Source organism: Orbicella franksi, chromosome 1 (assembly GCF_964199315.1).
Source record: "Orbicella franksi chromosome 1, jaOrbFran1.1, whole genome shotgun sequence".
Lineage (NCBI taxonomy): Eukaryota > Metazoa > Cnidaria > Anthozoa > Scleractinia > Merulinidae > Orbicella > Orbicella franksi.
Window position 1 is genome coordinate 18,482,648 of NC_138145.1, and position 142,292 is coordinate 18,624,939.

General features: G+C 38.8%; 12 protein-coding genes and 1 pseudogene across 14 annotated transcripts; 9 read left to right on the top strand and 4 right to left on the bottom strand.

Moving 5' to 3' along the window:
- Window positions 1–566: 566 nt before the first annotated feature.
- Window positions 567–6,498, bottom strand: LOC145494678 (uncharacterized). The gene is made up of 3 exons (XM_081474227.1): window positions 3,309–6,498; window positions 1,808–1,975; window positions 567–1,377 (listed from the first exon to the last, which is right to left on the bottom strand). The coding sequence occupies exons 1-3, from the start codon at window positions 3,802–3,804 to the stop codon at window positions 692–694; spliced, it is 1,350 nt and encodes a 449-aa protein (XP_081330353.1). The 5' UTR covers window positions 3,805–6,498; the 3' UTR covers window positions 567–691.
- Window positions 6,499–7,628: 1,130 nt separating this feature from the next.
- LOC145483583 (uncharacterized) lies at window positions 7,629–9,877 on the bottom strand. The gene has a single exon (XM_081462121.1). It carries the CDS (start codon window positions 9,740–9,742, stop codon window positions 8,789–8,791), a length of 954 nt encoding a protein of 317 aa, XP_081318247.1. The 5' UTR covers window positions 9,743–9,877; the 3' UTR covers window positions 7,629–8,788.
- Window positions 9,878–13,722: 3,845 nt separating this feature from the next.
- On the top strand, window positions 13,723–17,670 carry LOC145494715 (uncharacterized). The gene is made up of 3 exons (XM_081474283.1): window positions 13,723–14,551; window positions 15,968–16,138; window positions 16,950–17,670. The coding sequence occupies exons 1-3, from the start codon at window positions 14,041–14,043 to the stop codon at window positions 17,657–17,659; spliced, it is 1,392 nt and encodes a 463-aa protein (XP_081330409.1). The 5' UTR covers window positions 13,723–14,040; the 3' UTR covers window positions 17,660–17,670.
- Window positions 17,671–19,258: 1,588 nt separating this feature from the next.
- LOC145494725 (uncharacterized) lies at window positions 19,259–24,885 on the top strand. Its single transcript, XM_081474294.1, has 3 exons — window positions 19,259–19,824; window positions 20,343–20,513; window positions 22,038–24,885. The coding sequence occupies exons 1-3, from the start codon at window positions 19,314–19,316 to the stop codon at window positions 22,748–22,750; spliced, it is 1,395 nt and encodes a 464-aa protein (XP_081330420.1). The 5' UTR covers window positions 19,259–19,313; the 3' UTR covers window positions 22,751–24,885.
- A 793-nt stretch (window positions 24,886–25,678) lies between these two features.
- LOC145494731 (uncharacterized) lies at window positions 25,679–29,018 on the top strand. The gene is made up of 3 exons (XM_081474304.1): window positions 25,679–25,724; window positions 25,865–26,572; window positions 27,792–29,018. The coding sequence occupies exons 2-3, from the start codon at window positions 26,071–26,073 to the stop codon at window positions 28,598–28,600; spliced, it is 1,311 nt and encodes a 436-aa protein (XP_081330430.1). The 5' UTR covers window positions 25,679–25,724; window positions 25,865–26,070; the 3' UTR covers window positions 28,601–29,018.
- A 12-nt stretch (window positions 29,019–29,030) lies between these two features.
- Window positions 29,031–35,298, top strand: LOC145494738 (uncharacterized). 2 transcript variants are annotated; one of them, XR_014050291.1, is made up of 3 exons: window positions 29,031–30,885; window positions 32,009–33,336; window positions 33,368–35,298. XR_014050291.1 is itself a non-coding variant. In XM_081474315.1 (2 exons), the coding sequence occupies exons 1-2, from the start codon at window positions 30,348–30,350 to the stop codon at window positions 32,785–32,787; spliced, it is 1,317 nt and encodes a 438-aa protein (XP_081330441.1). In that variant the 5' UTR covers window positions 29,031–30,347; the 3' UTR covers window positions 32,788–35,298. The 2 variants fall into 2 exon arrangements, 1 of the variants encoding a protein (XP_081330441.1); XM_081474315.1 differs by having other exon boundaries at window positions 32,009–35,298.
- Window positions 35,299–38,497: 3,199 nt separating this feature from the next.
- On the top strand, window positions 38,498–40,167 carry LOC145494762 (uncharacterized). The gene has a single exon (XM_081474334.1). The coding sequence runs from the start codon at window positions 38,544–38,546 to the stop codon at window positions 39,852–39,854; it is 1,311 nt and encodes a 436-aa protein (XP_081330460.1). The 5' UTR covers window positions 38,498–38,543; the 3' UTR covers window positions 39,855–40,167.
- LOC145494753 (matrilin-1-like) lies at window positions 40,163–42,250 on the bottom strand. Its single transcript, XM_081474325.1, has 3 exons — window positions 41,728–42,250; window positions 41,414–41,605; window positions 40,163–40,826 (listed from the first exon to the last, which is right to left on the bottom strand). The coding sequence occupies exons 1-3, from the start codon at window positions 42,089–42,091 to the stop codon at window positions 40,567–40,569; spliced, it is 816 nt and encodes a 271-aa protein (XP_081330451.1). The 5' UTR covers window positions 42,092–42,250; the 3' UTR covers window positions 40,163–40,566.
- Window positions 42,251–44,340: 2,090 nt separating this feature from the next.
- On the top strand, window positions 44,341–52,199 carry LOC145494781 (NADH-quinone oxidoreductase subunit B-like). The gene is made up of 10 exons (XM_081474357.1): window positions 44,341–44,368; window positions 45,293–45,365; window positions 46,190–46,269; window positions 48,026–48,072; window positions 48,442–48,512; window positions 49,026–49,068; window positions 49,547–49,612; window positions 50,253–50,299; window positions 51,209–51,396; window positions 51,876–52,199. The coding sequence occupies exons 1-9, from the start codon at window positions 44,347–44,349 to the stop codon at window positions 51,393–51,395; spliced, it is 636 nt and encodes a 211-aa protein (XP_081330483.1). The 5' UTR covers window positions 44,341–44,346; the 3' UTR covers window position 51,396; window positions 51,876–52,199.
- Window positions 52,200–52,302: 103 nt separating this feature from the next.
- On the bottom strand, window positions 52,303–54,888 carry LOC145494772 (melanocortin receptor 5-like). Its single transcript, XM_081474345.1, has one exon. The coding sequence runs from the start codon at window positions 53,580–53,582 to the stop codon at window positions 52,533–52,535; it is 1,050 nt and encodes a 349-aa protein (XP_081330471.1). The 5' UTR covers window positions 53,583–54,888; the 3' UTR covers window positions 52,303–52,532.
- A 2,207-nt stretch (window positions 54,889–57,095) lies between these two features.
- LOC145483506 (uncharacterized) lies at window positions 57,096–69,141 on the top strand. The gene is made up of 5 exons (XM_081462060.1): window positions 57,096–57,167; window positions 65,790–65,850; window positions 66,114–66,286; window positions 66,513–66,591; window positions 68,930–69,141. The coding sequence occupies exons 1-5, from the start codon at window positions 57,096–57,098 to the stop codon at window positions 69,139–69,141; spliced, it is 597 nt and encodes a 198-aa protein (XP_081318186.1).
- A 4,447-nt stretch (window positions 69,142–73,588) lies between these two features.
- LOC145495045 (uncharacterized) lies at window positions 73,589–104,017 on the top strand (annotated as a pseudogene). The gene is made up of 5 exons (XR_014050367.1): window positions 73,589–73,772; window positions 97,879–97,959; window positions 101,140–101,311; window positions 101,997–102,075; window positions 102,619–104,017. The product of XR_014050367.1 is annotated as an uncharacterized LOC145495045 (transcript).
- On the top strand, window positions 94,176–94,946 carry LOC145483596 (uncharacterized). Its single transcript, XM_081462161.1, has one exon. It carries the CDS (start codon window positions 94,176–94,178, stop codon window positions 94,944–94,946), a length of 771 nt encoding a protein of 256 aa, XP_081318287.1.
- Window positions 104,018–142,292: the final 38,275 nt, after the last annotated feature.

The following is a 142,292-nucleotide window of genomic DNA, read 5'->3' on the forward strand; positions in this document are numbered from 1 at the left end:
AAAACGCGAGCGGAAGCTGGGAGCGAGTGAGGAACGCGATCGCGGGAAGCGATGGGAAAAAGTTTTTTCGCTGTCAAAAAAAAAACATAAACACCGGATCAATGTGGCGCTAACATGTACACGGGTATTTGTACGCAAGCGTTATCTATAGCGAACAGCGCTTAGCCCGTTAAATCTGTGAGCCCCGCTTACATTGCACATTTTCTAGCGCAGGATTTCAGTCATGTCCTACACGTATTTCTTGTCGGTGTTTTGTAGTTCACGCCCTAAAGTAGAAGCGTACTTTGAGCTTCAAAGGTTTAGTATAAAATAAGTTCCATCTTTGTATCTTGTACTTTAATGCTGACGAAGTCTCAGCAGCAGACGAAACCGGTCGATTAATAAACTCAGTTGTACAAGATTATTAGTTGTTGCTGCGTGCTGCCTACAAGTACTTTTACTTTGAAATTAACAATTCCGGCAACACGCCTGATGCTCCAGATATAATTATGCCCGCATAATCTGTCAGACCCAAAAGCTTACAACTAGTTTTTACAATGATTTAAAATAATGTTTTGAAGGAAAACTTTCGTTTTTTTTTTTTTGCTGCCTTCAATTTCAGAGGAATAATCACGATATAATAGCTGATCGTGGCTAAGTTTTAATCAGAAGGGAAGCGAAATACGGAGGATTTAAGTTAAAGTTAGCTCAGTTAATCCTGTTTCCCGAGACAGTGCGACATGATGTGCTTTCTGGCCTTTGATCGTGTGAAACAGTAGTCATCGCTATTCAGAAGAAGCATGCAGTGCCTACGCAACAGGGGCTCAATGACAAGGCCTACCAGCGAGGCAGTGAATGTGCCCCCTCCCATGGCCACCACGATGTACCCCATGGCAAACTCCTTGTAACGGTCCTCGAATCTGTCCCTGAAAAAGGCCAATGCGTTGACGAAGAAAACGCCAATCGTTACTCCACCGGTGAACGACAGCAGCAACACGATCCACACACTCGGTAAAAATCGGTACCAGGCCGCTAGGACGAAGAACAGAAGATGCATGACTTCTATTGTGGAGAGAACCCAAAGATACGGGAATTTAGCTTTTTCTGCCCATTCTGGTTTGATATAGGATAATGCCACATGATATGACCTTCCCACCACCTCACCCCCCAGGAAAACGAAGATGTAGTACTGATAGTGGTCACGTGGTCTGAAAGGCGCATTGGGAAATGCGAGTGTTGTGATAACTGATTGGATGATCATATATTCTGAGAACCATGCGATATAAATCGGTATCAGACCAGGCAGCATCTGACGAATGACCATGAACTTTTCCCGGCAAGAAAGGGCACCATCACCTTTGCTGTTTTCCTCGGTTGATTCTTGAGTTTCTACGCGATCTGTTGAGAAATATATTCAACAAATACAAGTCAAGAAGACGGTCAGTAGCGCAACAGTATTGAAATAAAATAATAATAATAGTATTGAAAACAAACTCGTTCCCAGGCTCTATCTCCTCTGCCTAGCTAGGGAACGATGAAAAAGGACAGTTGAAGGTTGCTCATGTTTTCCAATTGTATAATGACATACGCTATTTTAAACAGAGTTCGTGTCAAAGCTTTTGCTGGTGATTATATCTTATTTTCTCTTAACCTTATAACAAATCATGGGATAAAAGTCATGAGATTTAAGGTTCTCATCATGTCAGGAAAGACTGATTTAAAACAAAATTTTCTACGACATAGTTAAATAAAAAAAATCATTTTTGGTCAAAGCAACACACTAAATAGCCCGTTGGCTTTCAATTTAATCATGACCCTTAATTTTTACCTGTGGTGTCCAGCGCACTGTACTCTACTCCGGCATGCTCATCCCTTGGAGGACTGGCCTCCAAATGCTTCTTGTCCATGGCGTAGTAGCAAACAAAAATCAGGAGTAACATGGCCGCCATGATTAAAATGGTGGCATTTGGTGAAACACAGGCCCATGTTGTCATGGCTACAAAACAAGAATAATAAAAACTTCAATTAGCGTCTTTTCAAATCGGTATAGAACTTGAATATTGCCGAACATCGAATATATAATGGGAGTGAAAATAAAAATATCGAGCCTGATGCAGATACAGAGACCGATAGATAAGCTAAGGATGTTCCGTTTAAGGCAATCAAGGTCTTGGTAAGTGTTACCAGGCCCTTATGCGATGATCGCTCAGGCCCCGTCCGCACTACGCCGGTGAAATTTGAAAGCTTTCTACAATAACCGGTGATTTTTGGATTTGTGTTTGAGGAAACCTCGGTCAGGGAAATCACATGATGATCGTGACGTCATCGTTTTCAAAAAACTCCGTTTTCAAAATGTTTTCCGTCCACGCTAAAACGCAAGACCGGCGTTTTCAAATTCCTCCGGTTTAAAGAGCGTTTTCGTGACGACGGATTAGTGTGGACGGTAGGCCTTACCGTAGAAATAAGGCTGCGTTTTCAAATTCCTCCGGCGTAGTGTGGACGCTGCCTTTTAGTTTGTATTCTGCTGGAAACCGACGTCGAATCTGATTGGTTGATTCATCAGACTTGAAATCACTCACTATTCAATGATAGGTCACGTACGATGATGCACGCTTTACCCTTGAAAGAAAAGTTATTTTTTAGGGCTACCAAATGCTTAAATTTTCTATTTCTGACAGCTATTCTTTACAGTGTCTACTACGCTAGCAATTACGCTGCTTTCGTTCTCTATGAGCTCGAGCGTCGGTCTCATAAAAATACTTGACCTCGTAGATATTTGCTAAATAATCTCACCCCTGTTTACATTATTATCATAATTCGTGTGTTATTCCAATATTTTATTTTTGTTTCTCGTCACAATTTGATCTCCTAGTCACACAACTACAAAAAGACACGAGTAGCAAAATATCGAAATGGACTGCCGGAAACCAAACCGCAGAGGAAGTCAATTGTTTTCTGCTTTTAACTACTTTTCTTATATTATTAATTGCGCCGATCGTCATGCATTTTAATTTTATTTATGAGAATGTGATTTGCAGTAAGAGCTACATATTCTCATCACTCATGTACTTGACATGGAATAATATTATACGGAGAATTTGGCTGTTGATCAGTCTTGGAATACAGGCAACAGCTGCTCGGTTTGACTGTGCTATTCTTCAGTTCCCGGAAGTGTGAAATAAAATATTAATCAAGAGAAATGTGAATTTTAAATTGATAGTAAATATATTCTCTGTGGTATGGCGTTAAAAGGAATAACAAATTTCACTGAGTATTTTACCACACAGACTGTAACATTACAACTGAATAACAAATAAACACAAAGTTACCTGTGTAATATAAGGGTGCTATCACAAACCCCGCCCCAGTGCCTGCTGAATAAGCGCTTACTGTGACCTCGTGATAAAACGAGGTGAGAGCGAGAAAAGTCACTTCACCGACGCCGTAACCAAACGAAGCTATCCCGACGCCAATTAATTTCCAATGAACTTGTTTAGAAAACGAGAGCATGAGAAAACCGCCGATTCCACATAGGAAAACTGTCATGATGCGGGCAAAATACGGAATCTTTTGCATGAAGTAAGGCGCGATTAACGTGACAAGAAAATACGGCCCGATGTCCGCGACGAGAACCATAGAAGTTTGAATAAATGTTCCTGCTAGTATATCTTGAGCACCAGCGATGACTAAGGAATATGTCGCGTAAATCAAACTTCCAAAGATAAAAAACGCTGTGACTGTGCGCAGCCGCTCACGTTCCTCTTGGTTCGGTTTGAAGCCACCATTGTTGATTGGCGTCAATGCAGTCCTGTTATCTGTGGCCATTTCAATATTTGGTCAGTTCATACTCGAGTAACGGTGAACGCGCGTTTGTAACCCGAACAATTCTTTGCTAAGAGCACGAAGTACAAGTCCGTTTGCTTCAAAATTTCACATTCTGCGATCTCGTTTTTGGTAGAACAACTTCTCTCAGGGTTTTCTTTCAGTAGAGACGACAGCTGGCTTTCACATGCTGGTTTTCAAAAAGCCATAAAGAAGGAAACTCAAACAAGGAGAGCTAGACTGATCTATTCTGCTGGCTGATATCTTCTTAATTTGTCCTGGTAGGTTTTGTTAGAATGAAGGTTTAAGTCATCGAAGGTAAAGTTCGAACGAGAAAAAAGTATTTTTGGTACAAACTGGAAGAGGCGCGCGAACGAATTATTGATGAAGTTTTAATTGCTTTCGAATCAGCACATTTGCATTTCACTATTTGGTAAACCAATCAAACTTCGTGTTGTGATTATTAAGAAAAGTTATTTCTCCTAGTCGAGAAAGCTCACACTTGAAAGGGGTAAACATGCAATGCGAAAAGTTGTTCCTAAGTGATACGAATGGCTAAGAATAACATTGTTGTGCTCCTCATCGGCTTTAAGAACAAGATCTTTTTGGCCAAGTTTGAATTCGAAGGCAATTTTTGACAGAGAGGCAAATAAAGTAATCACTTTGAAATCGCGATACTGACAGACTGAATCACGATTATTACAGTTTGTTGTAAACCACCCCCGGAAGATTCGGAGGTTTATAAGAGTTGAAGATTACACGTTAACTCAAACTACCGAGAAAAAAAAAATAAGAAAAACGTAATCACTTTAATTAGGACAACTGAAGCCATACTGGTTGACATACAATTCTCTTCCCCAGTCCTCCACCAACAATATATGTTTGTTCTTGGTTTGCATTTCAGCCAAAAAACGCAAAAAATAATTTTAAGACTTGTCATATTTTATGAATTAAGTTTGGAGAGCGGTCAAAAGTCTTGTTATTATTGATATGAATTCAACACAAATCGAAATTCAAATTTCACGAAATAGAAAATGCTTGAGAGGTTAGCCTCTTCAAAAATTAAAATTTGGTTGTGCGAAGATTCTATTAGCTATTCTTATATGATCAGGGATTTCTTCGGTGTTTAGACTGAGTTTTCGTAATCTTACATTTCGTGATCTCGTAAATTTAGTAACTGAATATCCACTAACCACAATAGTTCTCTCTCGAACGATCTCAACGGAAATGTTCTGGAGAAAATAAGTTCATTTCATAGCCCAAACAGTTGTTTAAAACAACTGATGTCCCATTTGAACAAGATGCTCCACTTGCGTATCACTTGATTGAAAGATATGTAATCTTTTTTATTCTTTTTAGCTTCTCTAGTCCAGCCAGCAACTGTTATTATATCTACATTATTTTTCTAAACGGTCATATGCAAACTTTAGACCTAAGGAAATGCCTAGTGGCATAACTAGTTTGTTACACGGGAAGTAATGTATGTAACGTGGCGATGTAATGTAAAGTGTTTTAAGTGATTCACCATAACGAGCCAGACGTTCTTAGCAACCAAAAAACAGACCTGGGATCCCGTGGAGATGTAGAACTTTTAGTCCTACATGTCCACGGGATATCCAGTGGCTTACAACATTCCAGTGTAATCATATCCCTGTCGGTGATCGTTTATGTTCCACAAAACGCGTCAAGTTTTGCACGAATGTGTCATAATCCTAAAGTGTGAAATTATATTTACTGTAAGACAATTCCATCGTGTCAGAAAGATACAAAACATTTTAATACTCGGCGATTCGGGAAATCGCGCGACTGACGTGAAGCATTTGGATTAAAAGAAAAAATAGCGTTGAAACAATGTGTTTTCTAGGTTGGGACGCAAACGCCAATTTAAAACTTAGACTTTTTGATACATTTCTTACTCTTGTAAAGCTACGGAGCACGTATAGATGAAACGTTTTCGCTAATCTCAGTTATCACTGTTATTCAGTAAGCGAAGTGACTATGCCCAGCAGCCCAGAAATGCCCGAGAGTCAGAAATGTTCTCAGATTTTCCGCGGAAAGCCTAATTGAAACCTGTTTAGGGTATTCTCTGTATACATGTTTGTTGCTTAGCGATTCCAAAAATAATCTGAATTTTCTAGTATTCGAATTCGAAGATCATGTGCACCGACACTTTGAAAATCAGTTAATGTTGTGGGCAGTCAGGAAATTATCTCAAAAATTATGTCAAAGCTCTCAAGAGCGATAGAAATCTCGAGTGCATGATGTAATTCTTTACAAGAAATGCCGAGCGATTCTGGAAACAGCACGACGAAAAAATCACTATCACGATTTTGTTACATATCCCGAAGCACTCAGCAACTGTATTGCATGGACTTCAGCCTGGATGAACCAGAAAAGGATAAGTAACATGTTCCTATAATGTCACGCACGACGGTAAAATCACTATGACGATTTGGTTACATATTCCGAAGCGCTCAGCAACTGTATTGCGTGGACTTCAGCCTGAATGAACCAGAAAGGATATGTAACATGTTCCTATAATGTCACGCACGACGGAAAAAATAACTATGACGATTTTGTTACATATCCCGAAGCACTCAGCAACGGTATTGCATGGACTTCAGCCTGGATGAACCAGAAAGGATATGTAACATGTTCCTATAATGTCACGCACAACGGAAAAATAACTGTGGCGATTTTGTTACATATCCCGAAGTACTCAGCAACTGTATTGCATGGACTTCAGCCTGGGTGAACCAGAAAGGATATGTAACATGTTCCTCTAATGCCACGCACGACGGAAAAATAACTATGGCGATTTTGTTACATATCCCGAAGCGCTCAGCAACTGTATTGCATGGACTTCAGCCTGGATGAACCAGAAAGGATATGTAACATGTTCCTATAATGTCACGCACGACGGAAAAAATAACTATAACGATTTTTTTACATATCCTGAAGTACTCAGCAACGGTATTGCATGGACTTCAGCCTGGATGAACCAGAAACGATATGTAACATGTTCCTATAATGTCACGCACAACGGGAAAATAACTATGGCGATTTTGTTACATATCCCGAAGCACCCAGCAACTGTATTACATGGACTTCAGCCTGGATGAACCAGAAAGGATATGTAACATGTTCCTATAATGTCATGCACGACGGAAAAATCACTATGACGATTTTGTTACATATCCCGAAGTACTCAGCAACGGTATTGCATGGACTTCAGCCTGGGTGAACCAGAAACGGGTGTGTAACATTTTCCTATAATGTCACGCACGACGGAAAAAATAACTATAACGATTTTTTTACATATCCTGAAGTACTCAGCAACGGTATTGCATGGACTTCAGCCTGGATGAACCAGAAAGGATATGTAACATGTTCCTAGGATGTCACGCACAACGGGAAAATAACTATGGCGATTTTGTTACATATCCCGAAGCACCCAGCAACTGTATTACATGGACTTCAGCCTGGATGAACCAGAAAGGATATGTAACATGTTCCTATAATGTCATGCACGACGGAAAAATCTATGACGATATATTTTGTTACATATCCCGAAGCGCTCAGCAACTGTATTGCATGGACTTCAGCCTGGGTGAACCAGAAAAGGATATGTAACATGTTCGTGTGATATGAACGAGCGAGGGAAAAATGACGATTTTGTTGTTGTTTTTGTTTCCTATAGTGTCACGCATTACTGAAAAATATGTGGTTTTTGTAAAATATCCTGTAGCACTCGGTAACGTAGAAATACTGCGAAGACGTTTGCGTGGGAAAACCAGAGCGGATTTATATGTGGCTACATGGTGATTTTACTATATATCTGGATTCGTCTTTCAGAAAACTGGTGTACCATGGACTTCAGTCCAGGGTCTAACCCACGGATGAAAATAGTCATTTAACATTTTAGTAGCTATCTAGTCCCCACACAATCTAAAAGCATGACAATGGGTGTAAGTTATGATATAAATAAAATATTAATCGGAAGACTTAACTTGGTGCATTTGACTTGTTGAGTTTTGAAGCTGTTGTCTTGATTCGATGCTCTGGGAGGTTGGTCACGGGCAGCGCAAGCTGAAAACACTTTCTGGTTCTCTCCGTCGTTCTTGGGTGAATGAATTCATGTATAAATCAATCGTGCCTGGCGGTTTCGTTTGGTTTTCAACAGCTGTTTTATGGTTTAAGCGAAAACCAATCCAAATGTATAGTCAGGGCAGCTCCTTTGTTTCTCTTCCCGTGAAAAGAAAACCCACGCGCCTTCTTTAACTCCTCAAGGCAAATTCGATTGGAAACTGGCTCAATTTCGCACAAATGCGTCAGAGAGACACCATATCTTCTAACTCAGAGGCACATCTCGTTTTGTATCCGTTTTCAACGACCGATGACGGGTTCATTCGAAGTCGAAGTCTTTTTTTTCATATCTGACCGCGCAATATTCCCGCGTTATGAAAATTTACTATAAAATATCAATTATGTGGCCAGATCATATCTGAAAATAACCAGGTTGCTTTTGTACACAATTACTCTCACTGAAAGCAATTATCGCTAACCACAATAGAACCGCAAAAGTCTTGCGATGACAGCAACCTAACAGATAAATGACATCACCCCATAGCAACCGGACCTGGCGAATTTTTCAGCTTCCGGTTAGCTCTGGCTCGTGGCGAACTTAAATTGTGGTCATGTAAATGTTGTATGTGTTTAATAAAATGCATTCATGTTGAAAACGAGATGCTCCACGCTCAAGAGACATTGTCCACCAGAGACACTTATCACTACTACATCTATGGAAGACGTCGCTAATAAAGAAAAGCCGAACTGAATCTAAAAGACAGTTTTTGTTTTTTTTTCCGCATAAGCGAAGGTGTAGACGTCCGTTGCAGCCTCTAGTCGTTGCCGACATGAAACACTCTCCGCTGACTATTCAATGTGACACTCGTTGGTAGTGCACTGGGTCTTGATTGACTCATTTTCATGGATTGAGTGTGCCAAAGTTTGTAGTTGGCAGTTTCCATCCCTGATCTTTATTCCGTCGATTTAATCCCAGTACAATTTTTACGGAGTGTTTCAGTTCGTTGATACGAAAAGTTGTCAAGAAAGGATTCACAGTTGAATTTACAAACAAGAACACTATGGACGATTCTTTGAACGCGAAAAACCATCTTCGTTCGTCACAGTCATTGCATTTCTCATAAAGAAGAGTTATAACAAAATACGGGAGAAGAGAAACTGTTAGTAGAAGTAAAATGAGGAAAGAAGTTGCGGCGATCTTTCTCTCTATTTGTGCATTTTTCATTCGTTGAATATCGCGTAGCGTTGAGTTCCTGGCCGATATCGTTTGTTTTTGCAATACAACTCGCCCTCTTTTTCTCAAAAAGAAAAATATCGCTAAGTAGGCTACATTAGTTGTCGTAAGAGGAAAGGTGGTATGCAAATGAACATCTATTATACGGTAAACATCCATTGCAACTCCAGCAAACTGAAGTGAGGCAAAAATCGAGGAGCAGACACAAATGACTGCGTTGAATAGCACGACATTTCTTGGGCTGATTTTGCGGCGATAGAAATGAGGCCAGACAATTGCAATGAGTCTGTCAACTGACATGGCAGTCGCCAAGAGAATGGAACTGTTAATTCCAAAGTATCCCAGTATTTTAACGACGTCTCCTTCTTGTGGAATTTGACCGTCTCCTGACGTACATAGAAGTCGCATCACTGCTTCTCCAGAGCATACCACGGTACCAATGTACAGATCGACTGCAGTTATAAACATCAGGAACATCGAGAAAGATTTTCGGAAACAGCGCAAAGGATTTCTGTACAACACCACCATGATAAAGCCATTGGAAACTGAGATAAAAAGTAAAAGAAAAGCAAAGGCTATACCACTTCCTAGACACAATGATTTTTCGAAATCATGATTCATGGTTAAAATTTTCTAGTGTTTCCATAAATTGCACAAGTGTTCTTTGCTTTTTTTTCTGCTCCTGTCGACTATAGACAAACAGGAACTGTATGCTAGAGTTACCTTCAGCAGTGCGCTGATATATTACGATCGTCATCGAACACCTGCCCAAAACAAGAATTCTTACATAAGTAGAAATTTAATATACTTTTTTTTAATATAGAAAATCGAAAAACATAGAAAAGAGTATCGCACCTATAGGCTCAGATAAATGAAAATCCAATAGCTCTGTAATTTATGATTTTGTGATAATTGGAACTTTGCAAAAAATTGGTTACAAAGTAGAAGAAGAACTTTTTATTACTACGATTTTCAGTGCAAAAAAACAGCAAACCGCGGTTTTGTTGCTTGAAACATTTTAATTTTCATTGTCTTGGTGTAGTTTTTGGTCAACAAGAGTTATCGTTATCATCTTGGCTAAAAATAAAACTAATTAACTTTGGAAATAAGTTTCTAGTGTTTTAGTAAATGGACTGAGAAGTAAATGGAAATGGATATTTCATGTTGTTCCTAGACAGCTGTCATTATCTTGATTGAAAATAAAGCCGGCCTGCTTAGGAAATGACATGAATTTCGTCGTGTTTAATTTAATGTTGTGAGAAGCGAGAGAGGTAGACTACTCTTTCTTTTGAGAAGTCATTAGAAATTTAAATTTCATACTGTTACAGGACATCTGTCGGTAAAGGCAATAACAATAGGGACTACAGCTGTTCTGTTTACAAAATTTATTTGACTATTAAAATTTAATTTACAAACACTAAAAGCAAACCCAAAAATATATGTAACAACCTTGAACTCAGTATTTAGCTCGATCCGGTTTTGGGATCACATGGCAGGGCCCTCCAGTGTTCGGCAAGGCAGGAAGTTTCTGACTTAAACAAGAGGAGGTTGTTAGTGTCGAGTAGAATGGTAAAACATTTAAAAATTTTTGTTGGAGTTAGAGGTATGGTGAAGTCTCATTATACGAGCCAAGTGGCCCATTAGGCCGGAGCTTATCCCGGTTTCTGTAGCACGAAGCGACTAGGAGTTTCTACTCCTTCATGAATGGGATGCTAGTCCATCGCAAGTTTGCTCCCAGCATTAAATTCGCCGGTACCCGTTTATACACCTGGGTGGAGAGCGGCACTGTGAGAGTAAAGTGTCTTGCTCAAGACCACAACACAATGTCCCCGGCCAGGGCTCGAACCCGGACCGCTCAATCCGGAGGCGAGCACATTAAACGCGAGGCCACCGCGCCTCCACGCTGGAGTTAAAACTGATTTGTTTTGTGCGATGTCATCGGTCGATAAAACTGGTCCCAGTTACCGAGATTCATCTAACGTTTAGACTGAAATCAAACAAAAACCAGTTATGGCAAGACAATCGTGATTTTATCCGAGAGGTATCGGGTACCAAGCCACATATTAATTTTGGCATATTAAAATTAGTTCATAAAATCAACCAATCAGCATAAGCGTAGCACCAGTATTAGCGGAAGCTATGGCGTCACGTGCAAACCACTTGGCCTTGCATATTAATGATATCATTACTAGTTGCTGCGACTGACGTGGCTGACATCATTCAGGTTCACCCTGGTTCACTAGAATCCTCTAGTGAACCAGGGTGCCGCATGAGTGATTGCCACTTTTCGTGACTTGCAAGGCTTGATCATTTTCTTTCAGTGTTTCCACATCTCTCAACCAGTCAGTTACTAGCTTATCCATAACGTGAAAGAGCAGGCAATCACAAAGTAACGTTCACGGCAAGAATAAATAACATGTAATGCGTTTATGCAGAGAATTCCCAAAAGAATGGAAAAGGTCATGGTTTCGTTTGAGCTGTCAATTCATTGAACCACCCCCGCCGCGGGCCTTAGGATGTATAAGTATTGTTATTCAAGTAAAGGAGCCATTTATGTAAAGGGTCCATAAGTAACTCGACGAACCCAGTCGGCTGGAAAGACTTATTCTAGGCAGAGAGGTTGCCGGTGAAGCATTCTTCTTCTTGTGCCTTTGCTTATGTAGCCAGTGAAAACGAATAATTAAGTTCTGTTATCTCATTGTGTGTTTGGAGTTGTCACTGAAGCGACCCGTTTCTTTCGTGATAAGACAAACGCCGTGAGATGGCCTTAACACAGGAGTATTGGAGCATAGCGACGATGACGGGCTGAAACGAACTCATCAGGAGCGAGAACGTCTGGGTGCAGTGACAGCGTTTTTGCTCTTTGGAATTTTAACGTACGCAGCATATTGCTTGGTCATCGCCGGTGCTCAAGATGTTATAGCCTAGACGTTTATTTAAACTTTTTTGGTCCTCATCGCGAACATTGGTCCGTAATTTTGTTGTTACGTTTATGGCACCAAATAGTGTCCCCAATTAGTTTTTTTTAAGCTTAATACTATTGACACTTTAATAAAGTCTACTCCTACTCCTTTGGAGTAGGTGTTGCTGAAATGACATTTTTGGCCCTCACTTCGTTTTATCAGGAGGTGGTATCGACAGATGAAGAAATTATATTCAATCAAGATTAGGGGAGGGAGGGAGGCGCGGCGGCCTCACGGTTAGTGCGCTCGTCTCCGGATCGAGTGGTCCAGCTTCGAGCCCTGGCCGGGCTCATTGTGTTGTGTCCTTGGGCAAGACACTTAACCGTCACGGTGCCTCTCTACCCAAGCGTATAAATGGGTACCGGCGAACTTAATACAGGGGGGTAACCCTACAAAAGTCCATTTTTCCGCTACCTACCGTGAAAAGGTTTGAATTTGTATAGTTTCTACAAAATTTCGCAATTTTCCCTTGGCCTTACGTAAAGTCTTCATACGAACGAAGTGGCCCATCAGGTAGGAGCTTATCCCTGTTTCTGTAGCATGAAGCAACTAGGGAGTATTTCTATTACCCCGTGTATGGAATGCTAGTCCATCGCAAGGACTCCTGAAATGGTCGTTTCTTAGCATGATTACGTAATCTGCATACCAACGAATCTACATACTGACACACAACTATCTTACACGAACAGCGTAAAAATTCTATATATTTGCACAGACATCAACAATGACAATAACTGAACAGCTATTAGAAATTTATTTCGCTTACCGTTTGATTTTTTTCCCCTTTCTTAGATCGGCCGGTTTTGGTCACTCACCTATTAGGCTGAAGTATCGCCCACGTTGTGGACCAAAACTCAGCTCAATGTTGGGAGTTAATTGAATGATCTGCAATTAAGGCTGTGTTCACACTTGGTGCCGGAACACTAGTGCCTGGCACTTGCGCAAAATAACGGTGCGTTCAGACACTGGGTACTCACAAGTACCCAAGTACCATTTAAGTGCCCGAGTACAAGGTTGAGACCTTGTACCCAAGCTCTGGCACTGTGCCCGAATTCTGGTGTGAGTAATGATTAAAGATTAAAGATTAAAGAAAAAAGGTTTGTTCACATTAGTGCACAGCAAGAATGGGTTCTCTGGCACCGTGCTCGGCCATCAAGTGTGAACGTAGCCTAAGACACACTCTGACACATATGCTGCCGGAGCTTCTCCCGGTTTAAACGTTTCTGTAGAAGTGAACCTAGAGGAGTAGTGAGTAGTGCTGCTCCCTCCATAACTACTGGTCGGTTCTCATTGAAACTCATGGCTGAGTGAGTGTTACTGTGGGCAGTGACCCGCCTGGGTAGTGTTCGAACCCGCGAGTCACTAGATCTAGAGTCATTTTGTGACTGGCTTACCCAAGTAAATCTGTAACAGGAAGATAGCGGAAAAAACAACAATAAAACCGGTCTCTATTACAATAGTGGTAAAGATCTAAGCACTCTTCATTATTCCTGCCAATACCGGTATAAAGGATCCATTTACGTGGCTTTGAACATTTATTTAAGTACTGAGTGAAGTTTGCTTCTTCCTTAGAAAAATGTGTAATTTCCTCTGTCTTTAACCAAGACATGCTCTTTACTCTGAATAATTCGATGCGCTTCCGATTAAGGGAGAACTAGCCTGCGTGATAAGCAGTGGACACCGCCGGGAGATAGACTACTTAATTAAAAGAGCGACACGTCCCACAGCATCGCAAGTCGTGGAAAACATAATGCTCAGTGATTTGGAAAGTTTGAATAGAACTTATGCAAATTTGTTGGTTCATGACAGTGAATTGATTGAAAAATTTGATTGCTTCACTAGTCAGATGGAACGATTCAATTATGGCAAAGAGAGCTGTGAACTCTGTACGCTTACTTTTCTAGGACGTTAGCAGTTACAAAAGCGCCACGACTGTGTCGCGTAATTAATTGGAACATGTCGGAATCCAGCAGAAGCCAAACAGCAGCTCTGTCAGTAGCTAACGACTGTGATGGGATTAAACTCAACAACGGACAGGAACGCGAGCGACTGCGCACAATCACAGCGTTTTTCATTTTTGGAACTTTGATTTACGCAACATATTCCTTAGTCATCGTTGGTGCTCAAGATATTCTAGCGGGAACGTCAATTCCAACTTCTATATCTCTCATCGCATTGGTTACACCGGGTTTTCTTGTTACTTTAATCGCGCCTTATTTCATGCATAACATTCCGTATACTGCTCGCATAATAACGTTTTGTTGTACGGGAATCGGTGGTTTTCTCATGCTAGTGTTTGCCAAGCAAGTTCATTGGAAATTAATCGGAGTTGGGATTGTGTCGTTTGGAAGCAATTTTAGTGAAATCACTATTTTGGCTCTCTCGTCATTTTATCACGAAGCAACGTCGACAGCCTTTTCTGCCGGAACGGGGGTAGGATATTTGATAGCTCCCTTATATTATACAGGTGAGTGTTTGTACTTAGCTGTTATTAACCGAGCAGGAGGTCTGTATGGGAGAATCTTGACCGAGGTGGTGAGTACAGACCGAACGCAGTAAGGTCTGTACACACTTCCGAAGTCAAGATTCTCCCATACATACCGACTAAGCTGGCTTAATAAGACGTTTATAGCAGCATGATAGCGTCATTTGACTACAACTACCAGAATTCTTTTCGTTTTTTCTTTATTCTATAAATTTTGAATTTCCAATGGGGTTTAAATGACAATTGCCCTAATTAACATAAGAAACAGAGAAAGTGAAGGACTCTGTTAATTGTAGTCAAATGACGCCATCATGCAAATCGCCTATTATATGGCAAACACAAAAAATCTAATTCGTTTTATGTAACTGTGGCTCACACTAGCTAACTGATTTTGCTTGCGAACGGCGATGAGCTGAACTAAAATCTGCCAAAGTTTGCTCCTTCCTTACTTTTTTTTTTTCTCGTCAGGCTTTTCGGCACTTCCACTAATATTTTTAGAAGAAAATTGTCAATATTCTTGTATTTTAAATTGCAACTTTTTCACCACAAAACGTTACTGGTCTAGATGCTGGTCTAGATGGGAAAATCTAATATCGATTTCAGCCAATCAAATTCGTGAATTTGGTAGTTCCCAGTCCTTGTAAGACAGAGCCATATAATAAGTTGAAACAAGCGCCAGTAATTCTTCCCATTTTTGTCATTGGAACATAATATAATCAGGATTTAAGAAGAATTTTTAGAAGGGGCTACGATTTCTCCAATTCATCACTTTTTACCAGAATGCGTTGCATTAATTAACCAGAGTGCACTGCGCCACATTTTCACACATCGCAGTGGACGCGTCCTTTACGCAGTCTGTCAACATTCTAGAGACATTCAATGCGTACCAGTATAGAATTTATAAGTTAGATTTCTGCTCCCACAATTTCCACACCTTTCGATTTTCGGGATCTGGTAAAGGGGAGGTCGATGTGTATCGTTTCATGTCCAGTTCAGATCACTATGAGCTTTTTTGTCGCGATCCCTTGTCGCACCTCGCCATCGATGCGTCATCATGCATGAAGTTAATGCATACAAGGACAGATTTGAAGTTACACACTACTTTAAGAAATAAAGGTTAATGTAAGTCTTGGAACGTGCAGGTAGATGAATCACTGCGTAAAATATGTCACTATCAACAAAATGCGCCGCAGCATTACTATCTTTTGGATACCCTAGTCATACGGCTTGATTGCCCGCTGTTGAATGTGTCATTACTCCAGCAGTCCCACGATTTGCCCCAAGCAAAATCTGCGTCACTTGATTGGCTATTTCTAGGTCCTTCTGGGATTTCGGAATAAAAATAGTTTGGGACTGATTTACCTGGGTAATAAAAGCTTTATTATTCATGTCTCGTAGCCATGACAACTTGGGCCTGTGTTTCACCAAGTGTAACAATTTTAATCATGGCGACCATGTTGCTTCTGGGCTTTGTCTGCTACTACGTCATGGACAAGAAGCATTTAGAGTCTCCCAGTCCTCCAACGGATGAACATGCCGGAGTAGAGTACAGTGTTCTTAATACTCAAGGTAATATATTGTACACGTAAATAGATCTGCACGTCTACCGGGTCTTGCAAAAGCTGGTTTTCAGTCAAGCATGAGCCAAGAAGAGACGTCTGTTACTTGGCGACCGCAAGCACAGGCTAGATTTCCCGAGTAGAAAATATTTGCAAAGCAAGGCTTAAAACTTAAATCCTTATGGTCCTTATGAACTAGACCGTACAGTCTGTTCCTAGATCCTTTTTTCCGAAAAATAAAGCTACAGGAAGTTATGAGGATAAGTATTATGATGACATTATTAGTGCGCTATCGTGATTCCACTCGGCTTAACCCATGAGGTTTCCGGCTGTCCTTAATAGTTGGTCACACAAGAACTAAAACTGAACAAACTCAAGTCAGACTTTGCACTTCAAAAAGTTACCGGCGTGGGAAGCCTCCCACCATTTGGCATTCAACAATAGTATGTCCTAACTAGGAACATACACAAAAATGCCTTAGATTAGGACGGTGAGATATGACAAACTCGACTCAAGCCTGTCAGGAGAGGGGGGGAGGGGTGGGGGTGGTTCATCGCTGCGGGAAGAAGAAGAGCGAGTAAGTAGTCAAAGCTATCGTAAACCAAAAAGACTGAATGAAATTTGGGGAAAAGTAAGTTATCTTCCATAAGGAGTCCAGCCTAAGGAGGCTAGTTGACAAGTTAGAGTACCAAATATTGCAAAGTTCTGAAGATCGTTTTTTATGCAGAGTCCCAAGCAGGATTAAGAGAATTTTTGAGGGAATTTGAAAGGTAAAATTCCCTATTGACTGGCATAACAAAAAACTTGTTTTACTTTAACAGATGATGGATGTCAGAACTCCAAAAGAGACGACAACAACAGCGTGGAATCAACAGAGGAGAACAGCAATGATGTTGGCTCTCTCTCTTGTCAAAAGATATTTATGATCATTCGTCAGATGCTGCCTGGTCTGATATCGATTTATACTGCATTTTTCTCAGAATATATGATCATTCAATCCGTCGTTACAACACTAGCTTTTCCCCACGCTCCCTTCAAACCACGTGACCACTATCAGTATTACATCTTTGTTCTCATGGGGGGTGAGGTGGTGGGAAGGTCATATCTTGTGGCATTGTCCTATGTCAAACCAGAATGGGCAGAAGAAGCTAAATTCCCGTATCTTTGGGTTCCCTCGACAATAGAAGCCACGCTTCTTCTGTTCTTCGTCCTGGCGGCCTGGTACCGATTTTTACCGAGTGTGTGGATCGTTTTGCTGCTGGTATTTGCCAGTGGTGCAGTGGTTGGTGTTACCTATGTTAATGCAGTAACGTACTTTAGGGATAGCTTCAAGGACCGTGATAAGGAGTTCGCCATGGGGTTCTTCCTTGTGGCCATAACTGGGGGCGTTTTTGCTTCTGCTTTGTTAGGCCTTTACGTTGAGCCTACCTTACGCGAGCACTGCACAATGTTTACAAATAACAGCGACTTTTGCTTTACAAGATCAAAGTCCTTAGATCGTTTTACTTCAACATGTACTAAAATAACCTGATTAACTGATTAAAAAGCCGTTCTCACGTACATACAATTGTTTGTCATTTGCTATTATTTTTCTACTGAACTAGACTCGTCAGGACTGAGTATCACCTCAGCTCGAGACAAGTAGAAATCATTGTGGTCTTGTGTTATCCCTCCCGGGTGAGGTTGGTCCTTCAAAGGAACTTGTTTGGTTGCGATCGATTTTGACAAACTAAGCGGAAATCATCTTTAGAATGAAAATCTTTTTCTCCGCGTTGTGACAATTATCATAATCTGCGTTACTTAATGATTGAGTCAATAAATTAATCATATTCACTCATTTATGAACTCTCACTAACAGGCCATTTTCCGAGTTCTGTTTCAAAACGAGTCATGACTCACTCGATCATTTTGAGACAGAGGCAAAAGACGATTTGGAAAGTACTTATTGCACGGCTGGCGCTACTTGGAAATTTTGGCCACGTCCACACCACGCCGGAGGAATTAAAAAACTCAACAATCACTGGCCATTTTGGATTTGTGTTTGAGGAAACCTCGATCAAGGGAACATCATGATTATCGTGACGTCATTGTTTTCCAAAAGCTCCGCTTTCAAAATGTTTTCTGTCCACGCGAAAGCGAAAAGCCCGCGTTTCAAGTTTCCCCTCTCCGTTTTGAAAGAGCTCCGTTTTTGTGACGGATTAGCATGGATGGTAGACCTTACCGTAGAAATAAAGTTGCGTTTTCAAATTTCATCAGCAAAATGCATTGCGCGTGGCGCGATCCTTTTATTCTGGTTTTCATGTCACACGAAATTACCGAAGTTGAGGACACGGGGATGATGCCAGCAAGGCCTTCGAGGTTTCCTCTTTGTTGGAAACCTTACGGATGAAATGAACTGATTTATCCCGGATAAACGTTTCTGTAGAAGTGAATCTAGAGGAGTAGTGAGTAGTGCTGCTTCCTCCTCCCCCTCCCCACCTCTGGATGAGATGCTGTGTGTAGCTCAGCATTTTTCGTGTTTCCATAACAGCTGGTCGGTGCTCATTGAAACTCGTGGGTGAACAGTGGCACTGTGGGTAAAAGGTGTCTTCCCATACCACACGAGGTAATGACCCGACTGGCTGACTCCGCGGGTCACTAGATCTAGAGTCATTTGGTGACCGGTTTGGGCTAGCAGAAGAAACAACAATAAAACCAAAGTCTTCAGTACAATCTAAGCAATCTTCATTATTTCTGCCAACACAGGTATAAAGCATCTATTTACGCAGCTTTGGACATTTACTTAAGTATTGAGTGAAGTTTGCTTCTTCCTTAGAAAAATGTGTAATTTTCTCTCTCTTTAACCAAGACATGCTCTTTATTCTGAATAATTCAATGCGCTTTCGATTAAGGGAGAACTAGCCTGCGTGATAAGCAGTGGAAACCGCCGGGATACAGACCATTTAATTAAAAGGGAGACACGTCCCACTGCATCGCAAGTCAGGGAAAACATAATAGTCAGTGATTATACAAATGTGTTGGTTCATGTGCAGTGATTGAAGAATTTGAATACTTCACTAGTCAGATGGAACGATTCAATTATGGCAAAGACTGGCGTCCTTCAGAGCTGTGTACTCTGTACGCTTACTTCTCTAGGACGTTGGCAGTTACAAAAGCGCCACTACTTTTTCGCGTAAAATTGGAACATGTCGGAATCCAGCAGAAGCCAAACAGCAGCTCTGTCAGTAGCTAACGACTGTGATGGGATTAAACTCAACAACGGACAGGAACGCGAGCGACTGCGCACAATCACAGCGTTTTTCATTTTTGGAACTTTGATTTACGCAACATATTCCTTGGTCATTGCTGGTGCTCAAGATATTCTAGCGGGAACGTCAATTCCAACTTCTATATCTCTCATCGCATTGATTGCACCGGGTTTTCTTGTTACTTTAATCGCGCCTTATTTCATGCATAACATTCCGTATATTGCTCGCATAATGACGTTTTGTTGTACGGGAATCGGTGGTTTTCTCATGCTAGTGTTTGCCAAGCAAGTTCATTGGAAATTAATCGGAGTTGGGATTGTGTCGTTTGGAAGCAATTTTTGTGAAATCACTGTTTTGGCTCTCTCGTCGTTTTATCACGAAGCAGCGTCGACAGCTTTTTGTGCCGGAACGGGTGCAGGATTTGTGATAGCTCCCCTATATTACACAGGTGAGTGTTTATACGTTGAAATAAGCGCCAGTATTTCATTCAATTTTTTATTATTATAGGACTGGTTAGCGTGCTGTTGAATGAGTCATCACTCCAGCAGTCCCACGATTTGCCCCCAACAAAATCTGCGTCACGTGATTAGCTATTTCTACGCCCTTCTAGGATTTCCGAAACCACGAGTCATCTAAAAATAGTTTGAAACTGATTTATCTTAGTTTGGGAAAAATGCCTGTATGGGGGATTAGCTCTCCTAATATTTATCCTGTCTTGTTGAAGCGTAAAAATTTGAACAACACCTATACTTTTTCTATTGCTGAGTGGCCGAATTGATAGAGCTTTAAGGTTTACGGCAGTTGAGCCGAAGCCAATTCATCGCTTATGTATTAAGTACTTTTTAAAAAAGTGGTAAAGTAAAACAATTATTACAAAAATTACCTTCGGAGAACGTTTTCTACTTCTTGGAGACTTTTTATCTGAAAAAGCAACATTGTTTAAGCTTTATTATTCTTGTCTTGTAGCCATGACAACGTGGGCCTGTGTTTCACCAAATGCCACAATTTTAATCATGGCGGCCATGTTGTTTCTGGGCTTTGTTTGCTACTATGTCATGGACAAGAAGCATTTAGAGTCCCCCAGTCCACCAACGGAGGAACATGCCGTAGTAGAGTACACTGTCCTTAATACTCAAGGTAAAATATTTTCGGCTGAAATAAATATCCACACCAGCCGGGTCTTGCAAAAACTGGTTTTCCTCCAGCATGAAATATACGGGGATAGGCACTGAAGGTAAAGTCTCCATAAGTGGCTCATCAGGCCGGAGCTTATCCCAGTTTCTGTAGCATGAAGCGACAAGGAGTATTTCTACTCCCCCCTGGATGGGATGCTAGTCCATCGCAGGGTTACCCCAGGATTACGATCGCCGATACGCATTTATACACCTGGGTGGAGAGAGGCACTGTGAGAGTAGTGTCTTGTCCAAGAACACAACACTATTTCGCGGCCAGGGCTCGAACCCGGACTGCTCGATACTGCTCGGAGACGAGCGCACTAACCATGAAGCCACCGCGCCTCCACGAAGAGACACTTTTAAGCTCCGGCGAGATTTTCCGAGTATAAAAACGCTCCAAAGCATGACTTAAAACTGGTAGACCGTATGAACTGGACCATATGCTCCCTTTCCGAAACATTTAGGCCACAATTATGAGGATAACTATTATGATAATATTATTGGTGCGCCATCGTGATTGCACTTCGGTTAACCCAGTTTCTCTCTTTAACGTTCGGTCACTCGGAAACTGGAACTTTTGCAAATTTAAGTCTAAATTTGCACTTCAAAAAGTTAGCGGGGTGGAAAACCTACCATTCTTTGTTATTCAACAACAGAGTATCCTAACTAGGAACACACACAAAAAATGCCTTAGATTAGGTAAGATATGGCAAACTCGACTCAAGCCTGTCAGGAGAGGGGGTGGGAAACTCCTTGAATTGCTGGCTCATCGCTGCGGGGAGAAGAGTGAGTAAACTAGTTGAAGCAATCGTGAACCAAAAAGACTGAATTAATTATTATGAAAAGTAGGTAGCCTTCCATAAGGAGTCCAGGCTACAGAGGCAAGTTAAAGTACCAAATAATGCAGTTCCAAGCAAGACTAAGAGAATTTTAGAGCGATTGGCTTAGTCAAATTTCCATTTGACTAGCATAACAACAACAACAAGCTTTCATTCCCTTGGTTTAACACAAATATTTTTACAAAATTGTATATCACTAGAGTTAGGGTCCTGGCTACCTGAAATAACTAAAGAGTTAAAAAGGGCAGGCAGCCAGGTCTACAGATGTATTAATACACATACACAGAACACATAGTGAGCAATAAATAAGTGCTATACTAGAACATTTGGTAATGCTATAGAATAGGGGGAATGTAGAGCAAATAAAAGCTAATAGAAAGAAATAGACCAGAACAGCCTTACAGATCCATAATGCAAGTGTTCCTAGTATTTTTCGAAATATTGATCTTTTATCATTTTCTTGAACATAGATAAGGATAATAAGTTTACATCATAATTCTAAATTGAGGGGCCTTGAAACCGAATGTTAAACTTACCATAGTTTTTGCATAAGGAAGATGGTAAGACTATTTAGCTGCAAGTCTAGTATTGAAATTATGGACATTGCTTACTCTTGTCAAAACTAACAACTTGTCATGCTTTAACAGATGATGGATGTCAGAACTCCAAAAGAGACGACGACAATAGCGTAGAATCAGCAGAGGAGAACAGCAATGATGGTGGCCCTTTCTCTTTTCCAAAAGTATTTATGGTCATTCGTCAGATGCTGCCTGGTCTGATGTCGATTTTTATCGCATGGTTCTCAGAATATATGATCATTCAATCTGTCGTTACAACCCTAGCTTTTCCCCACGCTCCCTTCAAACCACGTGACCACTATCAGTATTACATCTTTGTTTTCATGGGGGGAGCGGTGGTTGGAAGGTCATATCTTGTGGCGTTGTCCTATGTCAAACCAGAATGGGCAGAAAAAGTTAAATTCCCGTATCTTTGGGTTCTTTCGATGATAGAAGCCATGCTTCTTTTGCTCCTCGTCCTGGCGACCTGGTACCGATTTTTACCGAGTGTGTGCATCGTTTTGCTGCTGGTATTTGCCAGCGCTGCAGTGGTTGGTGTTACCTATGTTAATGCAATAACGTACTTTAGGGATAGCTTCAAGGACCGTGATAAGGAGTTCGCCATGGGATTCTTTCCTGTGGCCGTAACTGGGGGCATTTTTGCTTCTGCTTTGTTAGGCCTTTACGTTGAGCCTATCTTACGCGAGCATTGCACAATGTTTACAAATAACAGCGACTTTTGCTTTACAAGGTCAAAGTCCCTTAATCGTTTTACTTCAACATGTATTATAAAACCTGATTAAATGATTAAAAATCCGTTGATATGTACTACATACAATTATTGCTGTTATTGCTGTTATTTTTCTACTGAACTAGACTCGTCAGGACTGAGTATCACCAGAACTCCAGTCAAATCAAAACTATTTTCGTCTCGTGTTATCTCTCCCGGGTGAGGCAGGTCTTAAAAAGAAACGTTTTTGGTTACGGTCGGTTTGATCTTTTTCGTTATAATAATTATCATAATTTTCGTTACTCAGCGAATTGAGTCAATAAGTTTATCATTCACTCATTTATGAACTCTCACTAACAGGCCATTTTCCAAGTTCTGTTTCAAGACGAGTCATGACTCACTCGATCATTTTGAGACAGAGGCTTCTTGGAAACTGTTTATTGCACGGCTGGCGCTACTTGGAACTCGAAATTTATGTTCCACCCACCACACCACGCCGGAGGAATTTAAAAACTCAACAATCACTGGCCATTTTGGATTTGTGTTTGAGGAAACCTCGATCAGGGGAACATTATGATCATCGTGACGTCATCGTTTTCTAAAAGCTCCGCTTTCAAAATGTTTTCCGTCCACACGAAAACGAAAAACCGGCGTTTTCAAATTTCTCCATACCGTTTTCGAAAAGCTCTGTTTTTGTGACGGATTAGTGTAGACGGTAGACCTAACTGTAGAAATAAAGTTGCAATACTAGACTTGCAGCTTTATAGTCTTACCATCTTCCTTATGCAAGAACTATTGTAATTTCTCCGGCGTAGTGTGGACGCTTCCTTAGTTTGAGGCGAGCGGCTTTGCCGCTCGATCATCGCGCTCGCTATTTTCGCGTTCATCCTACACTGATCTTATGGGTTTTAGAGCAAAAGAGAGTCTAGCTGTTCGCAATCTAGCTAAATGCGAACTTCACTTTCACTCCCACGCGTGGTTAGTTTACCAGGTTAGAGCAATTTTAAAGCAAAAAGATGCCTTACTTGTCGGCAGCTTTTACCTTCACTTCTAAATACATGTGTACAACCGCCACCCCACCAGCCACCCCACCGCAACTGTTTGCACCTACAGGATTATACCAGTACCATCTCCCCTCGGGAGAATTTTTCTTCCATTCAGTCTCTCTGATCGTTTAAATTTCGCGCTCGTATGGTAATCGGAAATTTCAAAAACTCCCGCGGGCATTTAAAGCTTATACCGCCATTGTTTCAAAATGGCCATATAAGACCAATTTTAGGTCTTGTAGCAATGCCTATTGTTATCAATGTTGAGCCGGTTTTCTTGATACGTTCCACTTAAAGAGCCCATTTCCACGCTTGATGCATTGCGCGTCACTATCTCTTTATTGTGGTTTTCGTGTCACACGAAATTTACTGAAGTCGAGGCATAGGGAAGTTGCGGTTCCCACTCTGTTGAAGACCTTAACGGATAAAATGAACTGATTTGAAAGCTGGACAAGACTGAACTATTCACGCGCTACATGCCATGGAATTCGATTCCGATTAATGACGTAACAGGCGTGGTTGGAAAACAGTTCTTCGTCAAATAAAGAGCCAACAGGCTGTAAAATCCAAATTTATGTTCTTGACAGATGTGGATTGAACAGTTTGCAACTGCATACTGTCTTGGGATACATCATAGAATTATCACAGATTAAACAGAACTGAGAAACCTCTCGTACATCAAAGCCAAGGTTAGTTAAGGTTTAATGATTTTTTTCATCAGCCTAGCATTTCATTCTCGAATACACCTCGAATACACCAAAAACAAAACAGTTCTTAAACTAAGAATAAACGTCAGCCACTAAAGTAATGTTAAACATTGAACTGATTATTGTGATTGTTTTTCCCACTAGATAAAAGGTATCGGCTGTTTGGACAATCGTGTGAGGGCTGGGTTGTTCAAAGCCCAAATAAGCTAACCTAGGAATCAGTGGGAATTTTGATTTCAGTTTTGCATTTTTCCGTTGAGGTTTTTTGTTTATATTGTTTGTCCTTCAGTTTTTGAACATGAATAATCTCGAACTACACAACTTAAACAGTGAAAAACATTTTTATACCAGAGAAATTAATACCTCAGGTAACTTTTAATCATTGGTTAGCGTTTACCGGCTTTCGAACAACCCGGCCCAGCTGATATCTAAGCCACTCAAAGCTGGCCCACAAGTCTCGCCAGCTTTGAATTCATCTTCATAGCTTTATTTTAGTTAATTTTTTTAAAAAAAAACTTCATTTCTATCTTCAGGTAAATCAAAAAGTTTGACTTTAAGCCATCAATGAAAATTACGCTTTAATAAGAAAATTGAACCTTCAGTAAATGTTAATCCTGGATTAAAAATATTGTGACTGTGAACCTGCGCCTGTCGCAGGTACGTACGAGCACTGATGTCTGCCATCTCACTGCAACTCAGAATTTCTCCACATTAACGAGTAAAACTTCCAGAGGTGACTGTTTTTCTCGTGCAATTTGGCTGCTGGGTATTTTAAAAATTCAGTCATTCAAATTGCAGGTATAAGTATGTTTGAAGTCAACAATCCAATGCGAAAGTTTTTTTTGAAGCTAAGCAAATCAAATGTTTGTTTGGAGAGATTTGAGGTCGATGTTTTTTTACAGTCCCTAGCGGGAGCTATTTGAAAAATCCCTACAAAAATCGGCAGTAAAATCATACTCTCAGATGACTTTTTGCAGGTTGAACAAACTATATGAGCCGGTGAGAATCAACGTGCAAGAACTCACGCTGACTCTGGAAACAGCTAAGCAGGTGGTTTTAGTTTCTGTGAAGAATTAACAGGTGTTCGCCGATTGACTAAAAAATGATCAGACTTCTAAACCAAATGTAATTCCTCTCCATTTCCTTAAATAGTTGGGAGGTTTTTCGAACTAAAATAGACTTATACTATTCAAAAACATAAACGAAAACTGACATTATCGTCGGGCGCGTTTTCTTTTTTCATTTCAGTGATTTGACCACCTTGATGGAAGTAAGATGTTATAAAGAAACAGTGGTTAGTTGTAATCGAAATGCGTGGTTTCTTTGAATATGAATCCGGCATTTTTCACTATGGGCAAATACCAAATGTAAATAAACCCAAATTGTTTTTGGTCTCTGTTGGCTAACCTAATTTGCATATGTGCGTTTTAACAGGAGTCAGATGTTTAATCTTGGTACAGTCAAGTCAAGCCGCCAAGCTACAGAAACGGCGTTGTTGCCGGTGAGATTTGTTTACAAGAAAGCGCCTCTTTAAACGATGCACTGGCCTAAACCTTAGAGATTTATTTTAGTGCCGGATAAAATCATTTCTTTGTTCCACGAAAGACGTCGGCGGAGTCAACCACAAGCAATAGCAAGGGATGGCAGACGAAACAACAGAACGTGAAACGACAGAGATGGAGTTATTCCCCGCTAAAGAGGAAAATCACCAAGCGAAAGAAAAACCAGTAACAATCCTTGCTTTCTACATTTTCGGCTTCTTGATTTATGCGATTTACTCACTGATAATATCGGGTGCTCAAGACATTCTTGCAGGAACATTTGTTCCCACATCAGCCGTGCTGGTTGCCAACGTCGGACCATATTTTGTCATCACTGTGGTGGCTCCGTATTTCATCCAAAAAATCGCGTATTTCCCCCGTGTGATGGCCATATTTTTTCTTGAGGCTACAGGACTTATCATGGTGGCCACAGCCAAGCGAGTTGGAGTGAGATTGTTGGGGGTTTCATTATCTTCGTTTGGATTTGGTTTAGGGGAGTTATCTTTCATAGCCATGACGTCTTTCTACCATGATACGGCAGTTAGCGCCTTCTCAGCCGGTACAGGGACTGGTATTTCACTAGCGCCCCTATATTACACAGGTATCTTGTTTATAAGACTAACTATTCTTACCATTATTTACTTTATGTGCATCATAGTTTTTACTAACTTCTAATGTGACTCAATTGAACTGTGGCCGATGCAAATATTGTATTTTATTGTTCCAGTGTATTGCCAGCCCGAAATTCGGTTAACTTATTATCCGTTCGGGCAGTCACAGGGTTTTTGAATGAGTTTAAAAAATGATTTATAAGTTAAGAAAATTAAAACTTTGAGTTGCGGACTCAAAATGCACTGTCACAAGTCAAAAAGTTGCAGGAGTAATATACGTGAGTTGAAAATAATAATACAGTGTTGTCGATCTATTATACACGGCATCTTACTGATAAAGGTGTTTCCAGCCTTTCAGTTCTGTGTATATTGTATTGCTAATCAATGGAAGATATCTAATAATTATAACAAGAAGCAATTGCCTAACGTTTATTTTTTTTGTGTTTGAAATGATCCCGAAAACAGTTTGCAGAAATCAGCTAAAATCAATTTTAAATTCCCTAAAATTCATGCAGGTGAAAAAGTTAATAGAATCATGAATTATAATGTTGGTCACGATCGCTTGTCATTCAATTTGGTTTAATTTCAAACAAGGCTTTGTCAGTAATATTTCGCACGAATTTCTCCAATACACCACCAGCCTTCTGATTGGTTAACTCGGAGGTGATAAGCAAAGTACTATTCACCTCCACTTCACTGAATAATTGCTAATTTACGCCAAGGAACTAAAACATGCCACAGATGTTCTTATTCAAACTTTGTTGATTAACGCCCCTTCCGAACTATGCCGGAGGAATTTGAAAACGGAGCTTTCACACTGAAAACGCATGAAATGTTTTCCGTCCACACTAGGCCGGAGGAATTTGAAACGCAACAATAACTGGTCGTTTTGGATTCGTGTTTGAGGAAAACTCGGTCGAAATCACATGATTATCGCGATGCCATCGTTTCGAAAAGCTCCGTTTTCAAAATGTTTTCCGTCCACACCCCAACGAACAGCCTGCGTTTCCAAATTCTTCCGGTTTGAAGAGCATTTTTGAAAAGCTCCGTTTTCGTGACGGATTAGTGTGGACGGTAGGCCTAACCGTAGAAATAAAGCTGCGTTTTCAAATTTCTCCTGCGTAGTGCGGACGCTGCCTCTATAACTCAGTGGTGCATTTTTATTTTTATTCTATGAAGGACTGAGCACGATTTCTCTCTATTCCACAGCCATGACAACATGGGCTTGTGTGTCTCCCCCCTTGACCATTTCTATCATGGCTGTCAGTTTGGTGTTGCTGTTGATATTCTACGGTCTGATGGAGCGAAAGCACTCTCAGTCTTGGCAGTCTACAGCAAACGGAATCACTCACAAGGACATTCAATATTCACCTATCGAGGAACAGGAAACAGACATCGGTGATGAGCATTTAACTTGGAAGGAAAAATGTTCAGCGATCAAAAGTGTGCTACCGATCATTGCTTCCATAATCAGTGCATGGATTGCAGAATATCTGATCATCCAATCCGTCATCACCACGATAGCGTTCCCGAGCGCTCCGTTTCCACCTCGCGACCACTATCAGTATTATATCTTCGTTTTCCTGTTCGGGGAACTGTTCGGTAGATCGTATTTGATCGTTTTATCGTATCTCATGCCGAATGTAGCTCGAAAGCTAACCATACGCAGAATATGGTTTCTTGCTGTAGCAGAGATAGGAATTTTACTTTTCTTCTTGCTGGCGGCTTGGTACCGCTTTTTAAGTGACGTTTCTATAGTTTTGGTTCTTGCCTTCATCGGTGGTCTGGTAATTGGCGTTATGTACGTAAATATGTTAGCGATTTATTCCGAAATCGAGGAGCCGAAATCCAGAGAGTTTGTTCTGGGGTACGCCTCTGCTGCGACTGGCGCTGGGGCGATTACCGCTGGCTTGTTAGGATTGCTGATCGAGCCGTGGTTGCGTCGTCACTGTTTAAGTGTGGCAGCAAATAGCAGCTTTTGTTTCACTCGTTTGCAGGGAGGTGGAGTTTGTAAATAGACAAAGCAAACAACGACAGCAAGAGAATTTTTTCAAGCATTAATTTTGACTGGGTTCACTTAGGATAGTACTGATTCAAACCAGAATGGATTCGAACGAAATAGATTTGTAATTGTTTCCCAACAGGGAACACAAAAATAACTTAACATAGCTATCCGCTTTGCTTAAATTTAAATTTGCAATTGCTGTTGTATGGTCTGTTTGATTCAATGCTGTTATATGGTCTGTTTGCTCCAATCAATACAAGTGTAAAACAAACAAACAAACAAACAAACAAAACAACTAACAAACAAACAAATAGGGCAAAATTCACCGATCGTTTTCAACAGTTACAGGTTGGTGCTACATATAAACAACCCGCAGGTGCAGGTAGTTTCACTCTAGGTTTAGGAATTGTCTCATGAAGACAACTGCGTCTCTAAAATTATAATTAACTCAAATACCGATTGAAGCGCAGAGAAGCGTTTTTAAAAAAGAACTGTCTATGTTGCGGAATGCATTTTACCGTACCAAATAAGGTGTGGTAGTTCTTGGAACAAGGAAGCTGTCTGTTATGATAATGTAGGCAGAGTTCATATGGCGTTTAGTCTTCTCACTGGGGCAAAAGGGACTGTATCTAATGACGAGATGGTACAGTCCATTAGGGGTAGAGTTTATAAGAAGTAAATGTTGGCCTCCTGAAGGACCTGTAGCCGAAATGTTATTGCTCCACTGCGGAAAATTGTTCGAGAACATACTGACATTTGTCTGTAAAAAGAACTGAACATGATAATAATAATTATGCAGTCAATACAAATGTTGATATGCTTGAATCACCGCAGTTTGTAAATTAAATTAAACAGAGGCTATTGTTTTCGAGTATCATATTACCCTGATTTGCTTGCTGGTAGAGTCAGCTTTCTTTCGACCCATGCCTCCTGAGAGTAAGCACCGAGCACAAGAAAGTCCTTGAAGTACACCAGTTTAGTTCGTTTATTTTCCTCTAAGATGAACACCTCTTCAAGGCAAAGCTGGTTCCTGGCATGTTCACTACAGCGGGGAACTGGTAGGAGAGCTCAATTCAGTTCTTTTGCAATTTTTAGTCTTTTCTATAACAGAGCCAAATCACAGCGAAACTTTGTGCTTTGTCGATAGTTTAGGTAGGTCTTGTCCAAAATTGTCCGAAATTCGTCACGGTCGAAGCAAATTTACTTTAATCCCCCATAATTCATGTCGGCCATTGCAGTTTAGTCCGTTCAGCTGGTGGACTTTTGCCACCTGTTTAAACTGTCATTAGTTTGTTTTTCCTTGATCAAAACGTCAGCGATTATTAGAGAACCTTGGAGAGCTCAAGTATTTTAACATCTGGAGATTTACCACCATTTCCAAGTCCAAACCAGAAGGAAGACTCTCTTCACGGTTGGCGGGTTACTGAGTCGCAAAGAAACGGGATTATCTTGAATTACCAGCTAAAAATCTTACATTCAAGTTTGATCAAGATCCAACCCTTGTTTCTTGTTTCTTTGTGGCCACCAGGTTGTATAACGTAAGCCAACGGAATGTGTCCTTGGACAATCAAAATTTTATTGACGAGTTGTGTACCATGACGTGAGAGTCAAACGTCTCTTGGCTTTGATCGCTCTCATCGTGAAAATCACGCTCCCACAAGTTTAATATTATATGGAAGCTTCCGATTTATCAGTTAAAGGGAAGGAAAGCAAACCAAGAGGAACCTAATTGCTAGTGGTCGACTTTGAAGAAGCTCAAAATGGAGAACACTGCTGAGAAAGGCGAAGAAAACCCGGAGGAAAACCCTACGAAAGACAAGGAAAACGAGGAAAACAACGGAAGCAAAGAAATAAAAGCTGCAAAGACAAAGAAAGAGCCGTTACGGAATCTTTTTGCTTTCTACGCTTTCGGGGCGCTCATCTACACAGTGTATTCTGTCATCATTTCAGGCGCGCAGGACATTTTGGCGGGTACTTTTATTCCGACGGCGGCCGTGTTAGTAACAAATGTTGGTCCGTATTTTCTTGTGACGATGATCGCACCCTATTTCATTCACAAAGTACCTTATGTTGTTCGAATAGTGGCGATTTACGCTTTTTTTACAGCTGGTCTGTTTATAATTGTCTACGCTAAAGAGGTTTATCTCAAGTTAGTTGGAATCTGTACAACGTCCCTGGGGGCCGGCATTGGGGAAGTGTCGTTTTTTACCTTGACTGCATATTACGAGAAAGTTACGGTAGCCGCGTATTCGGCGGGAACTGGTTCAGGATTTATCTTAGGACCTCTTTATTATACAGGTATGTTTAAAGCTCTTTTGTGCTTATTTGTAACGCACTACCGGGGTAAATTATTATTTTTCGAGCAGATGCTCGAAGAAATTGTGTCGATCTTATCTCACGCAATGTTAGACTTTGTTTCATTTACGTCGGAAACTGAATATAGCAAACGCACGCTTAGAAAAAGTGGATTTACTGACCCAAACTAATTGTACATCAAAAATCGTGGCTAACTTTGTTCACTTGACTCTGAAGATGACTTCAGCTCAGGTTGTCGAAACGTCAGTCACCAACAACGGTTCTTTTCAGAACTACCATCACCCGGACGATCACACTATACGAACTAACTTTGTTTTGTGATTGAAGGAAAATTGGCATATGTCTGAAAACTTCAATCCTCATTCTTGAGTTGTTTCCCGCCCTGGCACCTGGAAAGCAAAACAAAACATTCCAGCAAGCAGGGCAAATAATAACCTCCCACGAAAAATCTCCAATCCATTCAATAGTAGTTTACCTCTTATCCTTTCATCATTAGGTTTAAGAATAAGCTCTGTCATTTCAAAGACTTCGATACTTCCACTTAATTAAGGTATTACAGGATCTCTCTGTTCGGTTATTAGTTTTCTCTCTTATCATACTGAGACGTCTTTTTTATTTCTAAAATACCTGTGACAGATTACGAGAATGCTGTGCCATTTTGGCCCGTGTTTGGGTTGGTTTAGTTTCTTCCCAATAGAGTACACTCAAAGAGACAGTTAATGATTTTTTTCAAAAAATAATTAAAGCAGTAACTGTGCTTGATTGCCAGCAGCTCAAGTTTCGGCCTCTGTTTTCATTCGGAGGGGGAAATACAAATAGCAACGTCTCGCCTCCGAGCCTGTAGTTTACGTGGTCAAAGTCAAAGTTGTAAGCAACATGGCGTTGTCATTGGGCCGGGTACCATGCTGATGTGACTGTTGTCGGAGTGCAATGATCGTGCGAGCTCGCGTCAGGTTTTGATTGGGTAATAAAGATCGAAAACGTGCCGAGTGCTTAAACGAATATTTTCTCAAAGCAGGACTTGTTTTCGGGACTGTTTTAGAAGAAACTCTCAAGAATAAGATATCGTCTTTGCCTTAAAATCTTCGTTCGTTATTTTTCGCAGGTCTAACAACATGGAGTTGTGTCTCGCCAAACAACGCTATGCTAATAATGGCGGGGTCGCCTCTTCTTTATCTGCTATGTTATGCTATCATGGAGAAAAAACACTCTAAAGCTGTAAAACTAGATTCTACGTCGGAAGATAGCAATGGAACGGAACCACACACAGTCACGTGGAAAGAGAAACTTTCTGCAGCTGGACATATTCTCCCATTGGTTATAGCTCTGTTTGTTGCCTACGTCAGCGAATACGTCATCATACAGTCTGTCATCACTACAATGGCATTTCCAAACGCTCCATTCCCACCAAGAGTTCATTACAGATACTATATTTTTATATTTTTGAGCGGTGAATTTATTGCCAGGTCGTATCTAGCTGTCATTGCGTCGCTAAAGCCCAGTCTCGTTAACGTATTTGCAATCAGACGGATATGGATTCTGTCGTTGATACTGATGGGTCAGTTAGTCTTTTTCACGCTGGCTGCGTGGTATCGATTCTTACATGACGTCTGGATCGTTTTTATTTTAATCTTTGGCGCTGGCCTAGGAGCGGGCGCGGCTTTCACAAATGCTTTTGTGGTGGTTTCAGAGACTGATGCTAAGTTCAAAGAATTTTCCATGGGATTCGCTACCATCGGGATGGGTGCGGGGACATTTTGTGCCGGGGTAGTGGGACTCCTCATGGAGCCTGTGATCCGTGATCATTGTTTAGCTGTATCAGATGTTGGCGATTATTGTTTTACGAGACCTTTTGGTGGATGGAATCAAACTATAGGCTGCTGACACAAGAAAATTAGTTAAATTAAGTATTAGCTAGTGTAGATGATTCAAACAGTACTATCTTGTGCCGAAATGTATCCGTTGAGGAGCAGCAGAAATAGCAGGTAAGCAACGTAACGCTTTCGAGTGCTATGCCATGGGAAATCCAACGAGTCACTTGTATTTTCTTGGTATACACACAAGCCTTTAGGCGAGTGTATACTAAGTAAACACAAGTGGCAAGTGTATGGGATATTGTCCCGGGGGGGGGGTACTCCCCTATATGGGCTATATAGGTAGGTGCGGCCCCAGAGGGTATGGTTTTTCAGCCGTTTTGGTCATAAATAGGGTATCGATTTTAGCTGATTTTGGCCATTTTAATCATAAATAGAGTATGGTTTTTGCACTCTAGCCTTAATATGGGTGTGTTTTTAAGAAAAAGCCACTTTTTCGTCATTATCGAAAAATCAACAAAAGCTCTTCACAAATTATGCTTTCAGTAATTTAGCCTTGGTCTGAACTAGGGAACTAATTATAATGCAGGTCTGAAACAGGTTTTGATTTAGGGGTTAGGTCATAAATAGGGTATCGAATATTTGGTCAGGTCATAAATAGGGTAGGGAATATCGCAGTTTTTGGTCATAAATAGGGTAATGGTTTTGGGAAGTGGGCCGCACACCTCCACCCAATTTTTCTGGGAGTACCCCTCCCGGGGATATTGTATGGTATGCTACTAGACAGTGTTGCATAACCATTTTACACCATGCCATAGAAAATACAGTGGCCATGCAACACAATCAATACCACATACCTGTGGGATACGATGGGAAGGTTGGGTGTAAAACCGTCGAATATACAACGGCTTTCCTGTGTTCTGATTGGCTGTATTTTCTATGGCATGGTATAAATGAAGAGAGCAAACGGAGAGGAAGCTTAGTTTACGAGCATTAGTGTCAGAATTACCTTTTTTCTCAAACATAATCCAAATTTTTAGCTTATATTCCTCATTTCTGTTTCATACATAGCGCTATTAAGCTACCCCCACTCATCCTCTTGATTTCTCCCCCAGCTCCTTTATTCCCTGTTCGTTTTTCAACCTTCGTCCTAGTTTATTTAGAATTCGTTTTTTTCACTGCAACATCGAAGCTAACGAAGCTCTAATATTTCTCTATCGAACGCGTCCTTTTCGGCCAGAATTATGCTTAGACTTTAAACTCCTTTCGTTTTAATTTTATTTGATGGGACTTGGAACCGTAGTCCTGTTGGTGTTTAAATCCAAAATAGCAGATTTTATAGCCGCCAAATCGGATTTGAATGAAAAGAGGAACTTGGGAATGTTAAAATAATTTTAAGCAGTAAGAAGAATTTTAACCTGACTATACACCCAAGGGGACATTAATTTCACAATTTGTCAAATATAAGTGACAGGAATTTTTGACTATCGTTTAGGGCAGTTTTTACTAGTTTATATACCCTTAATTAGCTTCTGTTTCCCGGCGGCCGAGTTATTGTATGTGTTAGGTTTTTGCCTCTTACACTCAATTCAGTTTTGTCTTTCTGTATCTCATCAGTGTTGCAGTAACGTTTGTCGCTGTACCTCATTGTCACTTATTTCATTGTTTGTCATATTGTCTTACCATTAGTCCGTTGTTTAGTTGTGATAACTTGTTCAATAAAATTATCTGTTGAGCCGGCGGGTTTAAACTGACTATTTATTTGACTCCGTAGTACTGAAATAAATCATTCATGTTTATACAAGTGAACTGCGGTTGAGGGAATTTTTAAATTAAGGTTGCCATAAAACAGTTAAGTCCATTGTCAGCTTTTAAAAAAACCCTGAAAAATGAACTTAATTGTTTTATGACAACCTGGGTAATTGCAAATCAAAAACTTGAAAAAAGAAATCGGGCTGCACAAGGATTTGAAATGGTGAGGTAAACGTTCTTCAACTTAAGGCTGGTTCTCTGTATTCGATCGGTGAAAAGTTGTTTCCAAATGGTCGTTGCGATTACTGACTACGAGTTGATCAATCATTAGAGGGGTCTACGAGGGAATACGGGCTTTCCTTGCTACGGGATCTGCTGACATTGTCACATAAACTGCAAATATCAGTCATATATCTTTCAGTTTGAAAACTTGACATCAACAGCAGTTATGCACGAGGAAACATCCATGCTCACATCAGCTGACATAAGCTAACCAGGTTGGAAAAAATTGCTTCCGAAAGAAAATGGTCTTTTTTTTGTGATTGACCAAGCTTGGAAGCTCAAGATGGCTGGACATTGACCGAACTTGATTCTTTTGGGTCTCTACGAAACTTGACTGCGTCTCGGTCCGTCACACGCAGACAGTGCTTGGCCAAATATCCAGCTATATTAGCATCACACTTCAGTGGTAACCCCCTCTCCCTGATTTATTAGGGTAGGAGCAAACTGATGAGCAAATGAAGACAACGCAAATCTTTGGCGTGCGCAGTAGCAGTAGACACACTCTTTAGGCATGCCCTTTACAGCTTACGCAAAATATTGACTCTGATGTCTGCCAATCCAGACTTGCATATTTAACAGCACAGCATCCTTCAATAATATGATATAGGATCTTGTACTAAGCATAGAGATTACTTTCATTGAACTTTATTTACCTGTGGTTCCACTTGACTGATGTTGTATTCTCAGTTTCATCCGTAGAACACCTGAGTATCTCAGAGATTCTTACTGTACTTAATTAAAAAGTATTACAGTTATTTACATATCGCTCACTTAACGACGGCTACTGTGAAAAGGCACTTAAATCCGCTTTATTTCTTATGTTTGCCAGAAAGCAACGCACCAATAGAAATGTAAGCAACTAATTAAGTTCTTAACTTGAGCGAAAAGCTATTGAATGAACTATTAGCATATCAAAGAAGTTGACGATAGTTTGTGAAGAGCATGGTTAATTATAAAGAACGAACGGGCTCGTGCTATTTCATTTCAAGTGGCCGCGAATCTACAATTTATCTTTCGTGAGAGGACTCTACTGATGCCAAGTACAGCAATTTAAGTTTGTTACCAAAGAAAATACCTTTTTTATTGTTGTGACAATACACAAGGCGCATTCAGAGTGAATTTAAAGAAGTTGGTTTGGTTTTTTATTCCGTACACTGTTGTCAGGTAAGTTGTTATGCAAACTTCAGAGTACAGTCTTTTCATACAAATGTTTGTTTTATTTTCAAGACTTTGCCGAAACAAAACATTTTTTGTAAAAGAAAAGTCCAGTGCAATGATTATAGGCTAAGGTTAGAATTAGTAAAAGATGACCGTGACTGTAAGCAGTATGATGTTGAGATGTGGTGTAAACAAAGGCTTGTAAAGTGAAGTTTAGAAAGTTACAAACTTACAGTGTTTTGGGTGGCCAATTTCTTGCGAATTAAGGGGAATGCGCATAGATCTCTGTAACGAACAGACTGATGAAGGTACTTTCTTGGTCATGTCAGTAATTAACTAAGTTTGTTTGCCAGACAAATATGTCTCGATAACGAAATGACAATTCTCTTTGTGCCTGGCTGGTGCTAGCGATGAGATCAGTGTTCGGACTTGTATTACGAGAAAATATTGCAATAACAAACAAATTAAGGGAAGCCTTACGATATCAAGGAAAGAGATGATGGTAAAAGTACCAAGGAATATGTTTCACTGATCTACCATGCTGGTGCCACCGACTCATAAACTATATTCTAATCTGCTAAGGACAATGTGAAGGGGAGAAAAGTGTGAATTAATAATGGTAATAGGACTGAATGGAGTCCAATTCGGTCTGTAAGCATGCGAGTGATTAAGAAAATCGCCGGACATCCGCGAAGCGGGAGTCCGATTTGTTAATCACAAGTATGATTACAGACTGAATTAGACGAAACGATGTCCTGTTACCAAATAATCATAACAATTGCAATTTCCCACAAAAGTAAAAGTTTCATTTGAAGAAGAGCTTTTAATAGTCATTTTTAAATATCATAATTGAAAATATGGAGAATAGCTTGCTAAATGGCTGTTAAGTTTCTTTCACAACAGTCACCAGAGATTAAACCTCCACAATTTTACAAAGCAAGTCTCTTGAATTGGTTACTAAAGTGATTGTAATCAATATTGTGATTGGTGGATTAAGTGGAAAGGACTTTTCATTTTAAGAAAATGATTGGCTCCGATTACAGGTGTTCGATTACAGCCAACTGTCCAATTACACTGTCCGATTACAGCGTAAACTTTGCAGATTAATTAGAGCAAAATACTGTAATCTATCCACCAGTCATATCTGAGGAAACTGTAATTGTTATGATTAAAAGATGTAATAATTCACCAACTCATAATATACAGAAGGAACGACTGATCAGAGGGAAAATGAAGATCTGTACCATGGTAGTAAAATGAAAGACGGTGTTAAGAGAGAGTGTGATCTCTGTACCCCTAAACAGTGGGTTATTGATGCTCCTGTAAGGGACACGGTGGAGCACGTTAGCGCATTGGAGTCCGGCCGAAGCACTCCGAGTTCGAACCCTTACCTGCGTCACTGTACGCGTTGTGTTATAGGAAAAGACATTTAGCCGGGGTACCACTGTGATCTCTCATGGAAATCTGATGGGGGCTACCCTGCGATGGACTATAGCATCCCTTCTAGATCTAGCAGGAGCCTGTCTCTTCTTGCTATCGAAATCTGCATGGATATGCCCCAACACTGTCAGCCAGTAGCCCAAGTATTACTTAGCTTTCACTACTCAGTGTACTTAAAACGTTTATACAGAAACAAAAAATCTCGTTACGTTCCAATTTCAGGATCTAAAATGGCGGAGGAAGATCAAACAAGCCATTTTGACGATCCGGAAGAAGAACCTATTAAAGTGTTAGTGACGTTTAAACCACAAGAACAAGAAACGGACGAGAACCACAACAATTTTGATCAACCTTGCAATGCTGCCGAACCTTCCTTAGAGGAGCCACTAAAGAATGGTGACGACACATGTAATGACTCCGAGACTGAGGAGCCTAGCCTACCTGTCAATCCACCTGTCACTCCCATCCCTTCGTTTCTTGAGGCCGACAAAGCGAACAGCAGAGGCCATGACATAGAAAAACAGGAAGTACTTGAGGTAAACAGGTGTCAGTGGGAAATATCTTTGGATAAATCTTAGCTTGAAACTTTTTTATAGTCCACGTGTGGCCTGGTTAATTTATATTACCTGCTTTAGATGCTAAAATAATTCGCGACAAAGGATATGTAAAAATGTCTTCCAATGAACACAAAACAATGAAATTTTGTACAAAAAATAATATCACAGAGATTTAAACAGGCCTTCAAATTTAAAGGACAAATGGCTTTATGGTCATTTACAGTCCAAAATCGGAAACAAGAAAAACGTGCCCTATTTAGTTTGTGCTATATTGCATACGTAGGGCGGGGTCCCTCTGATGTCGGTTTTCTTGTAACCATCAAAACCCAAAAGCGATTTCGTTGCAACAGCGATGAGAAGTCATTCACTACTGCTGTGGGCTATTGTGTGTTTTGAATTTCATAGCCCATAGTATTAAGTTCAGAACACTATCAATTAAAATGGTTAACATGGCGAGCCCTATACAGCGAGTTAAAACTGATGCCGTCTTCTCTTTTATTTTTAGGGGTGGACAGGCTACAGTAAAAACATCTACATCCAGCCAATCATAGTTAACCATGCAACTTGCGAAGAGTGTCATTGTCAAACCAATAACAAAGCAAAGCGAAGACTCACGAGTGAAGATTTGAGAAAGCAGATGCGCCTTCGAGAAGCCAACAACTGGATCACGAAACACAACGAGCGAATACGCAGCACGGGAACGTTACGAACTAAAGCTCAATATCGGCAAGTAAAACAGATATCACAGCAAGAGGGAAAAGAAATCCCAAAACTGACAAAAGAAAAAGACACCGCAAAATTAAAACAGAGAAAATCTAAAACCAAACTTCATAAAGGATTTGTTTGCAGGACATGGGCTACAAATTACTTGTCGAAGGACGATCAAAAGAACGAAGACGACGAATTCATCCCATTCTTTGTACGAAAATATGTAGATAAATCAAAATCCAACACTCCCGATACAGAGAAAAAGACTAGTAGTCCTACTGAAGAAGAAAACAGAAACAATTCAGCAACTACTTCGACTCAGATAGAGTCTGAAGATGCATTATCACAGAATATTGCAGAAGAATTAAAAACTAAAGAATTCAAATTACAAGAACAACCTTACTTTAATGCGCTCGACAATCGGGAGAAAGCAAGGCGTATTAAAACCAGCTCAGGCCAACTCCAGAACTCATCAAGAGATTCTTATGAATTTATCTACTCCTGTGGACAAGCAATAACTCATAATAAAGAAATGGTCAATTCTAGTAAGTCTGGAACTAAGCATCTTCGTAATGAAAGATCGCGGAATTCTAAGGTGAGGTTTTCGGTGGCGCTACCTATCAAGCAGTTTCCTCCTATAAATCCACTCCAGGAGATGAAGAAACCAAACTTTCCAGCCAGAAGAAAGCGGGAAGTTTTACCAACTCGCAGGCCACATACGGTGGATACCGCGCTTCTGTCAAAAGGAACCATCTTGGTGAACGGTCATCATAACTTGCCAAATTTCCGAATCGTAAGCCAACCAGCTTTAAACAGACAATACTGTGGTCAAAGAGTAACTGCATCATCGCTTGAAAACCTCAGCAAGGAAGGGCAGATATTTTCTCGGGTTAAATCTGAACAAAACCGTGGTAATGGGAGTAAGAGATTTGAAGAAGAACATAATAGTGGAGGAAAGTGTTGTCGACATCATTCTTTGAGTGACCCCAGAGCAAACGCCAAATCTTCGTTAAAGGACCTTGGTGAAAATGAACACAGTTTATATCAGGAGAGCGTGGAGTGCTTCACAGCTAACTGGCGTCGCGTGAGAACACCACCACACTCGTTAAACAGCGAAGATAACGATTCCAACACTGATTCAAACGACACTGGTTTGGGCAGTGAAATTGAATATTCCTTTGATGGTTTGGCGAAGCTAGATGTTTACCTCCAGCCCAGGCGTACAAGTCTCCATGATTGATAACAAGCATTACCATGGCACAGTATAGTAGGTGTTAAGAGAAAGCAAACTTTATTTTACCACCATCTAGGATTTGACTGAACGCCGTAAACACCTGGAAACGACACTGGGAGCAAAAAAGTCAACACTAAACCAAGAGAAACTGGGGACGAGAAAAGGAAATCGCGCACAGTAGAGTTAGCTTTTGATTTCTTCATCACTGCTTTTTTTTGTGTTTTTGAAATGTTTCCTTTTGAAATTGTTCTCACTGACAATTTTTGTTATGCGAGGAGAACTTAAGCCTGGCTAACCTGATAATCTCGGCATCTAGAAACAGCCCCTCAACCTAAATATACACATTATTCAAAGTTCTGTCTGTTGTGTATTCGGACAAGAGAACCGGAGTAATACTATAGATTACGCAGTGAATCGGGGCAAGTGTTCTGCACAACTGCTTTACTAGAACTGAACAAAACTAATCTATGTACAACGATATAATAGTATAATCACGTGACTGCGGTTTAGGGTGAGCTAACCAATGATTACTGGATTACAGATTATCGAACAACTAAGGTATTCATATTAAAAATAAGAAAAAACACTACGCTGACAATCAATCATACTTGTTAACATGTAATAGGTAATAAGAAACTATTTACTGAAATGTTAGTTGATTAATGTTTATCAAATCTCATTGTGTATACTCTTTGAGAGAAAAAAAAAAGGTTGATTGTCACGCTCGCAGAAATTCCAACTCGAAGTAGACAGATCCGTGATCAAACATGAAATCCCCAGGGAAGTCGATTCTCTTGGCGTTGCTGAGCTCACAGAGACGAGAAGATGTGTGGAAATTGAATGAGTAGCATGATTTATGCCTGATGCACAGAAGTGCACATTTAAAATCGTCTGTTGTAGTGCGTGACATTACGGTGTGCTGCACAAGTGAGTGTTGTGTGACCACAGGAAAGATGATTGCGTTTGACGGTCTGGCAACTTAAAAATAAATAAAGAAGATAACAAAACAAACTGTTAAAATGATTCTCGTTTCAATTCGCTTTGCCTTACTCAACATTCAGGTTGATCAGATATGGGACGCCAAGTATATAAATTGTTTCAGCCGCTTCTAAAGTTCTGATATTACGATATCGTTGTTAAAAAAAAAAAAAAAATAAAATGTGAACCAAGTCAAAGGGTAGTATATTGAGATTCTCTCTAACTTCAGTAAGCTGGATTCTCCTTTATAACAAACTGCTCGATTGATCCGAATTCTGCACAAATAAAAATGAATTTCTTTTTAGTAACATAGTTCCATAAACAAGTTGGACAACCTGTCACCTTCAAACTGCTATCTAGTCTATCTAGTCTACTCTCGTACCAAGATCTAGCAAGATGGCGCCCTATAAGGAGAGGCGATCCGGGTGCAACTTAACTTTCCATACAATATATACGCCTACTGTTTTGAACTTCATAGCCGATTAACCAATTTTCAAGCCTAGGAGGACGTAAAGAGGTCGATAGCTAGAGATGGTACCTAGCGAGGTTTTTACTGGTATGATAACTCATCACAACTTGTTGAGTACCTGAACAAAGAGCCAGTGCGATTTTTAAAGCGTTATCTGTCGGTGACATTTCCCTGAATGACGCGAAACGAAACACATGACTCTCGTCGGAGGCCAAAGCTTTGAGTTCAGCCGCGTCAACCTTGGAACCAATTCCCAATGCAAAGATGACTACCCCATCATCCTTCAGCTGTTTCGACTGTTGTTCATAACCTGCGCAAACAATTTAAAGGATTAGAGACAAGATGGCAAATACGCCCGATTTTATTTTGTTAAAGATACTGTTTAACGTACTGATCAGCTGTCTAATCTATTGGACATAAACATTTTCTCACCCTGATTGCTTTTTCCATCAGTAATCGCTAACAAGACATCGGGCATATTCTTTCTCCTTTCACCTTGTTTAGAAAATAACACTTCTCGAGTCTCTTTGAGTCCCAGGTCCATCCGCGTAGACCCACCGTCATAATCCATTTTCCTCACGATCGACTTAATTATTTCGACGTTTTGCCGAGACGTGAATGAAATCTCTGTTCTTGCGCTAGAACTGAAACTAACCACACCAACGTTTGTGTCTGAAAAGAACACAAAGAAGTGGCCGTAATAACGAGGTGACCGTAAGGGGGTGGGGTTCCACTGTGTATTAAGGGTAAAATTGAACCGCAACATACAAACACAAGAAAAACCTAATGGAGTCATCTCGTGAGGACAAGTTTTGTAGGGATACTATGTCTCCTCGTATGAACAGTACATGATTTTATCTCTGCTGCATATGTCATAATGTCAACAACATGATTCCTCGTGAATACCTCACAGTTTAGGGACGTTGAAAGCAAACTGATTTAAATGGATAGAATTGCAATCATCTTAGTTCTTCTTTAATTACCTGTGGGCGAAATGTGAAAACAATCAATAACTTCGTTGATAAATGTTTTCATATCTTGGTAGCTGACATTACCAATACTGCCTGATGAGTCTAACAAGAAAGCAATATCCAGTGCAAAGGGACAAACTGAAACAAAACACATAAGAATGAAATTTTATTCTGAGTTGTGGAAATTAATTATACTACTATAAAACAAAATGTTTGATCTATTAACATAGAGGCAATTGATATTGTAAATTGTTTTATTTATTTTTTGTATGTTAAACTTTTGATATTGACGCTGAAGGCCCTTCATCTGCTTAAACAGTGTTTTCTTGGCGACCTTTATGATGGGCAATAAGCTTCAGCATTTTCGAATTGTCAATTTCAGAAATGCTTTCCAAATTTCATCTGAAACTTAGGAGAAATTCATTGATGTGAAAAGTGATCTAAAGATTTAAAAACTTTTTTAAAACTGGCTCATTGGATAACGCAATTTAAGCGTTTTTATCGCCTTAGCCATCACGGTATATGAGCCATTATACCATGCCCTACAAATATGGATCAATATGATAAGCGTGCGCGTAATTGTTTTGCGCGTTTTTATTTTCATTTATTTTGGGGGCGTTTTCAATGAAAGAATTATTCCACTCACGCTTGTTGGATATGAGACTGATGATTATAGCCAACGAGGCGCGTAGGTATCTGTCATCTCATATCCAACACGCGCTCGTGGAATAATTTTTAAAAGCTGATCAGCATAGTGACTGAGCGATCAAAAGGCCGTATGAGTTGAAAAAAAAAGTGTTCATTAAAATTGTTGATTCTTACCTGCAGCAGATGTGTTCATAAACGTTACTTGAAGCTAGTAAAGAGAAAAGAGAAAAAAAGTGGCAAAAATAAATAAATAATAAAAAAAAATGACTGGTGTAATTGTTGTTTCTGGCTTCAGTTGCCTTAAAGACTTGTCCCTGGTAGTCATTACGCTCTAATCTGCGATCAGACGTTCTTTTTTCGGCGAGACATGTGCCACAGACATGGGTCTCAATCCGCAGAGCGAAATTAATAATAACGGAAATGAAAGTTCCTCATGAAAACAGTGATAAATCCGAAAACTGGGCAATAGAACCAACCTAAGATTAAAAAAAAAAATAGTTGTTGATGGTCTCTTCAAACCGCTGAGTTTATGAATGGTAAATGCGGATGACTTTGATGTTTTTTTAGAGAGAGAAAAATACCCAACGAAAGAGGCTGTCGAGTTTATAAGAAAACCTAACTGGACCTGACTGGAGATGCGCGCGGGAGTTGAGTAAATGTAAATCAAAATCTAAAAATCAGCAAAGCTGATCGAACAACATGCTTAGCTTTTTGTGTGTTTTTCAAAGCTCCATTGGAGTGAACAGTTTGCACTCTAAAGAGTAATCGAATTGGTTCTACTGCTGTGTAGTTTTGGGACCGCTCAAAAACCAAATAGTCGTCTTAAAGGTTGTCTGATCACTGAAAGTAGCAAATTACTTTTTTCAGCAACAACTTTTTTTCACTATCTGTAACAAAAGATGCAATGATAAGTTATATTATCTTCTGATGAGATCTCCAAATTTCACTCGCTCGAAACTGCTAAAGAATTTTTCTAGAAAATATAAACGAACGTCTCTGAAATATCATCTAAGTTGTTTGATTAAGGATCGAAGTGGCTTAGTTTTCTTACCACTGACCTGCAAAAGGAAGAGTGCTTTTTTCAAAGTCGCTTTAAATATGTCCATTTTGCATCCTGTTTTGGTGCAAGGCCTTCGATATTGTTGCATTGTTATTTGAACTGCTCGATGGACGCGAAGCAAAATCGAATAAACACATTAGTGCGTTTCCTTTGTATTGATACGCTGCAGTGTAATTCAGCTGCTTAAACCCAAGAAAAATCATAAAAGCAATTTGAAAAGGTGCGATTTCGAAGTGATTTGTATGTCAAACCCTGATTGGAGGGGTGTCAATTTCACATAGACAGTTCATTTACCTCTTTATGACGTATCAAACCCATTCCTTCACACGACATTACTTGTAATCGAGGCTGTTATGTAATGTAATATTCAAGATGGCGGTCGCGCTGTGGAGAGGTAAGTGGGGTTGCGTTCGTTGGTTTTTGGGTTTTAAAATGTGCTCCAATTTCCCACGATACAAAATTTAATATTTGGTTGCTAATGTAATAATTTTTGTATTAATACTGAACTCTGATTCTGCTACTGGTGATTTAGTCGATGTTTTGTCTGGTCTATGTGATCTGCTCTTTATCAGTAAGATTTTGTGTTACGTATGTTCATACATGCTCGTTTAGTTAAGTTACTGACCACTTATTTAGGTATATTTTCCTCTCTTTTTGCTTATGTTATGTTTTTAACCACAGCTCGAATACCTTAAAGCCAAATATTACGCGATATTTCAGCTTTCTGGTGCCTTCTTGGCATGGGAAGAGAGTCAAAACACTGCTAAAATATCAAACTAATTTTTGATGCATATATAACAAACCCATGTCAGTGAGGCACAGGGAAGTAGATATTATTGAAAACCTCGTAAATGGCCAGTGTTTTGAATCGCAATTTGTCATGTGTAACTTTTAATCTGCTTAAAACTGGTCAAAAACCATTACTTTTTAAAATTAATTTGTCCTTGACTGTGGAAGGTGGCTGATTAAGTGGTAGAGCCATTAGAGCAGAGTTTACATCTGGTTTCTCAATGATTTTAAAGAGAAGGGAATTTTTGTTGTGCAGGGTAGATGTTTGTAAACCATATCTCTAAAGTTTTTATTGGTTTTGAAGGCTGTAGTGTAGCTGTTAGAGCCTGAATACAGTGTATGTTTTCTTCGTTTGGAGAAATTAATCCCTGGGCTTATGTTTGCTATCAAAATGGGGTATAATTACGTAGCTTTAAAGAGTACTGTTTCAATCCCATACACCATTCATTGTTATTTTAGCAAAAGATGTCCTCGAGGCAATTCTTTTACCTGTACATGTATCTGAATCCCTGCTTCTCTATCATGCCAGGTCGCGGTGGCTTGCCAGCTTTAAGCCAGGGATTCTTGAACAGTGTAATGCTATGGAGGGCAGGCCCACAAGGGTAAGTGTGGTATTGAAAGGTTATAGTTTAGAGGTCACATTTTTCCAAAGTTGAAATACATTTCTTACATGCAGATGCTCACAACCGAAGTGGCATGGTTTTGGCTTTCAGTGGCAGAATAAGTATATTTTAAAACATCCCAAATTCTTTACGTTATCTTTTGTATGACTTGTTACCTCATCCCTGAAGTTTAAGTTGCTGGACCTTCCATGTTGTAACACAGTGTTTCATCACAGAATCAGAAATGTTTGGTTTTGCTTGTTCTCTGCATTGTGCAGGTCCAGAAAATATCCCTACTCCCCCACAGAAGGGATTGGAATTTCCCTGGGGGGTGGGGGATTCTGTAAGACCAAAAATTTAAAGAAATGTGTGAAGCTTTATTGGAATTTCCAGAGGGGTGGGGGGTCTTAGAAAAAATCCCTTCCATGAGGGAGGCATGGATATTTTCTGGAACTACACATTGGCAAATAATCCATGCTCCTATTTGCTGGTAATTTTTTAATTTATGTGAAATACAAAAATTCTATAAATTAGTTATTTTTTTCCATTGTGTATCCCCCTGTTGTCATTTGTACTGGAATAAAAATCAGTCAAACTTTCTTCTTTGTTTTTACTGAATCGAGCTCAGTCATTCTCCATACACAGTAGAATACTTTTCTGTATTTCCACACTGACATGTACTGTACCTTTCTTAGCTTTACACGGATGTTGCGGCATGATGTCCTAGAGCTCTCTCTCTCTCTCTTTGCGACAGCTACATGTAGTCCTCTTCAGCTTAAACTTGAAATCCCTCCGATGATCAGATTTTTATCATCTTTCTACAGACTAGTGGTTGTGAATAAAAAGCAGAGTATAACAACTGGTTTTTCTGCAAAGCCAAAAGGAAAGTTGGACAATGCTGCAGGTACATGTAGAGTTTTTGTTATTAATTTGGTATTGTATTAAATGCACTTCAATGCTATTTAACAAAGTTAACAACAAGGAGCTCAAGTCTTACCTTTGTGGTCAGCATTGTCTTGCTATGCACATGTGGCAGGATTCCTTGTGTTCTTGGACCAAAGGGCATTGTAGCAGTTTGCATGTAGTCAGCGTTTTCTTGAGCATTATCATTTCTTGGGTGTGGAGGCTCCTCTCAGAAGCTGTTCCACCCACCTACCACTCTGTTTCCCTCCCTTTTTTTCCCCACTGTTTTATCAGTGTGTTTGGTGCCTGTTTTTCCCCTTCCATGTGGGGGCCCATTGCTGGGTTGTTAGTATTTCAGTGATCCATCTAGAAAAAGGTACATGTATCAGTGAGTGCAGGGACTCACACAACCAAAAACATGTGAGTCCCACACACAGGAGTGTTAGTCCCACACTCATCATTATATAAGTTGCACCTATGAATAACACAATCAATTAAATGAGCTTTGTATTTTGTTAGTTACTTTTTTTACCTTGGAGGGCCATCTTGTGTCCGAGGAGACCAGCATGCCAATTTAGAGTGGTGTTTGAAAGCTTCGTTACTCATTCCATCCAATTTCCTAGCCTCCAAGCAGACTTTACAATACATATAATTTCCATTTTTCTCGTAGACCAGCCACAAATATGTTTTGAGCCACGGCTCGAAAAATCTTTGTTCCTTAGATTTCGCAGATTTTGCTTGTGCTGATTCTTCATTGTCTTCATTCGCTTTTGCATCATCCTCCTCTACTGCAGTTGCTGCTTCTTGCTCTTGATGTTTACTCACTTCAGGCCGTTTTGCAAATGAGAGCTGTGTTTGCCCCTCCAGGGGCTTAAGTTTTTTCTTCGGTCCCATATAACTGGAATAACAATGTCTGTCTTACGAAAGCAAGCAGGAAGAGACAGAAAGCACGTGTATGGAATCGAAAACCATACACTTCTGTAAAATACCGCTGATCAGTAAAATTGAGCCTGCAATGACCAGAACATAATGGCGTTCGCTTTATGATCACGCATTGCTTACTTTGATACGTATTTTGAGATTTTTCATAAATAGAGAAGAAAAGTCATCAAGTCATGACCATAATAGAGAGAGGGTAATTTTTTTGCCTCTAATGGGATGCATCTGGGACGAAATTTGTGCATCTTTTAGGAAAATTAGGAGTCTGAGACGCGGGACGCGCAGGTAGATGGATCACTGTATTTGCCAGACATGGGAGTGGTCACTATCTAGGAGCTGGCTTTCAGTAGTGGAAACTCCTGGATGTCTCTGGCACTCAACCTTCATTTTGCAAGGCAGTTTTTTAATGATTGCATTTTTCATTCACAGCACTACAGTGTATGTCTGAAATATTTCAGAAATGACTTTCTATCAGTAATAATACTGTCCATGTGGCAAATAGGGTTTTCATTGTTAAATCTTGTAATAAAAGTGACAAAATTAGTAGTGAAAGATCTTTAAATCATGGAATTACATGTAGCCATGCAAATGCTGGCGCAGGCTTAAGAGCGAGGACAAATGTTTTTTGCTCTATTAGCTTTCGTAATCCAAATCCATGTCTTCTGAGATCTGAGTTAAATCCAGTCTCGGATGCAATAATCAGTACGACAGGTATGAAATTACATATAACCTGTATATTTTACATGTGAAATATTGTTATGTACATGTAGTGTGACTCTACTAGTATAATTATACATGTTTTTGGTTGTGTTCTGCAGAATATGTTATTGCCAGAGTTGATGACGTAGTGAACTGGGCTCGCAGGGTAAGCTGTCAAAATCAACAGCACAAATTAGTAGATATATATGTAGTTTGCTAGTACTTACTAATTTTTTTTTCAAAGGAACATGTTTTTCGGATGAGAATTATGGTAATTTCGAGACCCCCTTTTAGGCATGTTCATACCATATTTTCTTGATAAGCTACTGTTGACATTGTCATTGAAATTTGGCCTTGTGGACTTGGCTTTTGTTTCACTTCAGTTGAGTCAAGGCAGATATTTATTTGAAAGGGTTTTCATTCAATATTTTTGGTGCAGCTCTATGTAAATGTATCTAGTCATTACACTAACAAATACATTGTGAAGGTCATGAATAAGACAGTATTTAAAAGTTACTTTCTGTTTTTTTTGAAGGGCTCTTTGTGGCCGATGACATTTGGTCTTGCCTGTTGTGCAGTTGAAATGATGCACTTTGCTGCACCAAGGTACAGCCTAAATAACTTCAACTTTTATATGATAAGTGCTATTGGAACTCATCAACAAACTGCTAAAGGAAAGATGAACAGCCAGCACAGAAACTAAATATTTGTATGTTCACAAACCTGTACTGGAGAAGTCAGGAAAATAAATGCTGGGTTTGACAAATATTGATAATCATGTTGAATCAATTATTCCTATCCAGTCAAAGATTAGCAACCTCCACCCTGAGAATACTTAGAAAGTTGTCATGTCATCATGATACAATCCATTTCTGTATAGCTTAAAGATGAAAAACTGCATGTTAAATCCATTCTTGGACCCTAGAATGTACCATCATCTGATTCTTGTTCCTCCAACCTTAGTGCTGTTTGTGCTAGTGTTAGAGCCCTGACCGAGGCCCTTGTGTTCTAGTTTTGGTAAAGATTTTTACTCTTAGTTCACAAACCATAAGTTGAAAAGTACAATAACCAAGTTTTTGCATATATATGTGCAACTTTTTTCTTTCTCTTTTTTCATAGATATGACATGGACAGGTTTGGTGTTGTGTTTAGAGCAAGCCCTGTAAGTACATTGTATTTGACATGTACACATAAGAATACATAAGTTATCATATGTTGTGTGCATCCTGTTCATAATATCTATAAATGCTAGTACAAAATGTTTGGGCATCATCTTGTCACCATTATCAAAATTATGCAGATTTTTAAGTAGCCCAGTTTGGATATATATTAGTTTAGGTGTGAAAGAGTCCTAAATAATATTCATGTATGTATATCCAATCCATGTGACTTAAAATCTGCATTTGACAATGGCGACAAGATAACACCGAAACATCATGTACTAGCGTTCATGTTTCTTTGAAAGTGGTTCTCTATATCGTATTTAATCAAAACAGCCATAAACAATATTTTATGGTTGTACTGTACCAGGCATCCACATTCACATGTAATTTTTACAATAATTATTACTGTAAAAATTCAGTCTCTTTGTGGATGCTTAGTACTTATACATATTTATTTCAAACTTTTGCTTTGTTTAGCGCCAAGCTGATGTGATGATTGTGGCTGGAACTCTGACTAACAAAATGGCCCCAGCTTTGAGAAAGGTAAGGGAGCAGTGTGGTAACTCATTGTATCAATGGAAGGTGATATGCTTACAATGTAAAAGCAGTTAATTAAATTTGATTTTGCATAACAATGCTTCCTCTCTTGTACAAGTGCTGTCAAGGGTTTGCCCTCTTGTGAGTGTCATTTTAATTCCCCTGGACTGAAGAAAAAGTACAGGTCTCCACTTTAGCCATTGTAACCCTTAAACTTCCCTGTACTAACTGATAAAGAAAAGCTGCAAAGGCAACTTTGCAAAGGACTTTTTATCAACAGTCCTGTGACATTAATCAGTTTCTGGCTAGATAATAAAAAATATCTTAATGCATTCCAAAATTCTCAGTTTGCTGATATCCACAAGACCCTTGTTGATTTGAGAGACAGGTAGTGTGTTGGACTCTGGATTAAAAACTTCAAGGGCTAGCTGAGGAAGGTCTTGGACAAGACACTCTCTCAGTGCTTGTATCCGAACTTAACATAAAACCAGTTTCCCATCCAGGGCTAATGACAGTACTTTTAGCTCATGGTACAGAAAGCATGATAAGCTTCAGCAGTGTGTGCTGGTTTCTCCAAAGTGTGATTTTAATGTCCTTTTGCAAGAATCTCAGTGAGCAGCATTTAACCCAAATTTTGTACATTTAGGTATATGACCAGATGCCTGAACCACGCTGGGTTATCTCCATGGGAAGGTATATAGTCTTCATGTACATTTTGTGTTTTACTGGATAAAGTTTTCCAACTACATGTATGCTAAACCTCTGCAGCTGTATGATCTCTGTGTTTCCACCTGTTTTTACAGTAGCTGTCATTTACTTTGATTTGTTTCATCGTACAGTGTACATACTGTATGCGGTGACTTAAACTGGCTGAAAATTGTAAATGTAAAATGTAAACAAGTAATCGTTGATTTACATGTAAATTTTCCAGGAAGAATAACCTTTCAAAAACAGGTCCCTGAAAGTTTCCATACTATCATAGGTAAAGTCTGTATGCGAGCCTTATCCCGGTTTCTGTAGCATGAAGCGACTAGGAGTATTTCTACTCCCCCCTGGATGGGATGTTAGTCCATCGCAGGGTTACCCCCAGCGTTAAGTTCGCCGGTACCCATTTATACACCTGGGTGGAGAGAGGCACTGTGAGAGTAAAGTGTCTTGCCCAAGAACACAACACAATGTCCCCGGCCAGGGCTCGAACCCGGACCGCTCGATCCGGAGACGAGCGCACTAACCATGAGGCCACCGCATGGCAATATAAAATTGTATCAGTATGCAGCATATTGCCCAGTTCATTTTGAGACACCGTGAGTTTCCTTGATAGCAGAATGCATAAAAAATAGGGGCAAATTGTCGTGTCCCCATCTTCAATACGTTTTTTTGTGGACCAATTGAAAAATTTCAATGAGACAGGCCAACCGTCAACTTTCTCTAAGAGTGGGCCGTGTGGCTCAAGCTGTCCAATTCAGAGAGGCTTCCCCCTTAAATATTTAGTAACTATATAGAGAAACAACTGTCCACTTTTCAATGGTGTCTGCTTAAGAGAGTTGATTGTACGTATATTTATTACTGACATATTTCATACTCCTATTTTGGTCTCGACAGTTGCGCTAATGGCGGAGGCTATTATCACTACTCCTACGCAGTAGTCCGCGGCTGTGACAGGATTGTTCCAGTAGATATCTATGTCCCAGGCTGCCCTCCTACAGCCGAGGCACTGCTGTATGGAGTCCTGCAGCTGCAGAAGAAGATTCGCCGTAGTAAGCCCATCAGGATGTGGTACCGAAAGTGAGGTGTGTAGAAGTGTTTACAGTGTTAGCAGTACAATCGCTGGCTTGTACAGCTGTGCTAGTGAGCAACCCTGGAGGGAAAGACGATGGGGGAAGGCGAGATTCCCACATAATAGTGTTTACATATACATGTACGACAGAAACAGGTTGTCGGTAAGAAGTGGTTCTTCTTAGGGGGTGAAAATGAACTAATGCGGTGTCCATAAAGACGCTATTTTGGTGCCTTGCGGGGCGCTTTCAAAATTTTCAAAGATCACCCTTGTCAATTTTATGTCCTGGTTCTCCCTCCCGTTATTATTCAAATCGTCTTAGTCTGTTTTATATTAATCCCAATACGTCAACAAGAAACCAGTAATTCAGAGAGAAACACGGATGGTTGTGAGAATGGAGGATTACGCTGAAATAAACATAAAATAAAATTAGACTTAATTTTTCGAAAAGCGCCATAATTTTCATTTATTTTTATTTTTTTGTTATTACAGGCGACGTTTTGGAATCAAATTGATCCTGTACTACGCGACTGTCAGTTTTTCAAATATTTTTTTTTTATTGTAAATACAAGCACTTGTGGTCAGTTACTAACAAAGCGTATCAAAGACCTTGCTGATTTTGTAAAGTATTGTAGTCATTCCCTCCTGTAATTTCCATGTTAAGGATGTTGTGTTGAAAAAAAAAATCGCTTCCTGATAATGTCGGGCGTATTGTAATGGGAAAAAAACTTGCAACTCGTGAATGACCAGTTATAGTTGCGCGAGCTAAGTGTCTCAATCTGTGGAAAAAGAAGTGTTACAATAAATAATGAACTGCATCATGAGTGTTCCAGAAGAAACGAAACGACAGTAATTTCGCTTTTCAAACAGGCCTTTGCCTTAAAACGGTTAATCTCTCATGCTAAATTTGATGCTTTCACAGCGTAAGATAAGAAAGCAACAGTGTTGCTCTTGACAGTTGGGCTCTTGTGTCAAGATCGCACGAATCCCGACTTTGTTGCGTATCCGGGTCGCATATTTTCGACTGTTTCAGTTCCAACCGCACTGTTAACATTGTGCTAAACGATGGATGCATTTTCCATAAGAGTTTTATGGGAATGTACTGAGAGTTTAATATCAGTGTTGGATTCCATATGAAATGGAAAGACTTTACAGGGGAGAAGTAGAAAGCCTCGGTTTTGGAGCGCGCAAGTTTCTTTTCTCTATTTCTGCAATCTCGAAGACGATAGTGCAGTTTGAAGGTTTCTTGAGTGAGTAAACAACTCGTTGTGTGGTGTCTCTATCCAGTGTCACGTGACACCTGCATCCGGGCATCATAATCCTCAGCGCGTGGCGAAAGCTGGGAAGGCGCCAAGCGTATAGGAATGGGTTGATGGCAGAATTGCAAGTCACCGCTAAAAACGTCGAGTCCCGCAACCAATGGATAGTATCACAAGAGCACTTGGTGCATAAATTCATTGTATAAATTAAGAGGCATGGTGTCACGTAGCAAATTGCAAACAGAATCAGAATCGAAGTAAACGTTCGGGTCAGTTTTTCTTCGTACAGCGTCACTTGTCGGTTGGTAATAAACAGCCCCTGTAAGCTGTCCTGGCGAATGTTTTTCCTGCGTTGAATCGTCTTGATAATCTTGAAATAAGCGTAAATCACAGTACACAATGTAATTAAGATCACGACATTGGCGAACACCAACGAAAAAACACGATAGCCCATCACAAAGTACGGCGTTATAAACCCGGGCGACAAAATCCATATCATACCCGACGCCAGAAATACTCTAGAGTTTGTCACACTCTGCCTGTACTTGAAGGGTTTAGAAATGGCATAGAATCGCTCTAGGGTTAATGCCAAAATGCTTAACACGGAAACCGTGCATGTGAGAAAGTATAGCACTTGTAAAAGCCTGACTAAACTTGGCGAAGAAACAGACCTCGCTTCCATGAGGTGATACACCACTGAAATCGGCTCCGTGGCTGCTCCGACGAGAAGATCTGTCAGAGCGAGGTTCAGTATGAAGTAGGTGAAAGGCGTGCGGAGGTTTTTTAATCTGGGCGGGCTTCTTAGAATGACCAGACACACCAAGATGTTACAAGGAACAGTCACAAGCGCTACAACACCGGACACTGCGGCGGTGAAGAGAGACAGAGTTGTGGACGCTGGCACCGCCGCGCAATCATCTTTACTTTCCATCTCAAACATGTCGTCGCAACTTTTATCATCGACTATTGTAGCGATTAAACGTTATGCTAGTCGCGAGAGGTCTCTGAAGACTGCGTCAAATGTGTTGTTGCCTTTGTATTCGGAGGGCTGTGCGTTTAGTGAGTGAATATAACAAACTGTTCTCCTGACATCCAGCTTCCGTTATAAGCGAGTTTTCGCAAGTGACTCAGATTTTGGTCGTGATAAGCCTTTCTTCAAAGCAGGTTTTACTCCGGATACAATCTTCAAGGCTTAAAACATGTTCCATGTAATCCCCCCTGGGGCATTTCCAATTTTTCATGTTAAACGTTTCAAACAAATCGTCTGAACAGCACGTACTCTAAAAGCCGATTTCGTGACCATCACTACATGAAAGTATAATCATTACTGACCGTTTTAACACATACGTTCTCTCAAAAAGTAATGAAGAATTCCTTTTTTTGTGCGGTGTCAAAAAACTGTCATTTAAAAGCTTTTACTAGTAACTTTACCGACAGACTATCGTTTGGTGAATCTGTAAACAGATCGTATCAACTTTGTCATTTTCATAGGCTAGGTCTCCTCGTGTTCAAAAACGTGTTCAAGATCAGTTCGGCTGAATAGTAGCGCTTATTTTATTATATGAATATGGATCAGTGTAGCGCTTGATAGTGCTTTTAAGACAGTTTGGCGCTAAATCGCTGTGTACGTGGGCCATAATTCCTTTTTTCGGTTCAATTAAAAATTTCCTTGAATCAATTAAGGTTGGAATGGCTGCAGTTTCCTCTCGTGTAAGGACCATAACTTTGTATCCGTGGGTATTTTGAGAGTTTACTCTTCAGACTTAATTTGTTAGTTGTTGTAAAATTGAAAATGGCCTACCAACCAATTTTAATTGGCATTAAGTCCATGTGACAGCAAACATCGTATACAAGACATCCGTTAAAAGTTAAAACACATTTTAGAATGAAATATTATACTTCATCATCTAGGCATTCCAATGTTTTTAAAAAGCCACAAATATTTAAATTACTAAAACTCCTTTTTCAAGCTTCTGGGTAAGCTTGAGGGAATTTAAACCAATTGTTAGGGAAAATATTATGTCAATCATTGCGTACCACAAGTCATTTTCTTTTTCAACCAAAGGAGCCGAATGTAATCATATGAAAACTTTGGTTCGTCTTCTTTGATTATGAAGATAAAAGCGCACTGCTATCAAATAAACGGCTGAATGCAGCTGTGCTCTGTTTGCTTTTTCAACAAGGTTTTTCTTGTCATTCGCCCCCAAAAATATCTCGTTAACGAATTAATTAATACGTTTTTTTTTTAAAAAGGATGCTAAAAACTCCTCCCTCCCCACGGTATAAAGCCTCACCCAAGAACAAAAATAAAATAGCGCCACTTTTTTTAATTTGTGAGGCCAGAAGCGTGCGGTTTGGGAGTCACGTGAAGCTATTTGTTTTTCTTTTTTTCAGTTGTGGTTTGAAATATTTTTCCGGTAGAAAATGTACGTCGTCTTTCGATAGAGCAAATAAACGAAAATGATTCTTGGTAGATGTCTTTCAGCTAAAGGATATTGCAGGGAAAGGAGTCAATAGAAAATAATTAGCCAAAATTGCGCCCCAGAAAGAGAAAGCTACTTACTCTGCACCTAAAATACACCTTCCGCTAGCAAGCTCTCCTTAAAGATAAGCCCCCCATTCTTTTCAGCAAACACACGCTAATAGTTTTTTTCCCTTTTTCCGTAATTTTGTGGGTAAATACGTTTGCTTCTTGAAGTTGGTCGCACGGTAACTGTAGTGAGGTATCGGTTCGTAGTTTATGTCGTACCCAGACCCTCTGACCCTTCAGGAGCTAAACTTGAGAAATCCACAGAGAGTTTTACGAAAAAGTGGAAAAGCCAACAAACAATTCAAAAACATCGAATTTGACAAGGCGGCCAAACATCAGACAGACAGCGCTAACTCGTGATTATTGAAAGAAAACAATGAATAACAACTTTTCTTTTGTGTGGCAGCTGTCGCAGTCCAGTTGGACGGGAAGAACGAGAGTCTGGAAACGATAGGAAGTATTTGTACATGCGCGCAAATGATCTTTCTAGGGCCCGCGTTACCCTTATCCAGCGAGCTTCTCCTTTCGTGCTCAGAGCCCTTCGTTTCGTTTAGTCTCGTAACCCTGACAACCCTGGGTACCGAATGACACGTTACCAGGAATATGTACAAAAGCGGTCACAAAAACGGTGGAGTGAGAAGAGTTTATTCTGGAACAGTCTTTTGCATCCCCGCGTAACGACCATTGTTTATCATATACCCATCTTTACTTGTTGTAAGGATATCAGAAGTCCTGTAAATCAACGGACTGACAATGAAACAAAGCAAGATTTTCGCGATAACACGAGATGACTCTAATACTTCAGCTATATGCGCTATCCCTTCTTCTATCCTGATTTTATTCATTTCTTCGTTAGATCGGCAGTCTATCGAGCGATATCTCTCGCGCTGGCGGAATCGAAACGCCCTTAGCGCCATTAACCTTTTTAAAATGTGTGTACAGATTTTCAGGAAAAGTGTCGTGTTACAAATCACACATTTGAAAGTGCAAGTCTCTTTCTCTTGGTTGTGTGAACCTCGACGAAAATCAATAGACGTTTTTCAGGACTACGCTCGCCTTTCACTTCTCGGTTCCTTAATAGCTTGGTTTCCTTTTTTTCTGAGTTCTCATTGTCTCAACGATTAATTTTATCACCTCATAAAATGCAATTGTTCAACAATTTAAGTACCGTTTTGAATGAACCTTTTATGAGTAAATGACTAATTTATTTTTTCAATAGTACCGTCGGAGTATTGTCTCGTGTATCCCTCCCAAAAGAAATGAACTGCTAAATTTTTAACTTGTTTGAAGGACGGCAAGAAACGTAATGCAAGTTGAGAGTTGTTTGATGGTAATTTTGTAAATAATTACAGACGCGTAGACACTACTAGTCAAAATATCTGTTGTGTCATAATTGACGTGTGCGTCCAACTGTTAATCCTAGGGTGATCGAAGTCAAATTTCTTCTGACAGTATCATGCACTCAAGAAGATAAATACTGACACTTGTAACTGACGTTAATAAGAGTAAATGTTTGTACTTGGACCTGAAAAGTTAAAAATTGAAGATAATATAATCGAAGTGGTAGATTTGGAAGTTTTATTCTCACGAAACTTGATTTTCGCTCACACAAATTGAAATTTTACACTTCCTGTTGCAAGTTTAGAGAATTCAGTTTACTAATTAATTAAGCATTAAGAAGACGTGATAGAAATGAAATGCAAATTCGGTCGCAAAGACTCTTTAATTTGTTTATGCTTGGAGTGAATAGTATTTGTGTTAAGTTTAATTATTGTCAATAGTGATCTACATTCGTTGGCAAACAAACTTCGTGTGTTAAGCGGTCCAATCTCCAAAAAGAATTAGCGTCTACAGTAATGTCAGTGTTGAAAACTGTAGGAAGAGTTTTATGTTCGAGTTGTCAAGCCTCTAAGTTCGATAGACATGTTTCAAATCCATCTTAACGTCGTCCATCGCGCAGCGACCGTGGTGCTGGAAGTGATGTTGTATACTCAGGTATGTCTTTACTGTTTGTCTCGCACAGTCGGTGACTCTTCTGTCAATTGTTCTCTATCCATTTTCGGCGGAACCAAGTGACAGCCGGAAATACGTCTGCTTTCGCAGGCTAGGAAGTCTAAATCCTATTTTCAAAACACTGTTACTGTAGCACTGTACTTAACATATCCACTAAGGCAGTACTTCTGAACAATTTGGCGATGTTTCTATTCACGTTCTTAACATTTCGGCTTCTTTTTAAAGGAGCAATGTTAAGGACAGATGGCAGAAGTTCATATCGACACCAATTCTCAGTTATATGTCAGTTGTTTGCATTGTAGGGACGCCGTTAAGCATAAGAATTCCGGAGCATTCGTCTTTTACCGAGCTTAACTGACCTAGTTTCGGACAAAGCCAAAATTTGTCGCCACCTAGTGTAACAATTTTAGGCCCTTTCTGTGCAGTCGTAGGATGGAGTTCAAACTGATCTCGGTGGTTTTATTCAGTTGGATTATGGCCTTGCCAGTCATGATTTGTTGGTTTAACTTTTAGCCGTTTGTTGGCTAGGAAAAAACCCAATTTTTCGTTTTGCCAAGTTTTTGAAATATATCTTTAGCTTCGATGATGAAATATATTAATCTAGAATACCTGAACTTTGTTTGAGTTTAACCACCTGAAAATGTTGCCACATTAAAATGTCTGGCTTTCGATTTAATTTCTTTTCAGATTGAATTTTCTCCAAGAAAATTTCGGACTCTCTTTAGATAAAAGTGCTGAATCAGCTTTTGGTCTCTTGGGGAGTTAGTATTCAAATCATCTCGAAATCGCATTGAAGCGAAGGAAGGAAGTGTGCTAAATTTCAGTTAGGTTGATGAGGTTATTGACATTTTTTCCGTTAAAATTTGGCTGATTCAGTGCTGTACTTGGGCCATTTGTCTACTGTGCTAGTCGATGACACGTTAGGCAGGTTTTCAGTTTGGAAAGTGGCTTTTATTGCTTGTAATTTTGCAGTTAAATGTAGTTGATCTGGATGGCGAATTACCGACATTTTAGCACTTGCAATTTTGATTTTGGTTAGTTAACGAATTCGAAGCAGATATCTTTTCGTGCATAGAAAAAATTCAGACTATATTAGACTATAAGAATACACGATGTTTCGCAGTGGATATTTAGTATAGGCTATATTTTGTGCCATAGAACATCTTTTCAAGCGTTTTCAAGTTCAGCAGCTTGTTTGAAAGTTAGCTTATTTATTTTGATTGCACTTTCGTGTTTGTCATGCTTGGCTGATAAACTGGTCATTTTGAAGCGACAAATGTCCACCGCGTAATGAGCGACAACTGGCGAAAATTTGCTAGTTTTATATAAAACGTCTTGTTGATGACCGTTATCCGTGTTAGGTTATCCGTGTTAGGTCAAAAAAGTGTTAAAAATACGGTTGATATCATTTGATCGAAGGAATCTAGGGGTGCGTCTCTTTGGGATGATCCAAGAACATTCAGATCATGCAGCATATAAATGAACCGGCAACGAATCCACTCTGTGCACGGATTCATCGATTCCTTTGGTGCACCATGATCCAATTGACTGATCTTGATCACTGATAAAAGTCTGGATCATTTCAAAGAAACGTAGCCAAAAAATCCCACCACATTCTCAAAGTTAAAAGTAGACTGTTGATTCGTCTATCTCTACACCACGCGTTCGAGTCTCTTTCGTGGTCTCATTTTCAAGGAGCAGATCTAATGACGAGATCAGGGCCGATGACACTTATTTTGAAATCAGTACAATTTTATTGTTTGCCAGCATGAAAAACAAAAAAAAAAACAACAAAAAAAAAGTAAATAAATAAATCACTGCGGCTTGATAGTATGTGCCAGTTGCAACGCCATTAGATTTCTTGGTAAATGCGATTATTGTTTATTTAGTGGCAACATAATTTGCTCAAGGAAACTTAGTTTTCAGTGGCAAGTTCTGTGAATATTTTTATTCTCTTTAAAACCGTGAATTACCTTATTTACCTTACCGTTTTGTTCAGAATGTTGAACTTGAACTAACTGAAAAATTGTGTTCGCCGTACCTCTGCTAGCGGGCTGATTTTATAACTCATATGTTATTTGAGTGGAAGGAGAAATCAGTACAAATTTTATTTGTTACTGCTCTTCAAGTTAAAAACTATTTTGTTGAGCATGTTTCTAAAACCGTTTACTGATTGCGCATCGTTATATTTCTTTCCAAATAGCGACGAAAAAGGTGCCCGAATTCTAGGATTGCAAAAGAAGTCCATCAGTTGTCATCCCATCTCTTTTATTGTTAAGGAGGTCCCCCATATAATGGAAATTTCTCGTTTTTAGGTAGCAAACCGAATTGAACAAGGCCCGCCTAAAATACACTGGACGTAACAAGCCATCTTTAACGCCGACTGATTCAAACGGCATTTCTGAAGGGAGGGAGAAACTAGTTTAGTCACATTTTTAACAAGTTCAGTTGATAACAAATTTTGGCCATTTGCGCTTATTTCACAAGGAACAATAGCGTATCTTTGAAAAACTTATTTCTTGTTCATGATTAAATAAATATAAGTATACTACTCCTGGAGATCAACAGTCAACACAAAGCGTTAACTGATTTGCGATCGCGCACGGTGACTCTCCTCGAAGCCTCTTTATTTTATCACACCCAGGCCATCGGGGTTATTTCTCACAAATGAAAATGTAAAATGTATTGTTTTGTAAGAGATAAAGCCTACCAAAACTCGACATGAAACGTATCCGAAAAAATACTGAAAATAAATTTTTTTGGACCAGTCACCACTGGATTCGCTTATAGTTTAAATTTTTCTTTATTTACAACCGCGTGCACAAATATATATTTGCTTCAAATATACTATTGTCCCTATCAAAACTGTGCCTTAAATGTTTCCAGAGGACTAAAACAACTGGTCGGCTGATGGGTAAACTGCTGCTTCGACTCGATCGTTGATAATTGAATAATATTTTAGAAGCCCAACATGTATGATTTAGGCCTAGGTTTCCTGCTGACCTAATTAGAGTTGCCAAGTAAAAATTTCTGTTGTTTGTCTGTTTTCAGTTATAAAAACACTTTTTCAGTAATTCTCATTTCATCGTTTAAAAATGCACGTATATTTTTTCGGTTTATATGGAAAAATAAATGGCACAGTATTCGAGTTTAGAGGCGTTCGTCTATCACGAGTTTTCTTAATTTGCCCTTGATCGGAGTTTTGATGATTTCGGTTTCCATATACTCGTACTATATTGTGAATATTATTTTTAGAGCTTAACATTTTGAACTATTTCTCTGTAGTTGTTAGTTTATTAGTCGAGTTGGCAAAGATTTGATTTTTTCCCAGGAAGGAAAAGATAACTCAGCCGTGCGGCATGGCCTGATATGTAGCGCCTTCCGGCCCTAAGGTTACGCGGTGTTACGTAGAATGCAATCAGGTTGATATAAACCTAAAGCTACTGATCAACTATTTGATTAGGAGATGCGTGTAAAACTACGTAGATTTTGAAAAAGTTATAAATTTTTTCAGGAAAAGCTCAACGGTCACGAAGTAGGTTATTTATGTTAAATTTATTCAAATTGTTATTAACTCGAATCGAAGTAGATTTCGTGTTCGTCACACCTGGTTGAATTTATCGTAAACACAACTTCTAGACCAAAAATTGTCTGCTTTTTCAAATGAAATAAGCATTGAGCAAATGAAAAAATATTTAGCGATGTTTGCCATTACAAAGGAGTTTGTGAGTAGTCACATCAGAAAATTTAATGGTCAAAGTGACACTTCATTTTAGTTGAGACATATTGATTGACTAATATTGGTAATCTTTGACTGGAAGACATGATTGATCATCCCAGTTATACACTTATATACATCTTTCATATATTCACTTGAGTCTTTGACTTGGTCATCAATTTAAGCGAATAAAGGAAAACGAGTTTTACTGACTAAAGCGGTTCCCTCCATCAAAACTCCTTTGGAATATTATGAGGTCAAATGAAAAAAGGCGCTGACATACCGATCACCACGTAAGAGTGTCGCCGCAAATTTGTAATTTTTCAACGAATGTTTGCTGTTTGTGTTTTTTCATATCTTTTTTAAGAAAGGCAGTACATTCCTTACCACTCAATTCCCTGAACGAGCAGAAGTAGACATCTATAGAAATCGGTGCTATGAACTGATATTTAAGTGCAAACATACGGTTTTGATGAACATTACTTGTGGCTCTAATGCTAAATTTCAAAATCAAAATCTTTCCAGAAGTGTTGAAGGGTAGAGATAAATCGAAAACAAATATCATAGTATGAGATTTTCAGTGCATTTCTCTAAAAAGATGCTGCAGTGTACAGATGATATTTATTGACATATGGAAAAAACATCAGTCTCTCAAATCTTACGCCATTAACATTTGAGACTAAAATGGATAGCAAAGAAGACATTGGAAATTTGCATTTTATTTTATCTAGAAGAAACCCTGGGTAAATAGAAGTGAAGTCTGAGATATTAGCATTGCGCCCAATATTTCTTGACCATTTTCGTCGACTCGGTGCGCGCTATAGCTTAGTAAACCCTCTTTACAGGTAAACCCCGACAGTCTGACACGATGGATTTTTTTGGTAGACGTTGTCTTTCAATTAAGTAAACAAAAGTTGTTTTATTTTTTAGTACATATGTAACGAATGGTTGTGAAATGACCAAAACCGATAATAACAGAGAAACATCCCTTATGATAAAACTGCCTACTGTAGTTTGATAGCCGACAAAGTTTTCCGTTTGTCTTCAGTCATGTTGATGACGTTAGTGACACATTTTCTCTGTTGAACTTCAGCTGATTCGGTTGCGGGCTCACTAATGTTTGGGCCTTATCGCTTTGCTCAGAATGTTGAACTCGAACTAAATTTTGTGATCGTTATACCCCTGATACCTAGCTGATTTTATAATACGCATTCTATTTGAGTGAAATGAAAAATCAATGTAAATTTTTGTTTATTGCCTTTTACTGCCGTTCAAAAAGTATTAAAACCGATATTGTTGAGCATGTTTCAAAAAACACGACTAGATCGTTGTTAATTAAGTAATATTTAAGGATCTTATTTAACAACATTAGGCCAAGGTTTTCTGTTGACAGAACTGGAGTTGCACAATAATTTGTCACCCTGTTTGATCAATTTGTCTTTTGTCAGAATTTCGGTGGTTTGCCTGTTTTCAATTTGCAGGGTTGTATTAAAAACACCTTTTCATTAATTCGCTTTTCATCGGTTAAAATTGTACATACGTTCTTTCGGTTTATATGGAAAATTAAAAGGCTTTCTATTCGAGTGATAATTTTGAGGTGCTGGTCTGTCAGCGTTTTGGTATTTGTATCCTTACTGGTATCATATTTTGATTATTATTCTTAGAGCTTAGCTATTTGACCCATTTCTCTGTTGAAGAGATCGCAGTTGTTAGATTTAGTCTTATTCGCAAAGATTTTCTTTTTTTTCCGAGAAAGGAAGAGATAACTTAACAACAGTTGTGGGATATAGCCTGATATGTAACGCCTTCCACAAGGTTACTCGGTGCTATGTAGAATGCAAGCAGGTCAGGAATATAAACCTAAAGCTCCCGACTATTTGTTAAAAGATGTGAGTAAAACAACGTAGAATTTGACAAAGTTATAAATATGATTTCAGCGAAATCATACCAACGGTTACGAAATAGATTGTTTACCTTAAATTTATTCAAATTTTTATTAACTCGAATCGAAGCAGATTTCGTGTTCGTCATACCTGGTTGAGTAAACACAACTTCTAGGACAAAAATATCTGCTTTTTCATATGAAATAAAAATTGAGTTAATAAAAAAAATAATTTATCGATCTTTTTGCCGGCCCAAAGGAATTTATAAGTCGACACATATAGTCAAATTCCTTTGTATTGGCAATCATCGAGAAATTCACTTTTTATTTACTCAATTTTTATTTCATATGAGAGAGCAGAAATTTTTTGGTCTGAAAGTTGTTGTTTACCGTAAACTCAACCAGGTAATAGCGACGAACACGAAATTTACTTCGATTCGAGTTAATAACAATTTGAATAAATTAAAATAAATAACCTATTTCGTGACCGTTGGCAAGCTTTCGCTGAAAAATATATAACTTTGTCAAAATCTACGTTGTTTTACACACATCCTCTAAACAAGTAGTCGATCAGAAGCTTTAGGTTTATGTTAACCTGCTTAGAGTGTACATAACACCGCGAGGCGTTACATATCAGGCCATACAAATTATGAAAACTCGTTACAGCCGAAGGACTCAAAACAGAAGCATATAATGGTTTCATATGGTTCTGCTCAAAATTATAACCCAAATAAATAGTGGCCTCTATTTTTCCATGAGAACCGAAAAAATATATGTGCAATTTTAACCGATAAAATGCAAATTAATGAAAAGGTGTTTTTAATACTACCCTGCAAACTGAAAACAGGCAAACCACCGGTGGGTGACAAATTTTGCAACTCTAGTTCTGTCAACAGAAACCCTTGGCCTAATTTGTTTAGATTCTTAAATATTATTCAATTATCAACGATCTAGTCGTGTTCGGTTTTTGAAACATGCTCAGCAATACAGGTTTTACTACTTCTTGAAGGGCAGTAAAGGTAACAAATAAAATTTGTACTGATTTTTCGTGCCACTCAAATAGAATGCATGTTATAAAATCAGCTACTTATCAGAGATATGACGAACGCGTAATTTAGTTCGAGTTCACCATTCTGAACAAAGCGGTGATCATGAAGCCCAAACGTTAGTTAGTTCAGCAGCGAATCAGCTGAATTTCGACGGAGAAAATGTGTCACTACTGAACTTCATCAACATGACTGAAGACAAACGGAAAACTTTGTCGGCGTAAGGTGGCGTAAGATTTTAATATTCCCGGCTAGTTAGAATTATTTCCTTTTACTAAACTGCGATATCATGAGCTCAGATAAAAAAGGGGTTGACATACAAATCAGTACTATGGGTGTCGAAAATATATGATTCTTCAGCAAATGTTTGCTGTTTGTGTTTTGTTTTATCTTTTTTAAACAAAGGTATGTAACTGATTCAAATTAAATTCAACCATTCAGTTATGTTTAATACAATCCCAATCGGGCCAGAGCTCAAAAGATATGAAGTTCCTCTTTAAGGTCGTCCTCGTGAAAATATAGTTTAAAGTTTTAATGGCTATAAGGTTTCTCTACAATAGTTCTCAACAAAGAAAATTTGCATTGAGTTGTTTAAACTAAACGTAATATGCGACAGTGCGTTTTTTCATTATCGGCAAATATTTGCTGACCCTTCGTTAGAAGAAACTTAGTATATTGACATTTGGTAATTTTCACAACGTGCACTAACACTGGCAGAAGCAACAACTTTTATATTTATACTTATTTTCTTTTACTTAAAGCCGCCAATTATTCTCAGTAACTTCAAAGATTCCTGCATTGTACTTCGCAGTTTTAGTGGCTGGCAGAAGCTGTGAACATCCTGAAAAATATCTAGGTCCAAAATATCAACTCGAAATATACTCTTTGTTTTATGTAAGACCGTCTATTTTGGAGCTGAGGCTGAACGTTCTTATATACATTTTTTTGGCGATTTGAGGCTGAAGCGTTCTTAAGATGTTCTTGAATTTACATGGTATACATGGTCAACTACTTGATAATACTTCAGACTTTGTATCCCCTGATGATGTTGATGGTGTGGAAGTTATTTTGGAACAGTTATAAATAAGAACTACTGATTATTACAAACCGAAATGTGTGTCATGCAATACGGAAACCATTGTTAATGTTATACAAAACATGCCCTTAAATCTGAATTGATTTTACATTTTCGTTACCTTTATTTTATGCTTGTCATATAATACATACAGATTAGCAAAATAAAAACGTTCTTAATCGACTCTCAGCCTGAGGAATGTTCTTAATACGTTCTTAGAATTTTGGATAATCTCAGCCTCAACGTTGTTATATAAAAGGTTCTTATACATAAAAAAGGAGTGTATCTTTTTCAGTCTTAAATTGTTGAAATGCTCAGCGCAAGTAATTACGCTGTTCAAGTTAAGTTACACAGGGCGAAATTGTTGATCTCGTTTGAGGTCTTGTTTAGCCGTTCTTTCCTAATAATGTATGCAGTATGCCAAACAATTTGTCCGATTTTCTTTGTGGAGGTCATGCGGGTGGGAGTCTACGTTGCCTCTCGTCAGTCCTTTCGCTTTGGTCAAGGTCGACTTCTCGTGCCTTTTCAAGAAAGAGAAACAAATGACACGAAGATATATTATCTCATTTTTTCCTAATATCAAGAAAAGATACATTTACAGTAATTTGTGCTATAGATTAACTGAATGTTTTCGAAGGCCTGAGAAACGAAACAGTGTCGAGAGTGAAAAACAATAGATACAATAGGTTGTTGTGTCTTGTGCCCTCAGGCAGTATCAAGTTACTCGAAGGTTTTCTTGATATTGAAAACATCAATATTTATCGCTGTTCAAAAATAGTACCTCTGTCTTAGTCATGGCTATAAATTGGCTTGTTTATAACTCCATTTGTGCGAAAGAAGAGCGTGTCAAGGCAGACGTTTTGAAGTTCAATTCCACGTGAAGATGATTTGTCAGTTGACCTCCGTCGTTGTGGGCTTAGTTTTTCTTCAGTCAACCGTTGTCGGTACGTTAACTCGTTCTTTTCTTTCTTTTGAGTAACAACTTTCCTTTTTCTACCTGCATATCGGCGTATACATCACGTTTTTTCAGCAAAATCTCAATAAAGACAGAAAAACCAAGAAAACTACCTATGAAAAAGAGATGCTACTGACACGGTCTCTTAATCCAGGAGTAGTAGTATGCTCAACTCGGCGAAGCCAAAAACCGGATGAAAACCAGTGCGATGTGTCAGTAATGTTTTCATCATTTATCCGTTTCTTTTCACAGATGCCAAAGTAGAAGAAGTTTTTGAAATGAAACTTTTCGAACACGACTTTCGAGCCACTGGCTCTGAGATGCATGCAATACTAGGGAAGGCAAACCTCACTGGTCGAGGATACAAAAAAGATGTTGTCACCAAGCTTGTGCGGCATGGTGATGGTGGTGCTCCAGAATACCAGGCATGTTATTCTGTTTGTATTTGTACAAATGTTGCAAATCCTCAGCTTGTAATGTTTACGTTCAAATAACTGCAAAATGTGCAATTTATGCAAAAAAATTCTACCTTACTGCTGAATTAAGCAGTAGTAACGTATTATTGTGGCATGGAAACTCTGGTAGCTGACTCAACGTACTGAGTTTCAAGTTTGTAATGGAATTGTAATCAGTCATTGTATTGCCTTCCAGAAAGGTTACTACTACCACAAGGAGGTCAATTGCTCTAAGATACAGGACGTTGAACAAGAATTGGAACGTTCGTTGCCTGGTAAGAAAATCTGACTCGGAAACTGCGTGTTTTATTCTGACAGTAATTATCGTAGTCATGCATGAATTTAAAATTAATGTCGCTTTTTTCAATTGAGTTTCTTCCTACAAAAAAATTAAAACTTTTAAAAGAGGCTCACTGGGATATAGATGCTGGAGAGAGTACGAAAAGGGAAAAGAAAAACTCGACATACGCAGAATAATATTACGAGTAGTTTTCATGGCTTTCTATGGAACCTTTCAGGTTGAAGTTAGACGTTTAAAGTGCACCTAACCCCAAATATTTTTTTTTCGCTAAAACGAATCTACTTGTTATTTGAAATAGTTCTGCGGGAAAATTTTTGGATTCCGTTAAATCCTCGATTTTCTGTGCCCCGACGAAATCTCGAAAATAGCTCCAAAACACCGCCATTTTGTTTCACGACCGAGTTTGGGGAGAATGGGTCCAGCGGCTCTTGTGACGTCTACCCAGGAAGGTTGGATATCTCACGTCCTCTCACCTCCTTCAGGTTGGTGCAATACACATTCGAAAAGTACGCAGAAACGCCTTCCAGAGGTGCTATCGGCTGTTGCAGCAATATTCCAGATTTAAAGAAAGATATACTGTACAATTTACTGACGATGATCGGCTAATGGTGCAATAAAGACGTAAACGATGGTTGATTTTGTCGAACCGAAACAAGCGAACTGAATCTGTGAGAACCATTTAAGAATTCTCACTGGAATTTGTTCCGCAGACTTTCGAACGCTGTTTTCATAAATTTTCTGCTTAAAGCTAACCAGCAATTTGTAGAAATACTACCGACAACCTATATCTTCCAATCCCGCAGTATTTATAACATAACCGGCAAAGTTGTGTGATCCGATCATGATCAAGAAGCGTTATACTGATATGTAAATAGATCGCGACTGTACGCCGCTAACCAACACCTATTTCTCTTTCGATTTAGATGAAAGTCGAAGATTAATCCTTTAGAATTACATGATTAACAAAATTGTTAGACTCACAGAGTTTTTCGAAGGTTTGGAAATCAGCAGTGCGACAAAGATTCTGTGCAATAGCGTCGAAAATATGACCGCGTAACATTATCTGCGGACCGCTTAGGGAACACATCCTTTTCGCTTATCCGACGAATTTCACTGCAAACTTTAAGAACAATTTACATTGGTTATTTGGAGATACGACTTAAAACGTGTGACAATGTGAAATCGGTAATTGTATGAAATGTTTCCTTCCGCCTTGCTTCCCGCAGCTTCAAAAATACAGGTCCAAACAATACGATTTTCAATCGATCGAAGCCAATGTTTTGGAGGTCAAGTCTCGAAAACTGCAACACGTACGTCGCTCTTATAAACATGAAGCATTCAACTGTAAAACACAAACTGGATTTAACAGAACAATCACACCTTGACAAAATACATTCTCGCTAAGGACAAATGTAAACGGGCTATAAACACGCGTGGGAATCTTATGTTTAGTTGACGAAATTACAATCCAAAGCACTCCTTGAGTTTTCTTTCCTGCTTTTCGTTTGCCTGCTCCTCCACTTCGTATCTAGCTGTCCATTCCTAACATACAAGCAGCTCGTCCGCAAAGAAGTCTTCCTCTTCGTCGCTTGAAATATTGTAAATTGCTCTCAAAGCTCTAAGCAGTGAGTTCACAGTTGTCGAACGTGCTCGATCGAAGTTTATTTCGGAGCCTTCCGAATCGAAACTTAACTCTGACTCCAGTGACGAAAAAGAAATGATTCTGAAGCAAAACTTGGACGTTTTAGTCCCAAAATACATCGGAACGATTAGTTTTGCGTTCCATTTTCTCGAGCAAATACAGAGAGTTGACTGAGGCGTTGTCGTGTTTGGTTCCTGGTCGTGAAACACTTCAACCGCGACTTTGAAAGGGCATAGAAAATCGAGGATTCAACCAAATTCAAAAATTTCTTCGCCCAAATGCTTCAAGTAAAGTCTAGATTCATTTTAGCGAAAAAAATTTTGGGGTTAGGTGCACTTTAAGGCCATTTTCAGTCAATGTACACTGATTTGTTTACATCAAGTGTAGCAACAAGATGAAGTAACTGCAAGTGTTAAATACTGAAGTCCAAGTGATTATACTAGTCACAAAAAGTGTAATTTTCAAGTCTTCTACACACATGTAAGTCACTCCGAAAGTCATGCTTGGTTTTAGCCAACCTTGCCAGGCTGTTTTATTCCTGATAAGGAACAAAACTGTATACTAACTGAAGTGGTGTAGTTTAGTAACAGTTCTTAAACGAAAACATCTGATTTTATTAAATCGTGTGAGTCTCAATTAGTCCTAACATAATACTTCTGACTCCTGCCAGGTGAGGCTTTTGGAAAAAATATGGGGGCCAAGTTAAAAACGGAAATTAAAACTAGGCGTCTTGGTAGTACGGGAATGTGTAAGGTGGGACTGGAGGTTCTTCTCAAGAATGCTGAGGGTTGGTATGACGATCAGAAAGCTGTCTCCCATCGGCGCAAGAAGCGTGGTTCTGGAGGGTGGTGTTTCTGTATTGTTATTGTTTTCAAATTTTAGTGGAGGCGGAGAAGTTCAGAAATAAAAGGCCGTCTGATCCAATCCTATGAGCAACCCAGCCATGAGCTTTGACTTGCTGTTGCCTTAAGACATTAGATGTAGAAAACTCTGCGATAAGATCGAGTTAATTCAGTCATAAAACGTTCGTAGTTTTCAACTAAGGTTTTCCCGGGACATATTCAATATTAAAGTCTTGTTTTAAAAATGATATGTCTCTACTGTATTGATTTAGTTTTTGTAGAGGAACGTTTAAACCACTCAATATTGATTCCCAATAATCAGGTGACGTTTTAGCTCATAAACATTTTGTTCTCCTTTTGTCTCTCACTTCTACAGTTACTAACTTTTGTGGACAAAAATATGCCATAAATGGGTGTTGGTAGTGATAAAAGCCCCCCCCCCCTAAAAAAAATGTCAAAATTGGTAATTCAAGCTGGATTTACTTTCTTAGCTATCAAGAAATTCAGAGAAGTTCTGCATGTTCGTTCGTTTTTCGACTTCTTGGCTAGCATAAGCCCATAAACCTATGTTCTGACTGAGGTAAGGAGCTTTGAAGACACTGTCATGTCATCTTTCAATTCTCCGCAGTTCAAATATATGATCTTTCATATATTCACTTGTAAGGGAGTTTATTATGAACCGAATGGTTTTCTGTGCTTCCGATTAGAGGGGAGGGGGGTATTGGCAAACATTTAGGGTATTCATACTCCTGCATAATATGTACTTCATGGAATATTAGATTTAGTTAAAAGGCTGTCTGAATCATTGCATCTGCGTAAGGAAAAGAGCCATTAAGTTCAAAAGAGGGTAAATCAACCTTGGGTTTGGAACTACTTCGCTATGTACCGGAAAACAACCTCTTCGTTTTGTCTTTAGTTTTCCTTTTTTCATCGTGAGATTAGCAAGTTAAACCTCGTCGCGAGGTGGGTTACATTGAACGAGGTTAGCATCAACGTAAAATTACCTTTGAACAACAGAACTATACCCCAATATACCTAATTTGGAGCCTGATTATTCACAGGTTAAGGGACAGTTAATTTTTTTATGGGATAGGGGGGCTGGTGGGATTTGGTAGATGGTCCCTGATATATATAATGACTCCCCCCACCATCAGAATTTTTTACCTAACCCCGTCTCGTACCCCTAAATGTTTGAAAATTAAAAAGTCTGAAAAATATAGAAGAACAACTTATACCAGTTTCATAGCATTTTAAGCAGTTTTTGATACTGTACCAGTTGTTTAGTCATAAAAATGGACAAAGAGCACCACCCGACAATAAAATTCACGGCTGAGGTTTCTGAAACAGAAACGACATTCCTGGATACGAACATTTCTAAAGGCGAAAGATTCAAAAAAGACTCAGTTCTTGATGTGCGAACCCACTTCAAGCCTACTGAAACGTTCCAATATATACACTTTACTTCATCCCACCCACCGGGAGTTAAAAAAGGTTTCATCAAAGGAGAGGCTTTAAGACTTCTCAGAACGAACTCTTCTAAGAAAATATTTGAAGAGAAAATCAAAACCTTCAAGTCACACCTTATTGAGAGAGGTTACCCAGAGAATCTTATTCAAGCAACCCTCTCTGAAGTGAACTTTGAAGAGAGGAAACTAGCCCTCCAACCAAAACAGAGAGAAAACAAACGAATCTTACCTTTTGTCACACAATATCAACCATCAGTGCCAAACCTAAAACAAATCCTAATGAAAAAATGGTATTTAATAGAACAACAACCATTACTGAGCGAAATCTACAAGGATCCGCCCCTCGTTTCATACAAAAGAGGGCGTTCGCTCAAAGATATACTTGTGAGAGCCAAACTATAAAAGGCTAAAACACGCGCTTGAGAGTCGTGCAGGCCTGTCAACCCCATTTTACACAGTAGATCAGAGCTGACATTGTCTTGACTGTTCGTTGAAAGAGAGCTGCATGGTCTTTAGTGAAGGCCTGATTGTATTTACAGGGTTCAGAGTGGGGGTGCATGAGCATGCTCCCCTGGGACTCTCTTCTCCTTTGATGGTAAGTGCAGGTTTTGTTTACGGAAACCGAGTACAGAATAAGTTGGAATATCATAAGCAATGAAAGTAATTAAGAAATGCTGGCAGTATCAATACGCTCACGGTCACTGCGGGCAACGAACACGCCATACGTAAACACTAACCGGAAGTCGATTTTTGCGTGGTAGTTCCAGGTATCTCGCCAATTTTCTCCAAGCCAATATTTGAATTTAAAAGTGGTTTAGGATAATTTTCTCCTTGATGCATGTGGTCTTCTTAAAGTCCTCGAATTCTCAAGTAAATCATCTCGTTTAATAAACACTTGTAAATAATGGCTTTGCTTATTATGGTGAACAACACAATCATCTACCATCCGGCAAACGGACAAGGCACTGATCGAGCTTCATCGAGGACGAGCCTACATTCCTAATATTTAAAGCAATTTACCAGTTATTATTTCACGTGATTCTACGGAGGCTGGCGACATTTTTAGTCGGGTGGTGGTAAAGAGTCAGTTCAGTTACTAATAAATTAGCGATTTTTTCGTTGTGAATTACTGGTGTGACTTCCGGTTGATGTATCGTGCGACCCATGGTCACTCACCACCCTATTTCTTCTTTACTTTCATTGCTTAATTTTCTAATGGGTACGGATACTATAGCTGATGATATTCCAAACAATTCTGTGCCCTATGTTCAGTAAACAAAACCTGCACTTTCCGTCAAAGAAAACTGCAACTCGTCCGCCATCTTGGAAATGTCAGCTAAGCTAAATTTATTACTATAATAAATAATAATAATACATAATATTTTAAGAGGAAGCCTCAAATCACCATAAGGTGGTTTTCAGGAGGGTCCTCTGAGAAAATAAATGTTAAACCTTTAAAATACATTAAGATCTAAAATACAATAAAAAGGACAAAAACCTATGCGGTAAGCTAACTAAGATTAAAAACTAAAACAAGAATTACTGAACTTGAAGCGGTCCCATTGCTAATTCCGGGCATGCGTAAATTTTAATTTCCCATTGATTTTATAGGGGGTCAGTAGGGAGGTCAGGAGGGGGTCATTAAGGGGTTAGTGTTTTGTTGAAACCCCTTTAAACACCATATGTTTTGGTATGGCCCCCCTCCATCCCACCAGCACCCCTACCTTATAAGAAAATGAACGGTCCCTGAATAACCAACCTCAGACTTTTCTATCCGAACGCCGGATAAGACTCTTATCTTCCAAAAATTATCAGTCGTGCATAGTCAGTACAGTCTTGGTAGGAAGTAAATTTGACAGAACCTGATAATAGACTGAAGAATGTTCTGTCCAGTTAGTACATATTCAGTGTAAGCTATTGTTGACTTAGATAGTAAAATGTAGTTGTTATCTGTTTTGCGACACTTAGCTTATAAACAGACACAGCAGTGGGTTACACGCATGTGTCTTCCTTGCTTCCTTATTTTCCACTGGAAATGGTTGATTTACCTGAACTTTCCTGCACATTTTAGTCTGAAATAAACATTCACAATTAATGGTCTTCCCACCAAAAAAGCTCAAGTTTACACTTGGCCACACCAAAGTTTTGTGGATAAGTCTTACTCCCTGGATAAAGTTTTAATATCGAACAAAGTAAAGATTATAATTTGTCTCGTTTTTGTCTCGCCTAGCAAAGCTAACTGCAAACTCGGGTAAACCCTCAGCTTTTCCAACCTGCATCAGTTTTGATAGCAAGATAAGAGAGATTTTTCATTTTATTTCAGAGTTTGGTCCTAGGGCCAGTGATAAATGTTTATTTTCCGAACCTTTTCCTTCCCGCTTTGTAGTGTGAAATCTTTATGTCGAGGTGATCAAACTGGAAATCAAATGTCTGCTGCTCATCAAATTTGGACGCTTTGTTTATCCAGATTTTGAATTAATTTTCTTTTTTAACTCTTCATTCCTGTAGAAGATTTTCAGTTTTAGTAGATACTTAATTATAGAGGAGACCCAGTAGCCATTCGCAAAGAGGAAAAGAAAAGAAAGATTTTGTCTTCACTTCCTCTAGAGCAAGATGTTGCACACGTTCCAGCGCGCGCGCGAGTTACTCGGTTTGGGGTTTGACCCTAGACTACGAGTAGTCCCTCTTTCGCTTAGTCCGTCGTGTGTGACGCGAAAGAAAACCGCGCGAAATCCTGGGGGCGAGGAGTGCGCGAAAGGAGGGACCCTCCGTTCGCGCGCTTCTCGCCTCCAGGATTTCGCACGGCCATTCTTTTCTCGCGGTTTTCTTTGGCGTCACGCACGACTGACCAAGCGAAAGGAGGACTACTCAAGGACTACTCTAGTTTGACCAGTTTGACCCAAGTCCTCAAGTCCTCCTTACCCGGCTGGGAAAGGACTGGGACTCAAAGGGAAACACGAAACCCGACATGAACAGAAAACATGAACAAGAAAGAGGCCCTTGTCAGTAGTCTTTTTCTTTAAAACATCGGTTAAGTTCCTACAGCAATAAGAAACCTGTTGAAGGGAGCTATTCGTGGTCGATTTTTAAGAACCTGGGTCATCATGATTCATGAACAGGCGGAGACAAACTTTTTTTGAGAGCTGGCTTACCAAATGGACCCCGGACAGTTTCGTGGATTTCAAACCGGGCTTCACTATTGAAGGTAAACCAAGTTTAAGCATTTTATTCATGCTCAAGTTATTACGTCTTCATAAGGCTATATTGTACAAATGCAATGAGTGTAAGGTCATCATTCATTCATGGTTTCAAGGCTATTAGTTGCATATCCAACCTATCACGTTAGCCTACTAAGTTTAAGTCTTAATTAATTATAAGCCTTAGGCCTTGTCTTTCCTGCCAGTTGCAAAAATAAAGGTGATTTCGTGTGCTCTGACTGTCATGAGCCACTCAATGAAATACTTCGCGCTTGAAAATCTTGGAAAGGTTTTTGGGCCGAAGTGTAAGATGTGTTCTAAAATTTCCTGCATTAAATCTTCAGCAGACAATAATATTGTTAGTAAAACCCTTCTTGTGTTTCATTTCTTCCCTTCCTCGACAAGCTTTTCTGAGTATCACCCGTCACTGCCATTGATCCCAATTTCAGTTCCATGCGGCTTCCCCTTCTCATTCCCCCAAATTATGCAGAAAAAAACCTGTCAGAAGATTTGTCAAAATGTGCAGAGGGGTGGCAATCATAAAGGCATTGAATTCGGGCAGGCAGTTTTTTCATTCCCCCCCCTCCCCCGGACCCCTTGTGGCTTCGCCGCTCATTTTTGCGGATCACGTTCTATACAATCCTATACCCGAACCAACTAAAATGCCAGCTACGCAGTCTATCGAAACAGCAGACCGCTTTTGTTTTCTTCTAAAGAGTGAAATCAGCCTACTACATGTAGTAGGACAATTATCATCATAACCAATCTTTTAACAGTACGTAACAAGTTCTTTACAATAAATTATGTTAGCTCAAGAATTGTATTTCTCCTCACAAAGACCCCAAGATTTAAAGAACAGAACAAATTGTTACTAACTCAATTCACTAACCAGCCAACAAACATTTTGACTTCTAATGGGCTGTTCACAAACACCCAGATTGCTCAAGATGTTTGAATTACCACCTCAAAAACACCCAAAAAACCACAAGATAAATTTATGATTTCATGCAACCGCATGATAATTTATTAATTGTGAACCACCAGATAAATGTGAATGTACCTGCAAACTGGCACTCAAAATTGGCTTAACCCACCAAACTGCCACTCAGCACTATAACTTGCACATTTACCTACTGAGCTAACCTTGAATGGTGTGTCTAAATATCCAGCAGCTGGACAGCGTTTCTAAATTATAACTCTGTGTCTTGCAGTCAGAAAATTTTCCTTTTACATCTTATTACTATTGCAGGTACTGAGAACTAACTGTAAACAGGCTAACTGGTTTGCCATTCATGTTAACCTTCACACTTTTCATGCTAACTGGAGTACTATTCAGTGCTAACCAGACATGGGGTATTTTAAGCAAAGAGTAATATTCTGTGGCTAGTTTGAAAAGCCCCATGGTTAGCATGAACGGTGCATAATATTAATGGTAACACGACTAATTATAGTTGTAAATAAGAAATTTTGCTGGAAACAGAGTATTTTAAAAATGTTTTCTGTGTCTACAATGTAGACACAGCGGAACCTCAAAACTATCTCATTTACATGTAGCTTACTTAGGGTGTATTGCTGTCATTCTGCATTTGAATGTCATTTTTTTCAAATGCCATGGGCAAATACCTCGAGTTCTTACCATATAGTTATGATTACCATTAAATAATGGTGAGGGTTTTTCCAAAAGTAAAAAACCAGCTGAACTAGAGATGGCATTTACCATATCATAATAATGTTAGCTTTGTTTATTTTCTAGTAGTCCACAATTTCTGAATGGATTTTATAGCAGTACATGTATTTGTATGATCAATTAGACTGACTTCCAAAATCTATGGATTTTTTGGCTACATGCAGGGTGCAAAGAAAACAAATTTTTGAGCTTGACCTATGATGATCTCTAGCCCAGAAGACATTCTCATCAGTCCTCTATGGCAATCCCCCTTCGTAATACATGTACATCACACAAGGACGTACATGTATGATGTCACTGTTGTTCTTTTGAGAACAAATCAGAGCTTACCTTTGATTGCAATAATATCTTTGCTAAGTTTAGGTCTTGCTAAGTTGAGCAGTGTGATGTCATTCTGGGGTTGTTAGCAATGTGGCTAGGAAGTCCTTGGAGTTAACCTCATTCATCGATCGAGTCTGCTGTAATTATGGACTAGTCGTTTCCTCAAGTGCAAGATGTCAGAAGTAGAAAGTGCTAGGCCGAACAAGCACTGGGAACCAAAAATGAAACAACCAAAAAAGTTAATGAGGGACAGAAATTGGTTGCAGGGAAAATGCATTAGTCCAAGCTGAAACAGGAAAAGGCACTGTGGAAGACTGAGGTGACTTAGTAAGTAACATCACCACATGGAGAAGCTGTGTATTCTGCCCAAGAATGTACATGTAATGGCTATTGAAAAACATGTCGAGCAGCTCTCGTCACTTCTGGAGAGTACACTGGAAATTCTGGATGATTTATGTGTTGCTGGAAAAAACAGAAGTAGGGAATCAAAAGGCGGTTGTGAAAGAAGCACAACCAATTGAATTAGAAATTAGGGCTGCGATCAAGAAAGCCCTCAAGGTTGTGAAATCACATGTTTAAATTCCTTCTGCCAAGGTAGGTGCTGCACAAGAGAGACATGAAACTCAATGCATGCAACTTTGCCAATCATTTCAGAAGGTTAGCTTAATGCACGTACACCTTTCCTGGCATCCCAAACCAGTTAGAGCGAAGCAAGGACTTCTGAGAATTTGCCCGGCAGCTTTTCTGTGAAGAATCACTTGAAACCATTAGAAGTACTGTCCTATTGTGGAGTGAAGGCAAAATTTGAAGGAGTTCTCCAGGGGTGCTATCTGAGAGTCTGGTAGATCAGCTGGACAAGCCAGTCAATCTAAAAATGGCAAGATTGCGTCAATGCTTGTTTGGAACCGCACTTGAATCCTTAAGAGGGCTTGGAGTTTCTGAACCAGAGTATGAGGAAGCTAGGGCAAATTGCAATCGAAATTCTGCCCAGGTCAGCAGTGACAGCTGAGGGCTTACATGAACCAGCTGGAAAAAATAGCGCAACTGTGGAATAGCGATGTTGAAGGTTTTGAAAAGTTTGCGGATCTGGTTGAGATAACTGCAGTGGTAAAACTGCAAGTCAATGGATGCAAGGGAGAGCTTGGTGAAGGAACCTTGCACACTGAGTTTGGTAGTCAAGAAACTTGGAGAGGACCAGGTAGAACAGTACAGTTGCTAGTTACAAGAATAGAGCTTTGAACGGTCCATGGTAAGTTAAAAAGACTGGCTCAAAGAGGAGGTATGAATCTGAGTGGATGCCATGGAGGTCTACATACATGTATGTTATATGACCCAGTGGGAAAATAAAAGACAGATGGTAGGCAGGTTACAAACAGAAATCACTTCAGAAACAAGAGTATGGTGACCATCATAAAAAGTTTCAGCAAAAGAACTATGATGGAGGGATGTAGCTAGCTAAGGATACACAGTTGTGCTGTCAGTGTTTGGCCTGAGATCAGCAGCTCAGGGTATTCTTAGAGTCTGCATGAAGTCATAAACATGCCAAATCAAAGAATGCCAAATCATCGCCAAGTCCTACACGAAGGTTTCACTGCTACTAACGTATGTATGATGATGACACTGATCCGTCACTTACTGCACATGAAGGAGCTTTCAGTATTGCGGTCTCGCAGCAGTGACAGGGCGGTCTTGCAATGGCAGCTATGATGACATCCAACTCAGAGCGTTTAATGAAGCCTACTCTATGAGAAACATTTGAGCGTGGGTGAAGGCATGAGGAAGGAAGATGAATAAGTGAATGCAATCCTGGATGATGCATGCCTCAAATGAATCATTTTGGAATGAAGAAATAGCTGGAGCTGTTGGGTTGATGGAACCCTACCAGAGAGTCAAAATCCATGTGTTAATAACTCTGTGGAGACCTTTCAAACCATGCTGTTGACAACTGAGATTGAAAGTGTGAATGAACAGTTAATAAAATTAAGAGACTGAGGTGAAGATGTGCCGCTGCAGTGTGACTGAGAGCTACAAGGTTGAAGGGAAGAAATGTCAACCAAAGTGGCCTCACCTTTTCGAGTATGATTTCCCTTCTTCAGCAAATGATGGATTGGTAGACTTGGTGAGATGGGTGGATAATGCTAACTTGTATTACTCTTTTGTTGATGTCTGTGAAAAGGACGGCATACCGGTCACTCATTTGGATCTGCTCTGGTGGGCTAATGTACTGGGTCTCAAGAAAAGAGAGTGGAGTCCAGAACAGGAATGTTCACATTCCATTTGTAAATTGCTAAGAAGGGAAGCAGAGCTGGTTTGTGGAACTGGATGTTGTTGTGAATTGGAGCAAAATTAAAAGCAGTTCTGGGAGGTTGAGTGTTATGGGACTGAACTGAATGATCTAATTGTGTGCACAGAAGAAGAGGAATTAGCCCTTGAGAAAGTCAGAAGCTCTGTATGTTACAACATTGTGATTCCCTGGAAAGAACAGTGGCCACAATTAGCCAAGAATCAGCAAGTGGCAGAATCCCACTTTTGCAGGACTGAGAGGAACTTGAAGAAATACAAATTTGTTGAAAAAGAGTATCAGAAAACCATCGAGACGTATATGAAGAGGACCTTCCTGAAAACCACCTCTAGGTGATTGGAGGCCTCCTCTCTTAAAATATTAATTTATTATTATACTATTATTATATAGGTCGTCACACAGGAAAATGCCAGGTGTCACTGAACAATACACTGTAGCTATCCAATAGCTGCTAGAACTGTGCTTTAGTCTACTATTAGATCATTTACTTGACACTGTTGAATAGGACTAGAAGGGCTGAACTGTTTATTGAGTTATTTTTTTGTAAAAAAAATACCTCTTAGTCGGCACGTCGGGTATGTTATGGACGGGTCAATGGGTGAGTGAGTGAATGAGTGAGTGAGAGATGTATGTATGTCACACCAATCAGATTGGATCTACTATGAACAGCCAATCAAATTTCTCGTTGTAAAGGTAAATGGTACGTGAGAAACACAAGGTATGTCTAAACACAAGGATTTTGGTAAATGAAAAATAAAGAGTGACGTGTATGTTGCCGGTTTGTGATTTTTAGTCCGGTTTGGAGGGGAGTGTGACAGTTACATACGTACATTGGGTTGTTTTAGAGTGCATAATTTTCAGTGTAATGGTGGCTAGTTATGAACGAGATGAGTCTTGAGTTTTGAAGCAGTTCATGAGTAGTAGGCAAATGGCACGAGATATTTTCATTTTTAATTACAAAGGGTAACTTGATACTTTTGTTTTTCATAAGAAGTTAATTCAATTAGAGGTCACGAATCGTCGGTTCTAGTTCTTAGGGCATGTTTTAGAGGAGACGAGACTATTTAGATTTGAAGCAGTTCTAACGTTTACAATAGTAAGTGCAGTAACGATTGTTTTGTTCTTATTGCATGCAAATATAACGAGATATTTTTATTTTTTAGTTACAATGGGTAATTTGACACTCTTGTTTTTCACAAGGTAGTAAATTCAATTAGAGCTGACGAATCGTCACCACTTGTTTCCAAGAGATGTTTGCTATTTTTAGTTACAAATGGTAACTCGACACTTTTGTTTTTCATATGGGAGTAAATTCAATTAGAGTTTACAAGTTATCGGCCATTGTTCCCAGGATATTAAGCAAAAAAGAAGCTTTCCTTTCTAGAGTGTTTTTACATCTCTGCAGTAGCAGTTTAATATTTTTATTTGATGGGCATTTTATGACATTCTTTTCAGTCCGATATTTTTAAAGGTAAAAAGTATGAAAACTGTTCAAATGTTCTTTGAAGTCTGTGTGGCACCAAGTTAAAGTGCAATTTATTTAAATCAGACTTTCAACGTGTCAGAGAGGTTTTTTTCTCTTTCTTTAAATTTTCGGTGAAGTAGTGTTGTTGCGTTGTGTTGTGTAAAAAGGGTAAACTTACTACTCGTATAAAATGCGAAAAGTTCTCTTAACTTGAGTATTTTTGAGCAAAAATTCCTCTTGGAGGGCTGGAAGGGCTCCCGAGGGGGTACTCCCAGAAAAATTGGTTGGGGGTGTGCGGCCCGCTTACCAAAACCGTTACCCTATTTATGACCAAAATCTGCGATATTCCTTACCCTATTTATGACCTGACCAAAAATTCGAAACCCTATTTACGACCTGACCCTCAAATCAAAACCCTGTTTCAGACCTGCGTTATAATTAGCTCCCTAGTTCAAACCAATGTTAAATTACCGTAAACATGTAAATTTGTCAAGGGCTTTTGTTGATTTTCTTTTCGATAATGATGAAAAAGTGGCTTCTTCTTAAAGCATACCCATATCAAGGCTAGAGTGCAAAAACCGTACCCTATTTATGACCAAAATGGCCCAAATCAGCTAAAATCGAGATCCTATTTATGACTAAAACGGCTGAACAACCATGCCCTTCGGGGCCGCACAGACCTATATAGCCCATATAAGGGAGTCCGCCCCCCGGGGGAAGGGCTACGTGATCGGTGAGTGAGGGAGTTATGCATGTGCGCGTGTGTCAGACCAATCGCAGTGTGGGTTGTATCAAAGAACGAATAAAATTGCTACATTAATCTGGAGACGTCAGATTACTGTAGTTTGTTCAGTAAAACATTTTATGACTTACTATTTAGTTATCTTACCATTACCGATGTAACATCGTATGTACATCATAAACTCCCAGTTTCTTTCTTGCTGTACATCGCAACCAAAAAAACTTGTCAAATCAACCAAATCATTACTGTAAACAGTTCCATGAATGCTCCTATCTCCGAGACTTTTAGTTCACAAAAAATAACTCTTGCACGCCTTGCGTGCCTATGTTTATAATCATCTCAGTGGACTGTGGGGAAAAAGCAGGCATACATGCATGCCCAGAAGTGGGTCTCAAATTCAGACAGAGTTATGGAAGAATACTGGAAGAAGACCAAGCCAGAGAAGTGAACATAAAGGACAACAAAGATACAGTGCCAACAACACTTGGCTTGTAATGGAATTGCATTGAGGATGTATTTGTATCTGTTTCACTGTCACCCAATAGAAAAATATATCAAAAATCATTTGGTGAATAAGAGAAGAAAATGCGATCAAGAGTACAGAAGGTATAGATAAAGAGAACACTTAAATTCCACCTTTTAGGTCTGTGGGCTATCCTAAACTTCAGATCTATATCAACCTCGTTCCCAGGGTCTCTCATCTTACCGCCCCCTGGAGCGAGCGAAGAGAGACCCTGGTTGGGTCTGGTCACGTGTCTCCCAGAATCTGGGAGATGACAATTAAATTATTGAGGGGATGGGCGGCCTAGTGGGAATTTTGTCTATACTTAGCCCACGGGAGTGCGGGATGTGTTGTCACCAAAGTAAACCAAGAACGATATGATGTTCTGTGCAATGTCCGGCGGTAATGTTCTGCAAACGCCAAGGAAAACTTATCCATCATCTGATAGCAAAAATCCAAGTCGCTGAAGGTTGTATGGTTCAGTGAAGGACGTTACATATTGTAAAAATCTCCTCAAGAAGGTGAATGGAGAATTGCACACCGCGGCCGAGGCTGTGTATGGAAGATGTTTGACTCATCTTAACCTCAGAATGAAGTGTAGGCCTCGTTACCGGAGATTAAATAATTTTAGAGAATTCAGGGCCTTTTAATTGATCACTGAAAGCCAAAGTCACTTCGAAAGGAGCGAAAGAGTGAAAAGATGTATCAGTTGAAGTTTCACCGCGCCGTCGGCGCCCCGAACCTTGCAGAGCGCGAAGGATACAACGAACTCGTCGCGGTATGCATTTCGCCGTCGTTGCTGATAAAATGGATTTATCTTCGACCAAAAGGAGGCTAGAAAATGAAAAATATAATTTTTATTGTGTCGTTAATAAATTAGTGTACGTGACGACAACGGTTCGAGAGAATTGTGCACATTTTCATTTCATGTTCGATCTCTCGACCTTTCTTTGCTTTAAACGTGTTTCTGAGGGGCACTTTTTATGCCGTGTTATTACAAGAAATGGAAATTATAAGTAGAGCGGAGTCGTTTGATTATGTTACAGCATATTTTTAGAGGTCTTAGGTCTGCATGGTTTCCGCTGTTAACTGCACGTCGCTTCTCAGAGTTTGACACCTCTGTAATTTGCCATGCCGGCGCCGTGCTTATACTTTGTTTAGGTTCGTTTCTATTGCAAGATATGTTTTAAGGCTGTAAGTATTGGCTCTCCAGGGACAAAGATTAAAATATTCCGTGAACTTATTGCTTTCTTGCATTCTATATTGTGACGCCGCAGGTGACGCCGGGCCCAGCTGTTTGATTAAAACTGTTTGCAAGCACAGTGAGTTGCACGAATATCATATTTATCTTCGTCCAGCTTCTCTTCAGAGACTGCCGTAGCTTTACTTTGGGAAAGCTATACGTTTTCCTAGAGACGTTCTTATGTTTTTTGCATCAATTTGATCGAGTGTATTCAAAGGAGAAACAACAATTACTATGGGATGAAATTGCGCTGCTCGACGTCCACAGTTGAAGTATGACTGACTTTCCATAAATCCAGTGGGTAAGACGGCAACACTGAAAATCACGACCACTAAATTGCCTCGAGACAGACTTGCTTAACCTTTAACGTTGGAACAGATATTATTCGAAATCTCAACCTGAAAGCTAAGTATTGATAAACGCCGCGGATAATGTGGCGGTCGCAGCCCGCGACAAAGCTCAATGCGACAAACTGCTGATTACAGAGGACCCCTCCCTGAGGTTCTCAATTGTCAAAGTGGCACGTGACCAGACCCAACCAGGGTCTCTCTTCGCTCGCTCCAGGGGGCGGTAAGATGAGAGACCCTGGGAACGAGGTTGGATCTATATTTGTTGAAATCTTTTGCACAAATTTACAGAGCCTAGTATGGAGCTGCCATATTGGTGTACTTCCATGGTGCACCAATATGGTGGGCGGAAAATACTGTACACCATCTTCAGGTAGCTTAGTTTGGTTATCTAGGCCACTGATAATTTGCACTAACCTACATTTTACGTAACAACATTTCTACTACTTAAATTTCACAAATGGCTAAAAATCACAGGGTAAGCATATATTTTTTGACAAACACAATCATACTGTAGCTCTACATGTATGTCACACACCGCCATAACTCTGAAATGTAAAATGCACTGATTTCCAAAATATGGAGGACGCTTTTGAGCTGAAACGTTGTCAACATATATACACTCAGTTTGCATCTCTTATGCCTGATGAGGATAGAAACTCTGGTGGCTCTTTTGGATTTTAGAACTTGATGATATCACATGAAAACCATGTATTGGTTCTTACAGCTGTAATGTCTAGCTAAAGTCAAAGTTCCCTGTTGTCTGCAGACTCAGCAGTCAGGGAACTCCAAGGAAGTGGTGACCTCTGATGCCCCACAGCAAGTCTATGGAGTAGTATCGTACCTTATGGAGGCAGGTGTAAAGATGGTCTGCATGGTAACGAGTGGTCTGATGATAATAGCCTTAAAGAGTAAAGTTGCACCTCTGACCCCTATGATTATACTGAGGCTGGAATTAATAAGGGATATTATGGGATTGAGGCTTACCCTGTCAGTCTTTTGAGGATAACTAGAAGTACCTACATGTATTAACTAAATCAGGACCCTTCTACTGTAACAGCACATACATACAGTGTATTACTGGTGGATGCAAGGAAGAGGAAGAGACTTCTTGCCCTTAACTTTGTTGCCAACCACATTGGCAAACAAAAGTTATGCAGTCTTGTGTTCCAGAGAAATCAGCCCGTCAGAACTTGCCAAGTCTTGTCTATGGTGGAATGGCCCTGAGTGGCTGAATAACGAAAAGAGTGAATGGCCACAGATGCAGCCAGTACGCAACCAGTTTGTGCCTAAAACCATTGATGTGACAGAATTTAGCACACCAGAGCTTTGGCAGAAAGTCCAGGAGATAAACTTGGAAGTCTGGAAGAGGTGGCTATCTTGCTATGTGCAAGGCAGAAGTAGTCAGAGATAATTAAGAATTCAAAGGAGGGCGATGTAGTGTTGATTTTAAAACCTACATGTAATCTACCAAGAGGAGGATTGCATGTAAGATGCATTAATTACTGAGACCTACCCAGGCCAGGATGGGCACACAAGGGTTGCCAGGATCTAGTTGTTCATGTCAGACAAGCATGAAACTGGATCTGAATTAGAGATAAACCATGTGTATAGGAAACCACTCCCTTGGTTCTGAGGTTGTCATGAATGAAATGGTGAGTGAATGTTAATGCTTTTATATCACGTCAAAACTGGAAGAGGTTATATCAATTTATTAACTGCGTGGTCAGAGGCTGAGTGCACTGTTTATATTTCACTGATGGGTTTTTGTTTTGTTTTGTTGGTGACATGACCCATGCTTCCCCTAAACAAGACTTTGAATCACTATACTTTTGATGCTTACTTGCTAAGAGCTGTTAACAAACTAACAATTGGTACTAAAAATTAAGAATACTCCTTTGCTGTCTATAAATTGTGAGTATATTTAGTTCTTTTTGGTACTAAAGTGTTTGAAACAAATTGAGTACAGCATATTCATGTTGCAAGGTGTCTAATGACATGCAAGATTTATAAATTTATTAAGTCCAGCATGTCATTCATGCTATTCTCTTTGGCAGCTTGCTAGATATAGGAACCACAACTTCAATCTCAGGGCAAGAAAAAAGTTTGAAATCCTGTTGCCCAATGGGCCAGTACATTTCAGTTTTCAGTTGCCCCCACTAAAATATTTCTTGCCCAATAGGCGTGCAATGTTCAAGCCCCTGGTTATCAAATACATGTACATCAAATTTTGAACTTGGCCTTTGTTTGTTCGATTCACTTTGCTCCTTTGGCTCTTTACTTGAAATGACGAAATGAAATGACAAAAAGAAACACAGAATGGTGGTTTGTCCATCATCATCCTGAATCTAACACATGCTTTAGTAGTGCCAGACTTCTGTTGTATGCAACATCCAATATGGCAGCCAATAAGGCGATTGGAGGGCGAATGTGTGCAAAGTATGCTTGGATTTTAAATTAATCATGGATGCTTTCAACTCATTGTTTTGCTCATCTTGCAGTCTGTAGTGTTAAAATCATTCTTGATTGAAAGTTATCACTAACAAGACTACTGAGGGTAATTTCACCTGCCCACTGCACCACCAAACTTCTATTTTCACTTTCTCAAGGGCCAAATTTTCTTTTCCTTTACTTACTTATCAAGAATACTTTGCTGTTTACATAGTGCAAGATATTTCCCATTTTTTGAGAGTTTGGCCTAGAGCAAGAACTATCAAAATATTTTTATAGCAAAACCTGCGACATCTAGCAAGATTCAATTATAAGTGCATTTGATGCAGTGCAGTTGAAAGCTGATTTTGCTCATGACACTAAATGCTTGGAATAAAATAATAGATAATCGCAGATTGAACTTTTTACCGATAGATGTACACTGTAATGTAATAATCACGGTAAATCCCAGGATAAGGCACCCTTCCAGCAACACAGTATACACAATCTTTATATACCTGTTATGACAAGTTTTGTTTTTGTATGTTCTACTTTTTATATGTAGTCAAACCTCCGGTTGCAACCACCTCTCTTAAGCGACCACCACCAGATCTGAGCGACCAGTTTTCCAAAATACAAAAAGTTTCCAAGTCAAATCACTATATTTGGAACCTCTTGCAAGCGACCACCTCTCTTAGACTTAAGAGACCGTGACCTCTTTTAGAGCAAAAGTTTGAAATTTTCTTTTACATGTTTTTAACCTCTCGTAAGGAACCTCTTGACAGATAATAGGGAGAAAATTGGACTATAACATGTTGCAACATTATCACTTTCCTGGGTAGTGCAAGAGATGGAAATGTCTCAATGGGAAGTAAACTTAAGGAATCAGTATAACCCATTTGACCATCCGCACGCGGTCCGCTCTAGCGTTCGTGGTTTTAACAGAAACCCATATAAACCATATATTTGTTGGAAGGTTAATAACTACAGATTATGACCCGACCTGTTTAAAACGGTAAAAATTTACCTTGTTTCGAAAATGTAAATATCTTTACAAAGGTTCACGAACCCATAAATCAAGGTATACGCCCGCTAAATTTAGGTCAGAGAAAACGATTAACATGGCGTCCGTTTCTTCACACATTGACCTCAAAAACCGTGTCTCAGATTTTTGGCACATGGGTTTGTTATTATTTTACAAGAGGATAAGTTAGAAAAGGGAAAAAAGTAGGACTGCCCGCGAAAAAAAGGCACAACTTTTTAATGAAAAGAATAATCAAAATTCGCAGACACAGTTTTGTCGGTGATCGTTCTGACATTCTCACCGAATTTCAGCCAATTTGGTCCAGGGGCTGCCGACCTGAAACTCGAAATGCACGTACAACTTGCCTATTTTTTACTTTTGAGAAACAGAGAAAAAATAAAATTCGGCGGCATCCAAGTGTTATGAGATTATCACACCAAGGAAGACACTGCAGAAGAATCAACTTTCTGTATAACAATAGGACTGCGACAGTTAACATGGAACAGGAACAAATTTCTGCAACGGCACGTGGTAAATTATTCACCAGTGAATAAACCGCTTTTTCATGTGTGAAGTCAGAATTCCAAAGTTAGTAAACGTGAAATTATCTTTTGATTTACTATATTAGCGTTCAAAATTTTATGTATCAGTTGACTAATCTTCAAAATTATGACCATGTCACTGTTAACATGCCGAAGGCTCCTAGAGGGTCCCCAAGAAAATGCAAGCGCGCAAAGGGAAACGCTGGTGCGGACCTCGTAAACAGGACTTCATCGACTGATGTTGATGCAAAGGCAAAGATGCTGGAAGAAATGACAATAGCTGGGTAAGAAAAAAAATGTTGCACTGCTGATTCTAATTTTGTGCAATCAATGTGCCTTTCAACTTCGTCCACTTCTCTTCGTCAATCTCCTCTGCTTCGACAGTTTCTTGCAACAGTATTTTAGCGCGGCTTGCGCTCATTTCGGCTTGCTCGCTGGCTTCGTGATCGCGATCGTTGTTGAGTTCATCCAGCAAATTTTTTCTTGATTGTAAAACGACCCTTTGTCGTTTTCCGCTAATTTAGCGGCCCACTCTTTGTTGAAAGTGTTTTTCGCCTTCTTTGGCCTTCCTTTAACTGATGAAAACGGGCAAGATTGCTCTTTCTTCTTTGAAGACATCTGGCACTGATTATGGCGCGCGAATCGCGTGTCAACTCAGCATGATCTTGATGTCATGTGACTTCTTGCCTCGATAATTAATTCATTTGACAGAACTTGCCAACTCTCAATTAAGTAATTAATATGCAAAAAATCTTTCTCGCGCAATAACTAGCGGCAGATATAATATTTTTTCGTGGAGTTTTTTTTATCTTAAAGATTGCCTTAAGATTTATCCAACCACTTAAAAAAGTAAAACCATGCAAAATGGCAAATTTTCCCCTTACTGATACCTTAAGGATTTTTCTCAAAATTGACTTTTCACACTAATAAAACATTTAAAAATTTAAAGAAAAAATGCGGGCACATACATTTACACTGCACTTTATCAGTCTTAAAAGTGACAACCTTAGATGTCTTATAATACAGAAAATTTGAACTGATTTCCTGATTCACTGGAAAATTGCAGTTACACTGTAGATCAATGACTCTGACTGGCTCCCCGCTAAATGAAATTTCAAAATGAAATTTCAAAACCAGTGAGAATTCTTGCTAATGCAGACAAAGTAGAAATTCTTTGGTTCATACATTGTAGAACTTTTCGCTGGCAGCAGCCTCAATCATGGGCCAAATATGATTTGCAAAATACTACAAAGTCTCTGAAAATCAGCCATATTAATATCTTTAACAGGACATTACTTCCTTCAGTAAAGTTTGTGATTAACAATTAGGTAGATGTGTGCTTATAAAACTTTGGGCAGTTATTTTGATGCCGGGCTCACATATACAACTATGGAGCACATTGGCTTTAAAATTTTACGTGTGGAAAAAAACAAAAAACAAAATTAAGTTGACTACTACAGCCTGTAGATTTTACTTGATTACATTATTTTGTTGGCTACATTTTGTTGACTAGGTCAAGCGATTACAAATAATGCAGTCTGTAGATCGGCCAAGGTTGAAATTATTTGGAATGGACAAAAAACAATAATCTGAAACCAAGATTTTATGAATGAGGCTGAGCCAAGAAACAGCAGTGCAAATGCTTTCTATTTTTTTCACCAGTTGGTGAGTGGAAAAATCATCAGCCGATGGAATCACTCAGTTTGTGTACATTAAGCCAGCACAGTATTTGTGCCAACACACACATACATTCTGACCACACTAAGACAAGACATTCAATAATGTGAAAAGTTTTTAATTTTGTGATGTATTATAAGCAGTCAACTGATGCAAAATGTATCCTTTATGTACTGTATTATGGTGCCGTTACTGTGCCTGACTTACAATTAAGAGCCCCTCCTGAAGTGGCCCAAAAATGGGGAAACATCACATATTCTTTATCTATTGTAGTAGCACGAGACCTTGAGGCATAAAAGGCAACTGGAGACTACGCAGTGAATGTACCTTGACCAGTTGAGATACTTACATGTAGTGCATCTTGACCACCAAATAATAATTTTCTTTGGAATCTACTTTCACTTAGCTTTCTTACTGACGTACTGACCGTAGAAATCTGTGCAGATATGCATCAGAAAACAAATATTTATTTGATACTTGAAAGATGCATGGATCGTGTTGCAATTTGATGGTAATTTTGGCTTAAAACAGCATGATTTTTTGGCTCTTTATCATACAATGGCCTCTAAATGTTAAAATACTGCGGAATCTGCATTCCTGTTGTTTTCAAATGGCATATTTAACTCGGAAATCCCTGTGAAGTTGAAAGATATTAAATAGATCATGTTGCAATTCAACAGAAAGTACATGTAGGGTGAAATGTGGCATGAGTTTTTTGGCTGTTTAACGTATCGTTGTCTCTTAATCATTACCTGTGTACTGTGTACTGCGGAATCTACCTTTACTTAGCTCTCAAGTGGCATATTTCACTTAGAAATCTATGCAGATTTAGCGGAGAACAACAATTAGCTACCTGAGTTGGTTAGCGCTGTGATGAAGGATAAATGGATCGTGTTGTAATTCAACGGAAAGTAGAGAGAAGTATGGTATGATTTTTCACTGTTTAACGTATCTTGGCTTCTAGATCATTACGTACAGTGCAGAATCTACATTCACCTAGCTTTCAAATGGCGCATTTAACTTAGAAATCGTGGAGATATAGTGGGGAAAAAATTTGGTTCGCGCTCTGACTGGTGAATTAATTTTAAGAACTTATTGACCACACTGTGACCCAACAAAGTGGAATCACGGCACCAGTTATAAGTTATTTACTCAAACAGACCTCAAAATAACTTACAGTAGTTTCAACAATTCTACGTTCTCTTATACACGTAATTACAGCTACAAAATAGCATATTACTTGAAAAATCCTCTCTAAAAACCAATTATTTAGCTGATACGAAAAAGCAGTTTTACACATGGGCAGCTCATGCTTCTGTTCTTTAGCTTGCAAGTTGTTTAAACAACAACATAATCATAAAAAAGTGGGCATACAAGGCTGACTAACCTACAAGTGGAGTGACCTAAATCTTTAGCCAAAACTTTTTAAATAATAACTGAATAGTCTGTATGCATCCTGTGATCCCCAACAGGCCTCTCTGTGGCGCAATAAGAATAATTATTTCTGACTAATTTGCCACTCAATTATCAGAAATTACATTATATGCCACGGCCAGAAAGGGTTGCTTGCACACATTTTTCTGCACCTCATGCTGGCTAGTAATCAGCGAATTGGAATGGTGATCCATCTGAAATGAAAGTTGTCAACAAGGTCAGTCTTTCTCTGTTCCCAGCTGTAAAGACAGTCAGCAGAAGCTATCCTTTTGTTTTTTGTATGGGTTTTATACATTGGATTGTGCAGAACATAAAACTTTATACTACTATTTTACTATACCATTAAATAAATATAATTTATGCTTTTACATAGTTAACACGAGTTAGATGTACATTGCTATCTTTGAGGTAGAAAATCAAGTGGAAAAAAATGACAAAACAATAGGAAAAGAAGAAGTTCCTTTTTGTGGGAAAAAAATATACATGCAACTTAATCCTGCAAATTAAAGTGAACATTTTTGTCACTGATCACTACGTAAACTCTGTAGTTTTTGTTGCTGAATTCAAGGGACTATTGTTTTGGATGGTTGTTGCTTTGCTTGAAGTGTTTTGTTGTGATATTCAAAATAATTTCTGTCGCAGATCATTTTGCTCCAAGCTGTTGTTTCAATCTGTTGCTGATTGCCACAATGTTACTGCTGGACATGAGCTTTTTTGTGTAGCTGATCACAAAAAAGCAACAATTGTATTATTTTGTCACTGAGCAGGGTGAGATACATGTATTATTTCTGTTGCTGATCTCAATGCAATGTTGCCTTATCACCTGTTCAAAATAAATTCAGCCACTCAACTGAAAGTTATTTTATTTTATGATTGCGATCTACTTGCTCAAACATAACTCATGCCTTTCAGGGTTTAGAGCAGTTGTTTATGGGCTATGGATATTTATGCTCATTTGTTTCTGTACACATCCTTACTGTACACGAAGCTCATGCCACATTATCAAGTATGAGCATTGAGGAAGAAATACATGATTGTACGAACAAGTAAAGGGCTTCCCCTTGGTTCCGGTTGCATTAAATTCACCTGCAGTTTGTTCTCTTAAATGATACTTCCTTTACTGATCCCCCCTCACTCAAACAAACAACAAACAAATATGACCATGAGAAGATTTGGGCATGAACGACCTTAATAAGGTACAACATAATGTAAATTTTTTTACTGTGTTGAAAAATATTAATTTTTATGTTGTTGCACTTCAAATGATTACAATAATATTATGCAATGCTCAAACAATTTGTTAGTTCTTTTCCCTGTAATAAGTAAAATTATAGTGAAATAAAATTTAATGTCTTTCTGTCATCCAAGTATCATTTGAAGCATTAGGCCTACATAATTGTAAATTTTCAGGCCACAAAATCCAATATTTCCTCGCATAAGAAGTTGTTGATTCGATCTCTTGCATCGATTATTCACTCCAGAAATACACATGATTTTCTTTATTAGTTTTAACCATATTAATGTTACTTATAAACTGAAAGTTCATTGTTTTTTCATGTGTAGTGTCATTCAAAATTCCTTTATCACTCACTGAAGTTTTCATTTTAAAGGAAACAGACTTTGTACTATGTTGAGTTCAGTCTATATGTACATGTGCTTACCTTTAGTAGAACTGACCTTTCCTTTCCCATGCACCATGATAGGCATTTCACCTTTTATAGGTTATTGACTAAGCCTTTTGTGGTCAAGATTGCAAGAAATTTAAGCCTCATTATTTTTATTACATGATTGCATGCTTATGGACTTCTGTGAATCTAGGATTTTTTGATATGGCTTAAAAGGATGACAAAAATCTGCCTAAAACATTTTGCAGGTTGTTTTTCTTAGTTCACTGGATCAAATTACATTTTTAAAAAAATTACAACTTAATTGCAACAATGGTGATAAAATAATATTGTAGCTTAATTGTGAGTTATTGAGAGTTAACTTCTTCAAATACATGTAATTTGTAGAAACTGTACAGGTTTAAGGACCTTTACTTGGGAAGCAAAATTATGTAATGCAGGAAAAATTGGCAACAAAGCAAAGAGAGCTACAAATTTTGCAAACTTACCATCTTTCACTGTGCTTGTGTTGGTGCCATAAAACGTTTTGGTAGTTAAACCAAGAAATCATGACAGACAAAGAATTTTTGAACATTTTGCATGATATAGTTTATTATGGAGGCAAAATTTAGAAGAGATATCTGTCTAGATCTGATGCATGCTTACAAAAATTAATTGCAAAAAACTTGCAACAACTTTGCAACAAACTTGCAAAAATATGCTTTTCATCTGTAGAAACTCAAATTGATTTCTTGGTCCACCTTGGATATGCATGTTGCAGATTACTGCTTTCAAGTTTTGCATGTGTGTATACAATGTACAAATTATTCTTGACTGTTATAAATTAACAATGTATCATTGAAATGGATAAGCAGATTTCTCACAGGGCAGGATGCCAAGAAACAAAGTTAACTCAGGCAGTGCTGTTGTGAGCTATTGTATATTGTCATCTTACATGTAGTTCATGCATTAGCAAGAAATCATGGCTCATAAAAGGTGCACCTATAACAAAGTAATTTGGGAAAATCTTTCTCTGCCTTTCAGTTTTCTAGTTTACAACACATTCAGATGAAAGAACATTTTATAAAAAATAGTAAAAGTTGATTAATCAAGGAACGTTTAGTCAGGTTTCAGATGTTAAACAATTAAGAGATGCCGAAGTAGACCTTGTCTGTTAGAGGATTGACTCCGGTATGTGAAATAGGTTTTTTGAAGAAGTTGCAGATTGACAAAAAAAAAATGTTCAAAAAATGCTATAATGTATTTTGGGTTCCAAATTGATGCGTTTCGTTGGTGCAGGGTGGCTGTATTTCCACATGCATGTAGTTCACTAGTTTAAAACCCTACTGTGGTTTCTGACATGGAGCCTAGTTTAGCCATAGTGCTATGATCACTCTGTACCTCAGCTTGGTGTATCTGATAGCACTACAGTGTTCATGTAGGATGTTCCTAAGTACTGTGACATTACAAGTGCTTAGTAAGACCCTGCAGAAAATAAAGGTGTTACATGTCAGATGATCTGCCCGTTAAAGTGAACAATAACAATCAAGACCCTGCAAGGGGAAAGTTAAATTTATTATCAAGTGAAGATAATTATGACACTCTGCTGTGTAAATCCCAGCATAACCTAGGATTGGAATATTGCCTTGTAATAAAACAGAGGTAGACTAAATTTTAACATCAGATTACATTTAAGAAAAATTCGAGCCATTTCAGTGTATACCATTTGGGGGACTTAATTTAATTAGTTGCTGATGGAAATCTATATTTCAAGTGGAAGCAGTTTAAAATAATAATAATTATTATTTTGTTATTCTCAGATGACAACATACAAACAACAAATTGTAGAAAGAGAAAAGGAAAAAATGAACAGAAAAAAATCTTAGGTAGCCCAACCAAAACTACATATATGATTGATATTCAGTCTGTTGTTTCTGTTCTCAGTGTTGACATGGCTAATGTTGTTGACTGTGTCAAAATATAGATTCTAGAGTGCATAATTCTACCAGGCCAATTACTGCTTCGGGAATCGTTTTTTCTTTCCGAACACATTGCAGAGGCTACTTCCGCTTTTACAGCAAAGAAATACAGACTGAGTTGATTGAGAATCAAGGCAGACACCCGTCTCCTTTGAGAACACACAACCAAATGACCAAAGTTGCATTACATGGATTCAAACAATAGCTGATGAGTATAAAAGAGTAGTCAGTGAAAATGTTCATAAAATAATGGAAAGTCTAATGGCAGAGACTAGCCAAATGTTAATTGTTTCCCAATTCTCCATTAGACTGTCAATTCATGCATTACTCCAGAATTTTAGAGCTCTTGATTTAATTGCTGAACATGTTCATGTAGGGTAACATTCAAGAAGCATGGGTCAATTTTTTTGTAGAAAGGGTTTTTTTTCCATTAATATTAAGAAAGATAATACAGATCTTCGGTGTTCTTACAATGCATATTTTGTTTTTAATCATCTCATTTACATTCGACTACAAGGCGTAAAATGTTAACAAAAATGTTTTCAATCAGCCTGTTTCAAAGCTGCACATTCAGTTGTCAGTATCTCTGATCGAGTTTTATAAACCTGGGAGCCAGCGAGCCATGCGAGCCAAGGGGCGAGCCATGCGAGCCATGCGAGCCATGCGAGTCATGCGTGTCATGTTAGCCACAGTACAAATGTTAAGAATTTTTATGTTACATTTATATTCGCATGAGAACAAGAGCAAGAGCAACGGAACAAGATGAATAAGATCGCAATACACGTATTAAATTCTTGCAGCGACTACACAAACCGTCACTAAGGACGTTTTTTGAATTAGCCAATCAGAACAAGAACAAGAGCAACGGAACAAGATGAATAAGATCGCAATACACGTATTAAATTCTTGCAGCGACTACACAAACCGTCACCAAGACGTTTTTTGAATCGGCCAATCAGAAGCCAAGCTGAAAAAATCAAATAGCTACAAATGCCTCACAATGCACGGAAAGCCGATAAGGGTACCACAACTGTCATAATGAACAGAACAGATAAATTCAACGAGGGTCAAGTCCAACTTGATGATATACATACCGACCCTTCGACAAACCTATGGTTGACACCACGGCCAAAAACGTTCATCGATTGATTCGATCGCTACTTCAAGAAGGCCACACAGACGAAATGACGGCCAAATGGCTCTCCCTTACGCCCGACCCTCCGCGAATACCAGTGTTTTACACACTTACAAGGATTCACAAACCGACACCTGTCGGTAGACCTATTATATCTAGGTATGACGGCCCTACAGAAAGGATCTCATCTTTTGCTGACCACCTTCTTCAGCCGATAGCACAAAGACAAGCCTCGTACCTTAAAGATACAGCAGACTTTCTTAACTTCATCGAGAAGACTAAACTACCTAAGAACACCATTCTTGTCTCAATGGACGTCACCAGCCTCTACACAAACATACCACAGGAAGAGGGTATTACCACAGTATGCGAAGCATACGAAGAGTTTTATCACGAGAACCCTCCAATTCCTAGGTATTTAAGAGAAATACTCACTCTGATTTTACAAGAAAACTCGTTCCAATTCGGGGGAAAAGATTACCTCCAAACTCATGGAACAGCCATGAAAACGAAAATGGCCGTAGCTTTTACTAACATATTTATGGCCAAAATAGAAATAGAAATGCTCAGACAAAGCAACACGAAACCCATCTTTTGGAAAAGATTCATCGATGACGTCATATCTATGTGGAACACAAGTAAAGACAAAATAAGAGATTTCCTTCTAACGGCTAACAGTTTTCACCCAACGATCAAATTCACGGCTGAAATCTCAGAAACAGAACTACGTTATACGTTCTACACATAACAAAAATATGAAACAAAGAAAAAAATTCGTCCAACTCAGGGCAGCCATTACTATGACGCAAGACTTGGCACGATGTACAGATGTTTAGAGCATTTTTCATATTTGACGCACTAACAATAGTTCTGGCAACCGAAGCGAGATTAGGACTTTTTCTGGGAATATTTCAATTTTAGGCACTTTTGTAGATAAATTTAAAATTAATTTCCCAGGGAAAGAGAGAGTACCCTAAGAGCGAGGTTGTACCGTTTATACTCGTCCCCAGGGTCATCTCCGCTTTCAAGATGACGAGCGGGCGGTTTATAGCGGTAGTTTAATTTAGTGATAGTCGGGCGCTAGATGTTTCTTGGTGAAATGATCGACGACCTCCCAGACCGATCGAAGAAAAAAAAAAGATACTCGCAAAAATGGCTCGCATGACTCGCATGGCTCGCGTGGCTCGCATGGCTCGCACCGTGGCTCGCATGGCTCGCTGGCTCGCAGATTTAGCAGACCCTCTCTGATCACTGTTTATAGCTTATTGAGTAACCCTATAATAGTTATTGCCATGAGTTTTCAAATGATTTTGTTTGTGCGAGTCTCACAGCAGAAAGTGTAGGGACACTGCAATCTTACAAGAGCATGCTAGAGAGCTGATAGTGCACCAGCTGAAATTTTCTTTGTCTTGAATCCTTCACCTAGAGATATGTTTACCTCGACTTCGTGATAGAGAATTGGAAAACTATTGGTTTGAAAATGGTTTCCGCGAATCGGCGCAATTTAATAATTTAAGTGAATACATTTAACGCATAATTTGGCGAAAAGTGAATTTTATACCTGTCAAACCACTGTAAAATTGAAAAGCTGCTTAATTAAGTTATTCACAATTCAGCTACGTGTAGATACATAGAAAAGTTGTTTACTCAGAAAAATAATACGTCAGTTTTCGTGCTTTGAGCGAAAACCCCGACTATATTAAGTAAGAAGAAACTGAAATTCGTAACAATATAAAAATGATGGCGTACAAAAGCCAGTGAGGAGCAGTTCTGTAGTTGTATCTATTCTATTTAGCAAGCGGAAACTTTCGACCGAACTTCTAGACTGTAATTGTTTAGTTGTAACAAAACGTCTTGTAAAGTAAATATTGGTTTTTCTTCGACATTTTCTGCCAAATTAACCAATAACTGCTACTTCCGTGATCATCGCGGGACGGGAAGTCTGTGTCAAGAGATGAGAGTCATGTATTTCAATACAGGAATCGCGGGACTTTGTTAATTTGTGTCAGTCTCGAGGGAAAAGGGATGGGACCAGGAAGTTCGTTTTGAGTTATGCTTGTCAGATATTTTTTTCAAGTTTATCTACGAACAACAACAACAACAACAACAAAATAACGTACCTCACAAGCACAAAAACATTGACAGTCTAAATGAGCAACTTGAAAAAGGAAATCTTGGTTTGAAAGATGCTCAAATCACGTAGACTGTCTGCGTGCTACTTATACATGTACGATCAATGAGAGCGACGCAACAGGTGAAATAGTTTATCGTGATGAGGACTCACAACTGTCACCACTTAATAATAAGTAAGAAGGTAAGACTACATTATTTTCTCAAATGAGAGAGCACGCGCTTGTTGATCGGAGGTTTGTTTACAATTTTATTCAGAACCAAAATGAACTTGACGACTACGCTGTTGATGTGATGCAATTTTACACAGTTCTGAGCATTCACGCTAGTGTTTTTGAGGTGCAACTGAGGCAGCAAGAGAAAATCGAAACAAGTCATTGTCGATCGACTACCATAGTAGCTAAGGTGATAGCAATTTAGAACCTAACAAAGCAAAATTGTCATTCTATTCCATGTGATGACGAGCCAAAAGGGACGTGCTTGTATTTGTTTTCCACGTGAAACAGCGGAGAGAACGAGGAAGGGAATTTTGAGTATTTAATGGCATCATAGTGACTTTACACTCTTGTATCAATAGAGAAGTAATTTTGGAGCCAGACTGCAGGCAATGAAGCCTAATACGACACAGAACTTCTTGCAGAAGTGTTATTAGAATAGGACATACGGCTAGTGCTGTTTTTCTTTTTATTTTGGCTAGTTTAGCCGTTTAGAGAAAGAGAGAAATTTATACGATCTAGTTAAAAACATATAATTGTATTGTATTTACAAATTTTCAACAACCCAAAGTATGTTCTTTTCAAGATCTCAGCCTCGGTTCTTATCCTTAAATATTCTTAAATTTCAGCTTCAATATTCTAATAAAATATATTCCTATAGAAGAAAAAAAAAGTGTAATGAGGAAAGCTGTGCGCATGAAACAATCTGGTCCGCTTAGACGAGTTGCATATTTTCTCTTCCCCCATGGGCCGATTCCAAGAATTGAGCGGGCTCGGTGAATAATGGACTAAAAGTAATCTACAAGAATATACAACCGAGAAAGTACATTTTTTCCGCAATCGTTAAACGAGCTTAGTAAATCTTCTAAGTCCAGTCGGTGCGAATGCATATTTCAGTTTTATTTTTATTGCTAATTTACTGCCTATTCAAAAGGTTCTTCCTGATTTAGCTTGCGTAGCTTGGCGGTTTAAGTAATCTTTTAACCAATTTGAGCGCTGATTAAGCAGTATCTTTCGCCGAGCGAAAGATACGGGTCGTGCTCCGAGAGAGAAATGTGATTGTCTGTGACGCTTAAAAACCAAGTGCGAATAGCGTGGGGCAGAGGAGCGAAACTGAGAAGGTCTGAGAAAAAAAGGAATCTAGTTCAAGTTGCGTTTCGATTGACAGCGTGGCTATAGTTAATTGTTGTTAACTTTGTCAGGCATTTGGTATTTTGGTTTTTCTACCGCAAAGCTCTTTTAATTAGCCAATAGAGTTTTATTTCTAATTCTGTGTCTGTTTAACAATCCATGCTATACTATTTTTTTTACTAATGCTGAATATCTCATTATTAGACTGAGGTAATTGGGTCTTGCAGCATGTTTACACGTGCCTTCCTTACCAAGAGAAACAAGAGATGAAAGTTATTGAGTGCGGTAAGTACCAAAGTAGATTTTTTCTTTTTTCCCTACGTTGCTGCGTCCACAGAAATACCGTAAGTATTGTTGCTAATTAACTATGTTATTTAGGATTTTTGTAAAGACGGCCGTTTGATAAACTTTGAAGCCAAAGAACAAACATTGTCTGTGGTCTTTATTGATCTAACCAAAAAAACTCATTTTACTAAACGCGTTTTAGCCAAAGATTTGCATCTATACGTTCTCCATTAGTAGTGCTTTTTCAGTACGTTGACAAAATAAAAAAAAATTAAAAATCAAGTGAAAATTCTTATTTTACTCCTCTATTCTTGATTTAGATTAGTGGTTGTCAAGACCAGAAAAAAAAATCGTTACAGACGAATACTTCCAGTCGTTCAAAGAACAAATTGATTCTCCCTTCACGTTTGTCCTTCGCAACAGACATAGAAAAGCAAAATAAAGTTTGTTACCGGTTAACGTTGCTTTCTCCTCGTAACATTGTCCGAGGAGTTCACTGAGTATTTTGCGCCATAGTTTGTATTTTCTTCGTCGGATATTAAAACAGGACCGACGAGCGCATATAATCCAGCGCTGCTATCACAAGCAAGATTAGTGTAATATTGCCAAAAAAAAAAAAAAAAAAAAGAATGAAAAGAATTCCTTTTGAATTCAGAACTAATCGCCGATAACAATCTTCAGAAACAACGTGACGTTCGTCACAATTTTTATTTTCAGTAATTTTAAAAATTTTGTCAGTAGACTTTATTTACAGAAATTGGCAGTGAAACTAGGTTGAAAAGCGTCTTTTGAGTAACCTTGAGCAATGCGGAAACGGGTCTCCATGAAACTCTCGTTATCATTTTGGGAATCAACTGAACTTTACCGCACTATGAGAAGTATTTCTTAACGCAGCGCTAAAAGAAACACTTTTAAATTATGTTGCTTGCAAGGATAGTTTTTCCTACTGTCAACTGACTAAAAACTGGCAAATTGAGTGTGTTTTTATGTATCATCGTAGTATGACTGAGGCAAATCCATTCTATATTTAGCTGCTTGTTTAGAAGAGGTTTGGGCGGGCCACGCGCCGTAGAATTTTTCCTGTTGCGTTTGTACTTTTTTTTAACTCTATATTGAAATCGTCTTTCATAGCGGGCGAAGGTTTTATATGCCGACCCGAGATATTGAGTAAAGTATGTTCTGTGATTCGTTCTATGAGCTTGGAATAATAAATCAATAAGCCTTCATGCAAGTGAAAGAAATGATATATTTAATTAATCTCTTGACTGCCTCCCGAGATAGTAGAAGGGGATTTTTTAAGCCCCTTGCAGCCTTGCATTTTCAGTAGACTTGCAAGAACCGGGGGTTTGTTTCATTTCTGTCAACGAGGATTCTCAGAGTTGTTTTAACGGAAATGAACCAATGAAGTCAATGCTAATAAATTCAGTAGGAGAAGCTCTTTCTGGCTTTTTCGAGATCATTCTGCGGTTGTAAACATCTGCTATACGCACTGAGTTCATCTGGTTTGTATAGTAGTAGAGTTACTTGTGTTTTTGTTTTCTTTTTCGCATCCCGGAATCTTTTCCAAGAACCAAAACTAGTGATATCAGATAATCTACATGGCCAAACTAGGCCAAACGGAGAAATGCATTTCTCATTAATCTCTTTACACCCGTATTAAATGCAGTGCATTCTAATGCTAATGTAGTTTTAAAATAAAGTTTTATTACTTATTCAGTTTTACCAGCTTAATCCGCCGCATAGTCGGTAGCGAAGAAGATGTCCGATTTTGAATTTTAAATTGTTCCAAATTATAAAAGTATATTATTTACTGTATTGGTTTTACTTTCAAGCGAGATTATGCATTTGATATACTTTACCCAGTTTTACTTGTAGGTTACTTAGGTGCTAGTTAGTTACACACGACCCCGCAAGCATATAGTGCTGTCATTCTCATCGTGTTTAAATAAAGCATCTTACTAACTTCGCTGTATGTCCAGGCATCCGATTCGGTTAGGTAGTTGTGCAGTGCAGTGGTTGATTTAAAAAAATAAGCATTTTTTGTAAAAATATTGAGACCATTATACGACATGTTATATCTTATAGACATTGGTTTTGGTGGCATGGTGTTGAAAATTAGGAATCTAGGTTCGAAGCACGTATTTGTTTGTTTGTTTTTTACATTTTCCTCGTGCTTTCTCTCAGAAGGAAGTTTTATTTCAGATATGGTTAAGCTTTTTGAAGGTGCCCAATTTTGGTCACTTAACTAATATTGTGAAAATACGGGAAAGTATTTTGTCATTTTCTTGTTTAATGCGAATCCAACGTGAAATTAGCGATTTCGCTTCTTATTCTGTGAATAATAAGGATATTTTCGGACAGTCTTTCCTTCCTGTAAGGGGGGATCATTAGACCATTGATCTTGTGGGAGAGACAAGTCCCCCTATAAAATGTCGTGCAGGCGCGGCAAACGGAAAAACTACTCTTTCCTAATAATCAGGTAGCTATGAACAAGCTATGCAAAACCTCAGCTTTCTCAAGCATGTTTCGTTATTTAGTTATTTAGTTATTTAGTTATCTTTGCTCGTCGTGCGGTTGAGAGACCTGCCATCGGCAGTCCTTTCGCTATGGCCGCGGGCTCCCCATCGGAATGTTCACCTAATTTCTAATTTCTAGCTGAGTACAAATAAAGTTGTTGTTGTTGTTGTGACAAGACCGAGCGACGGCTTGCGAAACTACTCGCTGCATGTCTCAAAACGTAAGTGTTTTCAAGGAAAATACCTCTCAAAAGTATTCGCTCTTTTCGATTTCTTTCTCTAAATGTTGTGACCAAAGATTAATTCAGAAGGCAGATAATCACTGAACAAACGGTGTCGCTAGTGAAAAGCAGAAAACATAATAGATAGATTGTTTACGCGGCTGAGTTACGTGTAAGTTTTCGTGTTCTGAATGGCATTAATATTAATCGTGGTTCAAAATAGTACATTTTCCTAAGCCGTGGCTATAAATTGCCATAATTTGGTTTGCTTGTAAATCAGCCCTGTTTGAGTCAAAGAAGAGCAAGTCAAGGCAGAAGTTTTGAAGTTCAATTTCAGATGAAGATGATTTGTCAGTTGACCTCAGTCCTTGTGGGCTTGTTTTTGTTTCAGTAGTAATGCGGCGTTATGTCGGTAACGTTTTTCGTCATGTTTACATTGACAGATGCCGAAACACAAGAATTCCTGCAAATGAAGATTTTCAATCGAAACTTTCGAGTCTCCGATTCTGAGATGCATGCAATGCTAAAGAAGGCAAAGCTCATGGGTCATGGATACAAAAGGAAGTTACCATGAAGCAGAGGCAGAATGCTGATAATGGCAAACTAGAATACGAGGTATTATTGCTATTCTGTGCGTGATTTCTAAGTGTGAATGTGAAATGGCTAAGCTTGTCAGTAATGTGTATATACTTTCAAATCAATATGTATAACAAGATGCGCGAATTACGTTCTTTCTTTCTTATGAGAATATGCTTAATAAGAAATTGAGGCTGAAATTTGCGAAATTTTAAGAATGTCTTAAGAATAACTAACTCGAGGCCGAGATTTCGGAAAGAAGATAATTTTGTGTGTTGAAAATTTGTAAATACAATACAATTATATGTTTTAACTAAACCGTTTAAAATTCTTCTTTTCTCTCAAAGGCAAAACTAGCCAAAAAGCAACAAAAACAGCGCTAGCCGTATGTTCGATGCTGGGAGGCGTTTCTGCAAGAGGTTATGCGCGTCATATAGGGTGACTCCAAAATTACTTTAACGCCATCCAGGCATCAAATACATTTCGAAACAGAAATGTAATACGCTATGATCGAAGAGCATTCACAAGAATATTTTCAGCCTAAAATCGACAGAAAAATAACAATATATAGCCTCGGCCGGAAAAAAAAAACATTCCTAGGAAAATAGGGTGCAATCGTCTTATTTCCTTATTTAGAGTTATCGTAATTATATTATTTCATTGTTAAGTTACTACGTTCGAAGTTTTGAAAAAAGACCATGTCATATGTTTTTTTCTCTTCCAGAAAGCGTACTTCTTCTACAAGGTAGTTAACTGCACCCAGATCACGACGGTTGAACAAGAATGGGACAATTTGTTACCAGGTAAAAAGAGCTAGCTACAAACTGAGTGAATGATCCTGATATATGATAACGTGATTGTAACTATGAAAATTAACTTTACTCCAGAATGTGTTATGAGAAACAAAACCTTCCACACAATGTTGCTTTTCTCTAGTTGCTAACTAAAGTGGACAAGGAAAGAAACAGAACTAACCAAAAAAAACCACCGTAAGAGTACAAGGGGCTCGGTTGTAAACCTTAATAGTCGTGAAACAGAAGACCGTAGCTGCTTGCTGTGGAATTATTTGCCATGTTCTATCATGATTAGTGGTATTAGACAACTGGAATTGAAAGTCCACGACCAATGCTGAATTCATGTTGACAGAAGCAATAGTTCACACACAGATTTAGAGAAGTTTGAGTTGGGCCGTTACGAAACTGTAGCCGGGTCATTTTTCCATAGGAATAATTTACTTGATCCCTGTAGATCGGAAATAAACTGGGCACTGGCCAACAGAAAATATCCGATTGTTGTGAAATCAAGTAGGTCAGTGTGGTAACATTATATTTTTCCACCCTTACCAGGAGTTCTTGGGAAAGATGGACAGAACACGTTTGAAAAGGAAGTTAAATTCAGGCACCTGAATAACATGGGGATGTGCAGGGTAGGAATGGAGATTCATTTCAGGGAGTCTGAGGGCTGCTCTGCCGATAGGAAAGTTCCCCGACGACGCAAGAAGCGGTGGTTCGATTGCTGGTGGTGCTCAGGTTGTGGGGTCGTTAACGTTCTAAGCGTCCCAAGCCATCAGAAACTGGCAACCCTAAACATCTCAGCAACAGCTAAAGCATAGAAACCGTTAGTATCGACAACGCAGAGAAAAGTAGAAACTCAAACAAGATTTTCTCTCATTTTTACGCCGTAAACGTTTGTGGAGAAATTAAGCATTAAAACTGTAGTAGAACTGCTTCTAAGCTCGAATAAACTCAAGATTAAAATGGATCTTCATTTCACGAGTGATTATTGGGTTGGCTCACATTTAGTTTGAATTAGTTTTGTTTTAAAAAATCCCACAGATTGTTATAAAAGAAACCTGAAAATTGCATTGGTCTCCTATTGCCTTTTTGGTTTATTTGTCGTTTTTCTGTCAACAATTACTAGCAAAGAGAGCATCCACTCCTTTAAAACACCTAAACCAACTTTACGATTGGCCTTCCCTTTTTACTACAAAATTTTTCTGCAGTGTGCTGATGATGGGGGAGGAAGGGGTTATAGGGCGCGAAGTGAAGATGAGGGAGGAGGATAGGGAAAAGTTCTCAGAAGACAAGATAGACTGCAGTGTAATATCACTAAAAGTACACGTTTTACTGCGTGCGGAATGGAGTACAAGACTGGAATTCGGAGAACAAGATCAGGTAGACTGCAGCGAAAAATATCACTACAAATATATGTTTTACTGTGTGCTGAATAGACTACGAAACTAGGACTCGGAAAACAAGACACTGCAGCGAAAAATGTCACTACGAATAATTATGTTTTACTGTGTGCTGAATAGGCTACGAGACTAGGACTCAGAAAACAAGATAGACTGCAGCAAAAAATGTCACTACAAATATATGTTTTACTGCGTGCTGAATAGGGTACGAGACTAGCACTCCAAAAATAAGATAGACTGCAGCGAAAAATAGCACTGAAAATATAGACTGGAGCAAAAAATGTCACTGAAAATACATGTTGTACTGCGTGCTGAGAACGTACGAAACTAGGACAGAAAACAAGATTGATGGCAGCGAAAAATATCACTGAAAATACATGTACTGCGTGCTGAATAGAGTAGAAGACGAACTTAGAAAACAAGATAGACTGAGCGAAAAGTATCACTGAAAATACATGTACTGCGCGCTGAATAGAGTAGGAGACGAACTTAGAAAACAAGATAGACTGCAGCGAAAAATATCACTGTAAATACATGTTGTACTGCGTGCTGAGAACGTACGAAACTAGGACACGAAAGACAACATAGACTGCAGCGAAAAATATCACTAAAAATACATGTACTGCGCGCTGAATAGAGTACGAGATTAGAACACGGAAAACAAGATCATGGGACTGCAGCGAAAAATATAATTGAAAATACACGTACTACGTGCTTAAAAGAGTACGAGACGAACTTAGCAAACAAGATAGACTGCAGCGAAAAATATCACTACAAATATTTGTTTTACTGTGTGCTGAATAGGGTACGAGACTAGGACTCAGAAAACAAGATAGACTGAGCGAAAAATATCAACGAAATACAAGTTGTACCGCGTGCTGAGAACGTACGAAACTAGGACACGGAAAACAAGATAGACTGCAGCGCAAATATCACTGAAACTACATGTTTGAATAGAGTACGAGACTAGGACTCAGAAAACAAGATAGATTGCAACGAAAAATATCACTAAAAATATATGTTGTACTGCGCGCTGAATAGAGTACGAGACAACAACTTAAAAAACATATAGACTGCAGCGAAAAATATCACTAAAAATACATGTACTGCGCGCTGAATAGAGTACGAGATTAGAACACAGAAAATAAGCTAGACTGCATTGAAAAATATCACTAAAAATGCATGTTGTACTGTGTGCTGAATAGAGTACGAGATTAGGACACAGAAAATAAGATTATGGGACTGCAGCGAAAAATAAGTTCACTAAAAATACATGTTGTACTGTGTGCTGAACAGAGTACGAGATTAGGACAGAAAATAAGATCATGGGACTGCATCGAAAAATATCACTAACAATACATGTTGTACTGCGTGCTGAATAGAGTACAAGATTAGGACACAGAACATAAGATAGACTGTAGCGAAAAATATCACTAAAAATACAAGTTGTACTTCTCGGGAAAGATGCATAGAACACGTTTAAAAAGGAAGTTAAATTCAGGCACCTAGATAACATGGGGACGTGCAGGGTAGGACTGAAGATTCATTTCAAGGAGTCTGAGGACTGCTCTGCCCATCAGACAGTTTCCCGACGACGCAAAAAGCGTTTGCTCAATTGCTGGTTTTGCGGCGGCTGTGTTGTCGTCCAAAAAGCCTAATAAAGCGTTTCGATCAAGCAGATCTGAGCACCACAGGAACAGCTAAAGCATAGAAACATTTATTATCAACAACCGAGAGAAAATTAGAAACTCAAACAAGATTTTCTCTCAATTTACACCGTAAACTTTTGTGGAGAAATTTAGCATTAAAACTGTAGTAGAACTACTAGAGCTGCTTCTAAGCTCGAATAAACTCAGGGTTAAAATGAATCTTCATTTCACGCGTGATTATTGGGTTTGACATACATTTAGTCTGGATCAGTTTTGTTTTCAAAAACCCCACAGATTGTTGTAAAAGAAGCGTGAAAAAAAATCCATTTGTCTTCTTTTGGTTTATTTGTCGTTTTTCTATCAAGAATTAATTACTAGCAAAGTGAACATCCACCTCTTTGAAACACCTCAACCACCTTTACAACTTTCCTTTCCTTTTTAGTACAAAAGGTTTTTGTAGTTGGCGTTGAGGGGGGTATGTGAAGATGAATGGGGAGGGGGGGGGGGGAAGGGGTTAGGGGGCCCGAAGTGAAGATGAGCCTTTTTTAGGAAGGATGTGGGAAAAAAATTCTTACCCATCTTACTTTACATTTTCCAACAAAAAATGCTACGTGGTAAAAACTTTATTGAACGATCTCTGGCTGAAACGATTGAAAAAATACAAGCTCTCGACTGCCTGAATTACAGTCTTTGACAGGTAAAATGTGAATGACAAGAAACGAAGAAAAAGAAAGAAATTGAAAAAAAAAAAAAACAAAAAAACTCTTAGGGGTTCTTTTCAAAATCTCCGATGAGCACCCCCGTCCGTTTTATATGGGAGTCCCCCGAGGTATTCCTCTTAAAATGCACACATCACGTTTTGAACTCGCCACTGAAGCGAGCCAATGGTCGTTCGCGAGGTCTTTCACCCTTAGATCGCTTGCCTTAAATTACACAAGGCCCGATCTGTTCTAGATAACCGGCAGTGGTTTTATCATTTAAGACATAGGACTCATAGACGTTTCCATCAGAAAACCGAATAGGACTCTTATCTTCAAAAAACTCTTATCATGCACACTCAATACAGTCTTGGTAGGAGGACGTAGTAAAGTTGATAGAACCCGATCATGGATTGAAGAATGTCCTGCTCAGTCAGTGCATGTTCAGCTAGTGTGAGCTATTGTTTACTGTATTGTGCTACAGTGCTATGTTGTCTGTCTTGTGAGACTTAACTTGCGGACAGACACAGCACTGGGTCACACGCATGTGTCTTCCTTGCTTCCTTTTCCACCGCCTGAACAGGTTTATTTTAATACCTGAATCTTCCTGTACATTCTAGTTTGGTAATCCCACAAAAAGCTCAAGTTCACAGTTGGCCACTCCACTCCTTACCATGTTTTTCAGCGTGAAATATTTTGATGTATCCCAAGGTAATCAAACTGAAATTTTAGGTCTGCTGCTCATCAAATTTGGACGGTTTGTTTATCCAGATTTTGCATTAATTTTCTTTTTAAACCCTTCATTTTTGTGACAAATTTAGAGCAAGTGCACAGAAAATTCGAGCAAAATGCAATAATCGCGGCCACGGTCAAAAATGAAACCAATCTTAATTTTCAATTTGTGATAAGGTATTAACGAGTTTTCAAAGGTTTCGGGGTTCCTTTCTCAAAATACGGCCGGATTTTCGCACTCTCGCTGGCGAAAGATAGCAGGATAATTAGCATAAATTGGCATTCGCGTAAATGTCTTTGCATAAGTAGTTAAGCCCGGCTATAACATCGGGAAGAAAGAAACTAAGTTAAAAGGAGAAGTATCTGACACTTTATTTATGCCTACTTTTCTGTTCTAGATGATACTTCTTGCTACGAGAAAACGCATTCTTTGATAAGGTTTCACCACATTCTCCGCAAATCGAGTTTCACGTCATATTAAATTACAAACCAACTATTCGATATGTGGCCATTGTTCAATCGGGCTCGTTTTTTGGCTATAACGTGTCTTAGTGTTAATAACAATAATAATAATAATAATAATAATAATAATAATAATAACAATAAGGTTCTTATTGCGCATTTAGAATTCTCAATGCGCTTACAATTGCTTATGATTAAAAAGAATAAAAACCTAACTACAAGATACAATTATTAAAATCTATGACTAGGTTAAAAACTATTATAAAAAAGAAATGTTTTAAAGTTCTTTTTAAAAATCGCTATGCTCTCAGACTGTTTGATATAAAAAGGTAGGTCATTCCAAAGTTTCGTGGCGTAAAAAGAAAAGGATCTTTGACCGTATGTACATGTTTTCACGTCCGGAACTTGTAAGAGTAATTGGCCAGATGATCGAAGAGAACGAGCTGGTTTATAGGCGTTAAAAAGAGAAGTTAAGTAGGTTGGTGAAAGACCATTAAGGGCTTTGTAGGTTAATAGTAGGATCTTTAAAACGATGCGTGATTTGACAGGAAGCCAGTGCAGGTCCTTGAGGGCGGGAGTAATATGTTCTTTCCGCTTAGTTCCAGTAATCAGTCGCCCCGCAATGTTCTGAATTCGCTGCAGTTTATCATGCTCAAGCTTAGGGATGCCGTAAAGTATACTGTTGCAGTAATCCAGGCGTGAAATGACAAAAGCGTTCACGATACATTTGAGATTGTCATGTGAGAGATATTTCTTCATCCGGCTTATTGATCGTATTGCCAGGATAGCCTTCTTACAAATACTTGCACACCATATAAAAATTAGCCTGTCCATTTTAAGTCCATTTTATGAGTTGCTGGTTAATTTCTAAACTGCCTAGAAGACCAATGAAATGATTTCTTTTAAGGATCATTCCTTAACACTTTTTGGGGTGTGGTACCAGGGAGTTCTGTTTGTACCAAAGGGCGAGTTCTTCTAGAGCTTTGTTCAGCATTGTTGTGACCTGGTCCACCAGTTCTCCAACGCAGTACATGGTAGTATCGTCGGGATACAGGAACGTCGTTGCAATGTTGACTGCTTTCGGTAGATCGCTTGTGTATAAAGCGAAGAGTATTGGCCCAAGTACGGAGCCCTGTGGTATGCCATGTGCAACTTTGGTATTCTCAGCGGGTATGCCATTAATTACAGTGTACTGTTCCCGTTCTCATAGCCATGCCAGTAGGTCTCCCGTGATTCCAAAGTTGTGCTCTAGCTTGTGAAGAAGGTTTGGGTGTGAAACGCAAGCGAACGCGTTCTGGAAGTCTATGAATACGGCGCCCACGACTAATTTGTTATCAATTGCTCGTCGCCAAGTTTCAGTCAGATGGATGAGTAATAGCTCTGTCGGTCACCCTTTTCAGTAGGCCGACAAGTACATTAAACTGCTTTCCTTAAATATACGTTCTAGAGCAAATAATTGTTCCTTACCTGAGGGGAAAAATTCTCCACTCAGCCTGTCAGTTAAGCTTTCCTTTAAGTTTAATTTGGGAGCTTCTTTCATTCCCCGCGATGCGGCAACGCAATGTTTATTTTCAAAGCTTCACTTGTTCGTTTCACTTAACTGAATTAAGACGAGATTTGCTCTTTCCTCCAAAACCTTCTCTTCTCGAGAATTACCGTACTACCAAAAAATTTATGCCGCTGGACTTACACTTTAGTTCAAAAAAGTTTTGCATGGGTTTACTTTCGCTGGGGTACAGCGGAAAGAATTTTGTTTCAAAGCCTGGAAACAATGTAACGTGTGTTCTGCGGCATTTTGTAATAACTACGCATTTTGTAATACCTTACGCATTTTGTAATAAAAGTTGCAGCATTTTGTAATTACCTGCAGTATTTTGTATTAAATGCAAACGACGCATTTTGTAATAAGAGCTGCAGCATTTTGTAATAAACGTCAGTCTACGCAATTTGTAATAACGTGGTGACGCAAATTGTAATAAGTCTCTTCACACGATAATTTCACCAAGCATACAGATTGGCTGGATTCCCTTCAACACCATCCTGATGGAAAATCAGTTATTATATTATTGCAGGATTTTTTAAACTGAATATGAGTACAGTATCTGCATGGGTATTTGTACAGTAGATGCACGCGATTTTTTAGATAAGTTCTTTTTTCTCACTTTTGTCCGAGTCTTGGAATCAAGTTAGGTTCACGAAAAAGAAAGTAATAAAACGTCAACATTTACGTGACAATGGGTGGAACTATTTCACCTGGTGGTATTCCATTCTCCATTATGAAGATTTAGGAAATTTTTAAGGAATTGAGAATTTTATTTTCCAAAATTTATACACCTCTCAGACTAAAATTATGCCACATGCTTATTGAAAATATAGATTTGCATAGAAGTATGTGGGTTGTTTAGCTCCCAATATCTGCTAAAAAAGAGCACTTGACAAACTATATTAAGCCAGTGTTGAAGGGAATCCAGCCAATCTGTATGCTTGGTGAAATTATTGTGTGAAGATACTTATTACAATTTGCGTCACCACGTTATTACAAATTGCGTAGACTGACATTTATTACAAAATGCTGCAGCTCTTATTACAAAATGCGTCGTTTGCATTTAATACAAAATACTGCAGGTAATTACAAAATGCTGCAACTTTTATTACAAAATGCGTAGTTATTACAAAATGCCGCAGAACAAACGTGCACAGTATGGGAGGGGGAGTACTCCCTTATATGGGCCATATAGATATGTGGGGCCACAAAGGGTAGGGTTTTCAGCCCTATTGGTCATAAATAGGGTATGGTTTTTGCACTCTAGTCTTGAACTGGGTATGTTTTTTTTTTTAAAAGAAGCTACTTTTTCAGGTCATAAATAGGGTGGGAGAAGTTGCAGATTTTGGCTTTAAATAGGGTATGGTTTTTGCACTCTAGTCTTGAACTGGGTATGCTTTTTTTTTAAAAGAAGCTACTTTTTCAGGTCATAAATAGGGTGGGGGAAATTGCAGATTTTGGCTTTAAATAGGGTATGGTTTTTGCACTCTAGTCTTGAACTGGGTATGTTTTTTAAAAGAAGCTACTTTTTCAGGTCATAAATAGCGTGGGAAAAATCGCGGATTTAGGCCAGAAATGGAAAGTGGACCGCACATCCCGACCCAATTTTTCTGGGAGTACCACCCCCCCACCCCTCCTCCGTCGGGACTTATACATAGGAATACTGCATAGAAAGGCAATTCTCAAAAATAATGTGAAGGGCAGGAAAAGTTTTATATGTGAGCAGCATGTGCAGGCATTTTACCTTTATAATTTTCGGGGTCAAATTTCCCGGGCCACAAATGGTGCTTAAATGCCTCACCTTAATGTCATATTAGGCGATCAAATGGCCCTTCACGTGATTAAAAAAATCACTTATAGAACACAAATCTACGTGATTTGAAAATGCCATTATATATTTTTTGACACTTCAAATGAAGCACACGTCGTTTAATTTGCAGGCCCTCTCACACCAGCAGCAATGTCACTGACGGACATGATTTTCCGTTAGAATTCCTCTTGATCAACGTAAAAAACGTGGAACTTTTGCTGAATTTCACCCAACCCCGCCCTTTCCATACAGTGGCAAATTCATCACCCTATAAATTTTGAGCAACGTTGTAAAATTCCCCCGTCCCTGGTCACTTTAGCGAATCAAATGCCCCAGGTATGCCCAGTGGAGGTGTTGATTTTTTTACTTAATTGATACATTATTCAACAATAATTTTATGCGCTGGTGGATCCAGAGAAGGTCAAAATGAGGGGCTAGTGTAGAAATTCTCAACCTTTCGGGTGAGAGATTTTTCAGAAGCCAAAGCAGTTTGTCCTAACAGTCATTGTATCTTTTCAGCACTGAAGATTGGGAGGAGCGTTAACAAGTGATTAAAACCTATTTTAGTGAGCGGAAGGAATTCTGTACTCGATGAGCTCTGATAAAAAACTCAGAAAAATGTCTTTTTCTTGTGAACTGTGTATGGCACCACAACCACAATTTTTAGTCGAGATTTATCAAACTTTTCAACCCTTGTGTGAAAAAACAAAAAACAAAAATAAGAGCTCATATCGATGATTTTATTGTTGCACTTTCATACTTTGCTATCCGCACCTCTTTCCGCAAAAATCATCTTGAGGGTTAACTAGGAGTCTGTGACAATCCGTGAAGAGAACAATTACTTTACTTAACCGGCACTCTATGCAATAAGGACGAATGAATTGGGGGGAAGATATTGCTGGTTTTCACATGACGTCACTAAAATTCGAACTACAAAACTATTGACCTTCCTGAGATTTTATTTAAATGATGTATAAGAGCAGCTGAAAACTAATATTCATACAAATATTCGCTCCGAATGGGTTCTTGGTTTTGTGAAACACTACGCTTGAATTTCTAAGCTTTTGCGTGACGCGGCATTTACATGCCTAGAGAGCTGTCATGATGGTTAAAAAAGGTGACTTATTTCGGAGAACTTGGTTATCTGAACAGTTCATGTCTTAGAAAAAGTATTATTTTAATGTTTTAGAGTTCCTCGAGGGATAAATTCACGCTTTTGTAGCAAAACTCAGTGACAGATGTTTCTGTGGGTTTCCGGCCGCCATGTTGGTGCCCATACGGATGGGCACCAGCATGGCGTCTCCATACAAATCTCTATAAATTTGGGTAAAAAATTTCTCCGCATATCTCGCATAAGAAAAATTCCTGTGACCAGAATTTTGGCGAGAGTCTGCATATTTACCTTCTTTCAATTCTCAGATTCTGGACTGAATCTATTGACCGGTTTTGATTTTTATTTTAATCTATTTTGAATTGTGTGACACTGAAAACCAGCAATTATATGTAACTGAATTAACGTGAAATTAAAATGCGGCTTGAAAAGTATATATTGCGTTTGTAGTGCGTCGTGGAAATGAGAGTTCACACGCTGTTTAAAATTTATAGGGTGATGAATTTGGCACTGTATGGGAGGGGTGGGGTGGGGTGAAATTGAGCAAAATTTCCGCGTTTGTTACGTTGATCACGAGGAGTGACATTGTGACAGTGACGTCAGTGACATTGCTGCTGGGGTGAAAGGGCCTGCAAACGCCTGTGCTTCATTTGAATTGTCAAAAAAAGATGAAGAGAAGGATTTGGACAAAATCTCGTCTTAATTCAATTAAGTGAAACGAACATGTGAATCATTGAAAATAAACGTTGCGTTACTGGATCGTGGGAATGAAAGAAGCTCCCAAACTTAAAGGAAAGCTTTACTGAGAGGCTAAGTGGAGATTTTTTCCCTCAGGTAAAGGAGCAAATATTTTGCCCAGAACGTATATTTACAGAAGGCTGTTTAATGTAGTAGTCGGCCGACCCATAGCAACACAGACTCATCCGGCTACAGTAATTTGCACATCAATGGTGGGAAGGTAATCATCGTTGGTACTATTTAAAAGGCGAGACGGCTAAACCGAGGAAAATCTTATTTAAAATCTACAATTTGACCTGTAGTGGAGATTATTTTATTTCCAAGCATTTGCGCTTCATGTATTCAGTGCCATAGCAAGGGGAAAAAACTGGGGGCACAGAATCGATCGCCAAAGGCGCGAGCCGCTATGAGGGTCTTGGGGCATCCCCCCAGAAAATTTTGAAATCTAGAGGTTCGGAAATGCTATTTCCAGCGTTCTCCAATAGTTATTTGTAATTTACGCATATCGCGAATTACTTCCTACACTGTCTCAGCAAAGCAATGCAGATTGAAGAAAGTATAACAATTGCAAAGTTAATTACAAAATAACAAAACCGATCGACTGTCTCTCAAGCAAGTGTCAGGTATTCGTTCGTTATTTAACTGTCTGAGTTGCCTTAGATGCAAACGGAGACTTCATCGACATGTCGTTTTGTGAAAACGTCCCGAACAAGTGCTTGCGCCGCTGGTTTTGCCCCACAAACAAATTGGCGACCTCCACCATGCCAATACCATCTGCCGGTTCCTTGTGGACAAGTAGAAGTATGAGATGGTTGAGCCTGGTCTCTCACGTGGTTGAGCGCAGGTAAGTCTTGAGCCGCTTTAAGGCGGAGAAGGAACGCTTGCTGACGGCGTTGGTAGCTGGCGTGACAAGCATAAGCTTAGCAAGGCAATAAGAGTTTACGAGAAAAAAAAAGTCCAGTAGATCAGCGATGTCGAATCTGGAGGTGTCTGTCTGCACCATTTCTGGAAGCAGGGACAGCTGGGGTTCTAGCTTGTACTGCTGCAAGTCTGTATCCCCGTCCACTGCCATCGTTTTCGCGAGCTTTTGGTCATGGTCTTCAACATTTTATACATGTCTGGTTTTACTTTTGGGGTAAAAAAAAGCTGGCGCGGGAGGGCGGGAGGGGGGGCGGGGAACGGGCCCCCTCGGCCCCTCCCTTTGCTGCGGCACTGACTGTATCTGGCCGTATATTGGTTACAGATGCGACCGTCGCTATCTTTGTTTCCCATCAAAATGGCGAATATTTGGCAAATTCGAGGAGCTCTGTACGGCGCGCAGTGGAGAGTGCCCAAAAATTTTATTCTTTTTAAGAAATAGAAAACATGTACCGTGCTTCTATCGAGTTTTAGTATAAATCTACTTGCGTTCTATCACGAATGCCGTTCTCTGATTGGCTACGCTACTATCTATTCTTTAGAAAACAGCCCTAAGAAATTACCAATCCCTCTGAAGTGTTAGTTTCATCAGATGTAAGACCCTTTAATAACTTGATGTTTTGCAACGTTTAAGCTCGACAGGGTTCGTCATTATGTAATAGAGCATGTCTGAATTTCCAAGTTTATGCGTTTTGTGACATTAAAATGGCGGCCCGATAAGGCTCTTGGGTAGGTCAAAAGATGAGTTATTGCTCAAGTTTTTGCTAACTAAACAGTTGGTGCTCTATAAAAAGTGTTTATTTCAATGTTTCGGAGCTCTAGAGTAATAAATTTTCGTTTCAATGGCAAAACTCGATGACAGATGTTTCTGTCACTTTACGGCCGCCATGTTTGTGTCCCTCCGAGGGGCACAAACATGGCGACTCCATACAAAGCTCTATAAATTTGAGTGAAACACTTCTCCGAATAACGGGAGAATGAAAAACCGCACAGACCTAAATCTTAGCGAGGTTGTTTATATATCAATCATCTTTCATATCCCAGCTTCTTGACTTAATTCATTGAATGGTTATGATTTTTATTTCTGATGGCGTGACATTGCAAACCAGCCATATAACTCGATGGAAACACAAAAACTAGCACGAGCTGTTGACGTAATGATGGCGCCAGCAAAGAGAATTTTCATTTTGATGATCAAAGTAAACAAGCTGTTTTCTCTTTTTCGTCGCGGTGTTTTCTAAAAGAAATAGAAAACATGTTCTCCGTGTTTCAATCGAGTCATAGAAATACTCGTGAAAGTTTGGGAGAACTCGAAAAAGCTGTGAAAACACTCGCCTGCGGCTCGTGTTCCCACAGCATTTCTCGTTCTCCCAAACTTCCACTCGTGTTTCATTCACTGTTTTTTCGTATAATCTTTTTTTTTTATTTCCTTCTGAACAAATTTAGGTGTGAAAAGACCTTTTAAAGGAAGGACATCAAACGTGGCTGACCGTAAATTATACCAATCTTTCCATGTCTTTTTTCATTTACGCCGCTCTTTATTAGCTTGTATCCAGTAGGCAAAGATCTGCAAGGGCTGATCTTAATTGGAAGGTCAGTTGTTTTTATTTGGGAAAGATTTAATAATGGATTTCAGAAAAAACTTCTATAACTTAAACAAGGTCTTTTATAAATTTAAAAACACGTATTCCAAAGCAAAGTTGGGCTTTCAATAAAAGCTACATTTCGTGTGCATATAGGTACCGTTAAATTTGCTACCCACTTCAAGGAGTCGCCCTGTAGCCCAGTGGTTACATTTCCGAGCCTTGGTTCGGAAGGGCATGGCGTTCAGCCCCTGATGGGGGACTCCGCCTTTTTTGTTTTTTTTTCATATTTCTGTTGGACTCCATTGATGTTTTTTCGTATAATCTTTTTTTTGTTTCCTTCTGAACAAATTTAGGTGTGAAAAGACCTTTTAAGGAAGGACATCAAACGTGCCTGACCGCAAATTATACCAATCTTTCCATGTGTTTTTTCATTTAAGCCGCTCTTTATTAGCTTGTATCCAGTAGGGAAAGATCTGCAAAAGTACTGATCTTAATTGGGAGGTCAGTTGTTTTTATTTGGGAAAGATTTACTAATGGATTTAGAAAAAAATTCTATAGCTTAAGCAAGGTCTTTTAGAAATTTAAAAACACGTATTCCAAAGCAGGTTTGGGCTGTCAATAAAAACTACATTTCATGTGCATATAGGTACCGATAAATTTGCTACCCACTTCAAGGAGTCCGTAAAAATTACATTTCATGTGTATATAGGTACCGTTACATTTGCTAGCCACTTCAAGGAGTCCCCCTGTAGTCCAATGGTTACATTTCCGAGCCTTGGTTTGGAAGGGCATGGCGTTCAGCCCCTGATGAGGGACTCCGCGTTTTTTTTATATTTCTGTTGGACTCCATTGATGTTTTTTCGTATAATCTTTTTTTTATTTCCTTCTGAACAAATTTAGGTGTGAAAAGACCTTTTAAAGAACGACATCAAACGTGGCTGACCGTAAATTATACTAATCCTTCCATGTCTTTTTCCATTTAAGTCGCTCTTTATTAGCTGGTATCCAGTAGGCAAAGATCTACAAAAGGACTGATCTTAATTTCGAGGTCAGTTTTTTTTATTTGGGAAAGATTTAATAATGGATTTAGAAAAAACTTCTATAACTTAAGCAAGGTCTTTTATAAATTTAAAAACACGTATTCCAAAGCAAGTTTGGGCTGTCAATAAAAACTACATTTTATGTGCATATAGGTACCGTTGAATTTGCTACCTAATTCAAGGAGTCCCCCTGTAGCCCAGTGGTTACATTTCCGAGCCTTGGTTCGGAAGGGCATGGCTTTCAGCCGCTGATGGGGAACTCCGCGTTTTTTTTTTTCTTTTTTCTGTTGGACTCCATTGATGTTTTTTCGTATAATCTTTTTTTTATTTCCTTCTGAACAAATTTAGGTGTGAAAAGACCTTTCAAGGAAGGACATCAAACGTGGCTGACCGTAAATTATACCAATCTTTCCATGTGTTTTTTCATTTACGTCGCTCTTTATTAGCTTGTATCCAGTAGGCAAAGATCTACAAAAGTACTGATCTTAATTTCGAGGTCAGTTTTTTTTTTGGGAAAGATTTAATAATGCATTAAGAAAAAAATTCTATAACTTAAACAAGGTCTTTTATAAATTTAAAAACACGTATTCCAAAGCAAAGTTGGGCTTTCAATAAAAGCTACATTTCGTGTGCATATAGGTACCGTTAAATTTGCTACCCACTTCAAGGAGTCCCCCTGTAGCCCAGTGGTTACATTTCCGAGCCTTGGTTCGGAAGGGCATGGCGTTCAGCCCCTGATGGGGGACTCCGCGTTTTTTTTTTTTTTTTCATATTTCTGTTGGACTCCATTGATGTTTTTTCGTATAATCTTTTTTTTTATTTCCTTCTGAACAAATTTAGGTGTGAAAAGACCTTTTAATAGAGGACATCAAACGTGCCTGACCGCAAATTATACCAATCTTTCCATGTGTTTTTTCATTTAAGTCGCTCTTTATTAGCTGGTATCCAGTAGGCAAAGATCTGCAAAAGTACAGTTGTTTTTATTTGGGAAAGATTTACAAATGGATTTAGAAAAAAATTCTATAGCTTAAGCAAGGTCTTTTAGAAATTTGAAAACACGTATTCCAAATCAAGTTTGGGCTGTCAATAAAAACTACATTTCATGTGCATATAGGTACCGTTAAATTTGCTACCCACTTCGAGGAGTCACCCTGTAACCCAGTGGTTACATTTCCGAGCCTTGGTTCGAAAGGGCATGGCGTTCAGCCCCTGATGGGGGACTCCGGTTGTTTTTTTGATATTTCTGTTGGACTCCATTGATGTTTTTTCGTACAATTTTTTTTTTTTTGCCTTTTGAACCAATTTAGGTGGGAAACGACCTTTCAAGGAAGGACATCAAACGTGGCTGACCTTAAATTATACCAATCTTTCCACGTCTTTTTTATTTAAGCCGTTCTTTATTAGCTTGTAGCTAGTAGGCAAAGATCTGAAAAAGTATTGACCTGAACCCTTTGAATAAGGTACTTTCGCCAAAAAAAAAAATCGTTTTTAACTGTTTAGTTGGGGTTTTTAGCTGGCATGACGCTAGATAAGCCTAAGTTTTGCTAAGAAAACTTTTTTTACTAAAAGGAGAGATTTTTCGAGGATTAGGTACAAAATTGAGCAATATTTCAATTCCGGGCATGCACATAAGCCAAAATTTGGACTTTTGTCATTAACCGTTCTCAATTTTGATTAATCATAGGCGTAGTGGACCAATTTACCACCGTTTTTGCACCAAAACTGATAACGTTGTTTTTCGATTTTCGAGGTCGGAATGTCGTCGATACCTAAACGTGACCATTGTGCGGAAAGGCCTAGCCTAGTACTGCTATCTGCTTATCAAGAATATCTGATGACATTTAAATTGATGACGTCACAAGTGGTACAAAGAGCACGACCATCAATTACGCATATGTGCGTAATTTGGGCTCAAAGGGTTAAAAAGAATGAGACAAAGCTTCGTAAGAAGATTAATGGGTTTTGAGCAGAATTGTGGATGATTTCACTTGCACCAGATTTATGCTTTCAGTGTTTTGGGTGTCCCCAGTAGGGATACTCAAAACACTAAAGATTTGGGTACGGGGGTACCCAAAACACGGGGATACCCAAGTCACTATGATACCGGTTTTAGCCAAGCGTAAAAGATCCCGGCAGGAAAAGGACTGGGACTCAAGGGAAACACGAAACACGAACACGAAACATGAACAAGAAAGCTACAAAGGGCTCGTGTTAGTAGTCTATTTTTGACAACATCGGTGTGGTGTTTGGGGAACAAACAGAGACTGGATTTGACAACACAACGTTTTAATCCGCCATTTTAGATGGTCTCTTCTATTCAAGCACATGGTCACTTCCAAATAAGGAAATACCATATATGGACATACACTACATCCCTCCCTAACTTAATAAAGAGCTCCACAAAGTCTAATAAAAAAAACATATGAACTAATCTTGGCTCTTTCAGTTCAATGTCTCAAAACAAATGAATAAAATGTCGACAATTGATACACGATAAACAGTCTTTAGAGTTCAGTCACTTTTGGCAAATAAAGTCCTTCATCCACTTAGGGCTCTCTCTTTTTCTGACTGGACGACTATCTGGCTTTTCTGGAACTGCAGAAGGTACAGTTTGTCTTTGGGAATCTGGCTGAATTCCATCCATCGAATCTTGCTCGAAACTAGCTCCTTCTTTGGGTGTGTCAGTTGTTTTTGACGGAGCCGGGGGCTCAGTTCCTGAAGCACCTGGGTCTACAAACTTCTTCATGTGACCAGTATTCCTCATTTTACTTTGGCCAGAAGAATTCTCAATGATAACTGCATTTCCATTCTTCTCTACTACTCGATACGGCTCGAGCTCAAATGTTGGTGACAACTTGATCTCGCGGTTCTGACGTAGCAGGATCATGTCGCCCTCTGCAATGTCACTTGTTGTGGCATGTCTCTTGGAGTCAGCATACTCTTTCTCTCTTAGCTTCCTGCGAGCATACCTTTCTCTGAGAAGAATTTGCCACTCTGCTTCAGTAGCCTGATCACGAGAAGGTTTAACCTGTGGCAACTTATCTCTTAACTTTCTGCCCATAAGGAGCTCAGCTGGAGATAGTGAAGTGACTGTATGGGGAGTGCGGCGATACTGGAAAAGAAAGTCTTGTACTTCTCTCTTCCAATCTTTGCCTTGTAGTTGTGCTATTCGGATTGCCTTCAGGAGGGTTTTGTTGAGCCTCTCTACTTCGCCATCACTTTGAGGCCAATACGGGATGCCCTTCTTGTGATCAATCGATAAGTACTCGAGGAATTCTTCAAATTCTCGTGAAGCAAACGGTGGACCATTATCACTTCTGAGGGTTTCAGGCAAACCATGAGTGCGAAACATGCTCTCCATGCATTTGATCACATTTCCTGCATCTGTCTTGGTCAGAAAAGCTATTTCTGGCCACTTAGAATAATAGTCAACTACAACGAGCAAGTGTCCCTTCTTTGGAATCTCTAGTAAGTCCACAGCAATTTCACTCCATGGGCCTTGAGGCAGTGGTGTTGACCTTATTGGTTCTGGCTTTGGTCTGGGTCCAACCAGCTGGCATGGGTAGCAGGCTCGGATTAACTTTTCAACTTGTTTGTCAAGGTCTGGCCACCATACTTTCTCTCTTAATCGAGATTTCGTTCGCACCATCCCTTGGTGACCCTCATGAGCCAGTTGAATGGTCTGGTTCCACAACTTTTCTGGAATGACAACTTTGTTTCCTCTCATAACCAGCTGTCCCATTATCCAGAGTTCATTTCTAACAGCTTTGTAGGTTGTTCCTTGGAGTTTCGACCAATCACCAGAAGTTATGGCATGGCAAACCAGTTGCAGGGTAGGGTCTCGCTCTGATTCTCTCTCAACTTGGCGGGGTGCTAATGCTGCAGGTATGGCATCAGCAACTATGCTGCGTGCATATTCTTCTGTCTGCTTGATGGCTGCATCAGGAGTACTATCTACTGGCAATCTGCTCAATGCGTCAGCGGCGTTTTCTCTGCCAGGGATGTGTCTGATGCTAAACTTGAACTGCTGCATGTATAACAACCATCTTTCAATTCTGGCTGAAGGTGGTTTTGAATGTGGACCAAACACAGTGACCAGCGGCTTATGGTCAGTGCAAATTTCGAACTCATTTCCATGGATGTACAGGAAGAACTTCTCACAGCCCCACTTCACCGCCAGTGCCTCCCTCTCAAACTGAGAATATCTGCTCTCGGGTGGAGTTAGTTTTCGGCTAGCATAGTGTACAGGTCTGTACAGGCCATCAGCTTGCTTTTGTTCCAAGACAGCTCCGATACCTACTGGTGAGGCGTCTGTGGTGACACGGGTCTCCGCTCCTTGTTTGAAGAATGCCATGACTGGTGCCTGCGTCAGCTGCATTTTGACTGCTTGGAAAGCCTTCTCTTCAGCAGTGCCCCATTTCCATTTGGCATGTGATTTGGTTAGATCCCACAGTGGGCTGGCAATGATCGCGAAGCTTGGAATGAACCTTGAACAATATTGTGCCAAACCAAGGAAGCTTTGCAGCTCTGACTGGTCCTTTGGTCTTGGTGCTTGCACAATGGCTTCAACTTTGTCACCAGATACTTGTAATCCCTCGTCAGTTAACACGTTACCAAGGTACTCCATGCTATTCACGCCGATCTGGCACTTTTCATAATTCAGTGTTAAGCCACTCTCTTCTAATTTCTTCATGACTTGATTCAACCTTTCGTCATGTTCTTCTTCAGAAGCGCCAACTACACGGATATCATCATGAATATTGTGAGCGCCAGGGCAATCTTTGAGTATCTGCCAGATGATGTGTTGGAACTTCTCAGTGGCCATATTGACACCAAATATCAGACGTTTGTAGCGGTACAGACCATTAGGTCCTGCAAAAGTGGTAATGTCTCTTGACTCTGGAGCAAGTTCTACTTGGTGAAATGCCATGTTCAAATCTAACTTGGAGAACACTTTTGCCCCTGAAATTTCTTGCAGTGTCTCTTCAATGGTAGGCACAGGGTGTTTTTCTCTTAATATCGCTCGATTGGCTTGCCTCATGTCTAAACATATGCGAACATCACCATTTGGCTTTTCGACACTAACAAGGGGGTTAATCCAACTTGTTGGACCGTTCACTTTCTCTATCACATCAAGCTTCTCAAGTTCCTCTAGTTTGTCAACAACCTTTTGTTTCCTGCTGAACGGAATTCTTCGCATAGCTTGAGCAACTGGGGTGACACTTTCATCTACATGCAGTTTTAATTGGAAATTTCTCAATTTTCCAAGACCAGTAAACACTTGAGGGTACTTTGCCTTAAGGGCAGCCTTCTTATCAGTAACATCTTTGAGTTGACAAGCGTTCACAGAAACACCCACTTTCAAGACACCTAATTCTTCAGAAGAGCTCCTGCCCAGCAATGTGTCTGCGGAGCCTGGCATTACGAAGAACTCAGCTTTTAACGACGTTTGTGTATTAGGTACACTAATGTTCAACATGCATTTTCCTCTAAGCTTTAACGGCTGCTGAGATGCATAAGCATAAACTTTCCTGTCAGTCTCTAACAACTCTAGCTTTCCATTGGACACTTTATCAAACACTGGCTCAGACATTAAGTTGCAGGTAGCACCTGAGTCTATGATGACATTGACAGGTTCACTTTCAATCATAAGAGGTAAAGTGTTTGACTCACCATCTGAGGTGCTAAAGACATAGAATCCATCATCTTTACTGACTTCGCTTCCTTCCACGTCATCTTGGTCAGGCTGGTCGCCTATGGTTCGTACGCCTTCTCGTTTTCTTCCAGATTTGCCTCTTCCTTTGCCATGTTTATCCTGTTTCGTGTGACAACAGACCTCCATGTGCCCACGTTTTCCACATTTGCTGCAAGTATGGTTACGAGAAACTTTACAATCTTTCGCCATGTGACCTGTCTTATCGCATCTCCAACATTTGCCTTGCCATGGCTGCTTGCTCTTCGCTCCTTTATCGCCCTTACTTCGGTCTTCCCAGGTACGATTCACAGTTTCTTCGCTTACGAGAACCAAGGCATCCTTATGGTGATAGGTGCTCACGATTTCCAGAAGTCTGGTCAGACTAAGGTTTTCTTCGCGGTAGAATTTGCCCTTCAGTTCCTTATTCGTGATATGCGAAATCACAATATCTCTCACCTGGTTATCTTCTTCTTCACCATAGTCACAGTGTTCCGCTAAACTTTTCAAACGCGTAACGAAGTTGTTGATCTTTTCGCCCGGATTCGGCTGGCTGGCAAGCAGTTTTTGTCTCGCTAGAGGTACGTTCTTCTTCACTTTGAAATGGTCCGAGAGACACTTCATCGCTTTATCGAACTCTTTGTTGTCTCCTCGCACTTCAGCTGAATACGTTTTGAAAATTTCACGGACTCCAGGTCCTGCGAGATGTAGAAGTAGAGCTCGCTTTTGCACTTTGTCTTCAACCCCCGAAGCTGCCACAAATAGTTCGAACTCAGCTTTCCACTTGTCCCAGCGTTGAGCCAGTGTGGCTGGTTCCCCAATGCAGTCGAAGGGAGATATGCACGGTAATCCACTTAATGTGACCGCCATCCTCGTCGCCAAAATGTGGTGTTTGGGGAACAAACAGAGACTGGATTTGACAACACAACGTTTTAATCCGCCATTTTAGATGGTCTCTTCTATTCAAGCACATGGTCACTTCCAAATAAGGAAATACCATATATGGACATACACTACAATCGGTTAAGTTCCTGTAGCAAGAAGAAACCTGTTGAAGGTAGCTATTCTTTGTCGATTGGACCTGGGTCATCATGATTCATGAACTGGTGCAGAAAACTTTTATGAGAGCTGGCTTACCCAATGGACCTCAGACAGCTTCGTGGATTTCAAACCGCTTCACTACGGTAAACCAAGTTTAAGCATTTATTTAAGCTCAAGTTATTATTTCTTCATAAAGCCATATTGTACAAATGCAATGTACAGGGTGTAAGGTCACCAGTAATTCATGGTTTTAAGTCTGTCACGTGAGCCTATTAAGTCCTAATTGTTGTAAGCCTCAGGCCTTGTCTTTCCTGCTAGTTGCAAAAATTAACTAAAGGTGATTTTGTATGTTCTGACTGTCATGTGCCACTTAATGCCATTGGATTTGAGTAGATATCTGAACTTCTGCATGTGTGCAGAATAAATCGATTCATAAGCCCAAATATTGAATTTGATGTTCCATACTAGAATTGAAATTTTCCATGTGAATCCATTTAACAAATCGAATGTGGTTTAGCGTGGTCTGTACTGTTATCGACAACGATACACGTCATCGCAGAGGTCAAAATGGTGTGGAATCAAACAACAAAGTTTGACCACTGTGATGACGCGTATCATTGTCGATAAGAGTACAGACCATGCTAAACCACATTTCGTCTGGACTCTTATTGGCAATGCCAAATTAACCAATCAGATTGCGAGATTAGCAGCAATTGTGTTAAAAAAACTTCTCAAACTCATTAAAAATTCATCAAGTTAAAACAAAGTAAATCACAATCATGAAGGAGGTTTGGATACACGGTCTTAATTACCGGTAGCATAGATTTTGGCAATTTTACTTCTCCGTTTACTCTTTAGTTTTTGTTTTGATTGAGAAGATATATCAAATACTCGAGTCAGTGTTTCATTGGCTATCCAATGTATGTATCCAAACACCTCGAATCTCGTCAAAAATACTCCACTGCACGCCGTATTTTCAATTCTCTTCTCGGTGTTTGGATAGTCCTGATGAAACACTGTCTCTCGTGTTTTATATATTATGTCTTGCACAAATTATAGTCTGCAATTGCTGAGGTGGATATATATGGCTCATTCAGACATGTGCTCACAGTCATGTCGTACAGGGGGTTTTAAATTCAGAGTATCCAATAGCTGCTAGAACTGTGCTTTAGTCTACTATTAGATGATTCACTTGACACTGTTGAATAGGACTAGAAGGGCTGAACTGTTTATTATAATCAACTCAGTGGACTGTGGGGAAAAAGCAGGCATACGTGCATGCCCAGAAGTAGGTCTCAAATTCAGACAGAGTTATGGAAGAATACTGGAAGAAGACCAAGCCAGAGAAGTGAACATAAAGGACAACAAAGATACAGTCCCAACAACACTTGGCTTGTAATGGAATTGCACTGATGACATATTTGTAGCACCTGCAGTGTCAGTTAACTGTTTGACTATTCAATTACCAAGAGGAGTGTTTTGAAGAAAGTCACAAAAGTTGTTGATGCACTTGGTTTGGTCAGTCCTTTCATCATTAAGGCAAAAATTATACATCAAGAACTGGAATTGAGATTGTGATTGGGATGAGGAAGTTGACGACGAAGTGGCTTATTGTATCCAGAATAGGTTGTTTTCACTGTCACCCATTCGGCAATACAAAAAATAAATCAACAATCATTTGGTGAATAAGTCAAGAAAATGCGATCTGTGGACTTAAATCCCAAACTTCAGATATTTTTTGAAATCTTTTGCACAAATTCACAATGCCCAGTATGAAGCTGCCATATTGGTGTGCCTCCATGGTACACCAATATGACTGATTGTAATAGACTCAAAGACTAAAGTTACACCTCTGACACCTATGACTATACTGAGACTGCAATTGATGGGAGCTATTGTGGGGTTGAGGCTTACCCAGTCTATGTCTTGAAGAGAGCTAGAAGTACCTATAAACTAAGCCAGGAACCTTCTACTGTGACAGCACAGACATAATATGGTGGATGCAAGGAAGAGGAAGAGACCTCTTGCCCTTTGTTGCTAACCACATTGGCAAAAAAAAATTTTGCAGTCTTGTGCTCCAGAGAAATCAGCTTGTCAGAACTTGCCATTTGCCTATGGTAGAATGGCCCTGAATGGCAGAATAAAGAAAAGAGAGAATGTCTGGACAGATGCAGCCATTACGCAACCAATTTGCACCTATTGATTCAACAGAATTTAGCACACCAGAGCATTGGCAGGAAGTCCAGGAGATAAACTCTGAAGTCTGGAAAAGGTGACTACGAGAACTTCCTCTGTTACCATGTGCAATGCAGAAGCTAGTGGAAAGAGATAGTTAAGAATTCAAAGGAGGGCAATGTAGTGCTGGTGTTGGAACCTACATGTAATCTACCCAGAGAAGTATGGCCTTTTAAGGATGCATTACTGAGACCTACCGAGGCAGGGATGGGCACACAAGGGTTGCCAAGATCCAATACAGGACGAGAACTGTTAGTAGTGAAACCCCATCCACGACTGTACAAGTGCCTTCACAGGCGGACTACAACATTGACACATACTTAATCAGTGAATGACATCTCTCCTTATCAAAACAATGTGTGGATTTTATGTTTTCAGACATTGTTTTTCCAGATTAATATATTTTAGAGCAAAATAATGGGACAGCACATGTGCATGTACATCTAAATTTCTTTCTGTGCAGCTATTACTGATCAAGATCAAGACATATTATATAGTGGAAACAAAACATGAAATGTAGATGGAAGTTAATGAAATTATCTTTTTGTTTATGTCAGACAAGTATGAAACTGGATCTGAAGTAAAAATGAATCATGCACTACATAGGAAACCACTCCTTTGGTTCTGAGGCTGTCACGAATTAAATGGTGAGTGAATGTTTTTAATACTATAATATTACACCAAAATTGGAAGAGGTTAGTATATCAATTTATTAACTTGTGGTTATAGATATAGATTATGCAGTTACATAAAACCTTATTTGTAAAATGCTGAATTTTTTAAGAGCTAACACGAGTTATTATCTTTGAGATAGGAAATCAAAGGAAAGAAAGACCAAAAAATTGGAGAAAAGAACTAAGTCTTGCATTGTTGTACTGCATCAAAATCCTTAACTTATTCCTGGAAAGAAATCTGAACATTTTTGTTGCTGTATTCAAATTATTGCTGTCACTGATCACTACACTCTAAATTTTTTTTTTTGCTGAATTCAAGGGACTATTATTTCGGATTCTCATTGCTTTGCTCCAAGTGTCTTGTTGTGATATTCAAAATAATTTCTATCACTGATCATTTTGCTCCAAGCTGTTGTTTAATTTGTTGCTGATTGCTGCATAACACAGTTACTGCTGGACACAAGTTTCCTTTATGTACATACATAATATATAGATTTAGCCAAGGCTAAAAGGGAAGTTCTGGGCGGGGTTGTTGAAAGCCTGATTAAGCTAACCCAGGTTAAGCAAGAATTTTGATTTGAGTCTTGTAACTTTGCAGTGAGATTTTCTGTTTTTATTGTTTGGCCTTCTATGTCGAGTTTGAATAATCTCAAAATACACAAAACATAAGCAGTGAAAAACATTTGTATACAAGAAAAAACTATACTTCAGTTAACTTTTAATCCTGGTTTAGTGTTAACCGCCTTCTGCACAACCTGGCCATGATCTTTAAATCTGTTACATCACAAGTGTTCTGGAACTGTGTTTGTCTGACAATTGCATCTTTTATTGTGGTTCTAGCATCGTTAAATTTATGTTTTGCCACAAATTTTAGGGTGGTCCATTTAGGGTAGTCCATGGGTAGACCATTCAAATAGTCCATGGACCAGGTCCATCAGGGTAGTCCATGGACTAGGGGTCAGCGAAATGTACCATTACACGGTCAGTATAAGTATGGACTGTGGACTACGGACTTAGGTATAAAAGGTGGACTAAGCATTACGGACTGGGTATAAAACACAGACTCAGGTACATGTATAAAAGGCAGACTACATGCAGGCTACTGACTGCAGTCTGTATTTTTTACTGACTGGTCGTAACCAATTTTACATAATACAGACAATGAGAACAAACCCTCTCATGTGTATGTGCTTTGCAATCAATTCAGTTGTTTTTGCCCGGCTGAAGGGAGGCCAATTTCAGTTTTGGGATGTTTTGCTAGAACAATTAGCTTAGTTAAATTTTCACCTACAAAACTTGCGTCAGACTGGAAAATTTATGGAATTGATCTGCATTTCATGTATGTTCTCATAAAAGAAACAAAAATTTCCTTTCAGGTGATAAAAACAACAAGCAAATCCTAATTCAAGTTCTTACTTCATCATGCATGTGATGGTGCTGTCCGAGAAGAAAGTATGTACTTTATACTGTACTGTAAATATTTTGGATGCTTAAAATTTCAGGCACTCACAAATTTCAGATGGTTACATTTTCGGACACGTTGTTGTCTGAAATTAACATTGTCCAAAATTGTTTGCAACTAATGTATATGCAAACTATTTAAATTTCACGTTGCCATAATAAGAGAGTAATGAGCAGAGACGAGTCTTCATTTCATTGAGAAGTCCCCCAGTTCAGAGCATTTTAAGTTTCTCACTTCAAGCTTATTTATTCCTTGGTCAATAGTATTCCTTGGAATCATTCAGAATTTCTTGCCTCTGGCTTCAGAGTTAATGTCTGGTTCAGAATCATTTATCCCAACAACAAACATCTTTGTGCTCCAGCCTAACATTCTTCCTCAAAAACACTTTAAGGAATTAGTTTGTCTTGGTGGGGTAGAAATGTTTTGGGTAATCTTTTAGGATGTTGTGAAATTCTCAAGATTCTGAAGCAAAATTTTAAGAGAAAAGAATTATTTGCACATTGTTTTTATGCAAGTTTAGCAAAAGTCATGTACAAAAAACTTACTAGTAGTTACATATTGGATTTGCAGGCAAGTTGTTAGGGACATAGATCACAGGATCAAGGACTGTGGACCCAGGACGACCCAGAACAGAGGACCCAGGGCAGAGGACCCAGGACAGAGGACCGAGGACTCAGAACAGAGGATCAAGGAGCAAGGATAGGACTGAGGACTGAGTGCTGGGAATTAAGGACAGTGGATGAAGGCATGCCTTGAATGACAAACTTTCATAAGTTGAATTATAGATATATTAAGGTATATGAGATACATGTATTACTGGTAGCAGAGATGGCACAGTGCACCTTGCCCTGAGGGTTTTCTCTGGGTACTCCAGTTTCCCTCACTCCTGAAAAACCAATATTTCCAAATTCCAATTTAACAAAATTGGCGACTCATTGCTGTGAGCCAATTGAGATGAAAATTCTTTGATTATCCTAGGTAACCATTTGTAATACCAATTTATTACTCTCTGTTCATTTCCTAATTACATGTGCACATGTGGTTTCGCAGTCTCCTTTGCAGCTGTTATTTTAGTTAATGAGCAAAATGGAAAGAAGCTTCATTTGTTTTCTGTCTTTTTCCAAGATCTGTTTCTGTTTTTTAATCATAGGTAAAGGGAAATTCCTGAGTCAATCAATCAATCAATCAATCAATCAATCAATCAATCAACCAATCATTTAATCAATCAAAAAGTCACTCAATAACTCAATTAATAGTTAAGATAATAAGTCCAGGATATGCAGCTAACTAAAATTAGCAATTACCAACCTTTAAATTTATCTATAGTAGCAATTTGAAGATATTTAACATTGTATTCAAATACCACATTGACGCACATGTAACTAGTACCCATGTAAACAGAGTGTTGAACTGACCAGTGTGTTGTATGGGTGTCGTTCATTTGCAAATAAGTGCCTTGCTTGTCACATTTTCCATACAATTCATTATATTAGAACTGGGAATTATGCCAATAGCAATCATCACTAAGAATTAACTGAAACTCAATTATGGTTAAATCTGTTTCAATCTGTGAATTAAAAATTTGGTAATTCTTGTTGTATTTTCATGCATACAGACATAAAACAAAAAAGAGCCGACATTTTATTCAAAACTGCCTTAAATTTTTGCAATTATTATTGTTGAATTCAGAAACGGATAATGGAATTTCAAAAATCCATGCAGAAAATAAACCAAAATATATTTCAATTAGAAATAATTTATGAAATGCTCTTTATCCAAGAGAAGAAACCTAAACTGAACACTCAATCTGACTCAAAGCAAAACTATTTAGTTCTTAATGAACACTCTCTACATTCCACATTGTAGTGTTTTAGATGCAACAATTAGATGCAACGAGACTTTCACAGGCATATATTCTTAGTATTAAAGAATTCACAAGAATCTGACTTTTAGTTTTTACAAATTTGAAAATGATGAACGAGTCATCAAAAGGTCAGTTAAAATTATTATCGCTAATTTTTATCTTGATTGTTTGTCCAAAGCCTCCGTTACTAAAAATTAAAGGCAAAACTTATTTTACCATTTTATTTATTTTTTTACACGTCTACAGACATTTTGAGTGCTCATTAAAAATTCTCATTTTTAAATTCTAGGATGCTCCTAAATGCAAAGCTAAAAATATTCCTATTGAGTTCTAATGACAATTTATTTCAGTTCCTAAAAAGAAACTGAATTTACACTTTTTTGATATACATGTATGTACAGGCATTTTGGTGTATCACTAAAGAAGTCAGACAGCAGGATATAATCATTACAGTGAATTTGATTTTACAGAAGCCACTTATTTGCTCATGAAAACCTAGTTTCTCCTTCTCACAAGATTCCTATTGAGCAGCTTTATGGTGAAATCTGTTCACTTCCATTGGTTTTCCTTGGAAATCTTAAATTGAGTTTGGAGTTGAAAAACAATATTTTTGGCCAACATCAACATAAGAAACCTTTTAAAGTTCTCTTCATTTTCATGTCTGATTTTGAAAGAAATGTATATGTATGTTGTGCTTAAAATACCGTTGCCAGAATGCTAAGCTATTTGCTTTTCTTTAGAAAAATTTTTCTTGTATTTACTTTCAAAAATAATATACCTTTTTGTAATCCAAAATAAACTTGTTTGGGAAAGTAGCTGCTCAATAGGAAACTTGTATATACATGCATACATTACTTTATTTACCCTCGGATTTCAGAGTAGCTTGTGCAGCTATTCTAGAAAACATTTTACTTGTTGTCTTTTTTGTAGTTTCAACGTCCATCATGCTCTAAAATCATTGGCTTATTCAGTTCTCACTGATCACAATTATTTTCTTTGGGTGAGCAACATTTTCATTTTTGTCACTGATTTTTTTTTTGTTCAGATCAAGAGCATGATGGTGCTTGAAACTATAGTGTTGTTTTTTTATCACCTTTAAACAAGGGAAGCTTCCAAAAACTACCTTTTTGTGGTAATGCAAATTTGATTGGCTGATCAAGAAATTATTAATTGAATGCAATACCAATCTGCTGCTTTTCACAAATTTATTCAATTCACTAAGTGTTATACAAAATTGTTATTTATTACTCGATCAGTATTACAAAAAATTCTTAGCTATGTTTTTTTCCAAAATAATGGATTTAAAATATATTCAATTGTAGGATTAAGAAATTATCAAATCAATGCAATACCAATCTGTAGGATTTCGCAAATTTATATAACTAACATGCATTTCTTGTCATACAAAATTGTTATTTCTTACTTGATCAGTTTTGAAAAAACGAATTTTTTTCAAAGATAATTTCTCTGCATCCTTTGTTTAAAGGTGCCACAGCAAGCTCATTAGCACAGAAGTAAACAATTACTAATTAACTCAGCTAAGAAAACACTACAAATTTTGGTGTCGTTAGGTCTTCACATTAGCATTGACACTAACGTGTTAAAGATAGACCAAACGTGGGGATAGTCAGAAGAACAGGGATGTAGAACAGACCCTTCAGATCTAGTGGGCGTTCCTAGTCAGCCATAATATTGGCATCATAGTACATGTATAATAGAGAGAGAATTAACACCGATGGTTATTTTCGTTAAGGTTTCAATACAGTAGTTTTCAATAGTTCAAAACCACTTAGGGAATCGGTTTTTAATCCTACTTTTCTCCAACAAGTGTTAACTAAGGCAGATTGAGTATGTCTAAGTATCATTACTACTTAAGTATCAATTCAATAGCAGAACTAGTTAGTTAGGGTATAAGTTTCTTTTAACTCAAGTGAATACGTTTTTTTTCTGTGCTAATGAGCTTGTTAGTTTTTTCGTTGTGGATTTGATATTTTCCACTGAACTTAGTGTATTTTAGATTATTTTCAGGAACTGAGATGGCCCATACACTCGCACACAACACAAATGGTCAGATTTAAATTTAGCCGATCGATGTCCCTGCAGGGTTGTGGAAACTCTTGCTCTGAGGACGGTGTTTCTGACATTCCTCTGCAATATTCCAACTGAGAAATCCTGGTGAGTTTATCTGTTCCGCTCATTTTTGATGGAGGCACTTGGACACTTTGATGGTGTGGTCGTTTGCTCTCAAGTGGAGAAGGCATCGTGGGGGAAGGTGAGGGTTTGCTTTTCATGTGTTTTTGGCTTTACTTGACAACGTCAGAAAACCACACCTTTATTCCAATTGGCTTGAAAGATGTTTGCTTTCAATCAGTGTTTCTAGAATTTTTCTGTTGTCGAGGACGTAAAACAGTAGTGCTTTAGTGCAGGTCATGGGTAGTACATTTCCAGGATGTTGGGGTTGGTTTTGAACAATGAAGGTCACTGATCTGGCTTGACTGGAATTTCACAAGTGACACTAGATTGAGCTGATAGTCATCTGGGATTCTTCTGAAAGAGCTGATTCTCGTTTAGGGCTTTTCTTAATTAAAAATAATTTTCTTTTCGTTTAAATTCTGAAGATAAAAACAAATTAGGTATCGAATAAAAATGAATTAGTCACAATTATCTTAAGAACAGAATTTATGAACACTATCAGTCTACAGTTCAAAGAAAAATTAATAAAATCAACCGCTTAAAATATAAATTAAAATTATCTGGAATTACAACTTTGGCTTTTTTTTCTGATTAACTCCAGGATAGTTAACCTAAAACAACTCAAAAGCAGTCTCCTGCGCTGGGGTTACTTGAGTTGTCGCGCAACACTTCTTCCCGGAGTGTTGCGTGACGATATAAATAACGCCTATCAAGGAAGCTTCTTTTTGGAAAATTTTAATCTCAGCTACTCAACATATAGTTACATTTTCCGTGATCAAAGTTCAAAGCGTAGGCCAATTGCTCATTTTGACGTCCAAAACGTTTAACTAACTTCGTAAACTTTTTTATGTAACCAAACATATTCATAGTTCGATATTTATTTTTTGTACGCCTGTTGTTTATCTTGCCTTCTTTAACTTACTTAATCTTGAAGTTGGTATTTAATTTTTTTTTACTAAACTGTACGTCTAGGGTTTATATTGCCTTCTTTAACTTACTTAATTTTGAAGTTGGTATTTAATTTGTTTTTTCACTAAATTTTGGCCAATTGCTCATTTTGATTTCCAAAACCCGAGACTTACCGCCGAAACTTTATTTTTTGACTAAGTACATAACTGTAAACTAATTATCAATATTGCGTTCCAAAACTATAAAGTCAACTTTTAAAACCAAGCAATTTTTTTTTCAATTTTGTAGGCCAGTTGTTCATCTTTACGTCTTAAACAAACTAAACCTAGGAAACATTTCTCATCGTTTTTTTCCAATACTTGCTTAACTTCATTGTTATCCTCGGGGATGCAGCGGCAGTTAATCGTGACGAGACGAAGTAAACCGAGCGGTAAAACCTTTCGTCGGGTCGATTTTGCCGCTCGGTTTACGTCGACTCTTCCGACTAACTGCTCTAAGTTTCCGAGGATCCTTTGTTGTTTAATGTTATTCAAAGCCAAGATTAACAATAAATAACATAAGCACAAATAAATTTCAAAATTCCACCGTGTTTTCCTTTTTTTAAGACGATTTTAACTGTGAATATTTAATAAGATTTACAAGAATATTTAAACTACGATTCTTTCGAAAAATATTTGGATTTTTTTGTAAAAATTAGACTCGATCGATTTTAAGTAACTGAAATTAAATATCAAAACAAAGTTAACGCAATTCTAGGTGATGCAAACGGACGAAAATCGCCCGTTTGCTTTCGCATTAGTATTTATTTACTTTAGCAAAATACGCATAAACCTGAAAACAAATTACTAGTCTTTCATCGCTTATTTAAACATAAACGAAAATTCCTAAACTTGTATCAGCTTGAACGTAGAGTTTCAAGTGACTTGTGTTCTTTTGGTGAAGTTTGTGAGAGGACAGTCGGCAGGAGGTTTGGTCGGCAAGTCAGATCAATGATTTTTTGCGTTGAATCCTTTTCTTGGCATCCATGGAAATTACTAAACATGACTTGTACTGAGCGCGCCTGTTTTCCTTGTCCCTCCGACGGAAATTTCTAGATACAGTGCTTGGAACACGCATCTTAAATTTTACTATTTTGGCATTAATCTTTTCGCGCATTACTTACGGCTCTCAAAGCTAATAAAAATTCCAATTCAAATGGTGGTATTATGACCTAGTTGAATAAAACCGAGGAGGCATGGGAAGCAAACTCTTACCTTCCTCATTATGCCATCTCCACTTGAGAGCAAACGGCCATTTCATGAAAGTGGTCAAGTGTCGTCATCAAAGATGGCGGAGCAGATAAACAAACCAGGATTTTAAAGTTGGAATATTAATGAGGAACAGAAGAAACACTTCAACTCAGAGTAGAGTGAAAACAACCCGACAAGCAGGGACAAGATCGGCTAGATTTTAAAAAAAATTTTTTTTACCACAATAAAAACGCAATTAAAGAGACAGAGACAGTTTTGTGTGTTGTCGTTTCTACCAGCAGTCCATCAAAACTAACCAGGTAAACACTTGTGTCCATGACTAAGTCCTGATATACAGTGTAATCTGTCACGCAACTTGTCCCGCAATCTTCTCGAAAACGGCGTGACAAGTTAATGAAACCTCGAGCCGTGTAACGCAACGCGCAACGGACAAAACGTTTGCAAAACAAGTCCCTTCAACGGTCACAGAAAGTAGAACTAAGTTCCAACTTTCTCCAACCGCTGCAGCAACTGTGTCGCATAAATTGTCCGTTGCACGGAATGATAACGACCCAATGTTCCATACAACGCACTTGTCACGCCGCCACCGAAAGCATTAAGAGATTAGTTGCCTAAGAGATTATACTGAATAAGCGGACCACAAATCAAGTTCTGCTTTTAAGAAAACCACTACTTAAAAAAATGTCTACCATAAAACTCTCAATGTACTTCTATCGCGTTTTCGCTGTAGTATTTGCGAGTTGCAAACTGTACTTAGTTGCTCAAGAAGTCGACTTTAAAGTAAGTTGGCCCTTCCCTATTCACACTTTGCGTTACTGTCAAAGAACGTCTCAACGTAAGCGTAACAGAAGTCTTTGCATGTCACGTTATAATTTGGTTACAGAAATCTAGACAATTCACCGGCGTAAAAATGCGTAACATCGTGAACTCCAATTAGGCTGTCCTAATTTAATAGAAACACGAGCGATTGAAAATGCCCTCGAATTTGCGAGATATGAACCTGTAACTGACTGTAGCTCCTAGAAAATCTGCGATAAAATTTCAGCATGTAAAAGAAAATGCCATTTTTTTAAAAACGCGCGGAACACGACAATGACTTTTTTGCCCGACGTTGACGTCAAAAGCGTTGGTCTCGAAAAAAAAAATCTGCAAAAGCGATTTTCCAAACTGAGCAACTAAGCACATTTTGTGCCTCAAAAATACAGCAATGAAATGAGGTATTAAACACAAAGACGCACTATAAACGGGATTACAAAAACAACGATAATTTGATAGTAAATTTCCAAATAATTTTAAGAAATTCGCAATATTCCAAGACAATTAATTTTGTAAAATGTGAATTAAAGATTAAAATAGTATCCAACTTTGGAGAAGGCTACATCCTCAAGGAAATTAAATGCATGTTTTTAACTTTCTTTGTAATTGTAAATTTTCGAATAATTTTAAGAAGTATCAAGTATTTCAAGAAAATCTTTTAACAGGAATTACAAATTAAATTGTATCCAAGTTTACAGACGGTTAAATCCTCAAGAAAATTAAGTGCACTTTTGATTTTTTCTCTGTAGGTGTAAATTTATAATAAAGAATTTTACAATATTTCAAGAAAATCTGTAAATATGACTTCGAGATTATGTTGTATCGAAATGTAGAGACGACTGTATCCTCAAGTTGTGCGTCTTTGTGGTTCTGAGAGCTTTATAACATACATGGCATTTCAGCAACGATTTCCCTGTACCCTCACATCACTAACTTTACAATGGCCCATATTGTTTTGTCAAGAGGCTTCACTTAAAACACAACCCAAATGGGGTGTAATTATTTTCATGGATTTTCCGCGAGTTCTGGACCATAAAACAACCAAGACTTCATAGCCTAATTTCAACGGGATTAATAAATGGAACAGGTAATTGACATTTATTTTGTACTTATCACTTCAGCAAAAGTTCAAACAAAGTAACGAGAGTTAAGTTTTAAAAAGAAATAAAATATCTAAATGACACAGTGAAATCCCAATTTTGATTTCTAAATTCATCAATAATTAGCTCTTATTAACTGAGCAGGAGGTCTGTGTGGGAGAATCTTGACCGAGGTCGTGAGTACAGACCGAACGCGGTGAGATCTGTACACACGACCGAGGTCAAGATTCTCCCATACAGACCGACTAAGCTCGGTTAATAAGATGTTTATTATATGGCAAGCAAGAGAAATTTAATTCGTTTAGTGTAACTGGTTTGTACCAGCCGACATTTTGCTTGCGAACGGCGATGAACTGAACTTAATTCCGCCGAAGTCTGCTCGTTCTCTTTACTTCTCTTTTCTTATCAGACTTTTTGGCATTGCCATAAATAAATATTGTTAGAAGAAAATAGTCACCATTTTTGCATTAAAGTTCGCAACTTTTTCCCCGCAAAACATTACCGGTCTAGATGCCGGTCTAGATGGGAAAATCTAGACCGCTTTCAATATCGATTTCAGCCAATCAAATTCTTGAATTCGGTAGTTCCCAGTCCTTGTGAGACACAGCCATATAATAATGCATTGTAATAAATCTGCATAGTCAAAATAATGAGAGTTTGGCAGAAATGAAAATTAAATCCTTTTGAAAACTCGGAAAAAAAACCAACGATAAAACCGCTGAATAGCAAAGTGGAATCACCATTTTCATTTAGATCAATAATTCGTTTTGATAAAGCCTTGTGGTCAAAGTAATTGGAATTCAGTAGAAATCGAAACTAAATCTCTTTGATTGAGGTGATACACAATTGACATTTTGCAACTTGAAAACACTCGTCCCCCTGCCATGTAGAACTTTTGAACACCAAAGTGCAGTTACTATTTTTTTTTTTTTACTTCATCAACAATTCATTTTTATTAATACTTGTACATTGCACTTAACTGTCTGGTGATTAACAGATTGAACAAAGAAAAATATATCAAACTTTTTCATTGCTAGTCGTCATATTTTCCAAGTATTTTGCAGATTTGGGTAACTTGCAAAATGTATTGTTTTCAAACTCATGCTGAAGGGATAAGTGCTAATAAATAAACTGAATGGTGAAGTCATATTTGTACCAATGGGCCACTGTACAGAAACTACAAATGCCGCAGACATGCATAGCCAAACAGAGGTCAACTGGAAACTAACAGAAATCGCAAGCAATAGCATGCATTGTAAAAAAATTTGTTTAAAGTGGATAACACCTCAGAGAAGAATGTGAATAATAGTGTGAATAAACATAAACAAAGAATTCTTCACAAAAATTACAGGCAAGCCATAGAATTTGTAAAACAGCTTTTCAAAGAGTAATAATATTAATTACTCAATAATTTTATTCTAGTTGTCAACTGTAAAAACCACTGCTAAAATCAATCAACATGTGTTGATAAGGAGTCTTCAATTTAGCAGTTACTCAATTATCAATTTGCCAAATTATATTCACTTTCTTAGCAATCAATTTATCAAGACACTGTGGCCACAACAGCAGAGTTTTTGTTCAGCATGTCAATGAAAATTCATTGGACTGTACAAAATGAAGTCTCTTGTTGCTTGTTGTTTTGAAATGGTTAAAGGAGATGGTCACTCCAAAAAACGTAAATAAACGTATGTATTTTGTCGACGCTAATAAAAACCTTGCACTAAGTTTAGCCACTCAACAAAAGTGCAGGTTTTCCTTATGAAATTCGTCTCCAAGGAAACCCAAAATTTGACATCGTTGCCGCCATTTTGAACAGTACTCGGCATCCAGGCTGCATCTCCATTGCGTCATTCCGTCCAAGAGATTTTCTCCAAAAGCCTTTTAACTACCACTCTGGGTTATGGCTGCTCTTGAGCCATATTATATTGAGCCAAACATGCTTCAGACTCGGAAATGATAGCATTGAAGATAGTGAAGTGGATAATCCCCTGGAAAAAATACATTTTAATGCAAGTCAGTTGTAGGTTTTTCTCCTTCCCGCCAATTTCACGTTGGACTGAATGACGTCACATAAACAAGGCCTGGCTTCCAAGTACAATTTCAAAATGGTGGCCTCTGAAGTTGCTTCTTTTAAGACAAATTTCTTCAGGCTAGCAGGCACTTCAGAGGCTGAAACTTCGGTGAAATGAAAAAACCTGAATGTTTAAATTTTGCTATAGGCGATGACAAAAAAAGTAAGCTTTTTGGAGTGACCTCTTTTAAGTTGAAAAAAATCCCTCGACTTCTGATGCTGAGTTTCATTTTTCACTAGCTAGAAAGGACAGTTTTGGAAAAAAATTTTCTTTACATGCACATGAAGAACAAGAATGAATGAAATGATAAGTCATCTACATTCAGAAGTGTTCTCACTCTCCTGAAAAATTACTGTATTTCCTCGGTTGGCCCCTTCCCTCTGTAAAGAGTCCCACCTGCCCATTTATTTTTACTTGTTGTTCAGCACCCCTATCAGGGATAAAAGCAGAATTATACCCTCCAGCCCCAACTGCCACCCCCCCCCCCGACAAAAATACTATTCTCTCCATCTCTGAGTCAAAGATTTATTGACCCATCCATGGAATTCTGTCTTGACAACCTGCCTTAAAGTTTATCTGCAACACTTCAACCAAAAGAAATTGAAGTTTTGTATTTTTTTTCTGAAGGCAAGAAAGCATACAATGTACATACCCCCAGGCGTACTTTGCTACATGTACCTATGAACTGGCAGGATTGCCATGTTGTAGTATGCTTCTCCTCTCCCCCTTATTACTACTATGCCAATCTATTTTTGATTCTAATGATCTAAATGGCAGGGTGTTGTCTAGAATGTGAAACCAATCAGGGGTACATGTACACGTATTTCTCGCATTATCACAGAACAATCTCTTCCACTGATCCTCAGGCCCATCTGTACAGGGAAACCAACCCACCCCCCTGGCCCAGTACAATTTTTCAACAATGATGAAAAATTGCAGTTTGCTTGAAGTTTTTGGAAGGGAAGAAGGAAGGGGGAGAAGGAAGAGGGAGGTGGGTGTTAAATGATGAATTTTAGTCAGAATTTCCTTTCAACTCCTTCTATCCAGTATCCCTTATAATTAGCCCCAATCTCTTTCTTTTTCCTGTTTTGATCCATATGGTGGGTTATCATATTACAGTGTAGCAGTGAAACAGCAGCTCAGCACTCTTTCAACCCTAAATTTCTAAGCCCTTCCAGTTGAGGTCAAAAACCTTGGACAGAATTTCCTGGTGGTGTCAACGATAAATTTATACAGATCATACAATTGTTTTGTACAATCCCAGAACTTTGAATCAGAAGTATTGATTATATTGAGTCTCCATTCTAACAAGGAAGTCTTTCCAAATCTCCTTTTCAACCTACAAATTGCAGTTTTGATATTTGATACATGTATTACTATTACATGTACATGTAAGCCCTTCTTCCACATAGTTTCCCCTTCTTACATACATGTACACTGTACCTGTATGGGCAAAAATCAGGAAATCCAACAGAGGTTTCAAGGAGGAAATACAGTAAAAACATAAAATATAACCAAATGAAATGTTATCCACTTTAAACCTAATTTACTTACTGAGCCAATGAAAGCATTTTTAAGTATTTCAAAACTAAAAGCAGAACTTGGTTTACATCAAGGAATGCAATGATCGGCTCAAAACTAATCCTTAACCTGGGGAACCCTGGGAAATAATATTGAGTAACGACAAGGTTGGAGAGTGGGGGGGGGGGGGGGGAAGGGGGGGGGGATTGAGGTAGTCATTACAGTATGTGCCCAAAGGAACAACTGTCAAGTTGCCAACCAAAAAGAAAAAAGTGGACAAGTATCATTAGGTAGGTTTGTCTACAGTTAAAGTACTGATGCTTTGAGAACATGTCAAGCCATTATGAAAAGGTAGCAATCAGTGACTAATCAGTTATGGTCTGATTCAACTGGTTTACTTGTGGTGAAGTTTGTGTTGATGTATGTATGTATGTATGAAGATGGTTGAAGAACACCCATGTGAGTTCTGCTGAGGTCAAGAAATACTGCAGTGACCCAGGATCCAGGATTTTACATGGAAATTTGCACCAACTTAACTAGGGGGGTTTGGGGGCATGTGCTCCCAAGAAAATTTGACATTTAGTGCTCTTGGAATGCAATTTTCCTGCATTCTGAGAGGTTTGGAAACATTAGAGTGATTTCTGGAAATTACCTTCTCGAAGATATTAGCTGAATAGAGCTACTCTGATAACTCAAGTTGAAATAAAGTGTATGTATGTACGTACCTGAACTATTCTGGATCTACCCCTATGTAGCAGCGCGTAGTTGATGGTATAAGTTGAATGGTGTCGGTTCTTAGTTAGTTTGGTGGTCACTTATTGAAGTGAGTCATACTATAGGTTTTAATTTGAATGGAGTTAGTTCAGTAGTTTAGTCTAGTTATTTTCTTTTTCAAAGGTACGGTACAAAAGGGAACCTTCCCATTTTCTCCATTTATTCCCTGAACTTTCCCAGATTTTGAAAAACGAAAATTTCTCTGACTATTTTGGATCCTACAATAATAACATGCAGTAATTAAAAGAGGAAATTAATTAAAAGTGGTGCATTTTAATTCTTCTTCTTCTCTAGAATTTGATGACTTGGGTACCCTGTAAGGATGCCCTGAAGGAACCAGGTTAAGTTTTGATTTGATCATTGCACACAAGTGTTTACCTGGTCCTGGATCGCAAAAAAAAATCATCATTCTAGATTAAGTTTATGGATAATATCCTCCTCCTGTCTTGTCCTCAGGTATTTTGTCTTCAGCTGTTCAAAAGCAGAAATAGAAAAATTTAGATACTGTACAAATGTTTATGGTGTAGTGGCATAACATCAGGTGAAATGGTCCCCAGATTAAGAAGCCTTCCCAAAGTCCTTGAGGTATGATCTTGAACATAGCACTTTACTCAAACAGTAACTGGATACCAGCAACCTACAGTGGAACCCCGTAAATACTGTCACCAACAGGCCATGAAAATTTAGCCGTATTAACAGGTTGACCGTATTAATGGGATAAAGTCTGTGTAGGCCTGCCACCCAATTTAACACATTTTGTTTTTTTCTCACGCCTGACTTCACATGGCTTAAAGCAACCAATCAGCAAAAACCATTTGCCAGGCGAAGGGTTGGAAGAGCATAAACAATGGTGTGACTACAGGCGGATTTTTTTCATCTTGCGCTTCACACTCATGGGTGCGCTTCGCGCTCGTGTATCACATTTTGCTCTCTGCCCTGCTGATCAGCCTGTTCTACAGGCTACCTGAGCCATGAAAGTACATGTACTTTGTCAAATATTTTTGCAAAAGGGGAACTTCTGAGAAACACGAAAAGGCAAGCCCAGCCAACCTATTCCAAAGTTATTTACCAATTCTGACATGGGTTACACATCAGCAGTGAGAGACTGATCCAAGTTTTCACTCACAATGCTTTCAAGACTGACAGCTGGACACAAAGCTTATGAATGCTTACTCTTCTTTCACATTTTCATCAAACACCTTTTCCTGATTGCAGTTGCCTCTCGTTCACACACTGTGGCTAGTTTCTGCTTGTTCCACTACTCATCACCATTTTGAATTTGTCAAACAAACTTGAAAAATTCAGCCTAAACTTTTTCAGTTATAAACCAAACTTACCACATGCACAATTCCTTTCACTGTCCCTAAGTTTCATGGAAATCTTTCAAGTCCAAATACCCTTAACATTATTCAAAGAGGAAGGATTTACTTAGAAAGAAGTCAAATAGTTTTACCTTCCTGTGATTTTAATTTACATGTATCATTGTTTTCATGTACTGATTACTAAATATCCACATATTGTAATGATTTCAGAGCTCAAAATAGCAATTCTCTGGTCACCAATGAGATCCAACGTCGAGTTTTTGCAACAAGATATTAAGAGCAGCTTGCTGTAACAATCAACTATACCTATGGAGGACAGAAAAAATTGATTTTCCCAAACTTTGTCAGGAAGAAGGTTTTCAGTAACTTGTTTCAAAACTGTAACTTTGAGGTTGTTTGAAAATTATTTCTTGTTGAGACAGCCTTACATGTCCATATTTTTCCCTGCAAAAAGCAAAAGGTAACCCTGAAATTACACTTTTTACATATGTTACAGTAACAAGCCAAAATGATAAGTGTGGCTGGAAAAGCTGACCCATAGTACTAAAATATCATCTTCTAGCAGTTATTCAGCACTGCCAGATTTGTATGCAATTTAAACCTGAATTTTCACCAAATTTTCAAAATTATAAGCTTTGACAATGTTGTGGTATGTCAAAATGTTGTTCAATTTCATGGACCAGTTTCGTGGTACATGGTTTCCATGTACCTGTCAAAACAATTTTCCTGGTTAAAAGTATCCCTTAATCTAAGTTTTTATTGCAAATCTAGCTTGGGGAAAACAAAAAATTAAATTATAAAACACGAAAATTGAGAGCATCTTGAAGACTAGGTACTTACTACAAGTTAATTGGCTGACATTTTGACCTTTCATGCCATGACCATTACATGTAACTCCAACATTGATCCAGAAATTTTTGCCTGTAGGTCTAATTTCTAGTAAAATTGTCTTAAGATCTCTAATATCAGTCACTGTATTTGGAAATACATATCAGGCTGCAAACGAGCATTTTTAGCAGACATTAATTTTGGATAAGAAATCATACATTTGGCAGTTGGCGACTACAAACAACCCATGCAACAAAATATCAGATAATAAATCAGCATCAAGAAAAATCTTAGAGGAAAACTAGAAGAATACATACAGTAATTCACAAAATTTCTTGAAATTTCTTGATCTTCATAAAAAAACTGGTTGAAATGGTAATATCACTTGCAAGCTTTACATTGCGTGTACAAAACATTCTTTAATGTTGCCAGGTGTGAAACTGCTGGGGTATTGGTTTAAGGGTCAGCACTTAAATAGGGTATCAAATTTTTGGTCAGGGCATTTATAAGTTAGGAAAAATCGTAGCAAAAAAAAAAAATCGATTTTCCATTACAAGTAAAAGCATTTCAAATAAATTAATAAATTCCAAAACATATAGCAGTTTAAAAATAAGCTTAATTGCCATGCGTTGTCTTAAACAATGACAAATAATTCACCTAAGATAAAATTATTCACCTCCTAAAGTAGATATAGCCATTCTATTTATTGGATCTTGCCTGCTGTGTGTGTGTGTGTTGGGGGGAGGGGGGGTGCAACACTCGCGAGAATACTGAAGTTACCGCCGG

Coding starts and splice junctions, on each gene's coding strand:
- LOC145494738 (XM_081474315.1), top strand. CDS start 30,348: ATGGAGAACACTGCTGAGAAAGGCGAAGAAAACCCGGAGGAAAACCCT. Junction 30,886..32,008: donor AGGACCTCTTTATTATACAG/GTATGTTTAAAG, acceptor TATTTTTCGCAG/GTCTAACAACATGGAGTTGT.
- LOC145483583 (XM_081462121.1), bottom strand. CDS start 9,742: ATGAATCATGATTTCGAAAAATCATTGTGTCTAGGAAGTGGTATAGCC.
- LOC145494772 (XM_081474345.1), bottom strand. CDS start 53,582: ATGTTTGAGATGGAAAGTAAAGATGATTGCGCGGCGGTGCCAGCGTCC.
- LOC145483596 (XM_081462161.1), top strand. CDS start 94,176: ATGGTTGACACCACGGCCAAAAACGTTCATCGATTGATTCGATCGCTA.
- LOC145494731 (XM_081474304.1), top strand. CDS start 26,071: ATGGCAGACGAAACAACAGAACGTGAAACGACAGAGATGGAGTTATTC. Junction 26,573..27,791: donor AGCGCCCCTATATTACACAG/GTATCTTGTTTA, acceptor TCTATTCCACAG/CCATGACAACATGGGCTTGT.
- LOC145483506 (XM_081462060.1), top strand. CDS start 57,096: ATGTTTCAAATCCATCTTAACGTCGTCCATCGCGCAGCGACCGTGGTG. Junction 66,287..66,512: donor GTGGTGCTCCAGAATACCAG/GCATGTTATTCT, acceptor ATTGCCTTCCAG/AAAGGTTACTACTACCACAA. Junction 66,592..68,929: donor ATTGGAACGTTCGTTGCCTG/GTAAGAAAATCT, acceptor GACTCCTGCCAG/GTGAGGCTTTTGGAAAAAAT.
- LOC145494715 (XM_081474283.1), top strand. CDS start 14,041: ATGTCGGAATCCAGCAGAAGCCAAACAGCAGCTCTGTCAGTAGCTAAC. Junction 14,552..15,967: donor AGCTCCCTTATATTATACAG/GTGAGTGTTTGT, acceptor CATGTCTCGTAG/CCATGACAACTTGGGCCTGT. Junction 16,139..16,949: donor CAGTGTTCTTAATACTCAAG/GTAATATATTGT, acceptor TTACTTTAACAG/ATGATGGATGTCAGAACTCC.
- LOC145494753 (XM_081474325.1), bottom strand. CDS start 42,091: ATGACTCCATTAGGTTTTTCTTGTGTTTGTATGTTGCGGTTCAATTTT. Junction 41,606..41,727: donor TGATGGAAAAAGCAATCAGG/GTGAGAAAATGT, acceptor TTGTTTGCGCAG/GTTATGAACAACAGTCGAAA. Junction 40,827..41,413: donor CGCACTGGCTCTTTGTTCAG/GTACTCAACAAG, acceptor TTTATTTTTAAG/TTGCCAGACCGTCAAACGCA.
- LOC145494678 (XM_081474227.1), bottom strand. CDS start 3,804: ATGGCCACAGATAACAGGACTGCATTGACGCCAATCAACAATGGTGGC. Junction 1,976..3,308: donor AGCACCCTTATATTACACAG/GTAACTTTGTGT, acceptor CTTGTTTTGTAG/CCATGACAACATGGGCCTGT. Junction 1,378..1,807: donor CAGTGCGCTGGACACCACAG/GTAAAAATTAAG, acceptor ATTTCTCAACAG/ATCGCGTAGAAACTCAAGAA.
- LOC145494725 (XM_081474294.1), top strand. CDS start 19,314: ATGTCGGAATCCAGCAGAAGCCAAACAGCAGCTCTGTCAGTAGCTAAC. Junction 19,825..20,342: donor AGCTCCCCTATATTACACAG/GTGAGTGTTTAT, acceptor CTTGTCTTGTAG/CCATGACAACGTGGGCCTGT. Junction 20,514..22,037: donor CACTGTCCTTAATACTCAAG/GTAAAATATTTT, acceptor ATGCTTTAACAG/ATGATGGATGTCAGAACTCC.
- LOC145494762 (XM_081474334.1), top strand. CDS start 38,544: ATGCGCCTTCGAGAAGCCAACAACTGGATCACGAAACACAACGAGCGA.
- LOC145494781 (XM_081474357.1), top strand. CDS start 44,347: ATGGCGGTCGCGCTGTGGAGAG. Junction 49,069..49,546: donor TTGTGTTTAGAGCAAGCCCT/GTAAGTACATTG, acceptor TGCTTTGTTTAG/CGCCAAGCTGATGTGATGAT. Junction 50,300..51,208: donor TGGGTTATCTCCATGGGAAG/GTATATAGTCTT, acceptor TGGTCTCGACAG/TTGCGCTAATGGCGGAGGCT.